Genomic DNA, 144,179 nt, shown 5'->3' on the forward strand with positions numbered 1-144,179 from the left:
TTGTTGTATCTACTCCCCCTCCATTAACTAACATTAGATTGTTAATCAAATTTGCAGATGTCATAATCTCAATATTTTTAGATGTTAAGATTGCCCTTAAATGAAAAAATGTGGTTTTCAAAAATATATTTTAGCCAAAAAATCAAAATTACAATATATATATATATATATGTATATATCGAGTAAAAAAAGGTAAAATTTACAAAAATAAAATATAATTTAAAAAATAAATATAATTTTGACAAATTATACAGGAAAACACACATATTTTATGAATTTTATGGTCATTGAAAAATTTAGAATTCAATTTACCATTCAAACGGTCAAAGCTGGGTATTTTGATAATTTTACCCATTTTATGAAGGGGTGTAGATACAACAATGTCAGAAAATTTAGGGAGAAGCATGATATGACATTAGCATAAAGCTGGATACTAAAGTGCAACTATCAGAAATTACAGGGGAGGTTTAAGCAATTAACGTTTTTTTTTTGTTTTATTTATGCAAAATGCACGTTTGATTTGATATGGAAGAAGTTGAAGCGGTGGAGGTGGAGGTGGAGGTGGAGGGAGAGGATGGAGAGATCGCTCCAGTAATGATAAAATCAAGTGTTAAAATTTTGTGGGTCAATCCACCGCCTTTCCGCCTTTCCGCCTTTCCCTCCAATGGCTTCCCGCCAAGTCCGACGATTTATGCCGACGTGTGTTCTGTGATCTGTTTCTTTAAGTCGGCTCGGAGGAGTAATGGAGTATCAATTGATCTAACCCATGAAGCAAAATCCTGAACGAACCCACGAACAAGAAACCCCAATTAGCTATTCAGTTTCGGTTCTCAGCTCGGCTAGGAGGAGAAGGCCAGGACAGACGAAAACGATGGTATATGGTTCAGCAGTAAGACACAACAACAACAACAGCAATGGAAACTCCTTCCATGCCTTTCTTGAAGGCTGGCTTGTCCGTCAACAACAATTCCTCGACGAGATTGTCTATGCAAAACGCTTCTGCCACGACGATTCACGCGAGCAGGACCTTAGAGATCTCATCGCGCGGGTCCTGTCACACTACCAACAGTACTTGGGGGAGAAATCCAGAGCGGCTCACAGGGACGTGTTCCTCGTGTTGTCGCCCCCCTGGTTCAGCTCCTTAGAGCGGGCCTTGTTCTGGATTGGCGGGTTCAGACCCGGACTGGTGTTCCGGCTCGTTGCCAATTCCGTTGGGGACCTGTCGCAGGACCAAGTGCAGTGGATGGAAACGCTGAGGGCTGAGACAAGTGCGGAGGAGCGGCAACTGGAGGAGGAACTGGCGAGGCTACAGGAGAGCGTTGTGGCGCCACCCCTGTCTGAACTTCTGAGGCGGAGAGGGAGGGCGGTGAACGGGGAGGAGGGGAATGCCAATCCCGTGCTTGAAAGCATGATAACTGAGTTCGAGATTTTGCTGGGGAGTGCAGACATGTTACGAGCAAACACAGCAACCAAAATGATTCAGATACTAAGCCCTGTTCAGACTGTGAGCTTTTTAGCAGCCGCAGCGCAGCTTCAGCTCAGGATTCGAAGGTTGGGTTTTCAAAGAGATGCCGAGCGAGAGGGTAAATAGAAACCGCTAATACCCTCTCTCTCTCTCTCTCTCTCTCTAACCGGCAGAGTATTCTTTCTCACAACACACAGTTGCACAGTTACACTTCATTCACTACATCTATAACCGGCGTAGTCTTCTGTCTTGTGTGTAACCCACTAACCTGTGTGGTGTTTGAGCCGGGACAAATTTTTTGTGTTGTAAGCGTTTGTAGACCTTGATGGCTCCATAGGGATAGTTAGATCCGGCTAGACATGGGGATGGGGCACCAAAATGACCAACCTCTCCCCTTGAGTATAAGATGCAACTCATAAAGAACTTTGATAGCCATTTAACCATTAATCGGGGCCATCTCACAAGGTAATAAGAATGTTGAGGGTAGGCATCCACCACCCCTCAAAGAGGCCATTTAACCATGACCAAGGCTTTTAAAACCGGATTGGAGATGGAACCATTTTGGACCGGTTCCTAGTTTGAACCATCCAATCGTCCAGTACAAATGGATGGCCCATTTTGACTTAAAAAATAAAAACTAATAAAAAACGATCAAAAACCATTGTCCGGTTCAACATTTCGATCACACGGGTCGATTATCTAGACAATCAAACCATTTGGCCTGAAAATCATCCAACTGGTTCCATTTCACCCTTAATTCAGTCCTTGGCCACTGTTGATTTGGTCAGCGATCCATTAACCTATGGTCCAACGGACAACCCATTCAATGGTTTTTGGCCATTTTTTTATTTTTTAAGATGAAATGAAACTTGACACCCAGGTGGCAAATCCGAAAATAGGTGGCAAAAACAGTTCCAGTTCCAGGTCGGTTTTTAAAACCTTGACACCCAGACCTACTCTTAGGCGGCTATGTGTAGTCAGTGGAGAGCTAATGCGCAAATGGCATGGCTCTCACTCTCTTAGCATAGCGTTAAACCAATTTATGTATTCAAATAATACCTCTCATTCTTGAAAAAAAATATTTTTCTTATAAAAACATTCAATACTGAGGTAAGAGGTTAAACTGATTATTATTATAAACAAGGAATTAGAATTTTACTCACTCACCTAGGGATTCTGATTGGTTAAACTCTTAGGTTCCGTACAAATTTTCTAATACCCTCTTCCATCATTAACACTACGTGACTAACCATCAATCCTTTTTATGCAGAACAATTTTAACACTGATAATATAAAGACTTGAGAAGAATTGAAACATGGCCTCTTCTGACAAAGCCATCAGGCAGCTTCAGAGGTTTTGAGGAGCTTGAAAGGATTTGAATTTCTAGGTACAAGTTCAAGCTTAAACTCCTAGTTTGTACATTTGGCTATCCAACAAAGGGTTTCATGCAGTTGAATTTGGGACATTTAATGACTTAGGTGTAAAGGATATTTTCTTTGTTGTTTTGACTACAAGACAAGAAGACCTTAAGATTACTAAAATACCTTCAATTTACATACTTACCCGAGAAAGACAGGGAAAACAGAAGCTGGTTCAAACTTTAAACATAATACAAGCTCATGATCCTGATTCACAGAAATTCTCATGCAGAAAATAAGGTCATAAGAAATTCGGTTCTGAAGCTAGACTACTCCCCAGTGATTACAAAAGCTTCCCGTAAACTACATGAATATGAAAGTAGCATGTTAGTCCCCACCCACCACACTGGAAAATTTCAGGTTTCTACTACTACCAATCATAAGAACGATGGATGATGTCAACTAGGGAACCAAGGATAGTTGAGAGTCCACTCTTCCATAGTGAGAAGAAGCACACAGGAAGGGAAGTTTTACAAATACCTCTTCAACAGTTCCACAGCTACTCAGATTTCAGATCTTGGTTTGAGATGTGGTATCCATTTCCATTTTGTTCACAGCTGCCTCCCCAGTCCTTCAACTGGTTACAATGAAAAGGAAACAATCAGAAAGGAACCAAACAACGTAATAAATGAATTCCAACATGTGAGACTGTCTCATACCAAATTGACAAATGTAATATCTAATAATAGCATGCCCAATAATAAAGAGGGTTTGGGATCCACCACTGGCTACATTTGACCTAGGAGAGGGCCCTTTTGGGAGGGTTGAAGCTTTGATTGAACTGCTGCTTTAGAGAAGCTACTAGGGCCAGTTTGGGAGGGCTTCTGCATTGACTGAGCCCCTTTCAGAGAAGGTAACTAAGATACTGATTTACTGGAAAGTCCTTTTTTTTTGGCTCATGTAAGCCTATTTTCGGCTTCCCGGATTTTTACCAAATATAGCTTCATGGCTTTCCGGGTTTCTCAGCCTTTTTTTGGCTGAACCAAAGCAAGCATGGTCTTTCCGGAATTTCCACCAAACATTGCTTCCAGGCTTTCCAGGTAGGGCCCACCTAGCAAAGCTAAGACCTGCCACCTGATAGCTTTCCCAAACAGGCACAAAATCTCCTTTGAAGATTTTCCACACTCTCTGCATCAAGAAACAAGTAGTGGATCCTTAACCCCTGCATGGAGAAGAAAAAAGGGTGTCGACACTGGACAGACGGCCTTCCACCCCAAAATATAAATTACACTCAACCAAAAATGAACTTCCAACATATAGAAACAAAGGGAGCCCCCGGCCCTCACCCCATAAAGAAACCAACCAGGGGTAGTTCACAAGGATTGAAGCAGGTTTACCTTTTTAAGGTGCTCCTTCTGGTAACGGTAACCCTGATCAAATGAATTGAAGCAATATGTTAGATTTTCCATCAGACTCGTACCAATGTGACTAAATTTTGAAGATTGCTTTTGACTAACCTTGTCAGTGCCATAAATGTAATCACAGTAGGTGAACACTGAAGCAAAGTTGCTTTGACTTTGACCCCCGACGAAATGATGGTAATCATGGTACTCTGCTCCTCCATAGAAAGGAATGTACTTTGTGGGACTCCAGGGGAAGTCATACCTGTACAACAGTGAAAAATTAAAAAGTTGCTGTGAGACCCTAATAGCTGCATTTGAATGACTGAAAGCTACCAAAGTGTAGCCTGTGAAAAAGAAAAATGAGGAGGTTCCCAATCTTATCTTACTAGTATTAAATTGCATCAGAAAAAAGTTCTATCATGTGAACACTTGCATCAGCTTAGTTTAGTCACTTGTGAGTGATTCATAAACAATAAGATTAATTGTAGCAGAAATTATTAACTATAATAAGAAAATATTAACCTAAATTTAAGAATTAAAAATGCTCTGACATATTCATACAGTATGAACTCTGATCTTTAATCAAACTATAGAGTGCAATTGCAAACAGCATAAGCTTAAATGGGAAACTTTTATAGTGACAGACCATAAATGGATAATGTAACCAACAATCAGGACTAAACATTTAATAGATCCCATCACATCCACTAAAAGTCAGCATATTCAAAACATACTCTCAATGATATCAAAGACTTTGTTCACTTATGAGGATGAAGAGGAATTGCATTCCTAGGGAAAAAGGAAAGAAAAAACAGAATCCAATTTAATGATATCAAAGACATTTTTCACAAGCCACACCACTAGAATAACAAACCAACTTCTCTTTCAAGAAAATAAAAACCTAAACATACTCTTAATGGAAAAGATTCAAACAAACTCATTTTGCATCATATGCGTACATCCTATTCATCCTTTTCGTGCATGAAGTTCATTTTTTTTTCCAATTTGCAAAACCTTCAACCAGTTGGAAGGCTAATTAATAACTTTACAAGAATACCTACCATGTTCAACTCTGCACTGATTCAGTCACTAGTGCAAAAGCTATATGAAATATGATATGGGCATCAGAATATGTATTTATGAGGTAGAGTCAACAAGCTAGTAGATAGATTGTTTTAAACTGATTCCACAAGCTAATCAGCCACTAATAATCCAGGAATACTTGAGATAACCTTGTTTCCCTTTTGCATTCCACAACTTTTAGACACAATAAGACCTTCATCTTTTCCTTAATATATAGAGTTTCAAGGTTGGAGCAGTGTTTTAAAAGCAGAAGGGGCATTTTACACCCAAGGCGCGAGGCACACACCTTTTCGAAGCAAGGTGCAAAAACGCTAAAAAAAACTAGAAAATTCCAAAAAAAAAAACTTAAAATATGCAAAAAAAAATGTTAAACATAATATTAATTAAAAATATTAACTTAAGTTATAAGATAAATGTTCTAAAACACCTATTATCTCAAATTAAAATACATAAACATAACATATAAAACATATATAAAATGAAAATTTAAAAACAAAATCAAGTGTAACATATAAAACATGTTCAAGCATGTAAAACTCTCAATCTCTTTATTTTTATTCCCAATTGCATTACTTCAAATAGCTGATGGTGATGTTAAACATTATGCATTCCTAATTCTATGAGCGGCCTTTGTACCAAGATTTTTTATCATGTTGCTCATTCATTCATCCCAATAAAAGATATTTCTAGAAGACAATAGGGATTAAGAATTTAAGACTCTGATATGGACTTGTTTGGTCAGAGGTCCAGGGGCAGAGCCCCCAGCTTAGCCACTTGACATAAAAAAAAAAAAAAAAACAGAAAATTGTGTACAAATTTTCAAAAGGTGCACCAGCTTAGCCTAGGCTGAAGCACAAGGTGCACCAGGCATATGCCTTTTGAAAGTGATGCACTTGGGGCCTAGACGAGGCGCATACCCTAAAATGCACCTTGCCTGTGCGTAGGCACGCCCAAGGAGTGGCTTTTTAAATCACTAGGTTGGAGTTTACCATGTAAAGTTGCCTAACTGTCAATACCACTTTCAATCAACCACTATTAGTAGATATTATATCCTAGGGTTGTGTTCCATGAGATATTTTTTCCATAGTGACCAGTTTGATAATATCTACTGGATTGGGCTGCACCTCTTAAAAATGTATTGCCATCCAAACCAAGCAATACAGGGTAGATTGCTTTTGCTACTGACACAGGTGGCAGGAAGTTTGGGGAGGTTGTTATAGGAGCCTTTGTGGTTGCAAATTACAGAATTAATCAAATAAGTATAGTCATTTCACAGATAAAGTGCCTTGTCAAAATTAAAGGAACCAAACAAATCCTGTGACCTGAACAACACAATCAAATATGCATAGTATTTCTTGCTACACCTACTTATCAAAAAAATAAAAGATGCTTTTTGTTAACACCTAGGTGATGGTAGAATAGCAGAGGAGCATCAGGAAGATTAAGTGGAAACCTATTAAGGGAATGACAAAGAAAGCATCAACAAGTTTTGAGTCTTTTGACTGACTATCGATGCATCAGCAATTTAAAATGCATGTATAAGTTCCATTCAAATTGCATTTACATCAAAATAGATTATCATAACATTAAACAAAGTAATCAGAAATTTCAGTGCTAGAAGGCCTGTTTATCACAATTGGTAAAACTAATTAAAGGTTCCATACTTCCATAGGACAAATACTACAGATTTCACAAGGAATAACAAGTCACAGTAATTATGCAAAGAACAGTTATTTTTCTTTAATCTGGATGATGATACATCCCTTTGCCATATTTACAGAGGACAGCTCAAAGTTCAGACCAAATGATACTGTTTTTTATAGGCTAATGGAAACAAATTTGAATTAATACAAAAAGACGGATAGGTTCCCTCATGAAGTACTTACAAAAAGAAGTATCTGTAACTATGACATGTACACGATATCCACAAAAAGTTAGCAGCCTCCATATATAATGATATCCCAATGATTTATAAACATACTGTCCATAATGCCCTCAAAAATCTTAAACACACCCACCCACCTCCAAAGGGTCCATTCTATTTACCCATAATCTGAATAGATGAAGAGGCTTTGGCTTAGAGAGAGAGAGAGAGAGAGAGACAACACCCAGCTAAAGGCAAAAGATTCCGCAAGATTTTACCATGAGCAGAAAACCCCCATCTCCAAGAAGATAACAGCACTGCTATGTTGGGTGGAGTAACCCATTGCTGCTTCTTGAATAAAGAAAAGAAATGATCACATAACAAATATGACTATTTATCATCAGCAATATAATGTCATAATAATCTATACTATTTTAATGTACGTTATTGTGATTAAGCATGGTATTTCCGATTACTCATGTCTCAATGGCTTGCAAGGTTCACCAAACTCCACAATTGGCCCATCTCAACCTCATACTGACATGCCACATTGTATATAACTTTGAAGTTGGGCAATTCAGAAGAAAAAGGAAGAAATAAAAGAAAAGAACAAAGGGATCTTGACACTCATGCAAATCTATTCTAGACCTTGCCACAAAATTCTACCAATTCTTTATTTAATGGTTTTTGTAAGGGTTCTTTACAAAAATTGAGTCTGCAAAGTTTACTATGTTATCAATATACATCAGTGTTCCCCAATCTAATCATCTAATTAGATGCCACCATAGCATAAAATTCTTATCCAAGATGAGTTGCACATGGATGATGATCTGAAGTTCTAGCGCTTGAATTTCTTATATCAATTTCAGTTTTCTCCTAACAAGAATGTGGAAATCAATGAAGTGTAATGTAGGCATCCAAATGAAAAGAATTAGAATTGGGGTTCAACTTCTTCCTAATTCTGTAGGCTCATCTAAATAATTTGTATTCCAATACTATGAACCAAATGGACCCTATGTCTCTATCTTTGTTGACAAATTGAAATTTAAAACCCATCAAAGCATTTTGAGTTGGACAATGAACAATGTAATCAATTACGATTAAGATAAATCCATTTTTGTCAAATAAACCAAAATTGTCACCACATTTTTACCTTAGCATAGAAGTTTCTACTAATAGAATCTTATTTGCATGAAATGCATATGTACATGTTAAAATCAATGCAATGTCCAAGGAAATTGAAATAAACCAACTGAAAGGAAAATTGGCCACCTTCAATTAACTAGGAAATCCATTGGTAACCATGCTAGACTGATCAAGTTTCGTAAAAACCATGACCAAATACCATCTCTAGCTAATGATAACGCTACTTAATTTTTCAAGTGCCGCTAAGAGGAACCAAGCTATACTATTAAGTTGCACATTAAAAAAACCATTGAACAGAAAAATTGGTGACAAGCACAAATGACTTGCAAGCACCACAAGCCAAAGGTAGTGAAAGCTACATAAAATTTATTTCTAACCATAGTTTTCAAGGCACAAAAGCGAGGCTAGGTGACAAGGGAGCACCTTGTCTCCTAGTCACCTAGGCTCTGAACTAGGTTATGGGTTTTTTCAAGTAAAAACAATTTTCCCTAATAATTATCCATAATTTTCATAAGAAAAGTATAAACTTCATGTTAAAATATGGAAAATCAACATATTCATAAGAAAAAGAAAGAAAAAAAAAATTCAAAAAATATGGGGGCTGAACCCCTATTTTGTATTAGGAAAGAAGAAGAAGAAAATGCAGCATTTAGCAATGTTTGTGTTGATTAAACCTTAACAAATAAGAAAATAATAAAATGGAATTAGTATATAAACAGACAAAATGAATACTTTAGTTAAATAATGTCTATTTTATAATTATAATGTCAAAAAATTAAGAATATAAAAGCATTTTATAACACAATGTACAAAAATGCTTGCGATTAGGTGAGGCAAGCCTCCAAGGGCACCTTGTCACCTAGGCGTCTAGGCGTTGCTTTGACAACCATGTTTCTAACTATAATAACAATGTAGAAAGGGTACTTGTAAGTTTTCCTAGTGGGAAGCTTCATGGTAATTTTTAAATCTTTGTCTCTCAAACATGTCATTCTGTTTCTGTATAGAGTAAAACCACTAATTCAGTATTCAACAATAATTATAAATCCAAAATCCAAAGATCCATAAATAAAAGAGTTTATAGCATAGAGATTGTGGCAAGCCATGTCAAATATGCATTGCTAGTGACGCGAACTACTCTAAGTGCATCAAGTGATGGATATTAACATGACTCAGCCCATTTTACTGTTAGCTTAGCATCTTAATACATTGGCATCCTTAGCGCTCACCTACCCAACCAATAAAAAACCAAAAATAAAGAAATCCATACTGACCCATCACTAGACGTCTACCGCTGAACTGAATTTAACTCAAAGGTAAAGGAAAATAGAGATACGAGGAGAGAAAAACAGTACCCGCTATGTGTCTCAATAGCCTCGACCTGACGAAGAATGATCCACAACCAGAAGGTGATCATATGCCCGGGGACCATCGCGGGTCCAAGAAAGGACGGAATACCAAGGATCAAAATCTCAGCCCAGTGAGCGTATGGAGCTGCGAACCCAATCGGCGCCGTATACTCATGATGGACACGGTGGATCTTCTCATATCCCCATTTGTTATGCAGGAATCTATGGATCCAGTAATTTCCGAAATCCTCAACAAGAAAATACACGAACAGCTGCAGAACAATCTCCCACGCGGATGGCAATGGCAGACCCGTCCGAATCCCAATCCACTGCAAAGAGCCAACAAATAAGAACAACAAAAATGCTTTTACAAAAAGAACGAGTAAATTCCATGTAGGAAGCCCCAACATGGTAACAGAAAGAAAAGAAACATTACCTTGATAGTGGGGTAGGAAACGAGTTGTAGAGGACCAACGACGACGAAAAACATCCACATTACATCTTTATAGCATCTGAACATCTCTTGGAAAGACAACCTGATCTTAGGCTGCAGCTTGTACTTGCTTATGTTCTTAGATAGTTTTAGCTCTATGAAAACCAAGGGAAGAGGAACGAAAGAGAAGACACAGAATAGGAAGAGAAGGTTGTGGCAGTAGAGATAGTAATCCGACTTCTGCGCAGAGTAATTGAACCAGAGTTTCTCGGCCAGAGTCAGCTCCCTTCCGAGAGCCAACTCTGCTTCTTGCAAGCTCTGGTACGGCAGCATCTGGCAAACTCTCTCGCTCTTGCTGTTGCAGAGCAGAAGATCAAGATTACACAATGAACAAATACAAGAACTAGTGATTTGGATTTGTTAGGGTTTGGTTAAATTAACAGAGAGAGAGAGAGAGAGAGAGAGTGGACCGATTGAGAAGAGAAAAAAAAGGTGGCCAACAGAGCATTCCCCATTTAGGCCAAGAAAATAGGTTGTGAATAAAACCAAAAAAATAAAAGAATTAGTTGTAAAAACAGGCTGTGTGCTGCTTGGGGGCTTGGGGGGACGGGGGGACGGGGGAGGAAGACGATTTGTTCCGTCTCTCTCTTTTTTTTTTTTTGAAATAAATTAAAAGAAAAAAAAAAAAAGGAGTGAACAATATATGCCGTACGTGGCAATGGACATGAGTAACATCGAGACTTGGGAGTTGGGGGAGTATTTTATCTTCTTATGTATCGTGTCCCACCAAGCCAAATCCGTGTTTTGCTGCTGGTTGTTCGGTCTTAGAAAAGTGCCGAGAAAGCTGGGCAAAAGCAAAGCAGTTAAATTAAAAGAATGATCCACCGTCCATCTCTCATCAGTCATCAGCAGTTTGAGATGGGCCTACTATGATACGCCGGTCCCACACGCATGGGGTCGTCTCACAATTTGAGACAGTATCTTTCTTTGATAATCAGGTAAGGATCAGATCATGGTTTCTTTCTCTTTTTTTTTCTAATATAATATGTAAACACTATATAAATTTTGTTTTAATTAAAGAATGAAAGGTGGTGGGACCTACAGGTGGAGAGAAGAGGAGAAGAAAATCAAGCATTGCATGTGCAGGATACGATAAATCTCAACAATGGGACCGGGACATACACAGGTATATTCCCCTCTTTTTGGTCGTAAAGACCTTTGTTAATAAGTAATGTGATATGGTGATCTCATGGCTGCATTTTCGACGTTGAAGCAAGGATTCTATGCATTGGGATCCTCCAAACAGAAACAAAAACCCAGAGATGGGACACGCATGCACAAAGGGGTCTCTTAAGGATGGTCCTGAACCGAGCTCAAATTTTGACTCAAATATATAAACTTTTAATAAAGCTGAAATTGACATCATTTTTAATGTTGTTAACAGTGGGATATATATATATATATAGATGAAGAAATGGAAATGAGGAAGAGTTATTGGTGGAGGATAATTTGGACGAATAGTAGATGAAGTCGGCGAATTGATATGTAAGAAACAAGAGATTAGAGTGTTTGGGGGGTTTGGATTTTGGGTGAGTAAGTTAGTTTATTTAGAAAGCAAGAAAATTAGGGAATTCAAAAAACAAAAGAGCTGGTTTTTGTACTTAATCGTGTATAATTTGTGATTTGTGAAGGCATGGAGGTGACTTTTTTATAAGCCTCGGGATTCAAGAGTCGTGTGTGAGATATTTGAGAGTGATGGGCCTTTGGGGCATGTTGTATCAGTATTGGCAATGATCCTCATCAACATCCCTACCATGTGGATGATGTGTCGCCATCTATTTCAGAATCAATAGGCGTGCTAACCAAATAAGGGTAACCCACCACATAGGTAGGTACCCCAAAGGTTAACAGGCTACTCAATTTGTTGGCTGCCTAGGTTGGGGAAATCAAGTCGGCATTCAACTTGTTCTCCCAAAGTGATAAGCTCCACTCTATCGTGGAGCGACCCGCCGATCTTCCTTCAGTTGAGATATAAGCTGGCCTAGCGGCTTAGACCGACTTGGCCTAGTGTGACCTGTCCATTCATGGCGCCAAGGTGTCATTAAACGGTTTGGATTTGCCACATGTCTCTTTGTGATTGGTTAACCAGATTACCCCTCCTTAGGAACCGACCCATCAATAAAAGATTCTAGAACCAAAACTAGCCCAATCGGTTTGGGTCCATCAAGTTGAAACTGACCCATTAACAGCCCTACTTAGATTTTAGGTGGCATTCAAAAGTGTTGAATGAACCTCCATACCTCGAAATTTTTGCCTTTGGTGTTAGGGATTCATTTGGTGGCATCTTTGAATGCCTCTTCTAAAAATTAAAATGACCTTTGTTTCATTCATTGGTTCTACTACCTCCAAATGTGCTCATAGGTAGCATGTGGCACTTTCCTATTTTTCTAACAAGAGTACCTTTCTTATTTTCCTAACAAGAGTACCCCTTTATACTTTTGAATAATCCCATTTTACCCCACATTTATAACCCTAAACCTTATTTCTATTTTTTTACCAAAAAAATGGTATTATTCAAAAAATAGAAATAAGGTTTAGGCGGTCCAAGAAAACACAATAAACATAGTAGATCTGTAAAAGGGTAAAATAGGTATGTTGAAGAAGCTTTGAAAGAGATCTGTAAATGATGTGGTTGAAGAAGCTTTGAACAAGAGAAAAACTAAAAAAACACTAGATCGGCATCTATCTGATAGGTTATAAATGGAAAAATGAATAAGAAACCTCACCAGCACTAGAACGAGTTGAAAAAAGAGATCCATTGTTCTCTCAAATCTCCATTGTCAAGATTTCAAGTATATGTTTGGCATCAATGTTGTAGTTGCAACACCGTTTTCTCAACGGTGTTGTTGATGTGTGGCTTGGAGCACCGTTTTCTACCTTTTTTTTGCTTGGAATCGTTGTTACCATGTAGGAAATTTCCTAGAGCAACAACAACTTTTTTTGTTTGGAACCAATGCTTCAGGAAATGTTTTTTGCACTTCTACCCATTATCCATTGCCACATTACTGCCCTGTTGGCAGCAACGAGCTACAGCTCTAGGAAATGCCAAATTTGGCATTGCTCCAAGCCATGCCTTCCCGATTTCCAAGGCATGGCTAGGAGCACCGTTTTCTATGGAAAAAGCGGTTCCAAACAAAAGGTTGTTTCCTGGAGCACCGTTTTTTCCTACATGGTGCCGATGTGGTGTTGTTTTCTAGAGCATCACAACTTTGGTACTTCATCTAACTACTAATTGGGCACAACCATGATAACCCTGCCTAAGAATAGTCAGGGGTATTTTCGGCCTAAGAATAGTCAAAGTGTACCATTTTCCTAGTTACAATCAATTATGTGACCTTTGAGGGTCTCTGTGTAAATTATGTGGAAAACTAGAAAGTTTTCTAGGTTGAAGTACAATTTTTGGGAAGCTAGTGTGAAGACCAACTGAGAAATGGGGTGTTTTTGTAAAGAACTGAGAACAGGAGGGCGCCTCCTATCTACTAAACCCAGTTGGCGCCCATCCTATTGTATTACCATGCTCCCCTCTCCTTAACAAACCCTAGGGAGCCTTTTTAACCTAATATTTTCACTCTTAGCAAACCCTAGCCACCCCTAGGTGTTTAATCTCCACCCTCCACCTCTTTTAATCTCAATCACTCATTTTAGGGCTCTCCTTTATAGCTTTTAAACCAAAGAGCGTCACCTATTCTACTAATCCTCACCATTCAACCATCACCTCCAAATCTCAGCCACTCCCTTCATCTTATATCCCAACCATTCAATCTAGGGCACCACCTATTCTTTTACTCTTAACCCTTTAACCCTAAATGTTCTAATCTACATCCTCAATTTCTGGGCGCCCAAATCTTAGCCCTACATAATATTGGGTGCCCTCTCCTTTTATTTTCAGCTATAGGATCTCCCCAAAACCATCTTAGTCATCCATTAGAAACCCTAGGGCGTCCCTAACTTTGCTAAATCCCAATTGCTGCCCCCTATCTTTCTCCCTATTTCTAGTTGTGTCCACCCTTCTCTATAAAAAGGGTCCCAAGGGCCCTGTAGAAGGGGTTGGTCAATTCACTTAGGGGAAAAGGAAGGTTGATCTTGAGAAGTTCAAGGGTAGAGGAAGAGGAGGACGCCCAGGCAAGAGGAGGGATTCCTACTTGCAATTCGCCAACACCACTACTGCCACCTCTGGATTTGAATCCCAACCATTTTTTCTTCATTTTTAGAATTACTTTCTATTCTTTAATTTTCAGTTTAATTTTTTCTTCTTGCAAATTTATTTTTATTAGATTTAATTTGTGTTTTATTTCTTTTCTACAGATCTGAAATTCAGCTAGGTAAGACGGAAGGCCTAGCTTGAGAAGTTCGAGGGTGGAAGGAGTGATCCGGAAACTGCTACCTCTGATCGGATTTTCAGACATTTTTATTTTGTTTCTTTTATTTAGTTGTTTATGTTATTTATTTATTTTTATGCACTTGTTATTCTCACTACTTTTCGAATTTGGTTTTAATTAATTAATTTTTTATTTTTGCAACTCCCACTTGCGTTCTCTTCTCCCGGATCTAAGAAAATATTAAAATTTCCCTCGCTTCCCTATGGAGACGACCCATTCTCACCTATTTACTACGTTAGTAGTTGTTTGAGAATCGGTAAAATTCTATAAATGTTTAAAGTGGTGTTCCGGAATGTTTAACGACGCGCTTCCGGACACACCAAACCACAAAGAAGTTTTGAGCAAGGTAGAGTCTATTAAGCAACAAGGAAAGCTAGATCACCATTTGCAATGATCGGGAATCTCTCGCCATGAGTTCTCAGGCGGTAGGATTAAGTGTGACACTCTCCTTGTGCATAGTTAGATGCTCAAACACTCAAATAGACGCTTGGATAGTTGGACTTTCAAATCTCAGATAGTCGTTACTTAGACAATCGTTTTGGTGGATGAGGGTGTAAACTCATAGCTTGTTTTCCTCGATGGAAGAAGAGCGTGACTTTTTACTTCAAAAAAATCAAAGTAGTTTTTCACCCCCAATTAGACATGTTCATGGGCCAGGTCGGGTTGGGCTTGTATATGTATTGATAGAATACACTCAGGCCTGAGCTTGAGTCCAGCCCGACCATGGGGCCTAGGTCTTGACCCAAGCCCAGTCCTCCTATAAAGCTCGAAGCCCAGGACCAAGCCCGAGCCCGACCATAAATTTGAAAATAGAATTTTTTTTCTTTTTTGTTCAATAAAAATTATTTTATTTATATTAAAAACCTTCAAAACTCAAAAATAATAAACATCTCACTATTACTTGGAAAAAAAGAGAAGAGGAACAAAGAAAAAATATTGTATATATATATTTTTATTAAATAAAATAGATTTTTGTTATTTAATATATAATATCAAGTTGGGCTCGGGCTTGAGCTGGTTTTTTTTAAGAAAGCCTGAGCCCAGTCCAAAAAAAGTCAGGCCCGAGGCTGAACCCACAGGCATAAAATTATGACCAAGCCTGACTTATAATGGACTGAACCGAACCAACCCATCAGGCTACCCGGCCCATAAAAGGTCTACCCCCAATATCGATGCAAACCCTGACATGTTTAAAATTTTATTGATCTTATGAATGTTTTTACAGCATTTCCAAACGCATGTAATTGTGGACTCGGGTATTAATGCACCAAACCGGGATTTTCTTTCTCCCCCAACCTTCAAACTGACCTAATCTGTGGCTATCATCTTTACAATGGTGTTGTGCTTAGAAATCCAACAAAAACACCACTAGCGGCGACCAATCTTCAATGGTATGCTAATGTTTTTCCTTCTTTTTGTTTTTTTATTTTAATTTTATCAACCTAATGCTATTGGGTGCCTCCATTACAGTCTCATCAAAGTGAGGGAAGGAACATCTCTGTTGCACCTTCTTTACAAGGTGCGTCTCCCTCCTTTATTATTTAATATTTTTAATTATCATTTTAATCATATTAATATTTAATTTATTATTTATTATTAATTAATTTTTATTATTTTATTTTCATTTTCGGTTATTTAAATAAGAATCTAAAGGGTAGATTTGTAAAATCATAAAAAGAATAAGATTCATTTACAATTTTTGCTTTCTTTTCTACATTTTTATTATATTTATAACACTTTTTATTATTTTATTGTTTTCTAACATTACCTTTAAATTTTTATTGATATTATTTATTGATTTTTATCATATTTTATATTTTGTATTGTTGTTATAGTATTTTTTATGAACGTCACAACATTTATATCACCAACAACCCTACTATATTTAGATGTTTGCAAAAGTAAATAAAAAAAAAAACAAATTTTCCATAAAATGTTTTAGAAGAATTTTTAAGAATTTTTTTATTTTCAAACTTCATATTTCAGATTTACCGAATGCCACCTAACCGACGAGCTTGACTCAAATCCAACCCTCCACTCACAGTCTCACACACAAAGTAATAAAGTAATAACTCGACCCGATCAAACCCGGGTTGATGTTCGGTTGATTTCGAATTAATCCCGAGAAAAAGGGCCCAATTATTCGGAGGTGCATGAGAATACGGTGGATTTGATCGATTGTTGCACATTTCAGCGATAAAGAGAGAAAGGAAGTAAAAAGATTGATGAATGAAAAGGATATCTGGATGCGTCTAATCATGTATTGGGTCCCAACTCTGACTCACAGAGTCACAGTCTCTGACCTGCTTTCCTTAAAGGCAAATGGTTTTTGGGTCTCTCTCTATGACCCAAATAGTTAGTTCCACTCAACCCGTCCATTATATATTTTTTATATTTATACAAACCGATCTGAATCAGTGAATCTCATTATCGAAAGTCCAAGTGATCATGAATGCACTCCCATGCAAAATGATTTAATGCGTAGACTGGGGAGTCCAGTCGGACTCTGGATCATCCCATCCGTAGTCCGATTCCCTTTTTTTTTTTATTATTATTATTTTTTTGGGTCTGTATAGAAATCATTTATATGTGAGTGGGGGAATCCAAAACAAAGACAGACAAATGAATGAAAAAAAAAGCTTTGGCCACATGCACATACGACATAGTTCATAGCTGATGCTATGAGGATGAGGGGAATGCAGAATGCTCTACGTGGTCTAGTTTGTAGGACATCCTAATTACTTGGTGTCAATCACTCAAGTGTCCCTCCTGCTTCCCTTTGGCTTTGGGAGATTCATTCTAATATTTTTACCCAACAATCCAACTGGGTGATGCTCTGGCTTTGCAGCTACCTCTGATTTGTTTTCTTCATTTACCCCTTTTGCCACGTTGCAAAAGATTATAATGTAGCTTTGTGTGTGTGTGGGAGCAATATTCTAATCCATAACTGCCAAATTGCTTAACGAAACATAAAGTATATCAAAATTATTCCATTGAAGAATGAAATACCGACGCACTTTGCTGGTAATTTGCCCATAGATTTCCATAAACAATATTGATTTGGTTTCAAAATCAGTTTTCACTTTTCAACATACCAGTGGCAGTGGCTGATTATATATCTTTTTCTCTTGAACATGCATGCGCAGAATCATTTCTTATTCAGAGCATGGAGTGAGACTCTTCTACTTGCTTGCACTACTACCTAATTTCTTTTGTTTCTTAATCACTTAATTATCTTCTAACCTCTGAGTGTAGTGAGTGAGAGAGAGATTGGGTGACCACATTATCGATGCTCAGTAATTAATCCTGTACGGCTCTACTAATTAGTACTGGTTCACACTTCACAGACAATGGGGGGCCAATCTTTAATGGGGTTTCATACATAGATGAAATAAGTGTGTGTGTGTGTGCAAAGGGGGCGGGGGGGTAAATGCTTTTTGCTCTTGTGATTTCCACTTTCTTATTACAGAGTTACAGAGTCTGATGGTGATAGGTTGCATTGGTGTTGGTGAGCATCAACATCATGAGATGGAGGTGGGATTGATGGATGCCCTGCTGCTGCTGAGTGGTGGGCATGATCGATCAATCCAGAACCAGAAAGCCTAGAACTTCATTTGGTTGCCTTTTTTTTTTATTGGGGGACCACCAAAAGTTACCTTCACTTAGCTTTCGCTTCTTCTTTATTAGAATGTGTTGGAAAATGGGGTCATTGTAATTTTGGAGGATTAGAACATTATTTGCCCTCACTTAGTTTTATTGAGTTTGTTGTTGGTTTACAGATAAATTCGTTTCCAGGATACAACAGAGCCTTGGACGAGAATCTGCAACCAGCAAAGTTGAAGAATTTCCGAAAAAACCTTCTGTGAAACTGTAGCAGACCGGACTGAGAGAGAGAAAGTGGATTTCGAAAATATATGTTTTTTAAGTCTGATTTATGCTCCTTAAATAGTTTATGAAGATGTATGAAGAAAAAGTAAGTGCTGGTTCAGAGAAGGCACCTTGAATAGTTACAATTTCAAACATTGTGATTGTTTAAAAGGTAGTTAACAGTTAATGACTGTTAACTTTGAATTGTGCCTCTTGATCATACCCGATTAAATCGTGACTGTTGATCTTATCAACGGTGATCAATGGTCAGCATCACACCAAAATCAAAACAGTCCTTCGTGAACCACATGGGTGCGAACAAAGTGTGTCTTTAAAGCACCTCATTGTGCCACACACACGCGCACACGTATTGCATAATATTAAAACTGGGTTTTGTAAAAGAAAAACTAATTTTTCAAACAAGTATATAAGTGCAATTTCTCATATAATTAACCAATTAAACCCATTAAATTTAATCTCTTATGAGATTAAAATCCAACATGTACTCTCTGTTGTTTTTTGTTTGTTCGGATGGTACTGAGTAGTGAGTACCCACCACGATTATCAGCTTTCTTTACTTTCTTCTAATTATACTTTCAATTTCTAGGCGAAGAACTATTCTTTCTCTCTCTCTCTAATGTCGTGTCCTTTTGTCTTGATGTGTGCGTATCTGCGTACATATATATAACTAGTTCCTGCATTTATAAATGCATGACAGTGATGCCTTTGAGGGTTGAGATTCAGATTACTATATAATCCATGAGAAGAGCATCCGAGAACACACATTCACAATTTCTTTTATATTAGTCAGTTAACTAAACAGTATGATGATTTAAAAAATTTACCCTAATATTGTAATGAGAATCATTCTCACTATGCCATGCCAAATTATATAGAGACAAATATACCCTTCATTAATTATTTAACAATCAAGTAGGAAAGCAAGAATACCATACAGGCTTCCATGCATTTGGGGTGACCATGGACCGGCCTTGGTCTTGGCATCTAGTATAAGAGGGGCTTAATTTACATATGGGGCTGATTCGGCCAAGCTGATAATACAAATAGTAGATCCGATCGAATCTTACAAATATGGATTTGAATTTGGATCTTTTAATAATGTTGGATATTCAGATATGATCTTATTTGGTTTAATTTCTGAAAAAAATTTAAAAATATAACAGTTTGTATAAAAAAACAAAAAATACAAGTATTTTCTTCAATTATATTTATCATATATACATGTATTTTATAAAAAAATAAATAATATAAAAATTACAAAAATGCAATATAAATATATATAAATAAATGAACAACATAAACATAATATAATACCATATCGAATTGGATATTTTTGAATTGGATGGGGGTGCTTCAAATTCAACTCGATTTTCAATCAGATCCTATTATCCGATCTAAAAATCCAACAAGAATATATCTGAATCAGACAAAATAAGATCAGATCAGATTGAATCATGATCTAATCCATTTGCACCCTTAGTCCTGCTTTTGAGATTAGCTTTCATGAGTTTATGAGCTTACTCTCAGCCCGATGCTTTCAAGTAAGTCATGATAAGAAGATGAATTGTTTTGTTTTATCAACAATTTGGCCCTTAAAATATGTCATGGCAGCTCATTAGTGGGATATGTGGACTCTTGAAGAGTATTCATTGATGATGTCCATATAGGGCTGTAAAATGTAAATGAATTCCAAAAGTCTATTTCTTATTCCGACTTTGAATTTGATTATTTCATATTTGGATGTTAGAACTTGCATTTAATTAATAATCGGATTATATATAGATTTAACCCCTATTCGATCTGATTAAAATTCATGTATGATAAAAATTTTTTATTTTATGTATATATAGTATAATTACGCATTCATATAGATATTATGTATAATTATATAAAATTTATAATTTATAAATTTTATATTTTATATTTATAAATGTTTATTATACAGATACACTTTAAAAATAATTAGTCTTTTAACTTTTTAAATTTTTTTGGTCATTTTAAACACAATAAGATGATTATAAATTTAATCTAAATCCAATCCAAAATCCAAGATAATAAAATCGGATGCATATGCGGATGCAGCTGGATCCAATCCATTTACAACCCTAATTACTTTTTTTTTATTAAAAGAGACTTTAGATTTTGAAAAATTAATCTTTTGACCCAATTGCTTCTCAAAAACTAAGAAGCAGTCTCTTGAGACTTTTGGTGTAAGGCACTCTCTTGACCATAGATCGGATTTTTAAAATGTTAAGGGCATAATTCTACTATTTAAGGGTTCAAAAGGAATGCTTGAAACATTAAGATATTGTGTCTAGTGTTGTTTTGTTACTAGCAGATCGGTAAGGGCTTGAGCTGCTTCACAATGGCAAGACGAGAGTTAAGGAATGGCAGTTAGGGGTGATCATGGCCTGGGCTAAGCACTTAAACAAGGGCTATAGCTCAAGGCCAGGTCTGCATAGACTAGGCTGGGCGGGCTGGGCTTTGTTCCTATACACACAAATTTAAATAAAACCTTTTCAAGACTCATAATCATATGGGTAGGATGACATTTCAAAATGAGGAAAATGGGTATGACAAATTATATGATCTCCTTCTGCCCACTTAAGCGAAAAAAGAGGAAGAAAGAAACATAAATAATGAATTTATACAATTATAAGGGGAAAATGGTCTGATGTAACCGTTTTTGGTCACGTACCATTTTTTGTGATGTATAAATTTTTTGGCTAAGTACCTCATTGTTTGACCCGGTGGTGACGTGCCTTGGTGATGAGCTACTTGGTGGCGAACTCCCTGGGGGAGAACTACTTGGTGACGAACTGCCTGGTGGTGCTCCCTGGTGGCGAACTGCCTGGGGGCGAACTGCCTGGTGGCGAACTTCCTGGTGGCGAACTGCCTGGTGGCGAACTGCCTAGTGGTGAACTCCCTGGTGGCGAACTGCCTGATGGCGAACTACCCGGTGGCGAACTGCCTGGTGGCGAACTGCCTGGTGGCGAACTGCTTGGGGGCGAACTGCCTGGTGGCGAACTGCCTGGTAGTGCTCCCTGGTGGCGAACTACTTGGTGGCGAACTGCTTGGTGGCGAGCTACCTAGTGGCGAACTGCCTGGGGGCGAACTGCCTGGTAGTGCTCCCTGGTGGCGAACTGCCCGGTGGCGAACTGCCTAGTGGTGCTCCCTGGTGGCGAACTGCCTGATGGTGAACTCGTCACTTGACTTGCTCCTAGGCGGTCTGCAACTCATAGGATGGTGGAGCTCCCTGGTGCAGCGCAACCCGACTACCCTCCACGTGAGGTGATTTTCTCTCCTTTGTAGACGGCGGGAGCTGAGGGACCTGCGAGAACTGAATCAGAGGACCCGGGGGTATTTTCTCGATGGTGACTCTCCGATGCCTAAGTTAGCACTCTGATTACAGAGGGCTTGGACAGAAATGAGAGAGCTAGAGAGCGGGGGTTACCATCCTTTTTTTCCCCTTTGGCTTTGGGGGTCGGAGTCCTTATATAGTGGTGCCCTCGCGGGTTAGGTGGGTGAAAAGCCTTCAAATGGTAAGACGTCATATCCCGTCAGAACCGGGTACGGTGATGAACTCCTCGAGGTTGTCAGGCTGGCGCTTGTGCCAAGCGGCCAGGTCGGCGCCTGGGCCAGGTTGTCAGGTCGGCGCCTATGTCAGTCGGCGGGTCGGTGTCCGGGCCAGGTTGCCAGGCCGGTGCCTGTGTCCGGGTCAGGTTGTCAGGTCGGCGCCTGTGTCCGGGTCAGGTTGTCAGGTCGGCGCCTGTGTCCGGGCCAGACTGCCAGGTCGGCACATGTGTCCGGGCCAGGTTGCCAGGTCGGCACATGTGTCCGGGCCAGGTTGCCAGGTCGGCGCCCGTGTCCGGGTCAGGTTGTCAAGTCGGCGCTTGTGTCCGGGCCAGATTGCCAGGTTGGCGCCTGTGTCTGGGCCAGGTTGCCAGGTCGGCGCCTATGGAAGGCTGATCTGGCCAGGTCGCGCAGGCCGCGCCAGGTCGCGCGCTGGCCGCGCGGGCCGCGTGCAGGTCGCGCCAGGCCAGCCAGACCGGTGCCCGGGGGGGACACCAACTTGGTAAGTTGTTGCCTGGATGCTTGCCTAGTTGTCACGAGGTGCCACGTGTCGCAATTTCACTGGAGGGCCAAATCTTCCCTCATCAATTGCCTCTCACTCCCGAGCTGAGAGTAACTCAGCGAAGGGAGTAGATTTCCTTTGGCCCGTAAGTTGACGAGCTAGTAAGTTTTGATCCAATTCCTTAGGCTTTGGGAGCTGCCTGTATGTGGCGAGCTGCTAGTAAGACGAGGGGGTCTCCGCCAGTTCAGTAGTGTAGCCCTTAGGCTTTGGGGCAACTTATAGTTCACTTTTGCTAATTTTGTTCCTACTGAGAAAGCGACTGGATATTTAGCAATAGTGTGGCCCGTAGGCTTTTTGGGAGTGACTCGTAGTCTACTCTTTTTTGACTTTTGCCCGTGTTGGAGAGGCGACCGGGTCTTAAGCAGTAATGTGGCCCGTAGGCTTTTTGGGAGTGACTCGTAGTCTACTCTTTTTTGACTTTTGCCCGTGTTGGAGAGGCGACCGGGTCTTAAGCAATAATGTGGCCCGTAGGCTTTTGGGAGTGACTCGTAGTCTACTCTTTTTTTACTTTTGCCCGTGCCGGAGAGGCGACCGGGTCTTAAGCAGTAATGTGGCCCGTAGGCTTTTGGGAGTGACTCGTAGTCTACTCTTTTTTGACTTTTGCCCGTGCCGGAGAGGCGACCGGGTCTTAAGCAGTAATGTGGCCCGTAGGCTTTTGGGAGTGACTCGTAGTCTACTCTTTTTTGACTTTGCCCGTGCCAGAGAGGCGACCGGGTCTTAAGCAGTAATGTGGCCCGTAGGCTTTGCCTGTGAGGTGTTGAGCTATGATTGTGCTGCATCAGCTTCGTAATGCCGGTCACCCACTCCTACAAGAAGCTACTAGGAGCTCGACCTTCGGGGGCAGCACTACTAACTTTAGGTTGCCAGCTCACACGGGAGCCTTGGAAGGCTCGACCGGTAAGGGTGCCTATATAGTCTATTGGCCGTCAACTCCCGTGGAAGCCACGAAGAGCTCATCTTTGTAGGGGGACCTTGCGGAGAGGACTGATGAGGCATTATCTGAATTGAAAGTAAGGTTGGTAGAGCTACTTAGTCTGTTAGCCCCCTGCATAGTTTTTGAGTTCATAAAAAATGTAAACTATAAAGTGATAGCTTCAAAAAAGTGAGGACTTAGCTTTGGTAAGATGAGAACTTAGCTTTTGTAGGATGAGAACTTAGCTTTTCGTAGCGTTTCCCACAGACGGCGCCAATTGATGTAAACCGTTTTTGGTCACGTACCATTTTTTGTGATGTATAAATTTTTTGGCTAAGTACCTCGTTGTTTGACCTGGTGGTGACGTGCCTTGGTGATGAGCTACTTGGTGGCGAACTCCCTGGGGGTGAACTACTTGGTGACGAACTACCTGGTGGTGCTCCCTGGTGGCGAATTGCCTGGGGGCGAACTGCCTGGTGGCGAACCCAGGCCGCGTGCAGGTCACGCCAGGCCAGCCAGACCAATGCCCGGGGGGGACACCAACTTGGTAAGTTGTTGCTTGGGTGCTTGCCTAGTTGTCACGAGGTGCCACGTGTCGCAATTTCACTGGAGGGCCAAATCTGCCCTCATCATGGTCCTACAAGTAAAAAATAATAATGACATTAGAGCAATTGCATTTAGTAAGAATGAAAGTAATACTTATGTCCTATATGAAAAATGTTTTAAAGGGGAGAAACACTAGGAAATAGCATTGCTTTCAACCTGCCGTTGATTCGGCCTGTTGAACCGTTCGAACTGTCATTTGACCAAGATTTCAGATCTGGTTTAGTCAAGACCCATTAGAGGTCAAAAACCATTGACTTGGTCAAGAACCACTTGACCCAGTCGGTTCAACTGTTGACCCATTCAACCTGATCACAGGGTCGTGGGTTGCACACTTAATGTATATATGCAAACTTTCGAAAGCTATAACTTTGTACTCCGATATCCGATTGGGGTATTTCTTTTTATTTTGGGTAAATTTTCGAAATCTATATGTACCAAGAAGCCGTAGGTGCCTTGCCCCGCTATTTTCGCAAAAAATCCCTTCTTTGGCCTCAAATTGCAAATTTTAATATTTTTTATAAAAAAAAATTAAAAATAGAATTAAAATATAAATTAAATATAAAAATACATATAACATATGTAAAACATTTTTATAACATTATTTATTAATAAAATATATTTATACATACACACACACATATATATATATATGATATAGAATGGTCTGAACTATTTAACCCAGCCGGTCGAACCGGTAACCTGTGACCCGTAGGCAAAAATGATTCAACCTCTGGATCGGTTTTTAAAACATTGGGAAATAGTCTATCTAATGGGAGAAGTGAGAACAATGATTGAAATTAGGGGTTTGGACTTCGGAAATTTCAAATAAGAAAGTAAAGACTGAAATTAGCAGGGAAACTGGGAAGGTACTGGTCCTGCTAGATTGCTACATGAAATCATGCACCTCGTCATCAAACAGTGTATAGCAAGTGTGTGTACTGTGCAAGAGAAAAGAAAAAGACTAGGCTTCACTTTCATCTAGTTTGCAAATGTGGATCCGCATGCTTGTGGAGTGTGTGTAGGGTTTTTTACTTGTAAGGAATCCCGTTGCCATGCATCAGGTTCAGTCTTATGGAACTATAGTCTCTTTGTGGCACGTCTAATTCATTTAACATAGGATTAAAAAATTAAACTACCTCTAAGTTTTTTGAAAACAATGACTTAAAACAATCTAAGTTTTTTGGGGAATAGGACAAATATCTCTCATTGTTATTGATAGAGGTTGAATCGCCCAACTTCCATATTGGAGGATAGTTTAGATGAACAAATGTTGAGGTCGGTGGACTGATCTACAAGAACCAATAGATCATAGTACCCGAGGGTTTAGATTTGGGCTAGACACTTTGATGCTTATGTTAGTTGAGCTTAACGAGCAAGAAAGCAAAGGGAGATTTAGAGAGTTAGAGAGCTTGTACACATTAAATCGTGCATACATCATGAAGGCGTGGAGGTGCCTTTTTATAGGCCTCGGGGTCCAAGAACTGTGTCTGAGATATCCGGGAGCAATAGGCCTTATCGGCCCATTATCTTTGGGGCATGTTCTACCGGTGTTGGTGATGATCCTCATCCAATCCCTTCGAAGTGTGTGGAAGTAGGATCATCCCTGCCAAGTGAATGATGTGTCACTGTCTGTTTCAGAACTGATAGGTGCATTAACCGGATAATGACATCCCGCCACGTAGAGGGGTCAGAAAGGTCAAGCTGGCATCCAAAGTCATTGGCTTTGCTCTCCCAAGGTGATGTGCTTCATTATGCTGTGGAGCAACCCATTGGTCTTACATCGGTCAAGATGCATGTCAGGCTGGTCAGTTTGGGCCAATCTAACCAAGTGCGACCTGCCTCTACATGGCACCAAGGTGTTATTAAATGGTTAGGACTTACTATGTGGTGCTATATGATTGGAAGGTCAGATCACCCCTCGTTAATTAGTTCTCCATCACATTCTATTCACATGTCATATCACGTGATTATTATAATATTTTGAAAATCCAATTTTGCCATATATTTCTTTTTTCACCATATCTAAATCTATTTTTGCTATCATTGGTATCCCCTATTCTCCACCATTGAATAATCAAAACATAAAAAGTACCATTACACTATTATTGTAAGGAGTTCACATAATGAGAGAAGTTGAAGATGAACCAGTATACGATAAGGGTAGGGAGGCGGAGAAGACTGCTCGGCATTCCCGTCTCATAACTCGGGAATCAAAGGCTCCAAATCCGATTGTAATGGCGGAGATCAGTTCAAACAGTGAGCCCTTCAAAGATGATTTTCTAAAAACAATTGTTTTTTTTTACTTGGTTGGTTTTACTCCTCTCATCAATAGTTTGGATGGGGCAAGCTAAACTTTACAGGGTTTAGGCAAAGAACCTCAACAAACAAGTTGAAGTTCCCAAAAACTTTCAATGGAGAGAGAGACGTGGGATTATTCTTAAGTAACTAGAAAGAGGAGGGCAAACTGGTCTCATAAAAGTAAAAATTAATGAGATGTTTACACCTGGAGCAAAGTTCGGGAAAAAGTAAAAGGTAATTTATACGGAGAACTACGGACAGGCCTATTGGCATCAATTTCGAACCGACAATTACCCCAATTTTACTTTGTGCTTTGACCCTGGGTATTCTCCCTAATTTATATGTGACAAATAAAAGTTTGAGAACCTAGGTATCACTACCTCCAAAAAGTATAAGAAAATTCTAGTCTCAAAGCATGGCATCAATCCTACATTGAGAATGTCTACGGCAATGTTTTCAAAACCGGACCAAAAAAATTGGGAACTGATCAACTGATTGGTTCTGCTTTCTTTCAAGACTGCTTTTTCATCCAAAACCGATAATTTTGGTCAACAAACTGCTGAATCAACGGGTTAATCATTCGAACGGTTTTAACCGTTTTTCAATTATTTATTTATTTATTTATTTTTTGTCAGAATGAGCTAGCCATTCAGGTCGAATGATCAAACCGTTCAAACCAGTAACCGGATCTCTCACCTGTTCGTTTTTAAAAACCATGATCTACGGTATATGTATGTAAATTTTATGAATCTGGATCTGCTTATCGTAAAATATGTGCAAACATTGCACTCACACATGGATGGAGAACATCTGTTGTTCTTTAACAAATACCCGCAAACCATTAAGTATTACGTCGACCCGCACCGCATTTACACCGAAAACAAACGCAGCCGAGTACAGAGTTAAAAGTTTTGTACGAAATATGGCATTCATCTATAATGCAAGGCACCCATTTATGAAGCACAATTACAGAAAATAGAGAGTATCATATGCTCCACACGAAAATCTGAAGATACATCCAAGGAGGCGGGAGGCCCAACGGATTCAACTACCAAACGACAGGGATAGGGATACTCTTCAGTCTTCACCAGCGACCCCTGATGCTAACTTCCAAACTGACGTCCTTGTTAAAGAAATGCGAAAACGCTAATCATGCAAAGCAAATCCACGCTCAAATCCTCACTAACGGTCTTTACCAACTCCACCCACTCCTGCTTCATCAAATTCTCCTCTCAGCCTGCGACTTCACTGAGTACGTCCAATTAATCCTATTTCATTTGCCTAACCCAGATGTCTTCTCGTGGGCCTTTACCATTCGCTACTTCTCCCAGCATGGCCGGTTCAAAGACGCCATTGCTCTCTATGTCCGAATGCACAGACTGGTGCCATGTCCGAGCACCTTTGCTGTTTCATCGGCTCTCAAGGCATGTGCTCGGATTGCGCATACTATGGGAGGGACTGCAATTCATGCGCAGGTTCACAAATATGGATACAGCAATGATGTTTACGTACAAACTGCCCTTGTTGATCTCTATTCCAAGTTGGGTGATACGAGGATGGCACAGTTACTGTTTGATAATATGGCGGAAAGAAACGTGGTATCGTGGAACTCTATTCTATCTGGATATTTGAAAGCTGGGGAATTAACTATGGCTCGGAGGATTTTCGATGAGATTCCAATGAAAGATGTTGTTTCTTGGAACTCAATGGTTTCAGGGTACGCAAAAGCAGGGGATATGGAGAACGCAACTTCTTTGTTTCAGCAGATGCCAGAGAGAAACTCTGCTTCTTGGAATGCAATGATTGGTGGCTATGTGGATTGCGGGAACATCGAAGCTGCACGGAGATTTTTCAATGACATGCCCCAAAGAAGCAATGTTTCATGGATTACCATGATTGCTGGCTACTCAAAATGTGGAGACGTTGATTCTGCTCGTTATCTCTTTGATCAGATGGGTGACAAGGATCTGCCCTCATGGAATGCCATGATCTCTTGCTATGCTCAAAACAGCCAACCAAAAGAGGCCCTTCATTTATTTAATAAGATGCGGAAATCCAATGTAGGTGTACAGCCTGATGAGATGACATTGGCTAGCATTATATCCGCTTGTTCTCAGTTGGGGGACTTGAGGTTTGGGTTGTGGATTGAATCATATATGAGAAGACTTGGGATTAAACCAGACGATCATCTTCTTACAGCTCTTATTGACTTGTATGCAAAGTGTGGTAGCATTGACAAGGCATATGAACTGTTTTGTAGCTTGAGGAAGAAGGATTTGGTTGCTTATAGTGCGATGATTTTAGGCTGTGGCATTAATGGGAGAGCCCCTGAAGCAATTAGGTTGTTTAAAGAGATGTTGGCTGATAATATCCATCCAAATGCAGTCACATTCACTGGACTTCTAACTGCTTACAACCATGCTGGCTTAGTAGAGGAAGGCTATCAGTGTTTCAACTCCATGACAAGTGAGCATGGAATTTTACCATCATCTGATCACTATGGAATTATGGTTGATCTTCTTGGACGGGCAGGACGATTGCAAGAGGCACTTGAGATAATAAGTAGTATGCCTATGCAACCACATGCAGGGGTGTGGGGAGCATTGCTTCTAGCTTGCGGGTTACATTGCAATATTGAACTTGGGGAGATTGCAGCTCAACATTGCTTCGAGCTGGAGCCTGATACAAGTGGATACTACTCTCTTCTAGCAAATATATATGCTTCTGTTGGGAGGTGGGATGATGCCAAGAGATTGAGAAAGGTGATGGAGGAGAAGAGATTGACCAAGATACCTGGATGCAGTTGGACAGAATCATCTTGACTATACAGGAAACAAGAATCTGTAGTACAGATTAAATTGAGAAAGTTCAGGTTTCAGTCATGTAAAACTGGGACCAAGGTGGCATGTCCTGGTCCTAAAATGCTCCTTTTGTTTCTGCTGATAGTATCTCCTTAGATTTGGTTGTATGAACACCAATCTTTATGGGAGAAGCTCTGCTAAATCTATGTCTCAGCGGTGAAACTGCAATAAGATTCAATGTAAGAGTTGGTATTTTGGCATATTAAACAAGGTATTCTTGTCAGCTTGGGGCACTATTGAAGTATAGAGGTTAATTCATCATTCTGTTTTGTTGGCCCCCTAGAAATAGGAGTTTCTCCACAGTAGCATCTGCATCTAGAAATCACATTGGAAGTGGGTGACATGGCGAATACCTCGAACCATCTGAAGCAGTTCATTGTGCAGTCACGTGTAACATAACCCTTGTCCAACCTCCTTCAAGAACGTGCTAACTGAAAGAAACTGACCACAAGGCTCAATTTATTTATTCGTGGCATTAGAAGCAGGGTTTGCTCGTCTGCTCGCTGCTCAAATACTGGTCCATGTACATTTCAATTGTAAGACTACTTAGTCTACTTAACTATTCCTGAATGTGCAACCATTGATTGCCTGATCTCTGTTGCTTCACTAAATAATATTGTGCTCAAATTTAGACGTTATCTGTGGTTAAAATTAACCCATAAACATCCAATGTTGAGGTAGCTCATTCACTGAACCATCAAAATCTATGCGTACAGTTTCATTTGATTCTTCAGGATCTGATTTACTTACCATCATTCTCTAACCTGTTAATTTTTGCTCTAGTCATATCTTTCGTCTATTGATCATCCATCATTTTCAGAACGATGTTATTGTACTGGTGACAAAAGCTCTGGGTGCGGCTTTACTAGATAAAACTAGTAGGAATGGGCTTAAGATCCAATCCAGCAGCAGTGAATTCTTTCTACTCTACTAACACTAACACTACACCCAGGTAGGCATCGGCATTTATCCCTTCCCAATACAAATCATTGATTATTTTTAAAAGGATTTTTAGAAATGGAAACCATTTTCTTCATAAATACCTTTGAACGGATTCTTGAAAGAAAAGGATAAATAATTTAAGCTTTGGTGAATTACCAACAGAATATTAGCTTGCACCAAAATGGATCCCTGTGATAAATAATAATGTCTAAGCAGAATACCAAAAGCGTAGGAAATTTTCATTTCGTTTGGCTTGAGTAAAATGCTAAAATTCCACACAATTAATTAGAAGTAAGGATTGATATTTTGTTACTTCAATATGTACAATTTGGAATAATGTTCTCTAAGCGAGTCATCACTTGGATTGGATCTGTTCTCCAAACGACCATCCTATTAGCTTAGCCTCTTAGCAGGGCTGAAAAGCTGCTCCATGAATCACAATTCAAAAGGAGACTCCTCTACCAATCACATACGTACATCTCCTTCTCATTTTCTTTAGGGTAAAAGACTTAAACCCCCCCTTCATTTTTATCCTATATACTAAAACATCCCCTTCTTTTTCAAGTTGGACTAAGACCTCTCAAGCCTTGTGACCTCACAAGGGAAAAGCATCCCCTATGTTAACATTCCATATCTGTTAGCATTTGGCATCATGTGGGAGTTATTTTTTCCTTAAAAACCCAATTCTTTCCATTATTGCCCATTGCTCCGTTGTCTGTGCGTCATTGTATCGCATACCCAAAAACATGATAGAGGTCTGCACTCCCTCTACCACCCAACCACTAGGGGTGGCACTTTTTCACCCAACCCGCTGAACCCACCCAATCCACACAGAATCTAATCCATCCAACCCGCTCAATTACTTGTCGGGTTGTGTGATCAATCCATCACCCAATCTGTCCATTCAAATGGATTGAGTTGGGTTAGGTTGTGGATAATTATTGGGTTAATCATTACAGACACAAGTATTAATTCTTTAGTTTTTTTTTCTTCATTTGAATTAAATAATTTATAATTAATCAATTAATTTTCTATTAATTATTGACTAAATTTAGTTTTGTCTTGAATCAATACACTTCACCCAACATAAATCCAAATGAATTTGACCTGAGTCCGAACCAGTTCAACACGGGCTGACCCGATCCAGCATATACCGATCCGGGTCGACCCGAATCCAAAATAGATCTCAGGCAGGATGGTTCGGTATTGCTTACTTTGCCTAGTTTGGGTCATCCGGTCCAACCAGTATGCACACAGCCTAACCCGACCCCGGTACAAGCCGATATGGGTTGACCTGAATCCGAAACGGTTCCAGATGGGATGGTTCGGTGTTTGTGTGCTTTTTCTCGGTCTAGACTGTTTGAGAGGAGCAATATCCACACACCCAACCTGAATCCGGACCAACCCGATTTACTTATGCGGACCCGCTTTGGGTCAGTCGGTCCAGTCCCAAACCCATGCACAAACTTGATATGGCTGATCAAAGTCAATCCACCACTGACTAAACTGGTCCAGTCCAGTCTGACCGGACTGATCCAAATCTAAACGGTTCAACCACCCTTGATGTGATTAACTTGAAGATAATCTAATTAGATAGTTCAAATTAGTCTGACCGGTTTGAACCAAGTGGTTCGGTCAAACCCAAAATCCGAACATAGTCAAATGGCTCCACCACTTGTGTAAAAATAACATGCATGTAATGTGATTTGAACCTTCACCACTTATGTAAATAGTAACTACTATTACCACCAAGCTATGACCAAGTTATTTGTTAAGAGAGAGTTAATTTTTTTTTTAAGTCCATAAATATAAGATTAATGGGTTTGGGCGGGTTGGATTGGATTAAAGCCGGTTTAGGTTGAATACAATCCATTTAATTTTATATAACTAGGTCATTAATGGATTGACGGGTTAGATGGATTGGATTGAAACTCAACCCAAACCAAACCCAATTCAACCCGCCTAATTACCACCGCTACCAACCACTAACATCTCCAATCCACAAATGGCTGCCTCTCCCAGCAGCAACACCACCACACTTTTTATTTTGGTATTGCGACATTGCTCATTTGGGTTGAGCCTTGGCCAGACATGGTTGCATCTGGCTTCTTGATAGAATGGCTGCATAACACTATTTTAGAGGTTGCTTGGACTGATTTCTTAACCTAAGTGCTTGTGGGCAATCCAGAGGGTTTCTATGTCAGTGGTTGAAGGATAAAAGATTCTTTTTACACTTTCTTAAATTTAGGGTACCAAAGTATAGGGTACCTACCTGTAATTTACCCTTTCTTAAATTTAAAGAATAATTTAGGATAAAAGATTCTTTTTATTGTTTTCATCAAATTAAAAATCTTATTATAACAGGGGAGGTTTAAGTCCTTTATTACATCGCTCCCTCTCTCTCTCTCTTGCCATTGCTAACTGACACTCCTCTCCTTCCGCCTAACTCCAAATTCCCGCTATAAGTCTAGCGATCTTCTACTTTATTCTACCAAATCTGGAGTAGAAAACATCAACTCTAAGACAACACAAAAGCAAGCGGAATCTATGGATTCGCCACTGCTAATGGGCATGAGGTTTAACGGAAAGATCTTCAATCGAAATGAGGAAGAGAAGGAGAACGATAGGAACCAGAAAACAGCTACCTCCATCGGTGGGTTTCTATAGATGCGGCTACAAGGTAACCGATGGAGGAGAAGATCTCCAGTGGCTAGGTAACAAATTAATTTAAGCCGTTGGAGAACATCGATGGAGGAGAAGGAGATCTCCAATAGTTAATGGGTTTCGTCTCCCTGTAACCGATGGAGGAGAAGGAGATCTCCAACAGCTAGGTAATAAATGAATTTAAGCTGTTGGAGAACAGCGATGGAGGAGAAGGAGATCTCCAATAGTTGTTGGGTTTCATCTCCCTCTCTAATAAATCTCCCCAGAAAATATAGGGTAACCTCTAACCAAACAGGATGAGTATAAATGGGCACTAGCCGGTCCGTATTTTACACTCTCACCAAACCATCATGTCTCAACTCCATTAGTGTAAATGTGCATTTATGCCAGAAACAAATGCAGCCTTATTAATTGGACTCGATAAAAAAGGAAGGGCATTTTCTTATCCTACCTGACAAGATATTAGGTTAAAATTAAAAGAATAATTTGTGGCAAGTGAAGTTACCTAAGAAGGTAATCTTCAGATTAGGGTGAATTTGACATCATCTGTAACCCAAAAGCTTAAGATGTTAAATTGTGGGATAATCTTGTGTTAATGGACAAGTGGCAACCAATGGGGCCTCAAACTTAGACCCAGGATTTCCCTTGGCCCTTGCCTATAGGGATGTCAATTGGACTGGATCTGGTTCAATCCAATCCGGTTCAATATGAGTCCATTATAAATGGACCAGGTCCTGTACAATCCAATGAATATTTTGAACCAATACATTCAATGTCTGGACCGTCTCAATCTGTTCAAATTGTTTTTAATTTAGATTTATTCCAATCCAAAACCTAGTCCATTGACACCTATGTTCTTATATTCTATCAATGGACCTGATATTGATTCAATTTCACCCAATCCAATATAAATCCATTATGAATAGATCAGGTTCACTCTAATCTATTAAATACTTTAGACCATTAAGTCTAGACTGGTTCAATTCAATATATCTTATTGGCCCATCCAATCCATTCAAATTAATTTTGATTTAGAAGGTCTAACTCAACTGGTCCATTGAGCAATGAAATATCAATACCTCTTGCTCTCAAGAGCAAGCATCCCTCTTGTCATAGTGCAGGCTTCCCTCCCTCTCTTCCCCTTCCACATCTCTCCTCCCACCACCATCTCCTCCCCCTCCCCCTTTCAAAGCCACTCTACATATGATACCATGGAAGAAGAAGACCTTTATACTACTTTCTCTAGAATGCTTATCCCTTGTGCTACAAGGGGAGTCGAAGCCTCTTCAGAGGATGCCCTCCCTGGTGAAGAATGGAGAAGAAGCCTTATATTCAAAGTCTTAACGAATAGAATCATCAAACCAGGGGGTCTAAAGGAGATGGTGAGCAAGGCTTGGAAGATACCTGTTTGAACTGTCTTGGATTTTGCGAAAGACACTTACATTATTAGTTCCCTAACAACTTTGATAGGGACTTGGTCTTCGATAAAGGTCCATGGCTTTTTGAAAACGATATCATTCTACTATGTAGAGGAGAACCAGATCTAAGCCCTGAAGACTATGAGCTACCAACGGCAGATTTTTGGATTCACCTAAGTGGATTCCCTGTAGGATATCTATCAGTCAATGCAGTGAAAAAAGTGGCAACTTCTATTGGTAAACCGTTTGAACCTTCACCAAAAGAGCTGGCGCTATGGAGCAAGTTTGCTCGAATTAAGGTTGCTCTGAATATCAATGAACCATTAGTTGATTCAGTCCCATACTTTCTACTCTCAAGGAAGACAATTGTGATTAAGGTTAAGTATGAAAGGCTACCACGGTTCTGCTTGTTCTGTGGGAGATTAGGTCACGAGAAGGGTGCATGCAAAACTCTCCACCGACTGAAATTGTTCATTGAAGATTGCAAGAACCCGCATCAAAAAGAAAAGTTGCAGTCCCTTAATGTAAATAGACTAATAGAAAACATTAAAGTCACTCCAGTTGCTAGGACTAATGTTCGTCAAAGGTCCGAAGCTACAAAAGGAGATCTTCAGAGGAATACAAACAACAATGATGCCCCCGGGGAGTTACGACCAGACTGTACGCCGACGAACTCACATTCTCTGACAAATGGCAACAATGGAAAGTACCCAACAGAAGACACTTACATTATTAGTAGCAAGGGGCATGGAGGATCATGCTATTGAATCTCCCACTATGGACAACGAGACCACCTCTATTTTACATGGTGCTCCTGCCAAATCAACAATATTGGAGAACCATGGATCGATTCTCAATACTAAGGAACAACATGACATTAAGGGGAATAATATGAATGAAAGCTCACCCATGCAAACAGATGAAATACATGTGATTGCTAAATCTGAAATTACAATGGGGAAAAAACGCGTTGGTCGGCCTCTCAACCCCCAACATCAAAGAAGCAGAACCTGGGAAAGGATCATGGACATTCCAATAGACAATCAATTAAACGATTGGCACGTGCACAAGGAGATGATCTCCATCCTACAATCAGTTCTCCAAATCTAGATGAAGAATTGAGGGACGGGGTGGCAGGCCCAAAACCACCCCACAGTCAGCCATGAAAATCCTTAGTTGGAATTGTCAAGGGAGAATGAGCCCCCCGACAATTCGTCAACTACATCATCTCCTGAAAAAACATGCTCCAGATATTATCTTCATTTCGGAGACTAAGTGCTCTCAGGAAAAGTCCTTAAAAATCTGTAGAAGCTTTTCTACATTTGACTTTCACATAGTTAGTTCCCTCTGAAGGATGATCTGGTGGACTTTGTCTTGGCTGGTTGAAGCCTCTTAAATTAAATGTTTATCAATATTCTCCTTACATTATTGCTTGTGATTTCTTGATGGGCCCACCCAACTTGCAATGGACCTTATTATGTTGCTATGTCTACCCTAATAATGAAAGCCAACGGAATTCCAGTCTCAAATTATAAATTTTAATGCTTCTTCAACAAGGTTGTGGGCAGTGTTAGGTGACCTTAATATGATCCTAAACGCAGATAAAAAGGAGGGAGTGTGGAAGTGTCTCAGTCCAAGTGTTCTTTTTGCAATCTATAATACATGATAGCGCTCTCATTGACCTAGGCTTTAAAGGTCCTAGTTTTACTTGGTCGAACCACCAGGAAGCCTAATACCATGTCCGTCAAAGACTAGATCGAGTTCTAGTGTCTATTGATTGGTTACAACTTTTTCCTACAACTTGGGTTTCACATATCTTTGTGACTAATAGTGATCACCTCTCTCTATTACTTGAACTACAAAAGAAGATTACTCATGAGAACCAACCTCGAGTTGAAGCCAATTGGTTTAATGAAGAAGGTTTCAATCAGTTTTTCCTGACTTCTTGGGCAGCTCATGAGAACCCTTTTCATGTTAAAATGCCAATGGTACTAAGGGATCTCCAAAATTGGGGAAACAAATGCTGCATCAACTTCCAACCCCATATCTAGAAGCTTAAATCCTATCTTAGTAAAATCCAACAGCTTCCCCTATCCCAATCCCAAGTTACAATTACTGAGGAGAATCAAATTAAAGCTCAAATTAACGAGTGGTTATACAAGGAAAATGATTATTGGCATCAACAGTCACGCATACAATGGTTGAATCATGGAGATAGAAATACCCACTATTTCCATGTAGTGGTGTCAAATAGGAACAAGAAGAACTCGGTGCTCTAACTGAAAAATAACAACGAAATTTGGACATCAGATATAAAGGAAATTGGTGCCACATTGTCCTCCATCCAGAATCTTTTCCAATCTTCTAATAGTGACATTGAAGATTTTGTTCTGCCTTCAAATACTGGTTGCACCCTCTCACATGAAGATAACAATAACTTATGCATGGTGCCTATGAAGGAAGAAATCTAAGCAGCAATGTTCAGTACAGGGGCCAATAAAGCCCCAGGTCCTGATGGGATAAGTGCAGCCTTGTACCAAAGATGTTGGGATGTCATGGAGCCAGATGTGACTACTCTCATTCAAAACATCTTTATAAACCCCCAGCTATTAAGGAGATTAACAAAGCAATTCTTTGCTTAATCCCCATGAACCAAGATTGTTACTAAGATTATCACAAACCGACTCCGTCCTCTTCTTAAGAAATTGATATCCCCCATGCAAGGTGCCTTCACCTCAAGAAGATCGATAACGGACAACACTATTTGTTAGATAGTATATGCCTTTAGCTCCAATCAGATTGATGTACTTATGACATTTATTGTAAATGAATAAAGTGCATATTTAATTCATGTTATTGTGGTGTGTTTGACTAGTTAAATAAGGGGGCGGATTGACCCTATCCACTCAGAGAGTCCAGATCTGAATTCAGATCTGGAAACCTCCTAATGAGATTAGGAGAAAGCTGATGTAATCTGCAGATAAAATAAGGGCTTATCCTTATCTCTTAAAGAGAACTCTTAATCCAAATACAGATTTGGATTAGGAAAACCCAAATGAGATTATGAGCTCTCTTTAAGCCTATAAAAGGAGGAGGGGGCGAACCATTCAGTTCATCCTCACATCCCAAGCATTCAGACATTAGATCTCAGATCACCCAGAGAGAAGACAACTACAGTGTGACTGCACCATTTTCTCCTTGCGATTTCCTCCAATTGCCGCCATACTGCCAATTCGATCTCCATTGAAGGAGCGACCAAGAGGTGTCTTGATATCAGTCTTTGCAAAAAGGCTGATCAGAAGTCGTGCTCACTGCCTCCATTGAATTCTTGCTGAAGAATTCGGTTCGTTGGACGGACCCTACTGATTCTGCTCCACCATTCATTGTGTCATCTTCAGTGGAAGCAGTCTTTGGAGTCTTTCTTTGGGCGTGAACACTTTCGTTGGGAGATATTACATCTTCGTATCAGGTATATCCCTCTCCTACTGTTTTGGTTCAGATCTAGTTCGGTTCTTGTTCAAGATTGATCATTGAAAAATACAGTTTTTCTAAAATAGGGAATGCGATTCCCACGTGGGAGAGAGAGAAATTTTTGAAATTTCGCCCAACCTTCCTGTAGGGTTCAGCTATCCATATAATGGATCTCTCATCCCTTCACTATTGTTGCACAAGAAGTGATTCATACGATGAGGGTGGTCAAGGGCAGGAATGAATTCTTCATGCTCAAAATGGACTTATCAAAAGCTTTTGATTGGATCGCTTGGAACTTTCTATTGAAAATGTTGAATATTTTGGGGTTCTCTAGAGAGTTCTGCAATCTCATTCACAACTGTCTTGCTACCAATGAATCGGCAGTGAAAGTTAATGGTGCAATCAGTTATGCCTTCAGCCCCACGAGAGGGCTAAGACAAAGTTGTCCTTTAAGCCCTTATCTATTCATCATATGCATGGAATCTCTTTCCCGCACTCTCATTCACAACCTAGATACAAAGCAACTTACAGGTTTCAGGTTTGGGAAGTCAGCAATAAGAATAAATCACTTGTTATTTGCAAATGACTTACTCCCATTTGGAAAAACTTCACTGCAAGAAGCCATAAAATTGAAGGATATTCTTGACGCTTTTTGTAGGTGGTCTATCCAACTCCCAAACAAACAAAAATCAGCCATTTTCTTCAGCACCAATGTGCATAGAAGAGCGAGACTCCGGATTTCTAGCATTATGGGAGTGACCCAAATGAAACTAAAGGATAATATCTAGGTAACCCTTTGTTTGTGGCTCGAAGATCCGTTGGAGATTGGAACCAAATTATCGAAAAGGTGAAAGATAGATTGGCCAATTGGAAGGGTAGGCTCCTATCACAAGCTGGTAGATCAGTGCTCATCAAGTCCACACTTGAAAGCAACCCAACTTATACAATGCAAATTCACCTTTTGCTAAAGACAATAACGGATAAGTTGGATACCCTAAGCCGAAACTTTTGGTGGGGAGACGTGGAGAACCATATGAAGATTCATCTTTGCAACTGGAAATTCATGCAAAAATCCAAATATAAAGGGGGTATGGGCTTTAAAAGTACCTACTATAAAAACTTGGCTCTAATCATGAAACTGGGATGGCGTTTTTTAACCATGGTAGGTTCATTATGGGTTATTATTCTATGACAGAAATACTTATAGAATAGTTCTTTTGGGAAGTGAAGGCATCCAACAATGTTTCATCAATCTGGAGTGGTATCTTAAAGTGCAGACATTTCTTAAGGCTGGGGTGCAAATGGTTAATTGGTAATGGGTAGGACACGGAAGTAACTACAGACCCTTGGTTACCTAATGGCTCAATACCAAGACTTAAGCAAGAAACAAGTGCATGCTCTCACAAAGTTGCTGAATTAATTGACCAGGACTCAATGACTTGGAGAGCTAAGAGAGTTGAGAGTCTTTTTTATGATACATCATGTGAAGCCATCTTGTCTATACCACTCCCTCCACCTGGAAACATGTTAAATGATAAAGTTGTGTGGCATGTGACAACTTCAGGCAAGTTTTCCACTTCATCAACTTACATGCTTATAAGCAATTTGGACCCATCATCATCACAAGATGGAGTCATTGTGGGAAACTTCAAATGGAAGCAGCTTTGATCTTTCACCACTATCCCTCAAAGAGTGTTACTCTTAAAGAGAGTCTAGATCCAAATATAAGATTTAGATTAGGAAACTCCTAATGGGATTAGGAGAACCTCTATTTAAGGCTATAAATAGAAGAACAGGGTGAACCTCCAAATCATCTAATAGTCTGTTGAATTACAGAAAAGAGACAACACAGTTTGACTGCACTGTCTTCTTCTCTCTTGCTCTTGCCGCCCTACCAGTTCGATCTCCACCAGTGGGAGTGATCAAGAATAGTTAGTTATATTGCCTTTTGCAATAATAGACAATCTGAACTCGTGCTCACCAGCCCTCCATCATATTCTTGCTGAAGAATTCGGTTCTTGCTGAAGAATCGTCCTGATGATTCTACTTCACCTTGCATCGTGTCATCTTCAGTGGAATCATTCTTTGGTCTTCTCCTTGGGCGTGAACACCTTCATTGGGGGTTTACTATTACTCTGTATCCGGTATATCCCTCTATTCCCTTTTGGTTTCAGATATGATCCGATTTGATTTCAAGATTGATCCTTGAAAATGCAATTTTCTAAAATAGGGAATGTGACTCCCACATGGGAGAGAGAGAAATTTTTGAAATTTTGCCCAACCTTCTTGTAGGGTTCGGCCATCCATATGATGGATCTCTCATCCCTTCATTGGTATCAGAGCTAGGTTAAAATTTTGAACTGAATTAAGCCAGACCTGGATCTGCACAAATGGGCAGAACGTGTTCTACCCAATTTGCGCAGTTAACGTTTTACTAGGAAATTGGCTCCCAGTTTTTGGGCGATTGATCTGAAATTAAATCTTTATAAATCTGATTTATATTTATAATTGTTCTACATATTTTTCTTGATTTTTGGGTTGTTCGTATGGTGGAGATCCAATTCTTTAATGGCGCAAGAAATCAGCGCACCTGCTGTTCTTTTCATTCTTGGTCTGTAATTAATTATTTTTAATTTTTAGACGAAATGTATAGGAATTCAATTATGATGTAATATTAATAGAAAATAGGTTTTCTATTTTATTCCATTCGAAGACGAAGCAGATTGTGCATAGGAGAAATTTTCGCAAATATGGGATTCGCTATCTACGATTTGCAGTTTTGGAAACTGCACTCTGCGATCTAATCTTTGTTTTGCAGTGTAGCAGTCCTACAAACAGCCCTCCTACTGATTCTTGATTGTCTTGTACCAATTATTTAATTTCTGATCATCATTTTTGAATTAAATCTTGAATTAAAAATCAAACCCTAGACCCATTCGAACCAGATTGGACCGAACCTATGGTTCGATGGTGGTTATTCTCAGCCCTAAAATTTCATATTTGGGTCCAGGAGTTGATGATTAATTGCAAGATGCAATTCAACCCACATCTATAAAGCGTAGTTTTAATATGTTAAAACTGCCTTAGCCCATTTTAGCATAAAAGCTATATGGGCCAAATTGCTCTTTGCAATTGATGAGAATAAAAATTATTATATTTTTATCCCTTAATATTCAGTCTTTTACACTTATTTAGTACATAATTGGACTCACTATTATTGTATTTCGATTTAGGGCACGAAAGAAGGCGTAGGGAGAAAAATAAGGCTAATCGGGTAATTTTGCACAATTTCAGCACCGTGCAGTAATCTGGGAATAACTCTCCCATTCAGACTCCGATTGAGATTATTAAAGATGCATTGGAAAGATAAGGAAAAACATTACAACTTTCATGTTTTGAGTTTTGATATATTCAGACTTGAATCGAGGTCAAAATCGAGCCCGAAGTCTAAGCCAATTCGTAGAGAAGCCCAATTCACAAAGAAGCCTTGCAGCAGCCCAATTCATTGAAGAAGCTCAATACGAATGCAAGAATAAGAAACATCAAAGAGTCCTATCAGATTCAATTTTCTATTGTATTTCTAGAAGGATAAAAGAGATTAAGATTACTAGTTAGGAGATAGGAGTAGATTAGATTTAATCTAGGCATTATCTATTAGAGAACTAAACTCCCAATGAAGAAAGAACTCCTTAGAGGAGCAGGAGACAGCTCCCTCCTAAGCCTATATAAAGGGGGCGGACTAGCACCCAAGGCACCACTCAACCTTGGGGGGAGAAGAACTCAGCAAGCAAGGGAGAAAGAAGGAGATTGGGAGCAGCCAAACCTCTCTCCTTCTTCTCTCCTCACCTCTTCTCTCTTCTCCCCTATTCTTCATTCTCTGATTTTCTTGGAGTTTTCACCCTGACCATGCGTGGCTAAAACTCTTGTACTTGGTCGAATGAAGCAGAAGCCTCAGAATCCACCAAACTGTGAGATCTAATTTGGTTTTTACTGTTTAATTCATGCTTTGGATATCAAATGTTCTTCTATGTTTATATCTATCATTGTTTTGTTTGATTGCTAGGAAGGCCTACTAGTTTATTATTCATTACAATCTATTGCTATATTAGATATCAAACCCGTAATTGTTTGATCTCTCTAATCTGCGAAGCAACTAGGGTTTAATGATTTGTTGCGTCAAAAATTGTTAGATTCTAGGAAGGACACTCGACTGAATTAAATGCAACCGCTTGTGCTTGTGTTGTTTAGTTTCATTGATCTCTAATGCTTAATGCTATTGTTGGATTAAATCTTTAACACTTGTTTAGGGGTTGTTCAGTAGTAAGGGTTAAGAGGATCGCTTGTTTTCCGATTAACTGATATTAGGAAGATGTAGGAAAATAATTCCTACGATGAATATTCAAAGTCTGAATTGATTTATTTTTGCATTAATGAGCAGTAGTGAAATTCTGATGGTGGATGTTATCCTCGACCAAGATTAGTTCTTTTGGTTAGATTCAACACTCTAAATTGCCTTGGTTCCCATTTAAATTTTGTTCTTTTTAATTCTGATTTTCTTTTTTCAAATCTAGTTTTCGACACACAACCCCCCCCCCCCTCCATCTTTGATTCACGTAGCACATAATTTAGGTTAGATACTCTTTGTGGGAACGATCCTTACTCGCACTACTACATTTTATTCTCACGAGTATAAGTTTTATTTTTGGGTGCCAATGACAGCACACCAGCAATTCAGCCCATATACCTAGATAATATTAATCAGTAATATAATGAATTTATATGGGCTTTACTTATGGGTTTTACAGTTATTTAATTGATTGGATTAATTATGGATTTCATGCATGTGATGTATCGATGTGTGATGTGCAACGTTCATGGGCCATAAGTACTTGGTCCATGCTGATTCGATAGTGGCTCTTGCGCACACCATGACTGAATGTACATCATTGCCATGGTGTTCTTAAGATCATTGGATGATCTCCCTTCATGATGGGTCCCACACCAGCTTCCTCCCCAAGAGGAATAGTGTGGAACTCTAGCCATTTAGGGCCCATCTAAATCTAGATTTATGAAAGCTATTGGGAGCCACTTTGGTTAGACCCAAATTAAAATATGACGTAATATTTCGTTCCCTCCATTGAAATATGAGTGCATGTGATAGGGAGATTCATATGATGAACTCTCTAAATGCCTTTCATCATTAACATGAAGATGAGTCCTTCAGTAATGAGGAAATGCATCATAAAATTGGGTTATCCATTTTTTGTTGGATTGTTGGATTGTTTTATAAGATGATAGGAGCGTCATAGACCGATGTGAGAGGGGCCTATCCTAAAATGGAACTCTTTCACGGTACCTTGTCATTCACGAATATGATGGATGAGCACTCACTGGACAGAAATGTTTAACCTAAAATGATAATGAACCTTGTCTGATAGAGGCCAAAGGGAAAGCTCATAAGATAAGTGGATATGATAGAAAGGTGTTAGGGTTATGCAATTGAAACAGTTAGTTCCATGCATCCTATGTGATGTCCCACATTTCCAGAGATATAATTCGCAGTCTCCGTCACTGAGATAGGAGGGAAATCTCGGAGATGAATAAATGAAAATGGAACATAGATTAAAAGTTATATCTATGTAGATAACATGAATCGAATAAGGTTGTGGACTAATATTTGCTTTGCTCTTTATCAAAAATGGCAAACGGTCAATTCGCTAAACTGTTGGACGACAACAAGCTTAAGTGTCCAAATTATGCTGACTGGTATCATAACCTTATGCTGGTCCTAACGTCCGAGAAATTGGACAAGGTAGCTAAGAACCCTACTCCAAAACGTATGGGTGATAGGGCTTCTGAGGCCCACAGGAGGGACTATCAAGATTGGGAGGAGAAAAATTCTCTTGCCCGATGCTATATCATAGCCTCCTTAGATAATCAGATACAGCGACAATTCGATTTCCAATGATATCTTGATAGTCTAAGGACAATGTATAGGAGCAGAATCGTTCTACTCGTCAGAAGGTCATGAAATAGTTCATGACCACACAAATGTCCAAGAACCAGCTAGTTCACGACCATTGTCTTAAGATGATGGGATACATCAATGAACTGGAGGCTCTTGGATCTGGGCTAGATCATGTCACCAAGGTTGATGCATTCCTGAACTCTTTGCCTCTTTCCTTCAATCAGATCATCATGAACTATAACACGAACAAGCTAAATGTTAGCACCAAGGAATTCAACAATATGTTGAAAAGGGCCGAGGAACTAATAAAGAAAGATGAGCCCATTGCCATGCTTGTTGAGGGTGGCAAATCGGGCAAGAAGAAGAGGAAGGCAAAGAAGAAGCCTCAGAAGAAAATTAGCAAGCCCAAAAGGCAAAGGAAGGACAAAACATCAGATGCTTGTCATTTCTGCAAGTAGGCCTACCACTGGAAGATGAACCGTCCTCAGTACCTGGAGACCAAGAAACAAGGTAATTTCAAATCCTTTGTCATAGAAACCAATATGTTGGTTACTTCTGCATCCTAGTGTATTGACTCCAGGGCTTCTACTCATGCATGTAATACATTTCAGGGGTTCAAGACAAGTAGAAGATTGAGTGACAGAAAGGTGATTCTTTACTTAGAGACTTCTGCAAGTGTTGCAGCTACAACCATAGGAACTATAGAATTGTATTTCAGAGAAGGAACAATTATATTGTCTTTATGTACCCAATTTGAGAAGAAATTTGATTTCTGTTTCAAAACTGTGTGTGGATGGATATTCTATTTTCTTTAGTAATATGATTACTATCAAAAGAAATAACAAAATCCTCGCATACGAAGAACTTGAGAATGGTCTCTATGTTCTCCATTCTTCTCTAGAAACAAATATAACCGAAACTACGTCGGATAATAACCCCAAGAAAAGAATCCGTGATACAGTCAATCTCACGTGCCTGTGGCATTAACGAATTGGTCACATTAACATAGATCGTATCACAAGGTTGGTAAAGGATGGTCATTTGGATTTTCTAACTGTAGAAAATCTTCCAACCTGTGAACCTTGCCTTTAGGGTAAGATGACGAAACGACCATTTAACAGTAAGCCTGAAAGATCGACAGGCACACTTGACCTTATACATACTGATGTATGTGGTCCCATGAATGTTAGGACACGTAACTAGCACGTTTATTTCTTAACCTTTACCGATGATTACTCACGGTATGGTTACATGTACCTAATGAGACATAAGTCTGAATCTTTTGAAAAGTTCAAAGAATTTAGACATGAAGTCGAGAAACAGTTAGGGAGAGAAATTAAGACTCTTCGATCAGATCGAGGTGGCGAGTATCTCTCTGACGAATTCAGGGACTACTTAAAGGACAATGGGATAGTATCACAATTAGCTCCTCCTGCTACGCCATAGTTAAACGGTGTGTCAGAAAGGAAGATCTAGACTTTATTGGATATGGTCCGATCACTTCTCCTGCACTTAGAGCTACCCACATCCTTTTGGGGTTATGCATTAGAGACTGCAATATACGTGCTGAACCGGGTTCCTACCAAATCCGTCTTGAAAAATACCTATGAGCTTTGGACCGGTAAGAAACCAAGTGTAACACTTGAAGATTTGGAGTTGTCTGACACATGTTAAAAGAACAAGTGCTGACAAATTGGAATCCAATATCAGTCGTTGCTTATTTATAGGTTACCCAAAAGGCTTTGTAGGGTATTTATTCTATGACCCAAGAGAACAGAATGTGTTACGTAGTCGAAATGCCCATTTCTTGGAAGATGATTACATCCTGAACAATCATCGTCAAAAAGTTGTTCTTTGATGAGGAGAGAACAGGGGTAGTGGGAGATGTCCCACAAGCTCCAGTTAATAACCAACCTAGGAGATCTACTCGGGATTCCAGGCCTCCAGTTCATTACGGCTATGATCAAGAAAGTTACTTGGTGGAAGCCACGACTAGTGAGGAGGACCCCATGATTTATACGGAAGCTATGTTGGACATAGATTTCTTGAAGTGGGTAGATGCCATGAGAGGAGAGATGGACTCAATGGAGACCAATGGAGTCCGTACTTTATTAGATCCGCCCCCTGGGGTAGAAACAATTGGTTGCAAATGGATCTATAAGAGGAAGAAGGGCCCCGATGGTAAGTTTGAGACCTACAATGCTTGTCTTGTAGAAAAAGAGTACACTTAGAAAGAATGAATCGATTATGAGGAAACCTTTTCGCCCGTGCCCATGCTTAAATCCATTAGGACCCTACAAGTTGTAGCAGCATACCATGATTACGAGATTTGACAAATGAATATCAAAACTGTGTTCCTAAATGGAGATCTTATTGAAGACATCTATATGCAGCAACCACAAGGTTTCATAGCTGCGGGTCAGGAACACATGGTATGTAGACTAAACCGATCCATATATGGACTTAAGCATGCTTCTAGGAGTTGGAACATTCGGTTTGGATCTATCATTAGATAGTTTGATTTTGAGCCAAATCTGGATGAGCCTTGTGTTTACGGGAAAACTAGTGGGGATAAGGTTACGTTCTTGGTTCTATATGTAGATGACAGTCTACTCATTGGGAATGATGTAGGATTGTTAACTACGGTAAAAGTATGGCTTTCCCAGCAATTCTCCATGAAAAAACATGAAGAAGCCTCCTACATATTGGGTGTTCGACTCTATAGAGATAGATCGAAGAGGATAATAGGACTATCCCAGTCTTCTTACATTGACAAAATTTCCAAGAGATATAGCATGGAGAACTCCAAGAAATGAAATGTTCCTTTCAGGCATGGAGTCACTCTCTCCGAGGGTATGTCTCCCAAGACTCCCGAAGAGATTGAGGGCATGAAAGAGGTTCCCTATGCCTCAGCCATAGGGAGCATCATGTATGTCATGCTGTGCACTCGTCCTAACATTTCTCAAGCAGTGAGTGTGGTAAGCAGATACCAATCTAACCCAGGGCGGGAGCACTGGACCGCTGTGAAAAACATAATAAAATACCTTCGAAGGACAAAAGAGTTTTGTTTGGTATTTGATGGTAGTTCACTACAGATCCAGGGGTATACTGATGTCGATTTCCAGTCAGATCCAAATGATAGAAAGTCTACATCTGGTTATATCTTCACGATAGAATTGTGTGTTGTTTGCTGGAAAAGCAGCAAATAGGGGTCCACCGCAGATTCCACAACCGAGGCCGAACACATTGCCATAAGTGAGGCTGCCTAAAGAATGAAGGTGTTCATTCTGGAATTTGGAATTCAACACATCACCCATTCCACTATTGTGTGACAACACTGGATGTACGGGAGATTGATGTTAAAAGGTAGCATCAGCGGAAAATGTGGCAAACCCATTGACTAAGCCACTGACACAGAAAGTGTTTGAGAAACACGTGGAAAGTCTAAGACTCTGGCTCATACTCGATTGGACCTAAGTGCAAGTGGGAGCTGTTAGACAGTGTATGCCTTTAGCTCTAATCAGAATAATGTACATTATGGCATTTAATGTAAATGAATAAATGTCATATTTGATTCATGTTATTATGGTGTGTTTCTGTGTAATACCCTTAAACTAGACATATATGAGACTCGTGTTAGTTTAGAATCTTCACAGCCGTTGGATAGATCTGGGGAGATTTATCCTACCAATGCTGACATTGATGTGCCGCCAAGTTGGTTGGGGTGGCTTGTCTCAGCTGTCAGGGTGAGACCTGAGGTATATGTAGTGTGGGTTTTCTTAAAACCCTGAACCATACCAAAATTCCAGTATTGCCCTGGACCTTGGAGATAGATGGGTAAAACTGGAATGTTACACCTGACCCCTAGACTCGATTATGATACTATACTAGGTGTCGGATTGGGCTGTCTTTGATGTGCCAATCAGTGAGATCCTTAGAGGGGGTCAAAACCTGGGTATGTTGGGACAGTCCGAGAATTCATCTGAGTGGGTGATCATAGTGACAGGGTCAGCCCCTTTGCCGACAAAGTGAATGATCGGGGATGCACTCTCTCTGATGGAAACCTAAACTGCCGGCAGTTGATTTCAACCGTTGAAATTTGTTTTGCAAAATATATTCATATATATATATATATATATATATATATATATATATATATATATATATATATATATATATATATTATGGTTTCAAAATATTTGCAAAAGGTTTTAATTTTTGGGATCCATATGAGTAGAGAGTGCAACACTGTACCTTGCAGCTGAGGGAGAGGTCCTCTCTTGTCGAGCAGTGTTTGATCATTATGGGCTGAGAGGTTTAGTGTAAGACCATTGAAGGTAATACCTGATGGGCTAATCTTGCATTTGTCCACAGTCCATGGGTTTTTATAAGATGGCTTGACCCAAGGACCATTTAGTGTAAATGTTGGGCTCGTTAAGAGCCCATGGTGATGGACTCAGGGGTTCATTGTTTCTATAGTGAATTTGTCAGGCCTTGTAACAAAGGCTGGGCTGAACCCATGTGGTTGATGTGTAGATTAATGTTTGGGTCCCATGCCATACAAGGATAGCCAACTGGGCAGTAGATTAAGAGGGCTAGTGAGCACATAGACTTAATGGGCCTAAAGCCCAATTCGAACTAGCTTAATAAGATTAATTAATTGGGGGCAGTTTTGGGATTTGGATCAGCAGATCGGATAAGGGATTATCCCTATCCACTCAAAAGAGTTCAGATCCAAATAAAGATTTGGATCAGGAAACTCCTAATTTGATTAGGAAGGCTAATCTTTATTTGCAGATAAGATAAGGGATTATCCTTATCTCTTAAAGAGAGTCTAGATCCAAATATAAGATTTGGATTAAGAAACTCCTAATGGGATTAGGAGAACCTCTCTTTAAGGCTATAAATAGAAGAACAGGAGAACCTCCAAATCATCTAATAGTCTGCTGAATTACAAAAGAGAGACAACACAGTTTGACTGCACTGTCTTCTTCTCTCCTGCTCTTGCCGCCCTACCAGTTCGATCTCCACCAGTGGGAATTATCTGGAACAGTTTTTGATATTTCCTTTTGCAAGAAGAGGCAACCTGAAGTCGTGCTCACCTTGCACCATGTCATTTTCGGTGGAAGCAGTCTTTGGATCTTTCTTTGGCCGTGAACACCTTCGTTGGAGGTTATTGTTACTTCGTATCAGATATTACCCTCCACTCCCTTTTGATTTCAGATCTGGTCTCGTTTAGTTTTAAGATTGACCATTGAAAATGCAGTTTTCTACAATAGGGAATGTGATTTCCACATGGGAGAGAGAGAAATTTTTAAAATTTCGCCCAACCTTCCTGTAGGATTCGGCCATCCATATGATGGATCTATCATCCCTTCATTAACAACAAAACCAATTTGTTATTATAAATATTATAAACCCAAAGCTTTCTCTTTATTCAGATGAAGCCACAAATTTCCTCTATTGGTCTCTCATTAGTCTGACTCCAATTTGTGATGCAAATCATATACAACCTAAAACCTTGAAACATGGTTTTAAAAAATGACCTGGATGACCTGTTTTCACAACAAAAATTTTTTGAAAAATAATTAAAAATAAAAAACAGCCAAAAAATCGTTGAACATGCTCACGCATTGATAATTTGAGCACCCGGATCAATGAATCATTAACCAATTCAATGGTTTTTGGCCAAAGACTGAATTAGAAAAAACGGAACCGATTGCCTGAAATCCTGAATGGTTCTCGGGCTGAACGATGCAACCATTCGGATCAAACTCGGTTCGAAAACCATGCCTTCAACCATTGGTAGTTAAAAAGAAATCTACCAGTCAATCCAATTTGACTTTTTTTGTTGAGCTAAAGTTGAAATAGAAACTGGCGAGTGGTATATATAACTTTTAATACCCCACTTATGACACATTAACCTCCCAACCACTTTAAAAATTTTATCAAAGAGGAAATAAAATTAAAGGATGTACTTGTAGCCCCCATTCTCAAAAGAAGGTCAAGGGTAATAGGAAATCCGTCCTACCAAACAACAACGCAAGTCACAGCATTAGCCAATACAAAGCATATAGTAATACATATATGATGATCTTCCTGTTTAAAGAAAGGAACTGATAATATATGCATTAATGCCCATGAGCCCTCTTTGAAAGATTAACTGTTAAAAAAAAAAGAAAATAAAAAAATTCAGGTGTTTCACCCAATTCAATTTAAATATCGGATTAATGTTCAAAGATGTTTGGCTGGTAAAAAATAGAAAAGTGATTTGTTAAGATAAGTTGAGGGAAGAGCCCCTAAAAGGTAGAAGTAGAAAACCATTCTCCTCAAAGAAAAAACGGTGGTAGTAAAGAAAAGAGGACCTTAGAAATTACCATGTAAATTATACGGGTATAAATGGATGGGATCATGATCTGGTATGGTCCTATTTTTGTTGGATTCAGATATCCCCATTGGATTTTTTAATTCAATAATAGGATCTGATTTTTAATTGAGTCGATCACCCCTATCTGATCATATATATGCTATTTATTTAAAATTTGTTTATATTGTATTTTTGTAATTTTTTATTTATTTATTTATTTTTATAAAAAGACATGTATATATATGATGAAAATAGTTCTTTATATAAATTGTTATATTTTTTCTTTTAATAATTTATAAAAAATTTCAGAAATTAAATCATATTGAATCATATTAGGATATCCAACATCCTTAACTAATTCAAATTCAAATTAATGTTTGTAAAATCCAATAGAATCTTTAGATTAAATCTAAGATTTATATTATCAAATCGGATTTAGATATAACCTAATTCAGACCTGATGTGATTTGTTTGCATCCCTAGGCCGAAATGAGAGAATCGAAAAAAATTAAATGATTTATTATAAGGTAAATTACATATTGCTACCATATACTTTGGGATAGTGAGAGATAGGTACCCTGAACTTTCAATTGCAACACTTGAGCACCTTGAACTTTCAAAAATAGACACTTGGGTCATCTGTTAGTATTCCATCAATTAAATGTTACATAATATAAAAAATACCCTTGTCACATATTTTTGGGATCACTCTATGGAATAAAATCATCACCAAAGAATGTCATTGTCGAAAATTTTGAATATATTATTTGTTGTTCATGCGAGAACATCATTATGGGAAAATGTTCGATTACCTAAGAATAATCTCAGAAATACCTGAAAAAAGGTATTTTTGACATTATATAATAATTAAACGACGGAATATTGAGGGATGGACCTAAAAAGGGTCTATTTTTGAGAGTTCAAGTGTTGCAATTGAAATTTCATATTCCTATCACTGGCCCAAAGTACAGTAATCTTATATCTTATCTTACATCTATACTGAAAGTAAAAGGGGGCTAAAGGGAGGGGACGTGGATGCATTAGAATGGAGTAAATAACATATACACGTGTGGAGTTTGGGGCATGTAAAATTTACCATTACAAATTTTACATTGGCTTGGACTAGTTCCAATAAAGTCGGGTTTGGTGTTTTGGGTCTGAGCCTGTGCTCAGAGGCCTAAATTCTTACCCAAGCTCGACCAATAGTGAGTCAAGTAGCTCGATCTTTGGAACTGGAGCATGTGGACAATGGTTGAGTCTATGAGGAGGTATAGTCTATCTTGTTTATGTCTGAACCGATGATTGGGTCACAAGTTGCACACTAAATGTGTATAAAAAAATTTAAAACTGAAATAAAAAAATATATATATTTAGGGTTGTCAATGGGTTGGGTTTGGTCCAATTGGTTAAATCGCTCGAACCATCACCTAGTCAAGATTTTGGGTCTAGTTTGAGTAAAACCCAAGCGGAGGTAAAAAATTGTTGACTTGGTCAAAAACCATTTGACCCAAATTGTTGGAGCATTACCCCATTCGACCCAATGACCAGGTCATGGTTTGCACACTAAATATGTATGCAAACTTTGGGAGACCATAACTTTGCACTCTAATGTTCGATTGAAGTGATTTTTCTTTTATTTTGGGTAACTATTTTTGCCAAAACCCCTTTTTGCCCTCAAATTGTATTTTTTTATATTTTTACAAATAGAAAAAACTTAAAACTAATTCAAAAAATATTTAGGGTTTCCAATGGGTTGGGTTTGGTTGAACTTGACTGGTTGCACTACTCGAACCATCACCTGATAAAGACTTCGGGTCTAGTTTGAGTGAAACCCAGAGGGAGGTAAAAAATTATTGACTTGGTCAAAAAAATGTCTAACCCAAACAATTGGACTGTTGACCCAATCGACCTGGTGACCAAGTTATGGGTTGCGCACTAAATGTGTATGAACTTTAGGAGGCCATAACTTTGCATTCCAATGTTCGATTGAGGTGATTTTTTTTTAGATAACTTTTCGAGATCTATGTGTCCCAAGGAGTCATAGGCACCCTTGCCCTTCTATTTTCTCAAAAAACAAAAAAAAAAAACCTTTTTGGCCTCAAATTATAAATTTTAATATTTTTTTTACAAATTAAAAATTTTAATATAAAATAATACATACATTATATGTAAAACATGATTATACATTATTTATTGAAAAAATGCATTCTTATAAAAATGGTTCGGCCTCTGGTTCGACCACAACCCAGAGGCAAAAACGGTTTGGCCTCTAGTTCGATTTTCAAAACATTGGCTTGGACAAGTTCCAATAAAGTCAAGCTTGGTGTGTTTAGGTCCAAGCCTAAACCTGGAGGCAAAAACGGTTTGGCCTCCGATTCGATTTTCAAAACATTGGCTTGGACAAGTTCCAATAAAGTCAAGGTTGGTGTGTTTGGGTCCAAGCCTAAACCTGGAGGCCTAAATTCTTATCTAAGCCCAACCAATAGTGTGTCGGGTAGCCCAATGGCCCATTGACAACTCAAGCTCAAAAAAAAGTCGGGCTTGGTGTTTTGGGCTTGAGCTCGAGCTCGGAGGCCTAAATTCTTATCCAAGATCAATGGCCAATTGAGAGCTCAGGCTCAGAAAAAAGAAAAAAAGTTGGGCCCTAGCCTGCCAGCCTAAATTCTTGTCCAAGCCAGACAAAGAGCAGCCGGATAGCCCAAAGACCCATTGTAGTTTGTTGGCAACCCTTAATTAATTAATTTAATAAAATAAGTAAACAAATAAACTTGTTGACGACCCTACATACTGGGCTTAGGAGAGAAAAAGAGATCCGAGAGAAATAATCTATTAGTAAATAAATTATTATTTAATTTAATAATTTAGTAAATTCAAAAAATAAAAATTGATGGATAATAATTTACTTAATTTATTAAAATAAATAAATAAATAAAAACTCATTTATTATTGGGATAGAAGAGGCACAAGCTATACCAACTAGACCTAGAATCGTGTATATATTTATATATATTTACTCTCTCACTAGATATCTATTTATCTCATCTATTTTACTAAATTTATTTATTAAATTAAATTAATTAATATTTAACTATTTACAATTATTCCACTATGTAAAACAAAAATACATTGACAAAAACTATCTCTCCCTCTTTCACTCTATTGCCTAATGGCCCTAATTATTTATTTATTATTTTGTTTTATTAAATTAAATATATTATTATCTATAAATTTGTATTTATTTTAAATAGATCTTTTTTCAATAAACTTTTAATTAAAAAACTACCTTTCCCAAACATTTTCTATATAATAATTTAGCTTTGTCAAGCCACTTACCATCGTGTTCCTCACTAGTTTACCCTTTATTATAATATACCTTCCTTACCGACCACGGAGAACATGTTAGACATTCAATAAAACTAAATCTTTTGAATACCAAAAAATAAGACTAGTCTTTTCTACTTTCAAAAAGAGTACTGGAGTCTCCATCTTACCTCCCAATGGCAATGGCATACAGGTCATTTTTTAGAAAATGATGGCTAATTTCGTATCTTCCAATCCCCAAACCCAAACAAGTATAATGAAAGAACCACCAAGAACGACTGACAGCATTCTCACGCAACGAAGGCAAACCAACGACCACAAGGAAGAGAAAGTCTCCAAGCAACCACCCCTTCCTTCCTCCTCTCTCCCCTCCAACTCCCCAACCAGAGCAACTTCCTTCCTCTTTCCTCTCTCTCTCTCTCTTTAAGAATTCAGTCTCGCTCTCTCTCTTTACATGTCAGAGAGAAGTTTCCGGCGACGAATTCTGGCAAAAGCCCCAAAAACTAGACCCCCATCGCAACCTATTCCGCCGCCTCGTCGGCGAACTCCGACGCCTTGTCGCTCAAAACCATCAAAGCCCATCGAAGTTCTGGAGAGATGCTCCTCCGAACCGATCCTTTACACCGTCGGATTGGCCTTGAGCGACGACGAAAATCGTAGTACTTCGAAATCCGATGTTCCACTATATCGCCTCCAGACATGTATGGACGTGTTCACAGCAGCATCGTCTCCACTTATATCTCCGTCTCCCTCTTCTCATAATGTCGAGGTACAGCGAGTCAAACCCATAAAATATAATTTCTTATAGATGTATTCGAATACTGAGATTCGATTTCGACAAAATTTGGGGGTGGTGTAAATGCAGAGATACAATGAGGAAGCGAAGGTGGTGGTGAGTGTGACGGTGGAAGGAAGTCCGGGACCGGTTCGAACCATGGTCCGATTGGGTTCGAGCGTGGAAGATACAATAAGACTTGTCGTTCAAAAGTACAGCGAGGAAGGGCGAAGCCCCCAGCTCGATCTCAGCGCTGCTTCGTCGTTCCAGTTGCATCATTCCTACTTCAGCCTTGAAAGTGAGCTTTCTGATTAATTTTAATTTTCATCTTTACTTGATCCAATAAACAAAGCCAAAAAAAAAAAAAAAAAGAAAAAAGAAAAGATTGCCGAGTCAATAATTGACTCGCCCAGCTTTCGTGCTTCAACACCGAGTCTTGGGTCAGGAAATGGACCGAGTCAATAATTGGTCCTTACTGAAAGATCCATCACAGATAACCCCCGGGCCCAAATTCGATGGTCCATATCGCTTATTTGAGGGATAGACATTCTTTTACCGAGAAACAAGAGTATCATATCATTTCCTTTTCCAAACGACGAGTCGTAGTGACTAGTGCTATGTGCCTAGTGGTAGTGGGGTCATAAATCAGTAATTCAGTTCAGTGCGGTCGACCTGGGCCCGTCTGCTGCACTTTGGGCCACACTATGAAGGTGAAGCCTATTCCACGGTGGACCGTGCATTGTCTGTACCTTGGCCCGTATCCATATGCAGGACATGACTAACAAGTCATAACTAAAAGTCTAAAACTAACGAAAGGAGGAAAAAAGAAGAAGAAGATGACGGAGTAGAGAGTAGAGAGTAGAGACTTGTGTTCCGACTTGTGTTCTGTGTTTTTTGTGTTTGATAGGTCTGGATAAGACGGAGAAGATCGGGGAAACCGGGACCAGAAGCTTCTACCTCCGCAAGGGTGGTAGTGGTCGAAGTAATAATAGTTATCATGGCCATAGCCAAGCCCAAGGGATGCTACAACAACCAATTTCTTCTTCTTCTTCTTCTTCTTCTTCTTCTTCTTCTTTTTCGACGTCGGAGGTTGTTTCCGTGAGAGAGAGCGCTCCCTTGCTACGGCCGCCGGTGATTCCACTACCACGTTTTGTCTTTTTCCCAGCCTTCATTGGCCGGAAGATGGGCATACTCGGTAGAAGAACGCGTAAGCTTTGGAAGATCCTAGGCTGTATATAAATCAATCAAAGATGGATGGCCTGGTTATGTTGATCACCATTATTTGTTTAGAACAGATCTTCTTCATTTTCTGGGTAAACCGTTAATTCGAATGTATCAATGGTCAAGTCTGGCTTCCGGGCATCTCCTGGCTTTGTCTTCGTTAAACCAGCTGTGGCTACTGACACAGGGCTAGGTTAATTGAAAACATACTAAGAGGAGGTGGCAGGACGGCACCGTCGGCCAGAAAAATTTCGAACCAGTTAAGGCGATGCAGATTCGATCCGTTTATAATTGGATTGAATATGGATCAAATCAAATTATGTACTTTGAATGTTGATAAAGTCATTTTGTTCATGATAATAACTTCATTTATATATTAATGATATATAATATTCTTATCGTTTTTAATTTTTTATTGTTGTATTCAATATTATCTAAATCAAATCAGATAGTTTGGATGTATAATATTTGATTCAAATCTAAATATTAGCAAATCAATTTTGGATCTAGTTATATCCAATCCCATCCCTCCATTTGCAGCCCTAGAAGACAGGCTTTTTTTCCCACTCCCTTGCTCAGTTTGGGAAGAATACAAGTACAAACATGTAAAACATGTTCGATGCATTGTACATTATGAGGGGTGATTTATCCCTCCAGCGCCCTAGTGACATGTGGCATTCGTCCTCGCTGCATGACACCTTAGAGTCATGTAGACAGTCACGAATCTAGCAAAGTTAAGGAGGCGGACCATGGAACTAGTCCTAACACCTCGTATATAGCTTGAGCACCTTGGAAGAGTGCCTAGTAACACCTTGTCCAAAGTCGACTTGTTGTACCTCCTCAATATTGGTCCAAAGGACATCGACGTGAGGAACAACCTCCCTTGAGGAGTTGTTGACATGATTAAGGACCAGGTGGCGACCTACGTGACATGTTTTCCGACCTCCTCTGCGTGCACCTTATCACTCCCTAGTCCTCTGAAAGTCAACTCTTGCACCGTCCGTTCAGGAGACAACCAGATAAGGCCTTATCACTTCACACGGAAGCCTAGTCCATGTGCAAAATTACCTCCGAGGATAGCGGGTCAGTGAGCCATGTCCTCCTGGAAATCTTGGACGCGTTGTGTGAAACTTATGATAACCAATGCCTATATAAAGGCCTCTCCTTCAACCTATGAGGTATGCGCGACTCAACATTAATAACTCTTACTCTTAAGCAATGGAGTGCCCACCCTAAGTAAAACAACCCAGATACTTTGGCATTGTTCTCTTATAACTCACCTAAGCGACCACACCAGCCTAGCGTTCGAGCTGTTCACCACCAGGGAGCACTAAATCGCACACCATAAGTACATATTTGTATTTGTACGCTTTCCAAACTAGTTTTTTCATTTGGTAATTAGAGTGCAAAGAGTGAATTCACTAATGTGAATGCAAATTTGTTCAAACAGAAGGATGTAAACATGATTTGGTTTTGCACTCATAAATTTACAGTATATTGTTTAGTTGTGATGGATGCAAATATGAATTTCAAGACTAAAACCAACCTATTTTACTTTTGTTTTCAGTACAAAAATATGTTCTTACTAAACACTTGCAAAACTGAACTGGAATACAAATTGGATTTGATTCCGCATTTGTACAAATACAAATATGCATAGTGCAAATACAAGGCTTAGAAGCACTTTTTTTTCTTAGTTTTTGGCCTAATGGCCTCGTGGGGCTACACAGAAGCGAGGTAGCGTATTTGGGATGATCATGGGCTGGGCTGGGCTGGGTTGGTTTTAGGGTGTTAACAGCTTTAAGGCTGGCCCATATGAATATACGGTATTTATATTTTAAAACAAATAAAGTTTTAATTTAACTTTATAGTCAAAATTACAGAAAATATATTTAGTATATATATATATATATGCACATGTTCATATCATATATGCTTATATGCCATTTGGTAAAATACCATGCATATGTGTAAGATACTATACAATTACCAAAATTGTAAGACATTATACAAATAAATAGGGTATTATACCAATTGTATAAGATATTATAAATATATAATTATACACAATTGGCCCGGGCCCAACCCACATTCTGTGCGGACTTGATGTGGGCTGCCTGCCAGTCTTTTCCATTCACTTCGAACTGAAACCCTGAAACCATTGCCCTTTCGTAACCCACCCACCGGAAATTAACCCGGTCGAGTTCCGCCGGCCGAGAAGCACCATGTGGATTGAGAACTCTCTATCTGCACCTGCCTCAAACATTTGGCATGCATGTGGAGTAGTCTGATGTCTGAACACCCTTGAAGTCTGAATAAAGGTTCAACTGGCATTTCCTTTGAAAGTATTTTTGGAATTGGTACTTCCCTAATGGGATCCGTCAAACTGTAAGCTCCTGATCCTCTCTGCTTCTATACAGAAGATCAAGATTCAGTTGCCGCAGACCCGCACCTGTTTAGCAAAGACACCTCTGAGTTAATGGCGTTTCTCTGCTGGACTACTCCACATGCATGCCAAATGTTTGAAAACCGGACTACAACGGTGACGTTTCAGATACTAGTCAATAATCTGCCGACGGCTAAGTTCACCGTGGAGTCGGTTGAGACCGTCAACAACCTCATATCTTGCACGGTGCTGAAGATCAAGGCCGCCCTTCACTGCGAAAACCGAGTGACAGTGAGGAGACTGAAGGTGCGGGTGCTGGCTGTAACTGTCCTTACTTGCTTGAAGACGACCAATCTAACGTTTGTGTATCCCAATAAATAATTAGCAGCAGCATCCCAAGTGGATTGACTGAAATATATAAAAGCATGAAATCACTAGTGTGTACATGCAGTTTCAGTCGTCTCATAAACATCAAACATGGATGTAGAGTTACGGAAGGTGGAGGGTTTCAGGTCTGAAATTGGAAATTGGAGAAAGAGAACGGATTACGGAAGGTCGAGGATAAGGGGAAGATGCCCTTTTGGGCGAAAAAGAGATAACGGGGCAGAATTAACGGCCGTCCTATGAGCTCCGCACGAGTCTCTTTATTTCGCGTGTGATCGGACACATGACACACCCACAACGCATGACTGCATGAGATGTATTTGAGGAGCAACTGTGGGGGGGGGGCCGGATGCGAACTCCACATCCCGACCTTGTATTGGGAACATCTCCCAATGATATACTATCATCTGGAGATGTTCCCAATATTAAGGTCGGGGTACTATCAGCGCCCCACGAGGGGGCACCCTACAACGTCCCTCAGTACGTCCTAGCCCTGTATTGTGGGGGGCTGACGTAAAATTGCACTCTTCCCATTCCCAAACTGAGCCTTGTAGCCAAAGAAAAAACAATGTTATCAATCACTATTTTACAATATTTGGGTACATGATCCAAGTTCCAACACCAATAGGTTTCTAAAACCAAAAAGACCAGGAAGGAAGGGCCATTGCTACGTACAATCTACTTGAAACTTAAAAGCTGAATTTGATTTAATTTGAAATTTTATTTCAAAAAATTGCACTAAAATTAGTTGCCCAAATCATAGATCCCTGTTACGTGCCAGCAGATGCAATTATGCAAAAACTGACACGAATCAACATCCATGTGATGGGAATGCTGGAACGTGTTGGCAGGAGATCCGGATTCAACCGGATAATCACATCGAAGAACGAAGATGGTAAAATAAGACAATCATTAAAGAGTTGCTTAAACAAAGAAACCAAGCTCTCCACCCATTCATTCCATCATTCTTCAATTTCCATCTACCAATTATTAAAGAGTTGCTTAATCATATGTTTTCTCAATTGTATGTTTACTCGGCTGACTGTATTAAGTTTTTAATTAGATTTTTGAGAATCAAAGAGATTGATTTTGAAGCATGATTCAACCTTCTAGATGATTCAAAAAGTGACATCATACCGCATCAGTTAGTTCTTATTTCATGAGATTAATATGAACAACCTGGATTGTTCAACACAATAAACAGTAATCAGCACTGAGATAAACTCCCTTCCCATGGGAAAAGCAAATTACTAACTAGGCCAAATAATGAAAGTAATGTTTTCACTAAGCCACTATGTTACTAATAATAAACCATATTATCATACATTACTTGATTACACTGGACGCCATGGATATGAAGAGAAAGCACTCAAGCATGCTCAATCTATACTAGCATCAGGTTGTCTTTCTGGCAAAGAAGCTTGGAATGCTGGGAGAACCTTATTTGCTTCATAGATCCTACATAGAGTTGGGAACTTGGACTGCACAAATACCAAACAAAATTAAAAAAAAAAAAAAAAAATTCTAATGAAGATTGAACACCAACCAATGGGAGCCAAAACATGCATATCAAGTAGCAACAAAACTACAGAAAATACATCAGAACAAGTTTGCTGACATTGCAGTAGATAATTTAATTCCAGCAATAAAGAAAAGTAGAACAGGATAACAGAAAGGAGAGAAGAGTTTCACCATATCAAACTTGAACCTCATAACAGCTACACTGATCTGTGGGGCCAAAAAGACATCAGCCTGCATATTAAAGAATCTCTGATTAGCACTAAGCTCAAGCCACCCATTAAGTATTCCGAGGAATGTTGCATGAAATTAATCATACCATATTGCTGTTCAGAATAAACTATTTGAGTACATAAAAAGAACTTTATTAATGACAAAACATTTAAGCTATGATTACAGATCTAATACCGAAGAATTTTTTTACTGCAAAGAGACTTCACTACTGAATCTTAAATTTTACATTATTTCTAACCAAAAATCATTTATAGAAGAAAATGAATGGACAGTCGAGGATGATCAAACATATGAAGCCAAGAATTTAAGTAGTATTTAGAAAGAAAATTTATGTCATTCCAAAAGAAGGCTGGGGAAGATTAAGAACATCAACAAAAATCATAATGGGGTGGAATTAGACAATGCATATAATTGATTGGGGTTTCTGTGATGATGGGAATCATTTAACATGGTGAGAAAGGTGGGGGAATCAGAGAAGAAGCATTAAGATTTCTACAGATATGAGGAGTTTGGAGATTTCATTTGTTTTTTATTGGGGAACATAAATAGAACCTTTCTTGGGAGGTTGATTTTTTTTATATGCATAACTTTGATTAGACTCCTCTGTTTCTTATTTACATCAGATGCTTTTTTGTAATTGTCATTCATGAAGGGGGGGAGGGGGGAGGGGGGAGGGGGAAGACAACATTAATAACTTATTTTTTTCAACTTAAAACTAAATACATGAAGGTGCTAGCTGGCTGAGCTGGTGATGTATCCTGTTCATTGTAATGGAGACCTGGATCAATCCCATCTTCCTCTGGGTTGATTGGTGTTTGGGGATGGGTTAAACCCCCACCCCGAGTTGTTTTAGCCCATTTGCCTAGCAAAATTGAACAGAAAAATTAAAACTAAATACATAGGAAGTAGATAACGGGGGGAAAAAAGAAGAAAAGGAAAAATTAAAATCTAGACCATTCTAATTACATTGAAGAGCTAGTGGCTAAAGCATAAAGTCAATTCAGCATGCCACAACTATTACTGACAGAGAAAGTAACATTCTAAATAGTGATTATTTACATAACAACCTTCACACCTTCAGAGTAAATCATTATTTGGAGCTCCCAAGTATAGAGAATAATCATAATGCAATGAACGAAAACATAAGCTATTACTCTACAAGTTTGAGTGGTTTCAATATGTATCATAAGAACATAAAGAAACAGAAAGAAACCATGCATATTTCATCCCCAGTAGCGTATCTGCCAGCAAAATCTTTCAACAACTTCTCAAGAGCTGTATACACATGCACAGACAATTTAGATTAGTACCAGTAGTAGAGTGATACATTATCATGAAGGCTAGATAAAACAACGTACCTGAAGAACAAACATCAATACAAACTTAAAATTAGAAGCAGAAAAAATGAAAATAAAAAATTGTAGTAGAAAACATACTGTTAACATCAAGTTACAATTAGAAAAACATATTGGTATCATTCACCAATTTATGATTCACTGTTGCATATATTCACTGTTGTTCTTTGATATTTAGTTTGTTCTGTTGTTTATTCACTGTTGCTTTTATTATTTATTATAGAAATAGATAAGAAAAGGGTGGCAGATAGATTTTTTTTTTTGCTTGATTGTATATAAACAAAAGAGACAACATAAGGAAGAATGTGCTTTAAACTAACATAGATATCAGATGAAACAGTTTGTTCAATAGAGAATTCATGCATGCGAAGTTCCAAATGTCAGTTGGTCATGAGCACAGTGGACAATATGGAGGATATAGGAACATACCAGCAAAACCTTTCCCTATATGATACTCAGCCCATGATTGGCGTTCTTCAGGACCAACTTTTTCCTCAATGTACTTCTATAGAAATGGAGATACAGATATTGAATTATAATAAATAACACTAGGCTGTCAGATAAATGCTTTTAAAAAGACCAAAATTTATATGCATTGAGGCAAGCAGAAATACCAGCACTGACAACATATGAAGAGGTTGCATGCTAGAGGTAACAATACTTGCAGCCTGCATTATAATATTCTTCTTTTAGCATATAGTGGCGACCACTGAGAACACTACAAGAAGGGCTGCTATATAGTCAGACCAGGCAACACCAAAATGAAGCTTGCAGGTTTTCCAAGAAGTGAATGTGCTATGTGTAACAATTCAATTAAGCTGTACTCTTTGCTCAAACTTTAATAAAAAGATTCCCAAATATTCTCATAAATTATAAGCTACCAAATTGAATGACCTTATTGGTGATTCCCCAATCTATGGGATTGAAATCTGAAGCCCATTTAGAGGATGTTTATTATAGATTTATCTATTGCCATTTGAGATTTGGACACTGCCATATTAGCAGTTCAGCACCACATTGGTATTTAGAACTCAATGGTAAGAAAAAAAAAGAAAAAGAAAACATGTTTGGTATGGCCTGTTTATGGTGGAAGCTGCAAAACAACACTACACCTCGGGTTATGTGAATAAGCCCTGTCTTTTTTTTTTTGGTATTTAGCAACACATTAATAAGTCTCAAAGGTAGGTGGTAATAGCAGGACTCGATTCTGCATATCTGCAGGGATTACCCAGCTAACGTACCAACTGAGCCACCCCTCAGTTGGAAAGCCCTGTCTGAGGATGCCAATTTTTTAGCTTCCTATAACATCCATGTGTTTCAGAAGCTATGTGACAGGCCGACATCATAGTAATGAGGTATACCAATCAATTTGTACTTTTGAAATGCCCCACCTTGATTTCAGGGGAAAACAATGCAAAAACTGCCTAGTCAGCAGTTTTTAAAACCAAACAGATTTATGGTTATAACAGAAACACAATGGTGAGGTGTTGTGCGGACATTTTGAAATTGATTGTTTGATTGGTATCATAGCTAAAGCATCCATATCATGTGTGGATCCAGAAAATTGCAGATTAATTGGTGTTTCTGTTTCCTTTTCTTTGGGAGGGAGGATCATTTGAAATTCCACATGGTGATCCATTAGTCCAACCAAACCTTACTTACAGCATCTACACTTTTGTGCATGTCAGGATAAATGTGGTATTTTGACACTGCATCTTGAAATGCACATGACAGATTATTCATTTGAAATTTGTCGGTGCAGGCCATATGTTAGGACTTCTGACAGTTGTGAAAATCTACTTATCAACATTGAAATACATGATTCACTATCAGAACTTGGCAGGGAAAACTCCTCTACTTAGAACAAACCTAGGCGTTCACCCCACTAAAAAGGAGTTCGGATCTGCTAACCACAACACATTGCTGGCCACGTTCACCCAGTTGCACATCAAGAACATTATATAGCCGATATTCTCAATGTGGGGCTGGGTGAACGTGACCAGCAATGTGTTGTGGTCAGCAGATCCGGACTCACTAAAGAGAACCACAATAGATCTTGCCTGGAGGTTGACTGCTCTGCATTTGGCATCAACTGGCAAAAGGGCGTTTTGAGGATACTTCTCTTCCAAATACTGTCCATGAACAAGAATAAGGCAGAAAATTTCAACATTAAACAAGCAGATTGGAAACATCATACTAGCATAGAAAAGGACAAAGTTAGCATCAATGTAGATTACCAACCAGTAAGATTGCAAAGGAGTCTGAAACCACAAGATCACCATCCACTAACACCGGAACAAAGTGAAGAGGGTTTAAACGCTCAAACTCTGTAATGTAAGCATGATATGTGTGAGGTCTTGGATCGACCAAGCGCATAATTCTGGTGCATTTGAGAACGTAAATATCCTTGTATAGATAACGGTTTGGATAAATCAATGAATAATACACGGAACACTTTAGACCGATTAGACTCTAAATAAAAAGCTTCGAATTCACCTGGACTAAACTGCTCTCCTTTTGAAAGGTTGACTGCTTTGTACTCATAGGGAAGTCCTACAAATCCGATGAAAGTGCGGAAGAAAAACAGAAAATTTTCCAGAAAGACTGATTAATTCATAACTAGGCAATGCTTTGCCACATCATCATTTTAACTCTAATCGCGTAAACAACGAAAATAAGAACATAAAAAATAATAAAATTAGTAGTTACGCAGGCCAGCTCTCTGAAATCAACAAATACAACTTGGCAAATTCTTAAGTGATGATCGAACTGACTTTTCAGGTTTAAGGCGAAGCGAACACGCCACGAGCACGAGCTCTGCCAGTAGGAATACAGCTGAAGTTTATCCGAGGACGAGGAAAAAAAACTGCCAGAGGTATCCTGAAAGAAGATGGAGAAAACTTATCTTAAGTAAATCTTATTTTATAAGATTTCTATTAAAAGGGGATTAAATTCATAACAAAATGGTTGCTCAATTTCGATGGAATTCAGAGTGGAAGTGCTAGAATCGTAAATTTTGCGACTAAACGAGCATGCAGTGGAAGATACGAAGAGGAAGTGTACCTGATGAGGTCTCGAGTCCATTGCACAGGAATTAGAGAAGATCGGGAGAAGCAAGACTGAAGCTCTCGGCAACGAAGTGGTGGCTTCGAGTCTCCCCACGACTTTCGATCTTCGAATATGATCGACTGAAATAAATTCGAGTCCGTAGCCAACTCAAAAAAATAATAATAAAAAAAAGGGGGTTTTATTGTTCGGCCCCCCCTCGTACTAGTAGAGTAGTAGATTAAGAGGGGCTGTAATTTCAGATTTTTCTGGAAACAAGTTTCAACCTCCTACCAATTCATGATTTAACACCGTATATCTGATATCTCACCGTCACCGTGAGACTGAGACCCACCATAAAAGTAACATCCACCATATATAAGATGTGCGATGTGAGATCATATTGATAGATGGTTAGAATATATTTTGTTGGTAGGTGATTTAAATTCAATTGAAATTGGGATTTGTCCCTTACAGTACCTTTTACACCGACCTCACAACCATATTCCACCTTGAATGTACGAAAGATGTTCCCAATGTATAGTCAAAACATGCTGTGAGGTCTGTATGAGACACTTTCTATGAGGAGCAGATTCGGATTCCCATGCGTACCAAATTAAATCATCCATGGTAGTGTAGTATGTCAAATTCGATCAATTGGGTTGGCATCCCATGCCCATATCAAATTAGATCAATGCTGGTGTTATACCATATCAAATCAAATTAGATCAAGAGTGTGGTATGGTGTGGGTGGCATCAAGCTAAATTTTGAAAGAGTACAAATACTAATATATACAAAATATTAGGTTTGATGTATTTATACTCCTTCCAAATTGAGGTAGTGGATGCATTTTCAATGTATAATGATTGTCTAAGCCAGGAAATAAAGATTAAATGAATCGAACCAATTAATATCTGACTCGAATCCATTAATAATTGGATTACATTTTTTTTAATTTAATCTAATTATATAACTCGATGACTTTCTAAGGAAGAGTTTCATGAAAAAATGGTTTATTATTGTTCTTAATGTATAGTTGTAGACTTGTAGTGTCTTCCCAGTGGGTAGGATTATTATGTGAATCTCTCTCTCTCTGTTTTTCAAGTCATGTGAATCTGTTCAAGGGGTCCAAAATCCAAACCACCACTGAAGGGCCATCATGCCAAGGCCCAGAAAAGTAAGCGTCAGTGCAATCCTTAGCACCTGCAGACTTGCAGAGAAAGACAGGTGCCATTTGAATAGTTAGGCAGTTAGAGACCCTGCATGGTGTTGGTACAGCGTTCGCATGGCGGGGTCACTGGTAGACCTGTTGATGGACCGAGCTTCAGGCCCAATTTTATATTTGTGTCGACCTATGAATAGGTCTATTCATTGGGATTTAAGGTTTAAAGTATCGATAGGATACGTATTTTGGCCGTATCATATCAGTATTTAGAAACAGCCGAAACACATTTTTTTTTGTTTTATTTTCAAATTTTGATTTTTTTAAAAGTTTAAAACATATTTTTTTATTATTAAAAAAAAGTTGGGGGTTTGAAACACCTAGAAACAGGCATTTTTTATCGTATCTTTTTCAAAAGATACAATATAATATGTTCAATACGGGACGTATCGTATCGATACTTTAAACTATGTTGGGATCTTTGTTCCGATTAGATATAATAATGATACTGGAAGAGTTTCCATTCATGTATGAGGGCCCAAGCCCAATTCAAGATAATGATAGTAATCTGAAACAAAGAAATATATGGAATCGACAGGTTTATTGTTGCCTTATAAGTTCATATTATTATTATCTAAAATCAAATACAAATGAAGATGTGGAATTTTTGTTTTTGATTAAAATATTCTTATTTTTTAATTTAGTGTCTCTAATTGTGAAAGTTCAAAGTGTAATTTAAAATTTTGAATTACTATTTTTTATCATATTTAATTTTCTCATTAAGTCTTGTATTTAAGATATTAACTCTTATTCTCTCTCATTAAATCTTATATTTTAGGTATTAGCTCTCATTCTCTCTCTCTCATTTAATTGTGAAGGTAAATAATGTAATTTGAACTACTACCTTTCATTTCATTTATTTTCCCTTTTTAAGTCTTATATTTAAGGTATTAACTCTCATTTAATCCTATATTTAAGGTCCACTACTTAGAAAATCAAACTAGATCGATTAGTAGGCCCATCAAGTTCAGTCATATCCTTGAAACTTGAATGTGTTAAAACCAATCAAAATCATCAACTCAAATGGTTCAACTAGAAAACTGGTGAACTAGTCTTGGTTTTTGAAAACTGGTCAATTTTTTGATTATTTTTTAAAATATAAATGCAAATGTCCAGATGGAATAACTTTTTTATTTCCAATAACTTTTCAAGATCTATCTTTGCATTTGGAGGCCATAACCTTGCCCTACTATTTTTGCCAAAAAAATCGCCTTTTTGGCCTCAAATCTTAATTGTTAATATAAAAAAGTTGTAACTAAAATAAAAAATATTTGTCATAGTAGAATATAATCATATAATTGAATATATGTATACACATAATAGTACATTAAATTACATTTTCTGTCCTCATTGTCAGAGATAGACCAAATTCAAAAAATAATGGTGTTTTAGTCAAGAAAAAAAAATCCATAAAACGCATTTATTTAGTGTACCTTAGAAATAAGATTTAATGAGAGGGAATGAAAGTTAATACTATGAATATAGGACTTAATAAGGATAACGGAATGAATTTAATAAGAGTAGTAATTAAAATTATGTTTTTATTCTCATAATAAAGAGGCACCAATTTCAAAATAGGGATGTTTTAGTCAAGAACTTCAAAAACTAAACCTCACTTTTTTGGGAGGAGCCTACTGCCCCGGAGAGTCGAGAATGGCCTACTTTTGTTTGCTTGAAAATTGAAATCAAGGTAGCCAGAAATTGAATGGATCTGCCCAACCAATTTCTCAGGTAATGGCAGGACTAAGCAAGTAAGCATTACATGACAACGATGATGTCATGATGGTAATTGTCATAATTCATGTATAGTTTATACATAGAATGCCCCATTCCCCATACCCATTCTTGTAAATATGGATACAATTCCCAAACCCAGAAATACGATAAGACCAATATAATTGAATGAGAGAGGGAGAGGGGGAAGCAATTGTGCAACCGATAGCCATGGTAGAGAAAATAGATGGAAGATAGTTTTGGGTGGATGCAGAGAGAAGACAATGGACAGCCATGGTAGAGAAAGTTTGGTTCATGGCCAGATTTGGAATCGCAATCCCTCAAAAACAGAATGGTCTATTCTTATAGTTTGTTTGATTCAAATAGGAATTGGATTCAACTGGAATGGGATTTCATTCACAAAAGAGGGGGGATGACCATTCCCCCAAGCGAGGAATAACATTCTATTAAGAATGAAAATAAGATTCCATTCTACTCAACCAAACAGTTGAAACTGAAATAGCCCATTCTGATTTTGATTCTAAACCTTTATTCCTACAAGCCAAACGGACCATAAGAGTTTTTATTTTGGTTAATGGTTAAGAAAAAGTTATCAAAGGCATCCATCTATGTCACCACTCACCGGTGGCGAGTCACCATCATTAGCAAAGAGACTTTGGAGAACAAGTCTCATAATGTCCGCGATAATAATAGGGAATGATACAATGCTTCCAAGGCTTTACCACCACAATAGTACACTCAATAAAACCACTACGGATCTCTTAAATAAGGTTTTGTATTAAATTGTACACTAACAACGATAATTCATCAAAATTCACTCACGGGAGGAGTGGGTTTGATTAACCAGGTTGATAGAATTCTCATTGATTAGTATGGTGCTTTAATAACAGAGCCTCAAGCTTAGGAGATCCGGACTCCTGTAAATCATAACAGAACAATACCATAAAAATGGAGAAAATTAGAACTTGTACGGTTGTACCATTGCTGGGTGACGAGGACTCCATCAAAGTAGTTCAATTTAAGTTTTCTTTTTGCATTTGTGTTTTTAATTCTAAAATATATTTTATTTAATAATTCTTTTGTTCGTTTAAGTGTTGGGCTCCATGAGTTTGGCAAGTTTCAATCATAATAAGAGAGAGAAAAAAAGAACAGGTAAAAATCCTTAAACCTCGCCTAAGGTAAATGTAAAAGACCCCCTCACCTTTCTAAGACACTAGACACTCCTGTTCACTGAGATGGCAAGAAAAACCCCACAAGTCAAGCATTTTTAGGGATTCAATTCAAACAATCAAAACCCTACAAGGTTTTCCTACCTTTCCCTACTTTTTCTTTCAAACCAAACACAATCTAAATGAAAAATGGGCATTCTTGGTTTTCCAGGTCAAGGAAAGCAACCCATTTTTGTTACAATAGTGTCATAGCCCTGAGTTGAAACCATGGTTTTTAAAATAGGACCGGAAAAACTGGAAATCGATCAGGTGACTGGTTTCATTTTTCCTCAAAACCAGATTTTTGCAAAAAATTATTGATTTGGTCAATAAACCACTAACCCGAGCGTTCGAACCATTCAATGGTTTTGACTGTTTTTTATTTTTTTAATTTTTTTTTGTCAGAACGAGCTGATTGTTTGATTCAAACGGTCGGACCGTTCAACCTAAGAACCAAACCCCTAACCGATTCAATCTCCAGGTAGGTTTTAAAAACCTTGACTGAAACAACTAAATCAAAGCCTTTGATTTATTTCCATGTCCCCACCTTGAATTAGATATAGTGACTTTTTGATGGGGCCCCTGGAATACATCTAAGGTCATGAAAAGTGAACTCTAAGGGGGAAGAGAGAACAGCCAAAAATTCAGTCCAATAAAGTATAAAAGTGATGCAATAAATGATAATGGGGCAAATATCAGCTTAACCTCCCTTGCCACATGGTCAATAAAACAAAATCCTTTGTTTAAACGCATGATAATTCAAAATTTTGAGAGTGGTATAACTTGGGGTTTGGGATCCTGTCTTCCCATCCTTCTCACTTGGGGAGTAACACATCTGTTCCATTACACAAGTTCTGTATTTCCAATGTGCAAGCAATCTCATTCCTCAAGGCTGTGTTTGGTTTGAAGGAAAAGTAAGGAAAGGAAGGGAAATGTAAGAAAACTTTTACAAATCTTGTATAGGTTTCCTATGTTTCCCTTCCTTTCCGTACCTTTTCCTTCAAACCAAACATAACCTGAGGGAAAACCCTTTCTCTACCGTCTGTATCTCCAATGATTTCGCCCTCCATTGGTTCAAAAACCCATTTTAAACACAGCATGCACTTACAAAGTACAATATAAAAATAGGAACACAAGATGCAGTTCCCCCTCCCTCTCTCGTTTTACCGCTGACTCTACGGTCTCCATCAACCTTTCACCAAAACCTGGAACCCTTCTCAGAATAGTGTTTCTCCTTCCTGGTTATGACATTAGTTTTGCCTTACAAGGTTTTTCTAATGGCCTAAAACTGGAAACCTGATCCATGGATAGAAAAGATGGATAGCAATAAATCCTACATTCCTACTTTCTTGGGTTAAATCTCAAAAATCTAATACAGGGAGATTGAATTGGTAGGAAGCAAAAAAAACAAATTTTTGTGAAGAATATATCTGGAACTACAAGGAGATTCAAAAATCTATGTAAATGTCACCCACTTTCTTTACTTTCAAATCTTCCGTTTTTCATAAGCATTAAAGTCGTTTAGGAAACAAAATGAAAAGGACAGATCAGACAGAGAGAGAGAGAGAGAGAGAGAGAGAATTGAGCTCATGAAGAGAAAAAACTGGTAGGAGGAATGGTTATGGTTGAGATAATGGGAGAGAGGAATTCAACCCGTATTGGCCAAGACATATCGTTCCGAGAGTTCTGCAATATGCCCCTACACACCAGTTCAGGGGGTGGAGGAGCCTTGAACCCTCCCCCCCCCCCCCAACTGGTTTTGAAAAAAAAAATTAAAAAAAAAAAGTAATAAAAAAATTATCGATATCGCCCAATACACCCCTACCTGCATATCAGACGTATCAATATTTTAAACCTTATGATTGTGAGAAAAAAAAATGGTGGGTTATATTATTTTGAATTTATTTTACTAAAGTTTTATAGTAAGAAAAATAAAACAGGACAGAACTCCGTTAATATCTTCGCATGAAGGGAACTATGCTCACATAATTGGGCAGGTGTCTCTGGTTGAATGGGAGGACAATGAGATGGATAGAGAAGGGTGGAATATAGAGCAGATTTGACTAGGCAAATATGGCCTATCCAGGCATTTTCCTATCGTCTAAAAGATACATTCTCCTGGCAAAAACAGGTCAGGTTGTCCGCCGAACTTCCCTAATTTACCAATTACTAAAACTTCTTTCCAACAACGAAAAAAGTAACTATTTTTTGGCAGAGATTGGACGCAAAATGAGGATACATCTATATATATATATATATATATATATATATATATATATCACAAAAGGAGCCTTAAATTGATATCAGTGCACTCTATATCAATAGAGAAGCAATTCCACGGTACACCTGGTTCTTTACAGAAATGTTGGCTCACTTTTAACCAGAAAACTCCTGGCCTCCTCTTCCGTTGCATCACTGTACAAGTGCAAATACAGAAAATAATGAAAGAAGTCAACTTCTCTGTAATAACTAACAAATGAATGAGAATAATTAAGGGCTGGTACCTGGTATACCAACCCAAGCAGATAAAAGAAAAGATGAAACAGAGCAGAGCAAACCTGTCTACAGCTTCTGTTTTTGTTATCAACGTAATTTGTTTGGATGTAAGGAATTCACAAAAACTGCTCAGGTCTTTCTTCCGGCAGAATTTACAAAGATGACGTAGAAAGTCGTTGAACTGCTTTGGTTCCTGCATACAATGACTATTAAAACAGAGACCAGTGATATGATTTCATTTGTTCAGCTACACGGATATGACATTGGAAAACATGAAGATGGGATTGACCCACTTACGAAAATGTAAACTCAAAGTTGAAATGGAGATGGACCAACAAAAAGGTTAGATGATCCCCTAATTTCAGTGTGAAGATCCTTTCTAGCCAATATGAGGAGCACCTTTCTATTTACACAATAGCTAACAAATAGCTAGATGCATATCTGGAACCCTGATAACATTATTATTTCTATGTACAAATACATGGATTGCAAGACATCATGATTGAATCAAGAAAAATCACAATGGAAACATTCTATTAAGTGGTATCATTCTTTTAAGACAGTAATTTTTTTTTTGGTATGTTTTGAGATAGTAATTCAGGACAAAAGAAAGGCATCTTCCTATAATTTTATAGACATGAATCGAAAAGCATGATTGCTGAACAAAACCTATTTTAACATTTCTAGAAATATGGTGATTATGATATAGCATTTCCATAACCACACATTTGCATAGTATTAATGTGGCAACATAACAGCAGTTAGGCCTCCATGAACAACTACAACTGCTTGTAATCACTGGACTTTTTTCTCAATGAACAAAACTACAAATGCTTGTAAGCATAAGTTTTACCAATCCAAATGTAACACCAAAAAGAGATAGCATACCACCATCTTCAACAGTAAAAATTCATGGGTGATGGAGAGAGTGTAATTTGTGCCACATCATGTAGTCTTCGCCTACTCATGTACTCAGTGGGTCAAAGGCTCATGGATCTTTTTTTCCCTTTTCGGATCAGTAACTGTTAAAAGATCTATTAAGATATGTACAAAGGAATGATATACAGCATTGGTGTTCCTAGACCCCTAAAAGGCTAAAAGGAAGTTAGCCATGGCTAACCACCACAATCCAGTCTTCCAAGTCCCTCATCCTCTTGGGGATTAAAACCCCAATACATTTGAGTTCTATTCACTCATGGGTTATGTTTAACTGGGTTTCTTTGGGTCTCTATAGGTCTGTTTGAGTGAGTTTCTACTTTGAATTATTTCTAGGTTAGCTTTCTATGCAAGTTCTTTTTGGATTCTGTTATTTGTATAGGTAATAGGGTGAGAGACGTAAAATTGTGGATGACACCATGGCGGACAGTGGAATGAAAAAATGCAGAGCCAAAGATATTATAAAAACTAAAGATAAATTCCTAATCCTTCCAATGCAATAACCAATATATCAGAAAAAAAAATGGATGAACCAGAGCCACAACTTTTTCTTTATGCTTCATAACTTTCTTCTGATTGAAATAAGAGCTAAATAACCACTTTCTTCAAACTCAAAATCTCAACACCTCATGCGTGTTTAGAAAACAAGGAAAGAGAAATCAAGTGATACGACTGGATGTCACATTCACCATCACAAAATCTACACAAGTAATAAACTGCATCTTGTATTAATATGATACCTTAAGAGATATGAAACAGCAACTTCTACCAGATATGGACCCAATATCTATTCTGAAGATTTGCTTATTTTGAACCCACCAAACAATTCATGTGGACATTTTGATTGTCTTTACTCCATATAAATATTGTTGTTTTAACCCCTTCCCCTGAAGAAAAAGAAAAAAAAGGGAGAAGAGAGAGAGAAAAATACTGTGAGTCTGCAAGACAAGTAGGTCTCAACTGTCAAATGTAATATTTCTTTTTCCTCTTTTAAGAAAATAACCAGAATCCCTTTGATTAACGATAATATAATTGGAAATCTCTATCTTCTTGCAGCTACTATCAGAAACTGGTAAGCTGAAAACAAAACAAGGAAAAGAGAAGGCATTGCCATTTTGAAAAATTGCATTTCCAGTGTCATTATATTAGAGAACAAACATATTAAACATAGAGCAGTCTCAGAAAGGAAAAATAACATGAACTACCACTGAAATCTAATGTTATTTTTCTAATTGAACTAAAAGGACAAAATCTAAACTTGGCAAAGCACCAGGAATAGGCACATGAGATCATAAAAACATATTATTAATTAGAATTATAAACAGATAAAAAGGTCAGATGAATGGGAGGAAATAGAGACAATGGAGTACCTGTTCAAGGATGCAACCCTTGCGAAAAGCAATTAAACATTCCACTGCCTTCTGATAGGTATCCCCTTCATAGGAATTTTCTACTAGGTCAAAAATTATATTTTTCATATCTTTAATTGCTTTGTTAACCCACTCAGTACTATCTCTACGTGACATCATGGCTTCAAAATCTTGGACAGGAGTCAAATCCCCAATTTTGTCAACCTTCACAGCAGACTCATTTTTAGTACTCTCAACTGCCTGGGCATCAGAAACATCTCCAGCACCCTCTCCCTCATTTGATCCTGATGGTTTTTCTCTCCACAATCTTCTAGATGACTTCTTTATCTGCAAGAAACACCCACAAAATAAATTAGCATAAATATTCACCAAATATAAACAATTTGTTTTCTCAAGTCACTTTTGGAATAAAATGACCTTTATGTTCTCCATAAGCTCGAACTGCTTAGAGAATTCATCTATGAAAGATTTGTTCTGAGAAAGAAGTTCTGGATCAGGTTCAGTTATCAGCTTAAGAGTGTTGTCAAGTAGAGGTACAGTTGCATCTGGCTGCTTTGATTTCAATTCAAGGAAGCAATAGAAACGCTGAAAGAATATACAAACAGCAAGATAAGTTTGAAAACAGAAAGAAGAGAGATAAGCAACTATCATAAATCTCTGCTCAGAACCAGCAGATAGATATGCATATCCGATACCATTTTTTCTCTTGCAGCTGACGTTTAGTCGCTGAAGTATAGCTATATACCACAAGACCATAAGAAAAGGAATGGGAAAAGCATAAACACCAAGGACAACGGTAAATTGCATAGAAAGGTGAGTCTGAACATTTCCAAACATTGATGATATCTATATATATATATTAAAACAAAGCAGTCAAGAAATTTCCTCCTTTTTTTGAATATTTTGTTTTTTTTATTCCATGTCATTTTTTAAATAACCAATGAGATGCACTTTCCCAATAAATAATCTCCTCTTAAAATTTATCCTAAACTACCTCCCCCACTTTCTCCAGAATTATCACTAAATCCTATTTATCTTCTAAATTATCTCTAATTTAGTACAGAGTTTTTCTCCTAAATTATCTCTAATTCCTATTTATCCTCTCCCCTACTTTTTATCTATATCTATCTAAAGAAAGTTTTGATTAAAAATTTTAAGAATTATTTAAATATTCTAACAAAATTAAATAATAACTTTAAAATATTTATTAAAAACACAAAAAAATAATTTTATAATTTTACAAAAGATATCACGAAAAATAATTATAGCATAATATTGAAATTAATAATAATTTAATATAATACAAAACTAACAATGAAATCACGTAATAATAGTATAAATTGGGATTTTATCGATAATTAAATTCGATAGATAATTAATATTTTACATATTATTTAAGCATTTAAATAACTAAATATTTTAAATAAAAAATATTTAACATAACTAGATTTTGAATAGCTAAAATAAAGAAATTATGTAATAAATTAAAAAAAAATCTGAAAAGTAGAAAAACAATTAACACATAATATTGAAAATAATAATAATTTAATATTTTTACATTTGTAAGTGACTAATTTCACTTATATCAAATAATAATTCGAAAAAATAACTTTCAAAAAGATTAATATTTATGAATAATAATTTTAAACTCAATATGTATATATTATATAATTATATATACTAAAATTAATATTTATTGTATTTCAGTAATTATTTATTGTTTTTTTGTGATAAATGTATTTTCAATGAATATGTATAAGTTTATTTTGTTTTGTTATTTAACAGAAAACTTTCAATAATTATTGGAGATTAAACTACTATTTTTGAAATTTTTAAATTTAATTTATTGCATTTTTGTTATAACTTATTGATTAATATTTATTAGATATTAAACTATTATTTGAGATTATACTCTTTGTTAACTAAGTTAATATATTTTTAGTACTTATTGTATTTTTGTAATTATTGTATTTTTTCATTATCAATATATTTTCAATAATTGTGTATTTTCATTATAAATTTTCAATAATTATTGGAGATTAAACTACTGCCATTTATCAGATATGAGACTATTAATTTAACTAAAATTATGAGTGTTCATAAGTTGGTTTAGTTCGGTTATAGGATATTTGGCGAACCAAATTGACCTGGTCAGGTTGGGGAGTTGGTCAGCTGAAACCAACTGACCTTTTGTGAAAACTGACCCACTCAAATGGTACCGGTTTGGGTCTATTTTTTTGTTTTGTTAGTCGGTTCAAAAGATTTAAACTTAAAAAATTAATTTAATTTTAAAAAATATAGTGCAATTATTAATTTTAAAACATTTTAGACTAAAAAATATGGGAAATTTCCCACTTTCCATGTTAAAAAATATATTTAAAATATAAAATATTAATATATCCATGGTAAGATTGTTCAATTTTGATCAATTTACAAATGGCCAAAGTGAAACTAATGCAACTTGGTCGAATTGGCAAATTTTTTAACCAAAGCCGACCTAAAATACTAGAGAACCGACCAACTCGGGTCGAGTTGATCGAGTTGGTTGGTTTCATCAGTTTGATGAATAAACCTAACTGAAATTAATTATTGTTATTTTTATATTATAAAAAAAATATTAAAAGTAGTATATAAAATATGAATAATTATTAATTATTTAAAAAGTTGAAAATATAAAACAATTGTATATTTTTATGTGTTTTTATTAGGGTCATTTACTAGAACACACCATATAGTTTTACATATTTACTTAAACCTACCTTTTCATTTTACTAAAACATCTCATATATTTTAACACTTATTTATTTAATCAACCTTTCATTAAGGAGTGTTTGTTTTTCCATTAGACCCATGATTTTTTATTCCAAAAATACACTTAACACTTTTTTTGTATAGAAAAAAACTATCATCTAATGGAAGATTGATTAAATGAACATTAGGGTCGACACTATCATCTAATGGAAGATTGATTAAATCCATTGCAAATTATAAATGGTGTTTTAGTAAAATGCTAACTATAGGATAGATTTTAGTAAATCCATGAAACTATAAGGGGTATTTTAGTAAATAACCATTTCTATTATTTAGCTTTCGTTTAATAAATCCCGTGCATCGCACGGGTCCCCACTAGTGGACTGTTATGCTTATGTTTATTTGTTGGATTAGTGGGCCTGGCTCGTTAATAGTCATGTAATGAGTTGGGACCACATTTAATATGCCCATTAAGACTTGGAGAGCTTGGTGTTGGCATTGAGCACAATAGGGCGAAGCACATAGAAGTGGATAGACATTTTATTAGAAAGAGAGTGGCATCTGATGAAGTATGGCTTCCATATGTCCCCTCCAACTAGAAGCAATGATTCATTTGGCCTCCCTTTAAATTTCCCTCGTTCTTTTTTACTTCCTCTGTTTTCTCTCTTCTCTACAGCTTTCTTCTTCCTTTCTTTTACTATTTTCTCATTACTTTAGCAGTCTCATAATTTACAAGTCCAAGCATGCATTGTGAGGCATTACAGAGATCTATTCTTTGGTGGACCAACTTTTGTACTTAAACTGTTTCCAAATCCATTCAACACACACATCAAAGTAAATAAACAAATAAATAAATAAAATTTATGGATCCCTGTGGGTGTGAGGTGGGGACCCATAATGGCTTTTATCTCAAAATACCAGAATTTTGTGCATCACATGATATATTCAGTATACTAAATGAGGTATATAAATGCTCTTATTATTAATAGGAAAAGAAAGATAAGCACATATTGAAAATGCATAGAAATAGAGAATATGTATCAAACACATCAGACGTCCTAATCATGTTACCATTAGACAATGCAGTTCTGGTAAATTCACCTTTATAACTTTATTTAAAGGCATATTGTGATTTTAAATATCAGTTGCACTTTCAAAAATGTATAAGCAACAAATCAACTAGTAAAATAAGTACTTAAACTAATAAATGAATCAGTCAAATATATGCAACACAAATGAAAAATGTATAATCTTGTGGTATTTTCAAGAAAGAATTGCAAATTAAGAACCTCCAAGATGGGATTAGGTGTCAAGTCAGGTTGCAACACTTCTTTTCCTGGTGATCCAAGGTCAAGCATCTTGACCAAACTGTCTGCTGCCTTTTGCTGCTGAGCATTTGGCTGGCATGATGAAGGCAGATATTTGAAGGAGGGAAACTGAAACTCTCTGATATCTTCAGCAAAAGGAAGTACATTGAAGTAAAATGAATCCGGCTGCTCAACAAAGTAAACAACCTTGCTGAATCAAAAAAGTAACTAAGGCCAGAAAAGGAAAGAGATTCTTGTAGTGTATACACATACATATAAATATATATGTATTAAAAAGTTGAAGTAAAGCATGCACAAGAACCGGATAATAGAACTTACAATATTATCCCGGTGGGATACATTAGGTGTCAGGACCCCCACAACAACATTCCCCTGTCCATGCCTCCAAACACAGCGCAAAATTGCCACCTTATTCATATCCTGCATTGCTCTTGCAAGGGCAGAAACTGCAAGAATGGCCCTTGTATTGCCCGGTTCAGCAATGAAGATGTTCACATCTCTCATATAATAGTGTCTTTGAGGTTATATATAAAAATCAAACAGAATTAGAGGATAGAGAAGCTAATAGTTCATAAGTAAAAAAGATTAAAAATGGCAATGGCTTGCACTAACCATTGTAATATGTATGAGAAACAAAATTATATGAAACCAAATTTAAAAAAAACTAGACTTACCGCAATATGTTTGAAGAATCTGTAAATCCTAACAACTTAACACTCCTTTCTGGTTTGAATTTGACTGCATCCCATTCTGCAGATGAAATAGGAATAACTTGAGGTCCATAGCGATAACCCTTAATCCTTTGCTCTGGGGGTACAACTTTACTAGGATCATCAACCCTTCTATATTCATAATCTACCTTCACTTCATGAGTTGCAAATCTATCAGTTGGAGGTGCTTTATCAGAATACTTCTTTAGCCTGGGGAACCTCTCCTCACTTGTCTTCTTATACACCCAGACCTGAATCATAAGCAAAGTTACATTAAATGAACCAAGACACCTTGCTCTCAAAATCCAACTTGTAAGATAGACTGATAAGATGTTTAATTCACACATAATTGTGGTAATGGAAATCAAAAGATTTCATTTTTTTATCATAGCAGATCAATAAGAATTTTATAAATGTAGTAAAAATCAGAAAATAGAAAGAATTAGCTTAAATTAAGCTGGATCAAAACAGACTTATAAGAGGCCAGGAATTAATGAAAAAAAGGAAAAAGAAATGAATCCAAAAGATATTAAAATTATCTGTACCCACCTCCCCCCCCCCAGGCCCCATGAGGACACCCAATACAAAATCTTCTCTATTGGCCTGTTCTCATGCTAAGGAACCAGTGGTAGAGTTAACTGATCTTAGCACCCATCTGAATGAGGTGTTCATATTAGATGCCAAGGATCCAGCCTCTCTTAATGCATGAAAACATAACCATGAATCTGATAGACAACATCCATCCAATGACAACCTGTTAATCCCCTATGAAGAACAAGTGAAATACCCCCAAGGGATTAGAAGCCAAAACTCTACTATCAAATTTAGAAAAGTCTATAAAAATACCCTCAAGTGAAATAAGCGGGTCCAATGTCAAGGGGGTTTCAAAATCCCCTGTAGCCCTTTCTTGAAGTCAAATCAATGCAATCACAAGGTTTGAGGATAAGAATGGTTTAAGAAAAATATTTTTCAAATATCCCTGCACCAGACATCTTCCCAAAACTTAGTACATTCCCAGAACAAATATCAAACCTGATAATGTCACCAAAAGAAAGGGAACAAACCAGAAATGGATGCTACCCACCATCCATTAGAATGCATTATCCAAATCAGACAGAAATCTCCACAACCACCTACAAAGTAAAGAAGAATACTCCACCCTAACGTTGCCCAACCCAAGCCCACCTTGCTCTTTTTCTTTTGCACACTATTTCCAACTTAACTATGTGATCCCTCTTGGATTCAACAAGCCCCCACAAGAAATCTCTCATGACTTTTCCTAGCCTCCTAGCCGCCAATGCTGGGATTCTAAATCATATTACTCATCCTCAATTTTTTGGGTGTATAAAAATACATAAATATGTATATGTAAATAGAAAGATAGGAGGTGCACAATCAAAAACACATATATATATGGGGAAAGCTTTGCTAGCCAAGTTGTTTAGAACTCTAAATGACCCAAGAATCTTCAGCAGAGCAATGTAGGTATGCATGTATGCATGCATCATACGTCTATCCATCCATACATATATGCATATATGCATACATATAGTGTGCGTGTGTGTGTGCGCGCGTGCGTGCGCACATGCTGACATGCAAGAGAGAGAGAGAGAGAGAGAGAGAGATCATGACAAACAGTAGAGCTTCCATGAAACATCAGATGAAAACGATGGACAGACTATTACTCCTCTACTAGAGCAATGCCCAACTTAGCCTCTGTGAAGTAATTAGATAGAATAATAGAGTTGAACATTTTATCAAAAAATGCAGAGAGAAACAGTTATATTTACAAGGTAAAAATTATCTTGTAGGTATAATGTTGCATGCAGAAATTAATTGGCAGGAAAGGTTATCTCACCTTGATTTTCATTCGTGGGCTTAGCTCAAGATCACCTCTGAATATTGTAACAGGAGATATATTTCGAGTTCTTATAGCACCTAACAGTGAAGTTGGACTCTCAACATATATTGTTTTTGCACATGATTTCTTTGAAAATCGATTCAACAAGAGATCATTTTCATCCATTATCCTCCTATTTGCATCACCAGTTAGCTTTCCTCTAACTATTATACATTCCAGTTTCATTCCATTAGCATTCATTTGTGCAGAAATCATGTCAATCTGATCTTCTTTTGTTCCTTCATATGGCTCTTTAATGCGGTACTGGGCACTCGTCAAAAGGCAAAGGCGTTTCTTTCCCTTGTTTGTTGGTCCAAACTTCTTTATCAGCATATCCATTCCTACCACAATAGCATCAAGAACTAGAGACAAGTCAAGGATCCTGCAACTCAATGCCAACAAGGTACAAAAGGAAAACAATGAACAGAATACTGGCTTTGAATCACTGACTTGATAACTTCATAGGCAATGTTGTCAAACTTAGACTGGACAGAGAACCATTTTGGTGACTGGTAACAGGCCAAATGGTTAAACAATCCAGTTCAACAGCTTGAATTGTTCAAATATAAAAAGTTAAAAAATTTTGGAAATGGTTCCGGATAGTCTTTTAAAGCTATTTCACATCAAAATAAGCTTAATACAATAAATATGAGAGGGTGTAATACATATTAGCACATGCAAATAGGGTTATTTGACCAAGTCAGCTGGGCAACCAAAAATCCATTTTGGCTGCCAGTTCTCAATTCTAGCACTTTAACCATCCAGTTCAGTCCAAGAGTCTAACAACGCTGGCATTAGGCATATGATGGTATTTACTCATAAAGGATACTTTTTGTCATTGTACTTGTACAGTCATATTATATAGAAGCTGTTGATCTGGGTGGCAAGCCCTAGGTTTTGTTTTCTCTTCTAATTTCTCTCTTCTTCCTCCTCTCTCTTCTACCTTTACTCAAACATATAATACTCAATTCATAATACAAAAAAATATAACCCCTTACACCTTGTGAAACAAAATATAAAAATTGTCTTTCTTTAAATTGAACTTCAAAAAAGTAATAGATGTAAGTTGCAATTGAGCCCAATACAATTTATCCCTGTTTACCCCTTGCTTAAAAGCATCTGCCATCACATAGGCCGATCTCCTAACTCAATTAATCCTCAAATCCATATTTCTAGTAAGCCATTTAAAATTCTTCATCTTATCCCTAAAGCACCAAATTATAGACTTTGGTTCCTTCAACTAGCCTACCACCAAGGCACTAATTTAGAGTCCCCTTTCAATCTCCGCATTTATCAAATTCAATTTGTTTGCAAGCTGCACCCCTTGCAATGCAAGAAGTAATTGGGCCCCGATGGAAACCACCTCTCTTACTGAACCCAAGAATGAAGCAACGATATTTCCTTCTTTGTCTCTCTCAGCCCTCCTGTTCCAAAGGGGCCTAGGTTACCTTGACAACTCTTGTCAAAGTTTAGCTTCACAAAATCATCAACAGGAGGCTTCCAAACTAATTTAGCTCTTCCTTTTTGGATGAACTTATAGCCAACACCTCCCAATTTCTCCAAATATCATCCAAGGAAAATTACGAAAATGAGTCCAAAGTTCTAACCCAATGTATCACCCTAACCATTACATAATCTCTTACATCTTCTTTACTCCGCACCTTCTCTGAGAAGATTCTAGCACTCCCTTCTTCCCAAAAGAGTCCAAATCACAGTTGTTCTTACACATCTCAACATAATCCTTCCCATTCTCTAAGGTCAAACAAAGGTAGAAGGGTCAAAAAGCATGTCACCTCCATTGGTAGATTCTACCTGCACCCAAACAACGAAAAAACCCTTCCCAAATATCCATGGCAAAAAAATGCACCAATTTAGGGATAAGCACAAAAAATGGTCTTCCTTTTTGTAACAAACCTAGAGTGTTAGCCTTCCCATGAGACACTTCCCAACAAAAGTCTCCTATTTTAGGTGGAATAGGCCAAAACTAAATAGGAATTGCAAGGAAGCAACTGCACAAAAAAAGGAACATAGGGATTATCCATTTGATGCATGAAATAAATTATCTTTTTTCTTTTTTGATGGGTATATGCATGAAATTAACTTATAACACTTTTTCATAACCAAATCAATAAAATTCATAAGATTTTATTCATCCAGAAAAACATTATTAGTAAGATCAAAAGTCATGGAGGATGAACAACAAAAAGACTATTCGGGTTAGTAACCCAATCAAAACCAAAGACCAAAAACATGTCCCTCTAAGAATTAAAAGAGCACAAAGAAAGCTTCACATTCATGATCTTGTAGACCATCTAAAACTAAATTACTAAAATTTAAAGAATTACCAAACATTCCAAAAAGAAACATGGTTATGGAAAATGGAGCAAAATCTAGGCAAAAGAACATTGTCCACGCCATATGCCTTCCCAATTGTAGAGACTAATTTATGTCTCTTACATCTTCTTTCCTTTTTTGGCTCTTGGGACCACTCTTTTATGTTGTAACTTATGTACACTATCTTTTGTTTTATTCTTTCTTGTAAGATAAGGGTGCAACTGTCCTTTCCATAACCTTGTATTCTTTCTTAAATAAGTTAATCATATCTGGGTGTGTGATTCGAGAGAGAATACGCCCTTTCATTCCTAGCTTTTCTTCTCTGATTTGAACTAAGTTGACATGGTATCAGAGCGGGTTTTTCAACCTGTTCTTGAATGAAATCTGTTTAGGCCTGTGAGATCGACCCACCTACTTCAACTTTGGATCTCGTAGGGTGCTGTACTGATCAGCAATCTCTGTTGTTCTTTCTCTGGAAGATCACCATCAGCAATAGGGTTTCTTCTTTTTCTCTCAATCGGCTACTCCAAACACTGAAACTTCAGATCTGAAGTCGCCCAGGTCAGATCTAGATAGATCTATATTTTAGTTCTAGTTCAGATTCCTTTTGAAGGGTGTTTTGCCCTTCTTGTTCGAAAGTCCAAAAAACTTACCTTTTTTGGACTGATATGAGTTGAAAACTTTGTGTGGCTGTTTTTTTATTGGATTTTGCTTCCTCCTTGTGTGTGATTAGACACATATATTCCATCAAGTTTTGGATTCATTTGGACCTTCGACTACTCTACTTTCTTAGTTTTTTTGTTTATTCATTGCTGAAATGGCCATGGAGAAAAGGGATATTCTACCAATAAAATTCAATGGGACAAACTATGCCTTCTGGAAATTCCATTTCCAGTTCTTTGTTGAGGGAAATGGCCTATGGGGATTTGTGGATGGTTCCACAAAACAACCTGATGAATTTGATTCCAAGGGGCTGAAACAGTGGAAGATCAACAATGCCAAAGTAGTGTCCTGGTTTCTTGGCTCCGTTGAAACTGAGATTGCAATTCCAATGGAAGTTATCAAACTGCTAGTGAGATGTTCACCTATATGGAAAAGGTGTACCAACAGTCCAACATCTCTCGTCAATATCAGATTGAGACAGAGATTTTTTCTTACAGTTAGGGTGAGAAGAAAATACAGGAGTACTATGCTGGCTTTATGAATTTGTGGACAGAATATGAATTAGTTCACATGGGTGAAAGCACCTATACTTGCTGCATCAAAAATCTGAAAGAACACTTTGATAGGAGGAAGATCATGCACTTTCTGATGCATCTGAGACCTGAATATGAAATTGTAAGGTCCAACATTCTCAGTAGGGGCACTCCTCCCACACTTGACACAGTTTTGGGGGAGTTTCTCAAGAAGGAAACTAGACTCATAACTCAATCAACCTTGAGGTCGAAATCTGATTCTAGAACACAGAGACAACATTTCTGATGAACAAACCCAAGACCAAGGACTTGTCCCGTGTATAGTGCTATGAATGCAAGGAATATGGACATCTTATCTCACACTGTCGGAAGAAAAATTTTTGTACCTACTGCAAACAACATGGACATATTATTCCTGAATGTTCTACCCGGCCAGCAAAGGAGAACAATTCAAGTTCTAAGAAGAGTCAATATAAGGCTTTCCAAACAACAACTGAAGGTGCAAATACAGGAAGTACAGCTTCAGCAGGAATGGATGAAAACTCTGGAACTCTTACAAAAGAAAGAATGCAGCAACTAGTATCCTCAGCTATTTCCTCTGCATTTTCAGCCAGGCGTTCTTTCGGGTAAGTCATCCTATTATTGTTCCTCTCCTAGTCACTTATGGATCATTGATTCCGGGGCCTCTAACCATATGACAGGGGCACACACTGGTCAGTCTGTTAAACCCAAATCTTTGAATAAACATATTATTACTGTTAATGGAGAGAAATTGGATAATGTTGGTTGCAATGATTTGTCTTTGACTACATCTGTCAATTCTTACTTTCATCTACCTAAAACTTTCTTTGTTCCTAAACTTACAACGAATTTGATCTCAGTTGGTCAACTAGTTGAGCATAGACTAGTTCGGCTATTTGCCTTGGAATTTGAAAAGACACTAGGCCTTCATCCACATCCCGTTTGCTTACTACTACCCCTAATACTAAAAAGTACTAAAGTACCTTAATAATGCAATTAAGGTACTTCCTAAGGATAGAAGTAGCGAGGTCCAAGAATGGTATTAATCTGTTCCAGAGGAAAATGTCCTTGATCTATTAGAGGAGACAGGGTTGTTAGGTGCCAGACCAGTTGAAACACCCATAGAACCGAATGTCAAGTTAAGTAGTAAATGCATGTGAGGAGTTTGAAGATCCTAGAAGGTATAGAAGGTTGGTAAGTAAGCTGAATTACCTAACCATCACTCGGCCCGATATCTCATTTGCAATTAGTGTAGTGAGTAAGTTTATGCAAAATCCTCGAATTCTACATTGGGAGGTGGTTCTAAGGATTGCACGGTACTTGAAAGGAGCTCCAGGTCGTGGTTTGTTATATAAGAGTGGAGGAAGTCGAGAGATAAAGAGATACAAGGATGTTGATCAGGCCGCTTCCATATCTGACAGAAGGTCCACTACAAGGTATTGCACTTTTCTTGGTGGCAACTTAGTGACATAGAAGAGTAAGAAGCAAACAATGGTAGCAAGAAGTAGTGCAGAGGCTAAATATAGAGCCATGGCACACACAACATGTGAACTAGTGTGGTTGAAGCATCTCCTAGAGAAAATGGGGTACTCGATTGACACTCCTATGAAGCTATATTGTAATAATCAAGCTACAGCTCACATCTCCTCTAATCTAGTGTTTCATAAAAGAACAAAGCATATAGAAGTTGATTGCCACTTTGTACATGAGAAGATGCTTAATATAGTGATAAGTACAACATATGTGAAACAGGAAATCAATGGGCAGATCTGTTTACCAAAGGGTTGAGTCGGGGAAGAGTGGACTACATATGTAACAAGCTGGGACTATATGACATATACTCACCAACTTGAGGGAGAGTGTTAGATTCGGATATAGAGGGGTAGTATAGGCATTTTACATTTAAGTTATATGCTAAATGTAATTATGAGTAGATCTTAAGTTAACTAATGTGTCTCTCACTTAAGTGAGGGCGTAAGAGTAATTCTGATTTGTTTAGAAAGGTATAAATAAAGCTTGGCCAACTAGAGAGGGTGATTTTTCTCTCTAGTTCAACCAAAACAATTTTCTCTTCTTCTCTTCTCTTTTCTTCTCTTCTTCCTACTATTTCTACATATTCTTCTTATTATTAACTGAAATTATAAGGACACTATACCTGAATTCTATCAACATGCAAATTAAAGAAGTCCTTATATGTATTGAAACAATCACCCAAAGCTTGGTTTGACTAGTTTAGAAGTGCATTGATTGGTATTGGATACACTCAAACCCAGTCTAATGGCACTAATCATACCTTTCATTACCTTGTCTGTGAAGAGAAGGGGATCATTGTAGTCACAGGGAATGACCTGAGTGAGATTGGATGCCTTAAAGAGGAACCTACACCAAGAGTTTGAGATTAAGAACCTTGGGGAGCTAAAGTATTTTCTGGGCATTGAAGTGGCAAGGTTCAAATTTGGGAACTTCATTTCCCAGAGGAAGTATGTGTTGGACAAACTACAGGACACGGGAAAACTTAATGTTAAACCAATAAATACACCCATTGACCAAAATCATAGAACTAATGCTTCAGATGGTGAGCTAGTAATAAAGGATGTTGGGAGGTATCAAAGATTTGTGGGCCAACTGTTATACTTGTGCATGGCACAACCAGATTGTTAGACAGTGTATGCCCTTAGCTCCAATCATATTGATGTACATAAACATTTATGAATGAATAACACAAGTACATTATGGTTTTATGTTCGAATTGGTGTTTCCATGAATTACTCCTTAAATTAGACACTTATGAGATTCATATTAGTTCAGAATGTTCTTAGCCATTGGATAGCCTTGGAAAGCTTATCTTGACAAGGCTAACACTGATGCATTGCCAAATTGGTAGAGCAACTTGTCTCAACTACTAGGGTTAGACCCCAAGCATAGCAGGTGAGTGTTTGGAAGAAACACTAAACTTGGACCAATTTTCAATTATGCCCTGGACCATGGAGACAAATGGCAAAATTCGAAAGTTGCACTTAACCCCTAGACTTGATTATAATATTGCACTAGGTCTTAGACTGAACTAGTTTTGATATACCAACTAGTGAGATCCATTAAGGGTCAAATAACTAGGCATGTGGAGCAATTTGGAAAATTACCTAAGTGGGTGATCATAATGATAGGATTTGCCCCTTTATCAAACAAAGTGAATATCAAGGTTTGCAGACTCTCTAATGGAAACATAAACTGTCAGCAATGGATTTCAACTATACTTGAAATCTGGTTTGCAAAATGTATTTAAATAATTATATGTTATATTATTATTTTATGAAAATTGCTTGCAAAAGATTTTAATCCCAAGATCCATCTAAGCAGAGAGTGTGACATTACAATTTGTAGTTAGGGAAGAGGTCTATCCCTATAAAGAGTGTATTGATGATTATGGGCTGAGAGGTTAAGGACAAGAGACCATTATAGGGATGATTACCTAATGGGCTTGATCTTTCATAAGTCCCTTATCCTTGGGTCTTCAAAGGGTGACTGAATCAATTGATCATTTATGTTCAAATGTTGGGCCCAAACTGAGCCCGAGCTGATTGGGTCAAGGGTTGATTGCCCTTAGGCAATGAATTTGGGCTGCCCCTTTCTAGGGGTGGGGTTGAACCTTTGTGGACTTATGTGAGACCTTTGTGGATCCCATGCCACACGATATCCAGGCCTAAAGTGGCCATGCAATGCCTTGGGCCTTAGGCCCATTATTAATAAGATTAATTAAGTGATTAAAGTTGTCATGTGACGTGGGCCGAATATGGTATGGAGCACCCATTTTTTTTAAAGAAGATAAGGCTTATCTAAACATGGATGAGTCTTGATCCAAATTAGATTTGGATCAGGTCCTAATAGGATTAGGAGAGTGCTCTATATAAGGGATGAGAGAGAGAGGGAGAACCATCCAATTCTCCCCACTCTCTTGCACTCTTTCTCTCTTCCCTTGCACCCTAAAACCCTAGTTCAAACCAGCCAGTGTAGGGGCTGATGCTCTTCAATTCTTAGCTGAGTTTTTGGAGAAAAACATCAGTCACATCAAGGTTCGCACAGCTTGATCAATCCAAGGAGGTTGGAGTTTGGTTTTGCTGAAACTGTGTTTTTTTATCAATAACACAAATTGATTCATTAATTTTAAAATGAAGATATACAACAAGTTGTTGTGGGCAAAGACAACAAGCCCAATGAGAACTATCCCAATAGTTACAAAACAGCCCAACATGGATTGTCTCTGAATTCCTTATTTAGCTAAGCCATCAGCCATACTGTTTGCAGATCTCCTAATCCACTTTATTTGGATCATCATGTCTTTAAATATCTATTTGAAACACCTGAACTCATTCCTTAGCTTCCATTTTACTCCTTCCCTCTTTTTTCAATCAACCCACAACTATTTTTGAATCACCTTCAATAATCAACCTATCAACCCCCATTTCTTTAGCTTTCTCTACTCGATACACTGTTGCCATCAGTTCTAATCTCACAACATCTCCATGCTGAACAAGACCTGAATACATGGCTAGAATGTTTCCATTTTCTTCCCTAATTACCACACAAATACCTGATGGTCCAGGATTGCCCATGCAACTACCATCAAAGTTCAATTTCCTCCATCCAGCACATGGAGATGACCAGGCCTCATGTATTTTTTGTCCTCTAGAGGAAGATTTTATTAATCCCCACAAGCTGAAGAAATCTTCAACCTTAAAGTCAACAAAGAGCTTTAAAGTTTTCACCCAATGTGCCACCCTTAAGGTTATAACCTCTATCACAGCTTACTTCTTTTTTTGTCTTCAAATATTCTTAAGATCCTTTCTTCCCAAATTCTCCAAACTACTGTTGCTTTGGTGCATCTCCCCATTATCCTACCTCTTCTTTTAAAGCAACTAAAAACATGAGAGTTAAACAACTCTCCTAGACTATTGGGAGGAAGGATTGCTTTTGTTGTCTGTTATTGCTGAATCAACTTTACACACTGATGTGCCATCTTTAGCAAGAGGCAATCTAGGTCTAATACTAGGCATGAACTACCACTCTAGGAGCTGCTTTTGTGGACCCCATTTTATGTAAGATCAGCATTTAATTTGGATTTCAAATCTGGTCCATTTCAGTGCAAGATCGATCCGAAAATTCAGATTTCAAATTACCGGGAAATTGGTTCCTGGGTTGGGTTAGAAATTTTTTTATAATTTAGCCAACCACCAGATTTGGTTCATTCATGTTAAGTCTGATTTCTAATCTAACGATCACAGATATCTCCAATGCAGTTAGTGTAGTGAGTCAGTACAGGCATGCCCCATGAGTTCACATTGGGAAGCCATTGACATGATACTTGCCTATTTGAAAGACACCCAAGCAGAGGGATATTGTTTGCTGACCATGGACATTTGAAGTTGGAAGCTTACACAGGTGCTGATTGAGTAGGGTGCTTGGATGACAAGAGATCTACATCAGGAATTTGCACTCTTGTTGGGGTAATCTAATTTCATGGAAGAGTAAAATGCAACCAATTGTAGCTAGATCAAGTGCAAAAGCTAAATATAGAGCTATGGCACATGTTGTTTCAAAGTTTTCCTAGGTTCAGTCCTTACTATGAGAGCTTGGAGTTGATGAAATGGAACCTATTATTGTATTATGATAATCAAGCAGAAATTAACATTGCCCACGATCCAACTCAACATGATAGAACAAAGCATATAGAAGTGGACAGACATTTCATAAGAGAAAGGGTGACATCTAGAGAAGTGTGCCTACCATATATTTCATCTAACTTACAACTTGTTGATGTACTCACCAACGGAGTTGCAAGAAATAAGGTTGAACATGATCTACGCAAGTTGGGAATGTGTGACATCTACTCCTAACTTGAGGGGGAGTGTTGAGATATTCAACAATTTTTTGTTTCTCTTTATTTAGCATCATTAGTTGGTTTTATTGGGCCCGAGACCCATTAGTTTATATTGTTTTTATGTTTTTAGCAACAAGCCAACAACCACTCTATTAAGGACATATTAGTCATTGTAATCTTATTTTGCGAGTATATAAGATAATGAGTGGGGTGGCCAGATCATTATTGGCTTTTCCGTTCTCTTCTTCTCTTCTCTCCAAGAAACTATTTTCTCTCTATTATCAAATCAAGTTATAGTTCTAAGTTTTCTACTATATCTTACTTTTTTTCCTTTATTTTAAATAAATCTTTTTTTCCCAAAACAAACTTTTAATTAAAAATTTCAGGGATCCAAGTCCCCAATGGGGAACTCATCTCCATTAGGGACTAGAGGGGTGGAGGCTAAATTTTTTCCCGACAGAGATCAGGCTATAGGATGGGGATTAATTTAAAAGTCAGGTTGGGGACATGGAATATGGTCACACCTTGACTCCACTCCATTGCCATTCCTAGTTGTTATTGGTTTATCAAGGATAGTGGAGTTTTCAAAAATGAAGGAGGTAACATTATGGCTCTAAACTCAATACCAATTGGTTAAGGAAGCTCAATTAGAGCTGAACTAAAGGCTGAATTGCACAGGTTAAGACTTGCTAGTTCCATCTAATGGCACAACTTGGAGTTGGAAGTAGAAGGGACTCAAACAAAAGTGGGATGGCTGAAAAAATCTGATACAGCTTTATGGGTCTATAGAGGTATCTTGAGGGAGATGAAGTAACTGAAGGAGGAGCTCATAATCTGTTGAAAATGGACACCAAGGACTGCCAACTTTCTTATGGATGGGCTAGCAAAACAGGTAGCTAACAGAGAACAACTACTCTATGGTTTGGGCCCATATGGTATTTATAAATATCATGAAGGGTGGCTAGTGATACTAGGCCAAATCACGAGATAGTATTGGCATATCATGTTATTAACATTCTTCTTATCAAACTAATAAAAATTCACAGTTCTAATCCAAAATGAACATGTTATAAGCCCCCTATGAAAAACTTATTTCCAGTGCTACTGGAACATGCCCAATTTGAAAGTTATATTTTCCTTATTAGTCATGTTCTCCCTCTCTCTCTCTCTCTAGTCGCTTCCAAACCAATGAAAGAACATTTCAGGTTCTCTACAAATATAAATGGTCATTAAGGTGAGACTCCCAATGTATTACTGGGACTCAATATCCCCTTCCGCTAGATTGGTTCACTTTGGATATCATTCATCAAAGTACTCCTGTGATTCCTAGAAGTAGTAGAAACAACCAATTGCCATGCTCAGGTGCAAGTGGGGGTAGCGGGTAGCAATGTTTTGTAGCATGTGTAAGTGTATATTGTCTCTTGTATAAAGAAACAATGAATAGTAATTCAACCCTACAATTCTGTGGATACAATCACCAGGAGAAGTTCCTCTGGGAAGCTTTTGTAAAGTTTCAATTGTATCTTCATCAACAACTTTGATCTGTTGTAAAACCACAATATGTTCATATCCACCCACTTCCTTTGTCAGATCATTGTTTGTCTCTGAGGATTCCAAGAAGAAAAAGAATCAGATAACTAGTAATTTAATGAATCAATTGATATAGTAGAACATCAATGTTGCTGAAGAAAGAGCAATGATATAAAGTAAGAAAAAAAATCAATGATCCTATCTTGTTGTGAAGTCTAATGTACAGGATCTCATTATACATAGGGGCTTTATATACACCTTATTATTATATTTTTTATAGGATACACCTAATTATTATATTTTTATAGGCTACACCTTATTATTATATTAATACAATCATACTTTACCTTTTTCCAAAAAACTTATATACAAAGAAAAGAAAACAGAAGAAAACAATAATTTCCACTGCAATATGGACGAAATAAATTTTAAAAAAAAAAAGTTACAGTGAACTAAGGCTGACAAATTAGTTTTCTTAATGAAAATATTACTGTTTGCCAGTATAAATAAAATAGGAAGAACAAAATCCTATAATAAATGTTTTCTAGTTTGATCGTCCCTTCACTCCTCTTTTAGGATTTAAAGTTGTAATAAACTATCATAAGCAGCTTAGAACTTGCCATGCTCATTTAGATCTCTACAGCACATTGTAATAATGCAGTACAAACCCATGCTTGGCACCTAAGTGATACCTAGGCCAAAGTCATCCTAATGGTTTTCTGAGCAGAGAAACCTCATCAAACGGTATTTTAGAATCTTTTATTGCATGGAGACATTAATCAAATTCCAGTTTAGCAATGTATGAGAACAAAGATTTTAAAAGAAAACAAAGAAACTTATAATCATTTAAAAAAGTTTACATGGTGAATTAATAAAGCTACTGTCTGACTCCATTGCAACTTTACAAATGCAAAAAGACAAGGACACCAAAGCTGTCTTATTTATCAAACCAAAGTAAACACAAGCTTTCTGAAGAGATCAAAAGGTACCATCAGTTCCAAATAGAATAACTCCAACTTCATCGCTTTTGCTGTAAATTAGCTGCACAGTACAGTGAAATGATAATTCATAAATTCTAAATAACAACAATGTACCTTCAATTATTTAATTAATAAAGATTCAATCATTAATACTAGCTCTTAGAAAAATAAAAATGAGGGAAAATCTTATTCTCACTCCGTCAAAAAAAATCTTATCCTCACTCAATGAGAAACCGCAGGAAATAGTGAAGAGAATATATTAAACTCAAATTCAGTTATAAAGATAAGTGTAAACACTCAGAGTATTAAAATAACGAAAGCTAGAAAACTAACAAAAATTAAGGGAGGGAAAGAGGAAATTAAACTTGGAAGAGGTACCTTCTTTTCTATGAGCATGGAACAGACTCTTTCGACTTCTGTAAGAAGATTGTGCATTGATGGACTAACATCAATAAGCAAAAGCAATGCTTCCTGTTGAAAGAGAGGAAATGAGTTCGTGAAACATCAACCCTAACACCGAGATGCCTCCACAAGGAAGATATTACCTTTCCCTGACATATTTGCATTAGCTTTCACCATTTTGATCATCAGAGTGTACACAAGGTTCATATGAACTAACAATCCATGTAGAAGTCCAAAGAAAAGTTCGAGAAATGGACCAATTCGGCAAAGTAAAAAAAAGAAAAAAACAAGAAAATTAAAAATTAAACAGAACTTTTTGCTCTTTTCCACTTAATAGAACTAGATTCCTACAGAGAGAAACAACAAATAACACAAAAAAAAAAAAAGAAAAACTACTGAATGACCAGGACATAAGAGCGACTGCGTAAACTGGGGCAAAATCAAATGCATGGACGTAGGAATCGATCATTCAAAAAGAATTACTGAAAAGAAATTCTTGCCTTATTTCTGGCCATTGAGGAGTGATACAGAGACACTTCGAGAGGAGGCAAGAAACTGTTTGGCTTCTTAGTTCTTACTTCTCAGGAAAGCTCTGGAGGTAGAGTGCGTTTAAATATGCAATATTTCCTGGAAATGTTTGCTCGTTGTTCCCGCCGCTTAGTTGACATTACAGAAATACCCCTACCTTTCAAATGGAATGACATCTTTCGCACACAAATGACAAATCGTCCTCCGCGGGTCAGTGACTCGTGGTCCGAGTCCGACTTGCCCAGGAGGCCATTTGCCCATTTTTTACCTTAAAAGTTTTGAAGTTGGAACGGTCAATCATGATTACGTTTGATAGTTTTAGGCCATGGTTTTGAAGTTGGACGGTGGGACCGGTTGACCCGGGAAATGGCTCCTTCCAACGCTTATAAAATCGAATCAATTTAAATTTTATCACTTCCAAATGCAGCCTTAGGGGATAAATTGGTCAACCAGATAACTGACCATTCTTATGCTGTTATACTGGTTTCAAGGTAAGCAGATTTTTTTCCAGAGAATATCAGTTATCCAGCTAACTAATACCTTCCGATAATAGGGCTGCAATCGGATTGGCCCAAATTTGCATTTTATAATGCTTTGAATTTGGACCTTCGGGTTATTTAAGAGTTAGGCCCAGGCCCAGCTCAAAAGATTAAAAAAAAAAAACAATTTCTTGGACCCGAGCCCAATCCAAGGACAAAAAAATCTAAACCCAGTCCGTTTAAAATTTTGGACTGTCAATTCAGGCTCGGGTTTGGCCCACCCTAATTACACCCCTACAGAAGAATGTTGAAATCGAACATACCCCAACTTTTGCTTGGAAAACACTTGTTTATGTAAATACTTACCTAAGTTATTGGGCCAAGCCTTACAGGTGTCGGAACGGGATCTGCTCCTCACACTTGGGCGCCTCACATGTACATTAAATGTGGATTGGGAACAACTCCCGTGAAAAATAACTTATAAGCACGGGAGAGATTCTCAATACATGGTAAGATGTACGTGTGAGGCACCCTACGTGAGGAAACAGGATTCAATCAGAGCAAATTCCATTCGAATATCCATCTTAGCCTTATATTGAAAATATCTCCCCATAGAAATACGGATTTTGCTCTGACTGAAGCCAATCTCCTACGTGAGGAGCACATCCGGTCTCACCGGTATCCTAATTAATTGTAGTTTTGATTTGCCACGTCACCATGAATTAGCCACGTCAAACGACGGATGGCTCACCTGCGAGTGACGCAATGGCGCATCGAGAGATTGGAAAAGATGGCGTATTATGCAATTTATGTGGTGGTAGTGTTAGTAATGGTATGGACATTGTTCAATGGGGACAATGGACCTCAGTTTAGACAACTATTTTAAAAGTTTAAGCGCAGGAAGAAGAGGGGAAAGCGAGGTTCATATCGTTTTCACGACCTTCTGTTCAGAGCTTCGAACATGGTCTCCATGGCTTCTTCTGTAACGAGACCGAGCAAATACTTGCATACTCATAAGAAAAGGTATAATGGGTATCCCCCTGCTCCCCGCATTATTATAGCTTCACAGCAACAGCAGAGCAAATCGACCGACCAAATGGGACGAAGGTACCGTAAATCTCTTCGTTTGGAAAGCTCTTTCTTTTGTTTTGTATGCATTGTGTGTTCTGGAGAAGTTAGGGTTCTGATAAGTTTATGAAATTCTGAGAAAAATTAAGGGAGATCGTATTGAGAAGCACCGAATTCGCTGTCATTGCGGCCATCTTCCACTTCAGGTCCTTCATTCGAACTCCTTGTCCATCCCGCTATTCTTATTTCTCTCCCTCTATCTCTAAAATTTCTAGTTTGGGATGTATCTAAATGTGACAGCGGAACAAAACCCAATTACCTTGGAGTGCAGAAGAATCCTCCAGCTCTAGCTCTGTGTCCGGCAACTAACAATTGCATTTCAACTTCGGAAGGGGTCAGTGATCTCACCCACTACGCCCCACCTTGGTAAGCTTGCTCCGATCCAGTTTCAACTCTGTATTAATTACAGTCAGAAAAACCTATGACATTTAAATCATCTGTTGGTCATCTCTTATCTGATTATTCTAATACGAGACTTTCAGGAACTATAACTCTGAAGGACGGAAAAAGCCGATCAGTAGAGAAGAGGCAATGGCCGAGCTTATCCAAGTGGTATAACTATAAACTTAAAAAGTTTCTACTTTCTAGGGAGTGGTCTGAAATATTGGATTGGACTGAGCTAAATTTAAGCATTACTTTTGCAGATAAAATCAACAAAACCAGACAAATTTACGCCACGTATAATGGAAAGGAAAGACGACTACATTCGCGTAGAATACGAGAGTCCCATCATGGGGGTATGTGATCGGCAAGCGGATATTGTCATTCTTCCTTTTATTTATATGAGTTGAGGTTTAAATCATAAAATCAAAAGGTTTTCATTTTTTTCTCTGTTAATACAGTTTGTCGACGACGTCGAGTTTTGGTTTCCACCTGGGAAGAAATCAATCGTTGAATATCGGTCTGCATCTCGCTTGGGAAACTTCGATTTTGATATTAACAGAAAGAGAATTAAGGTATCAAGCCCCATTTTGAGTTTTGATAGCACATAGAGGAAAAAGCAATTCTTAGTTTCTTTCTTGTTTATCAATCCCACAAAAATGATCTTAGTTTCTTTTTTTGTTTACCAATCCCAGAAAAATGGAAGTATTGATATGTATCGAGTCGGGGGCTTCCTGATACCCTTACCAGATCCGGTTCAGAGAATGGATGGGCCTTAAACCAGCCCTTTTGAATTAGATTAAAAAAAATTAAAAAAATTAAAGAAATAAAAAAAAACTATCGATACTGCCCAATACACCACTACCTGCATATCAGGCATATCAATATTTTGAACCTTGCTACAATGTGAATTATTTTCTTGTTACCGGTTCCAAAAATAAATCAAAATCATTTGACTTGAAAATAAATTGTTTCTCAATACAAAAACACAAAAAACATGTTCTTATGATTTCTATATTAAAATTTTTATTTTTATTTTAAAAGTTAATATTTTGTTGGTTTAAAAATCATGTACTGTTTTTTGAAATAAAACCAACTCATTTTTCCTTTTGGAAACAAAAACAGAGTTCAATGTTCTTCTGTAATGTGGCAATTCCAAAAAAATAAAAATTGAAAACAAAACCAATCATGTTATAGAATGCCCCCTTACAAGATTACACAATTCTTAATGTTAGCTTATGTTGCCTTCTGAGCAACCAGCTCATATGCCCACGTTTGACTCCGTGGGGGTTGGGCATTTGTGGTTAGCTATCCATGTTGCATGCTTTATTAATGAGTTCTTAAATATGTAACAGGCCTTGAGATTGGAGTTAGAGAAGAAGGGATGGGCTTCAGAGGGGAGCTTCTGAGCTCACTTACTAAACCGTTATGGATCTTGGCTCTTGACTCTCAAGAATGGATGGTTGATTAAAGTTATCTGTCTCCATTTGTAAGATCAAAATAACTAGAAATTTTCAAGGTTTCTATCTCAATAAAGTTGAAAGGGTTGCGAAAAGTCTCCTAAGACAGCCTGCTCACTTGTTTGAAATAAACCAACATCTGAATGTATACGAGGATAATAATGAAAAATAGAAAACATCAGGCATTCCCCGGTTTCAATTACATGCATCTGCATCCAAGACATTTCCCTGTTGCAAGTAATTGTATGTGCTTTCCAAGCAAAAGATAAACATCCGAGGCCGAAATACCATAACAACCATTGACGCAGAAGCAGTGGTAGAAGACATCAGTCTTTCCTCATTTCCAGGTATTCTCGTCGAATACCGTCTGCTTTTACAACGACTATTTCCAATTTGTCTCCCTGCAAAACATTGACAACGGATTAACAAAGACGATGGCCCAAATCGAGTATCATTGATGGCTTGTTCTTTATCTTCTTAATTTCCCCTAATCTGGCCTCTAAAATAATTAAAGTCAGAATCTCAAAGGTGAGAGCTAAAAAAGAGGAGAGAATAACTATATGCTAAGAAGGTTTTGTAGATTGGAGTTTCCGATGATAATCACTAACTGATGATATTCATCAGAAATCGGGCCAGCAATAGCTCGAGTTCATTGAAGTATAAATCAACTTAAAGGACAACCTACCCAAACCATGAACAAGGTACGACAGGCTGAGCGATGTGACAAACATAAGATAAAATGCCTTGATAAAGAAAAAAAACAACAATGCCGCAAATTTTTATATGGACCAGTTCCTCAAGGACATTTTAACACAACTAATAGTTAAGTTTCAACACCAACAGAAACCCAATTGCAATCACACCGGACCTAGCAAGGGTGGAATGGGTCACCAACTCACCCATTTAACCAGTATATCTTGAAACTTCCGTCTGATAGTTATTTTTCCATTACCACAGTAAGAGTCTTAAGAGTGAAATTTCTTAGATACTTTAGGAATGCAAGTAACAACCATAAAAAGAGGCACTAAGCTACCTATGCAAGTAACAATCTCCTTTTCAGAAGATGCTCCAAAAATCAACCAAAAATAATAAATTTTGAGATGCAATATCATTTAAAAGAAACGGTAACTATATGCCATGTAATATCATTTAAAAGAAATGATTCTTCGATCATCACCTGTTCTGTTTTATTTCAGACTGGTCCAAACTTGAAATATGAAAGAAATTGCAAATGGAACTCTGAGCAGGCTTGACAGAGATAATAGTAAATGTCAAAGTTGGGTTGCTTGGTAAGCTTCCTGCTCAAGTTTGGAAGGAATACAAATACAAATATGTACAATGCAAATACATACAAAATACACAGTTTTGTATTCTACAAATTTGTATTTGTACTCCTTCCAAACTGTGCCTTCATAAACAACCTAGAAATCTTCCAACTGGCAACTTTGTTTGAAGATGAAAAGAAATCTTGTATTCCTCTCCCCATCCTTTTAATAATACAAGGTTGTGTATGGTGTCAATATCCATAAGAACTAGATTTCATAACATTTTTGCTTAATACACTGTAATTTTTGTCCCACGCCAATTAGTATCTAGATTTTCAGACAAGAGAAAGAAGTATAAAATGGAAAGAAAAAACTTACAGAGTATATGTCCCTTTCAACTGCAGATGCAAAAACATCCTTCACCAAGTCAACTGCTTCTGATTCCGAGAGTGGGGTCACAGCATCCTGCAAAAGCTTGCATTAAGTTGATGGTCGAGATGACTTGACAACCACCAAGATATTCAGGTCAAAATCTCACCTTGGCAGGTAATAAGAGAGGGCTAGGAGACTTCAGCTTGTTGTCCAAGACAGGCATGATCAGCGTAGAACCAGAACCTTGAGTACTGTATCCAACCCTCTCATAGGATCCAACAGCATCATACGTGAACACACAACCCTTTCCTAAAGGAGTAATTTATGTGATAACCTTGCATTGTAAATAAAGGCATATAATAGGTTCTATGAAATATAGAAATACCTTCATTGTCAAGGCCACCTAAGACATTGAAAGCATAATAAGGGAAGAAACGTTTGTAGTATAAAGTGTTGGAAAGGAGCTGAGCCATTGCAGGGCAGCTCATCTGCTTGTTGTGTTGATGCTGATAGATCTGAACCACAAGAAAAAAGGAACCATATATCAGTTTCCATACAGTTTCTCAAATTCCTTGCCTCTTAGAGCAATAATCCCCATATAACTGGATGCCACATTTTTGAAATCCAAGATGTTAAATTTTGGGCTTTAAAATGCAGTTTCAAATTTCTTCAAGAATAGAAGACAATAGGCATACTCTTTTGTATCTTCAAATTGAACTCTAAATTCTTTGACATTAAACCCTAATTTCAGTTCTAATTCCTTTGCTAAAATAGATATATAAAATCATATATTCTTGTATTTATTCTCTTCTTCCACATAAAAGGACCATTACACGATGTTGGTCTCGATTATCCAGGGTCTTGGGAGGGTGGACCAGATACGGACCTAACCTTTATTTGCTTGCATTAAGTGGCTGCACTCAGATTTTAACCCACATTCTCAAACTTGTCAGCCCCAGATTTTATCATTGCACCAAGCATACATTCTTGTATTTATTTTCTCTGATTCCACATAAAAGGGCATTACCCAATCTTGGTCCTGGCCATCCAGGATCTTGGGAGGGGTGAAACGAATACGGACCTAACATTCAGTATTTTCTTGTATGAAGTGGCTGCTCTCTGACTTGATCCTACATTCTCACACTTGTCAGCCTGATATTTTACCATTTTACCAAGCCATGGCTCATAATAGATTCCTTTTACTTGTCCAGCAAAAGAAAAGTTAAAAATAAAAATAAAGTGCATATTAATCAAGCATTATGCAACAAGATAAGAATAGAAGAAGTGTTTATGAATCTGCTCTAACTCTGCTGCTGGGGAAGGAGGAATTCTGTAGTCCATACTGGCGAACCTTCCAGAAATTCAGAATTATCAATCCCCATGCACATCTATGTGAGTCAAGTACCACAAATAAAGAGGTAGAAACAAGTTTTCCCCTCCCTGATCAGAAATCATCCCAAATCAAGTTCAATGACAGCCTGACAGGTTCAAGAGTCCAATGGAACACAAATCCTACCACACATTCCTATTATCCTATAACCATCATTTGAGGTACATACATGGTCCATCCAGTAAGATGATTTTAGTGCTTTGTTTCTGCAAGAATTACATTTTGTAGATACTTAAGTTTAATAACTTATCTAGATAAACAATACACAATTCCAGCAAAGTCGTCCAAGTTTCAACCCCCCCCCCTACCAAAACAAAAATCATTAGAAATCATCCTAAATCAAGTTCAATGCTATGTTCTAAGAGTCTAACGCAAGATAAATTCCACCCATCCATTCCCAGGGTCCTATAACTCATTAGGTGTACACACACAGTCCATGCAGTAAGAGGATTTTAGTGCTTTATTTCTGCAAGAACTAGAGTTACAAAATTCTAGTAAAATAATCCAAGATTCAACCCCCTCCCCATCACTTACCGCATTGCTTGTTAATTTCTAAATGTTTCTTTTCCCTATTTTTCCTCTTGTTTTACTTGAATTTCTGATTAAGGCATCCCAAGAACAATTAAAGGAGTTAGTTAGGACCAATGTTTTGTAACATGTCTTGACTTATCCTTGATGACCTTATCTATCAGTTTTCTCATTTGTTAAGGACACGTCAAGTTATTTATCAAAAAAAAGGACACATCAAGTTAACCACTCATCCAATTTGTAGCACACCCATGAGAAAAGGCTAACAAAATCATATATTATTACCTTTGCCCACTGGAATGTGTCAAATGTGGTAACAAGCCAACAGAAAATTCAAAAGATGCCAGAATTCTGGCCAGGCTTTTACTTAGCCATATTTTTATATGCTTGGATATTCCTTTAGGTGGCTAAAGGAAGAAGACAGTGGTTTGTGGAGTTATAACAATGAGAAGAAAAAAATTCAAATGGCTGAGTAGGGATATTGTGTTGCATTACAGCTGGGTGAAGAGGACTGCTAACTCATTTGCTGATGGGTTAGCCAAGGAAGGGGTGAATAGGGAATCTATATTTTGGGCTAACTTTTGACTTTCTTCCAATGTATTCTGTTGGTGGGGAGTTAAGACATTTTACCTCCCCCCTTTGTACTTAAAGTTTCACATAGTTTCATATCATTAATAAAGTTTCTTGTTACTGATCAAAAAATATATATATAAAATACATTGTGTCTTCAGTATCTTGAGTTAAGATGGAATAATAGAACGTCAAGGAGACGAGAAAATGAGACACCAAACTTTTGACAAGAAAATACCTTCAACGCGAAGGGAAAACCATTGGACCTAGTCCAGAGAAAAGTTTAACTATCTTAATAACAATGGAGTTGCAAGAAGGTCCCTTCTAGTCAGATAAGGTTAACATTAAGAATGGAACACGAACAACTATCTTGGGTATTACAAATAAATCACCATATAAAGGGTATTTAAACAAGAAAAATGGAAAAAAAATAACTCGTGTACAGAGGTTGCATGATTTTCTTCCAAAAGCACTATTTGAGAAATTGATCAGTGCACTGAATAAGTGGTCACATAACTAGGGACATATCACAAGAACCACGAGTCCAGAACCTTGGATAAAGAAACATATCAAACACCATAAAAAGTTGTTTTTGTTTTCCTTTCTTTCCCAATGCGTCAGGAGGTTTTCCCAATTCTTCTCAAGAAGTTTCTTATCTTCACCAAGAGGAAATATACCAAAACAATATTGTGATTTCAAGGGCCTCCAGCACATAAGGAGTTTACTTTTTCTTGGTCAAAAGGCCTTGTGGGTCCAATAAGGACAGACCCCAACAATCCCCCACCTAAAAAATTAGTCTCATGACTTCTATAAGTACAACGCTCCTATAAAATTCCTGATCATCGTAAGGTGGTGCATTCATCATCATATTTTAATCATAATTATTGATATGGTTCTATCCATGCTGCAACACTATATCCCAAATCCACTCATACATCATAATTCACACAACACATAACATGCATAACCTTTGTACAGAGACCTGAGCTGCTAGTTAAGCAAATTGCTAATTTAATTGTCACAACGAACAACATACTTCTCCTTGTTTAAAATAAAATATTCAAAAGAATCTCTCACCCACAATGTCTCCTTGCATACAGCACACCCCAGTTGTAGCATTTTTTTAACCTCAGTAGTGGATAAACCACATACATACTTTTGTAATCTCTATTTTCAAGGGATTGCTTCCTCTAATCCCAACATGGATTAAACAAAATCAACACCTTCAACCATATCTACACCTAAAAGACTTCTAGCATAGGCCTTCTAGCTGCAAAGCATAAACACATCTCAGGCTACTCCTTGAGATGCCTGAGAATCCACTTAACCACTGCCAAATGCTCCTTCCTAGGACTAGTAAGAAAGATACCAATATCACCAACTAATGCTGAAAATTAGCTGGTACCTCATGCAATGTAGATTGTAGACTTCCTAAAATCAACATTTTCAACCATGTCTACAGCTATAAAATCTTCTAATATAGGCACTTCAGATTACCCCTTAAGATACCCATGAATTAGCAAGAAACCCACTAATAACACCAATTAATGCCCCTAATTATAGAGTTTCCTCTTCACGGGTGGGAAAGAGAATAAGAACAATGCTACTTTTTCCATTTATTTAGAATTTTAGATTGTATGTGGTGAAACCCACATTCCACTTACTCTTTGTTGATTTAAGAAAGAAGCTGACCAATACATATTTGGTATCTGGGTCAACCTCTTCATAGTGCTTTTAATACTCATTTAAATGTAATTGCATTTTTGTGCTTCATTAATGCAATTATCATGTATCTCATGTAACTATAGATTTCTTCATAAAAATGCTTGGAAGAAGAGGCAGTCACCTCTTGTCTGGGTGAGATTTTCACTCGTTTCTTATTCAAATACACATTAAATAGCAATTTCTTGTTAATACCAAAGGGAATCTTTTCCTCTTTACACTCATTTACCTTAGGTTGCAAAAAGAACATCTTCTAACTACATTATTTTAAAATAGAAAGTTCGTGGTTTTCCCCTCATATTGGGCTTTCTATGTGGTTTTCCACACGGGAGAAAAACTTGATGTGCCTATTACTCTGGCCTCACTGCTTACTTGCCAATTCTATTCCAATAAATTAATTGTTTTGGTTATGCATGAAATATGTTTACAAGAATGATATGAAGAAAGATCACGGTCATATTTAATTCAGCCTTAAATATTCAATCCCAACTATTTTACACACTTCATCCCATCATTGAGTTCTATCAAGAGCCATGTTTTTGGTCAAATGCCCGCCTAGGCGACGACAAGGCACCCTTGGAGGCTCGACTCGCCCAGTCGCCAAGCAGTTTTGTGCACTAGGTTATAAAATACTTTTATATTTTTAATTTTTTGACATTATAATTATAAAATAGACATTATTAAACTAGAATATTCATTTTATGTGTTTATATACTAATTTCTTTTTATTATTTTCTTATTTTGTTAGGGTTTAATCAACGCAAACATTGCTAACTGCTGTAAACCCATGGTTCAAAGTATCGATACACCACTGTGTATTGGCAGAGGTGTATCGGTACTTATAACAATATTCCCCCTATTTTTTTTATTTCTTTGGTTTTCAATTTCATTTTTAAATATATATATATATTATTTAAAAAAATGGGTCCCCAAAAACACCTGTAAACAGGTATCGGGACCCCAAAGATACAATAGAATACACCTGATACGGGGTGTATCATATCGAAATTTTGATCCTTGATTGAACCCTCAAAAATTTCAAAACCTGAACCAGTAAGGGAAGAACTTAAAATTTTGTCTAATCAACACATTTTCTTCTTCCACATCTTCTTCTTCTTCTTCCACCTTTTCTTTTCTTCTTTCCTATAACAAAAGTAGGGGTTCAGCCCCTATATTTTTTGAATTTTCTTTCCTTTGTTCTTTTTCTTCTCATAAAATGTTGATTTTCTAGACTTAAACATGAAATTTATACTTCTCTTATGAAAATTATGAATAAGTAAGGAAAGATGGTTATGGAACCTAGGGAACTACCCTAGGATATATGGTTTTACTTTAAAAAAAAAAATCCATCACCTAGGTGTCGCCTAGGTGCCTCCTAGGCGACTAGGCACCCCCTTGTCGCCTAGCCTCACCTTGGCACCTTGAAAACTATGATTGTAAGTCCAAGTCCTTAGAAAGAATAGGACTGTGCATACTGGAATTTTCTCCTATACATGCTATGCAAGATGGGGTTTCAGCTTATATGAAGAAATTAGAAAAAAGTCAACACATTGATGGCATCATTTCAATACTTGTAAGTTGTGACAGGTGCATGACTACATTTCCAAAAGCTCTGGTCAAGAGGGGGAAACTCCCTCTTCTTTTATGTTTATTCTACCATTTTCCAAACTTCCTAGATTGTTTGTTCACACATTGCATATAAATGATAAGCAGAAAAAACACATTCACCTCACAAATTATAAACAGACAAACAGAACTACGTGGCACCACATTAGCTAATGGATAAAGAAATTATGATGTGGACATGCTTTTTATATAGTATATACTACCCTTTATATTTAGGACTTTAATGGGAGAAATGATGAGTAAAGACAGTAAGCTTTTGATTCTTCCAACCACTTACCAAGTGCCTAGCAGATAAAACTTTTTGTAAAGCTTTCACGTCAGCCTGAAATCCAGAGGAAGCCATCAGACACTTGTCTGCTCTGCAATATTATCAACATAAAGAACATAGTCAGGTTATACAAGTAAAACCTTTTTTTATCAGCATATACAAGTAAAACATTATTACAAACGTAATTCAAGGTGTTAACAACATTCACCACCATTAAAGTTTTATATTCCCACTACAGATTTTACAACATGAAGCACCCCTCATGATAAGAGCAATGAGATAGAAAGCTCAGTCATTCACTATAAAAGGGAAACCAGAAGGATAGTGGACTTATAAACCATTGATAAATGATAACAAAAGAATTACCATTTATATTTACTCCACAAAAACAGAACTTATCTTCAAGTGGGTTTAAATAAAATCTTGAAAATTTTCCCCCGTCTTCAAAAGAAGGTCATCATTGATTTTTTTTTTGAAAATCCTTAAAGTAAACTTCTTTCTGATACCCAACTCAGATTATTATATCAAATCTTATATTTTTGTAACAGGTCAGTTGTGCACAAAACAATCTGTTATGAAAGTTGAAACAGAAATCCCTATTAAGTGGAATTTTACCTTTTTTGATTGATAACAAGATCAACAGGATTTATTAATAAATAGTAGGTAGAATAAGAAGTGCAGCCGCTTCATCCATGACATGGTGAAGGGAAACAGCCCAAAGAACCAGTAAGCCACTTGACAAACATCAGCCAGATGTACATTTGTAGTTGTACACATTACACAACTAACTTGAATAATAGCTGTGCACCTAATATTTTCTAAACTCCTAGCAACGGTATCCACTTGGGAAATTATTGACCTCTAGATCCATTTTAGAGTTCTTCATCATTCTATCTTTCCTGATGGCATGCCTCAAAATGCCAAAATCCATCGGAAGATATGAAAAATCTAACCTATAATCACCATAGGATTTTTGAGTTTTTGCCCCTATATGGTATTAATTTAGGAGGAGGTCATTGGTGAGATGAAAGCAATCCTCAAAATCTTTCCTTTTAGTCGGAATAGGAAGATGGCTTTGATCAAATAGATTTTTTAATTGTTGAATTTGGGCCATCAAATTTCATCCTCTTTTCTTATTTTATTTTTTTCCTCACTTCCACATTTAGGTTTCAGAAGTGAAACCATGGAGCCAAAAGTCCCATGAGATCAAAGATGCAAATCGGGCCAGTAGAAATTCTTTCAACTATTCCAATTATTACCCCTATATTTCCTACAAATTTATTAATAAAAAAGAACTAAAAAAAAAACTAAAGCACCAAATCACCAATCACACCCCCCCCCATCGAAGGATGCCTTGTATGTTTTATACAAGAGTGTGGTAGCAATTCACTCCGATAATTTCACAAGCACAGAAAGAACAGAAGAAGTAGCCGTGTGGAGTAAGTACAATCAACGGAGACATATATCGCAACGGGATCAATAGCAATGCGTACAACATTTAAAACGAATCAACAAGGAGTAGAATGAAAAGGCAATACAGTTTGCAGATTTTGGAGTAATCTCGAGTTAATATGTTATAACCCGTCGACATTCGAGTATCTGCAGCTATGACACAGTAATCTACACCTGCAATCGCAACACATGTTCTGCAGATGAAGATTGTAGACGTTAGGGTAGGGAGTAAAAAATGGGAAAAAGTCACAAACGAAATCAAAAGGAAAGCAGCTTACCCTCCATTGTTGTCGTACGGAGACCAGTTGGCTTGCTGCTTAATACCCATGGCTTGGATCAGGAGAGTCGGGAGAGAAGACGAATGAGGGTTTCTTTGTCTACCCTGGTTTTAGCCTTTCGATATTCTCTGTTTCTTTCTCCCGAAGAAAAATAAATACAGATGAAAAAACTAAAAACGGGTTGTTTTCTAGATTCATAAACGGGTCGTAATTGCTTATAAACGGGTTGGATTTATTCCTCGTTGAAGCGGGGGTGGACGCCTGGATGGCTACACGATGAGCCCATGAGTACGCCCATGTTGCGATAACTAAAAGGCCCAATCGGCCCAGCCTCGCGACATGTGGTAGCTAGACCTGTTCATGGGCCGGGTGGCCCGACGGGCCGGCCCGGCCCGACCCTCAGACGGGCTTGAACAGGCTTTTTGGCCCGCGGGCTTAACCTCGGGCCAAAAAGCCCGGCCCGCATAAAATTCGAGTCGGGCTCGGGCTTTGCCAAAATAGCCTGGCCCGAGCCCGGCCCGGCCTGACCTATAATTAAACCTAAGTAAACCCAGCCCAACCTATAGTTAAATCTAAGTAAAAACCTTATGTGATGTCCATTTGAATAATTTTTTTTTGATTTGAGAAGGTTGTTGATTCACTTGTAGGCCCATTGTTCATTTAAATAGGGGAAAAAAATCTGAATTAAAATAGATAATGTCTATTTGAATAGGGAAAATTTTGATTTTCTTTTATTAGGTCGGGCTTCGGGCTTTTTATCAGGGCCGGGCTCAGGCCCAAGTTCTAGGCCCGTTGGTCGGGCCGGGCTCGGGCTCGGGCCTATTATTTTTCTATTAATGAACACTAAAAGCCCAACCCGAGCCCAGCCCGGCCCGGCCCATGAACAGGTGGTAGCTCAAGCGCTGTCAATGGACTCGGAAAGTCTAATTGTCGATTTAGGTCTCGTTTGGTGTGTCTTTCCGCACGAATTGTTGGCTATTTACAAATTTGACAATTTATATTTTCGTCGGTTGAGACATAAAAAGATTCTGCCCCAAAAATATCAATGGATTAGCCAAGTTTATAAATTTTAGAACTTGCATCCAATTAATAAAATCTACAGAGATTCTATCCCATCATATACAATTAAAATCCATATCTTATTATTATTATTATTATTATTATTATTATTATTATTATTATTATTATTATTATTATTATTATTATTATTATTATTATTATTATTATTATTATTATTGTTATTGTTACCATTTTATATTTACATTTATAAGTGAGAATAATTAACTTTTTAAATAGTTTTTATTTTCTTTTTTTGTTCTTTTGTCATTACAAACACGACAAGTGCATATTAAATCCAAATCTAATCCGAATCTAATGTATTAAACTGCAGATTAGATACAGATAATTGAGAATCAGATTAGATGCAGATGCAGATGCAACTGAGAATTCCTTTTTGTTTTTTTTCAAGTCTAGTTGAATTCCATCTAAACCCTAGCTTGTTACAGCCCTAGCTAGTATGGTACTTCCAAGCAGGGTTAGGATGGACAGTTGAAATACAAATAGGTGATTTTATGACATCGCTGCTTTTTTTGTGTTGTCATCTTGTTTTAAGATGTGTTATCCGGGGTGATCATTTATAGCCTGACCTGGCCCAACTCTCAAACGTTTGGGCTTCAGCCTATATTTTATGCTCAGCCTATGCCTAAAGTATATGCTGATGTGTCATGTAACAGTTTTATACTACACGAACCCATAAAAGCATGCCATACAATCTATATATACACTTAACACAATGCAATTATAAGGCCCAAGACCGGCTAACCCATGCTATAGCCCATATAGGTATTAAGCCCTAGGAGTGGGGTCAGAGACTCAGAAGTGGTAGAGGGGGAGCCAACCCCAACCCCCACAATCCCGTATCCCACTTATATTTTGGCCCCATCTATGTTTATTAAAATTTGAACCATCTAAAAAATCTTGGTTCCACTCATGCTAAGTTCAGCCCAATTCATGATCACCCTCTTTTTTCCTTAGGTTGTGTTGGGCTTAAAGGAAAAAGTAGGGAAATGACAGAAATGTAGGGAAAGCCTTAGTTGGTGTTTGGCATCGGTGCTGGGAATACAGCCTCGTTTTCTCATAAAAATGGTATTAGTCATGGGTGAAAAAACGGTGCGTATTTTTTGTTTGGAAGCGGTACTGCCACATAGACTGTTTTCTCGGAGAACAACACTGGCTTTTGTTTGGTACCAGTGCTATAGAACTGTTTTCAGCACTAGTCATATTATCCAACGTCCAAGATGAGGCCACGTTGATGCCACATCATAGTACCATTGGCAGCAACATGTTGTTTTATGAGAAAACATCAAATTTGGTGTTGCTTCAGACCACACTTTCCTGATTTCCAATACATGGTCTAAGGCAATGCTTTTTATGGAAAAATGGTACCAAATAAGATGTCATTTTCTAAAGCACCGCTTTTGCTGATGTAGCGCATACATGGCACCATTTTCCCAGAAAATGATATCGATGCCAAGCATCCACTTAGTGTTCATTTCCTATTTGAGGTGTGGTCGTTGTTTTGCCAATGAAAAGCTTTTGCACAAAATGTATGGACTCATTTTACCATCATGATATTCTTTTTTTTTTTTTTTTGGGGGGGGGGGGGGGCGTACAAGCAAAAGTACTAGCAATGCCTAGGATAATGCAGTCCCAAAGATCCTCAATTCTGATTATTTCTATCAAATCCAATTGCATGATAATATGATATTTCCTCAAACATTGTCCACATGAACATCATGCTCAACACTCGCAATGAAATATACAAGTTGATTCACTTCCCTAAAGACATGTTGGGCCTAGAAACTCTTCCCACTCTAGATCTACTCACAAACCTTTATCACATCCCTACCCACAAGACACAACCACCATTTATTGGGAACATATCCCCATGAATGGCAAGGGAAATGTTCCCAATGCATGGTTGTAATGTTATGTGGGTAGAAAATGTGGGAAGAGTTTGTGGGTAGCTGAGCTCTACTTTTCCTACCTTGCTTGATCAGCACCTAGATGTTTCATGGGGGGCTTTCACTTGTTGTTGAGGCAATCAATTGTGAGTTGGGATTCCCCTTCAACAATGATGTAATTGTAGCCCAAGTTAAATCACAATTTTGATGGCTTCTTGTCTCCCCATGCTTTTGTCATCGAGATTGTGTTGAGAGTTTTTTTAATAAGTTTTAAGTAATGATATTTCCTCTAAAATCTCTTACAACCCATGCAATCGTGGCTTCTCTATCTTGTTTAACAAAAACATCAAAATTTATTTAAACAGCTTTGACCTAATGAATTTGGTTATTTTTTAGATTATTACTTGATGAAGATCAAAATTGGCCACAGGGGCAAGGATGGAAAGTTGTTGGAATAGGGTGTCACCTTGGCTGCTCAGAGAGACCTGCAACCACAAGAAATGTCAAAGACCCCGGGTGATATCCCAAGGGCATGAACTCTAACAATTAAGTCAGCAACGCCAAGGGAAAATAAAGTGAGCTGGAGAGCTTAGTGAGATGAGGTGAGAGATCGTGTGGAGAGCTAAAGAGCTTGTGAGGAGAGCTAGTGAGCTCGTAAGGAGACCTAGAGAGCTCCATGAGATGAGTTGAAGAGCTCATAGGGGGAGCTGGAGGGCCCCATGTGCCAAGGTGTCAGGCGTGCCTTGTTTACAGTAGTGTACTACCATGTTCAATTGTGTCCAAATGAATGGGGGACTCACCTATTTATAAGAGAGGGGCTTCATCCAAGAATTAGCACGTCTCTCACACATGATTAGAGCTTAGTCCACTTGTCGTGCCCTCAATTAGCACGTTGTGTGCATGTGGTAGGTAGTGGGCCTGCAAAGAGTGTGCTAGCATTGATGTTCTGGTCACCTCGGCCACATGTTGCTTGTGCATGTTATGAGTTGGTGTCAAATCAGCTCATTATGGCAAGGTCAACTTGTAGCTCATCAGGACCGAGTTAACTAACCAAAACAGGTTAGCTCATAGCTCGTTAGGACCAGGTCAACTCATTAATTAACAACTTTGCCCTCCAACATGCTACCACTTGGCAGTTTCTAACTAGTGGTCAATTTTAGCCTTATCATTACTCTTCACAGGTTTTCTGATTAGCTCCCATGATACTCGACAAATTCCAAGTTCGCTCTATCAATAGTTCCTAGTCGAGTTTGCTTAAGATTGATTGAAGACACAACATTTCAATGTTTCTACATATTCCACGAAATATAGCAATTTTTCTCCATTCTCTTTCCCCTTGTCAGACTCCAAGGTTTAAAATAATGGTTATCTTTCAAGCCATAAATTCAAGGTTTAAAATATTGACAAGATATGCCTAGGAGTATCATATCTATATCCAAAGGTGTGGGTATGCGAAACACAACAAAATGATACAATCTATGGAGGTGGTCATGACTGCAACAAAGGTTATAAAAGTGGTTGTAACTAGGGGATGATTCGAGCCAAGCTAAACTGAATACTTGGCTATTCGAGCTTAACTCGTAGATATAGTGTTAGGCTCGAACTCGATTCGAACTAGAGACTTGAGCTTGAGCTCGGCTCGGTTCAAAGCTTGCAAGTTCGAGCTCGAGCTCGATTACAAGCCAAGTTTTTTCTTAAAAAAATAAAAACTATACATATAAAAATATTTTTTTTATTTTACATACAAGTATAAATATTATTTATTATTACACATAAAAAAATAATTATTAAAATTATTTAATATTATACATTAAAAATAAAAATATTATATATAAATATTTGTATGTATGTGGGTGTATATAATAAAAATAATTTATTTATTATACTAGGCTCAATTAGGCTTGCAAGCCTCACGAGCCGAGCTTCACTAGGTTTGAGCTCGACTCAATTAGAAAACAATCCAATATATCAGGCTCAAGCTTGGTTTAAACCGGGTTGAGATAGCTCTATGACTACCAAGTCAATTCTATTTTTTGCTTTAAAAGCATAAAAGTGGTACATGGATAATCATATAATTTCTCATTGATTTTGAACACAATCAAGGGTTGAACATCACATAAAAGCATAAGCGGCTAAGGTAGCGTTTGATAAATTTAAACTTTGAAGTTTGAAAAGCAGAAAACCTCTGAAAAAGCTCTTAAAGTATTCAGAGGAAGTTTTGTTTTTCTACTTTTGTAGATATCTGAATGTAATGGAGCTGTTCGCTAATCTAAATGTTACAAGGTCTGAAAATTTTGCATTTTACAAATTTATCCCTCAAGTTGTCATTTAAATAATAATATTTAAAATATTAAAATATTATGATATTGTAGAAAATAATATAAAATAATAAATAGTATAAGAATATTAAGAAATAAAAAATAATAAAATAAGTAATATTAAAAGAATATTATGATAAAAGTAATAAAAATAAAAAGATAAAATAAATTTAAGCAATAAAATAATACAAAATGTTAAAAGCAATAAAATCATTAGTAAAAATTAAACAATAATTTAATGTAAAACAAATAGCAACCAACTACTCATGCATAAAATACTAAAATTATCAAAGTTTATATTATTAAACTAATATGATTAGTATGTTACAATTATTATAATAAATAACTAAAACATTATACAATAATTAAAAGTGACCAAAATTAGATGGGCTTAACAATTACTACGGGGTTGTGACAGCATTGCAATGGGAACATATTACCTAGTGTGAACACAAAACGTTGCACACAACAACAGAGGTGAAAGATTGTAATGGGTTTGGTTTTAGACCAATCTACAAAAGAGCAGAGGTTTCAAGACAGCTAAATTGGTTGATATAATAATCACAACTAAAACAAGTGTGAGTTGGGGTTTCTTCCACTACAACATGAGTTACAAGGGTGATGGATTCTTGGTTCAATTCAACGATGTTTGTTATGAGGTTCAAAGTTCCTCTACAACAGAGTTTAGGTGGTCTTTGTTTTTTTGGTTAGATGTTCATCGTTGTGATAAAAGTTCTTCCTTGGAGTTTTAGTGGTTGAAGATGATTAATAAGTGTAGGTACATAGTGATCGCTCAAATCATCAAATTACAAAGGATACTAAATTGATACCACATGGATGCTTGAGATGATTTCACAACTCAACGGTTGCCTGCAATGAGCTTATAACTCATCGAACGTCTACAATGAATATACGATGCACCCTCACGACAAACTCGTACGCGAGACAAGTCATGATAAACTTGGGCTAATGTGAACATGTGATGAACTTTAGATGTGCACAGTTCTGTGATAAACCTCAGATGCGCATAGTTCTGCGATGAACTTCAGATGAGCGTAGTTTTGCGATGAACTTCAGATGCATGAGGAGTTGCGATGAACTCGAGACCATTACATGACCTTAGGATCACAGTAGACCAGGAATAAATATTGGTTACACATGCGTCTTTAGGTTACGCGCGTGATAAGGCACCACGTTAATTTAATAAAAGTGTGCCTGTTAAATGAATGACGTTACTAGTGCCACATTGGTTAAATGGGTCATGGAAGGAAGTAGCACACACGGATTATGAGAATCCTCAGACGAAAGGAAAGTTCATCCTTGAGAGATCTCATAAGACATGTGCTCCTTAATAACCGACAACGAATCCAATATTCCCTTTCCTAATAGGAATCAAACATTTTGTTCTTTCCTTTTGGGACATTGGGATATCTCCTTATAAATGACAGACCATCTCATAATGAAATCATCATTCGGTCATTCCATTACTCATTCGGCCTTATCATCTTATCACTCACATTTGCCCTAACCTTCAACTTACCTATTGCCATCAGTCTTCCTTTGTCTTTTAAGGAGACCACTCTCACGTAGCCTGACCACCGCACTTATAATAAGGCTGAAATGGGTTTTCAAAAATTATAAATAGGCATTTAGGGAACAAAGTGCCATCCGCTACCTCTGAGCGCACTTGGAGGTAGCAGACCCACTAAACAATTTTGAGGTATTTTCAGTGTTTCGAAGGTGACTTTGGAGGTGCCACTAAACAACCCCGCAACACTGAAAAGCGAAAAAATTGGTGTTTGGAGGTTGATTCAGTGCTACCAAACACCGTTTAAGTGTTAGGATGAAAAGTACAAGGGACTGAATGCCACATCCCTATAATTTACCTCTTATTATTTAATGACGAAACCACGCTAAATGATTTGCATTCTTTGGTGGCAATATATGCATCCCATGACCACACTTTTCACCTTTCCAATCTTTAAACGTCTCAAAAATAGAAAGTCTTTGGGAAGAATATAAATACAAATATGTATAGTGCAAGAACATACGAAATAATGCAAAATACAAGGTTTTGCATAAGTAAGCCAAAGGAATTGATTTTGGAAGAAAATGTTGGAAAATATATAGACCCAACTAATAAAATTAGGAAGTTTGATGGCATTGAAAAACAACTTTCAATTAAGGCATTAGGGAAAAAATCAAAGAAAAAACTAGTTAGATCTCCCAAGCTTTATTAAGGTATAAGAATTTCAAAAGCATTGCGTAGCTTAATAAGAAAAAACTAGTTAAACACCTTTTACTATGTTTCCTTTATATTTGCAAGTTTTTAGGTTACTTTTGTACCTTTTGTTTTACTATAGAATGGACTTTCTTCTTCCACCTTACTCATCTTCTCAACCTAGAAGAGCAAACTAGTATTTTAAAAATTTAAAATGAGTTGTTTCATTGATGATGGTATGTTTAAGTCCTAATGGGGTCGTAAGGTATATCTAAGTCTATTTAAAAAACTCAATGAACACTTAGGTCAATTTATAAAATCTCAAGGTATACTTAAGGGGGTGTTCTGTAACGTGGATGAGAAATTGGTGGGTAGGGGTGAGCATTATTCGGTTAAAACGGAAATACCAAAATGAAAATTTCGGTTTTGTTTTTTTCGGTTCAATTTTTTTTTGTTTTTTGGGTAATTTGGTTTTTAGGAATTTTGGTTTCGGTTTTCATAGTTAGAAATTGGGTTAACCGAAAAAATTGGATTAACTTAAATTCATTATATAATATGTAATATATTATATACACTATATAACATTTAATATATAATATACTATATATTTATATATTAATATATTATATATAATGTATTATAATGAAATTCAATTTCATAATATATATTATAGGTTATAACATATAATATTATATATATTAATTAAATTCAGTTTTTAACCGAAAGACGAACTGAAAATTTCAGTTTTCTTGTAATTCGGTTTTCATATTTTTATTTTGGTTTTTAAAATTTCAATTTATTTGATTCGGTTTTTAACCGAATAAACCAAATGTTCACCCCTATTGGTGGGTGTGGACCGGTCCACACAACACTCGATGGTAGGGACTGATCCACAACACACTATTGTTTACACCTGTTCTAAACTATGGACAAAACTATATGGACATAAATTGTCTATACCCACAAGGGCGTTCTGCAAGTAAGGTTGTTCATGGGTCGGGTTGGGTCAGTTTATTAGTGTTTTTTCAACCGGCCCGACCTAGTCGAGTTACCTATAGACTAAACCAAAACCGACCCTCTATTAAGTAAAATCGACCTGGTCAGTTTGGGTTTGAACCAACTCCAAGCTTGCACAATGCACAAGAACTCAAAGTGCTAATATCATATATAATATTTGAGAATATATATTTTGGAAATATATTTAAAACTGAAATATATATTTAAAACCAAAACATATATACAAATATATCGAAATATATATTTTTTAATTTATGGAAATATATATCAGATATATTTTAGAATATATATTTTTCAGATATATATTTATTATTTAAAACTAAAATATCTATTGAAGGTGCACGATCTGGATGCTCCTAGCTGTAGGGCAGCTCGGATGCCTGTCGCTAAGTAGGTCGATCGAACTGCAAAGAAAAGGAGGGATCAGAGAACCCAGGGTGGCTAACCCGGCGAGATCGCTCCGATGCTTAAGTCAGTACTTAATAATATGTGAGCTAAGAGTTTGCGAACAAGGAGAGCTAGAATGCACTTAATCGCGTGTACCTGGGTCCTAAGGGGTTGATGCCCTTATATAGTTGAGTTGTCATGGGTCTCACGAAACGACTTTAGGATCCTCGGTCCATGTAGATGAGATCTGTTCCGCTTTAGAAGGAGAGTAACGTACCAATCAATGAAATCTATCGTTACTGTCTGATATGGGTGGAGAGAGGATAAGGCATGCCATTACCCGGCGTGATCCCGGGAGATTCGGAGTCCGCTGAGAAGCATTTAGAGTTGATTACGTGTTACTTCGGTACTTGGGTGCCGAAGCGGCTTTGGTGCCGAGGTGCCCGAACACCTAGGCTCCCGAATTGCGGACAAGGCTCCCCTTGCTGAGTTATCATCCTTCTAGCAGGTCGTGTCCACGTGTCCTTACTAGGTCGGGCCAAATCACCCCTCATCAATTGCTGACAAGGCTCCCCTTGCGCAGGGAGTTTATGACGAGCCCAAGTGGATTTGGCACGATGTCAAGGTGGTACGGAGGGCGGACCTTCGGTTGGACCTGCATGACCGCTTGGCTCGACCAGGAAATGACCCAGATTGCGTATCAGGTACACGCGGACATCAAACCGATTATAAACTCCACGGACATCAACCTCGGGTGGCATGCAACCAGTTTTCATAGGAGTCGTTGGATCATGCAGATCTTGGCCGTTGATCCTCAGAAATGGTGGCTATAAATAGGGGTCAAAGGGCCCATTTTCCTTGCCACAAACCGCGTGACTGAGCTCTTTGAGATCGTGTTCAAGTCTCCTAGCTAGGTGTCAGCTATCCCCATGTCCGATGTCGTATTGATTTCTTCGGTCTTCTTTGGTGAGTTTGTCTTTCCTTGTTTTCGATTCTGTTGTCCATTCCTTTAGCATGTCTAGCCTTAGTTTAGATAGTCTCTTAGATGGGGAGCGGTGAGTCCGCTAGGACCGAGGTGGGCACCTCGGCACGGGCCGCGGAGTCTCGTTCTGTCGAGGTGGGCACCTCGGCACAGGATGCCGACTCCAGCCCGTCCGAGGCAGACTCACCTTGGCAAGAGCGCGAAGCTTCCAACAGGTCGGCCTCCACTTCACGTCGGGGTCTATTGCTGAACAGCTTCGACCCATCTTTAATGACAGTGGACAGGCTCTTGTCCCTAGTAGCTCGGTATAGGATACCTAACAACTTAGTGTACAACATTCCCTTAGGCAACTTTCCTTGGGATCATGGTCATGACGATATCATGGTCGTTGAGGAGCTCGTAGCCGGGCTGCGCTTCCCACTCCATCCCTTCATAGTTGAGATTGTCAAATTCTTTGGCATCGCCATAGACCAGCTCCACCCGAACTCTATCCGTAACATTGTAGGTACCATCTCACTTTTTCACAGTTATAATCGACCCCTAGACCTCGACACCTTTTCATCGATCATTTCTATCAAGAAAAATTCAGCATGTGTTCTCCCCGAGCATAGGTGAAGCTATTACATGTCTCCTCGCCCCGGGTACAAATTGTTGCACGAACTCACAAACAAAGTCCCTGCCTGGAAGAGGCGTTATTTCTTGGTTCGTAACACTAAGGGGTGGCCACTTCCAACTCACAAGAGGCCTGCCACCCAAGACCCTGGCGTCAAATTGGACCAAAAGACACAGGAGGAAGTCCGATCTTGGGCAAAGCTCGGGTTGAAGTTCGAGAACTTCGTGACCGAAGAGAAGCTCTTGCAAGCCGGGCTAAGTCCTCTTGGTAGGTCATCATCATAACTGCTATACTTTTTTTCCTTGTCTTGCTTTATATTCATCTTATTCTTACTCTGCTCATCGCCTTTTGTAGCTACCATGGCTAACATCCCCACCGATGAGCTCTTCGGGGGCATGCAGAAGGGGAAGAAGAAGAAGAGGGCCTCCAAGAAGGCTCACCTCCATGAAGAGACCACCACCTCCGACATCGGTGCCACCGTCCCCAAGCAACCATCGGTTGCTGAGAAGCCACTAGTGATCGACTTGGTCGAGGAGGACCAAGGTAAAGCTTCCCCACCCCACTTGCCTGAGGAGACCATATCTTCCAAGCCCCGACACACTCAGGCGACCACCCCATCGAGTAGCGATGCCTCAGCTCGGAGCATCTTGACTCCGAAGTTCGGTCTCCTCAAGAGCAAGGACGCGGTCTTTGCTGAGGAGGTTGCTTGTTGGGCTGATTTACCAGTCACTCAACTCGGGGCCAGAGCGACAACTCACTGCATGGTGGTACGTACTCAACCTTTGGGCTATATTATACTTAGATTTTGTTTCTTCTCTTGGTAGGTGGATTCTTCGATCCCTGCCCTGGCCTACCAGTCTGAGGTGAACCTAAAATGAGCTTTTGAGGCCGAGGAGTCCTCCCGAAGTGGCCACTCCGAACTGCACCTAGCTCGCAACGAGATCAACCAGCTGAAAAAAGATGCACGAGATAAGAAGGATCTGCTGACTCTACTGATGGCAGAGAAGAAGGAGCTGGAGGAGCGTGAGGTGACTCCTAAGAGAGAGAATGAGAACCTCGAGGCGCTGGTAAAGGAGCAGACTGATATTCTGCTCGAGGCAATGGAGGAGGCCAAGGTCAAGGCCGTCGAGGAGTACAAGTCTTCGGTGGAACATCGCGAGTTGTTGGTCGAGGCCGGGACGGTGGGCTACTGCAAAGGTTTTAAGCTTAGCAGAAGGTTGACCCGACGTGAATTCACCCATCTCAACCTCAGTGCCATCACAACATTGAAGATCACCAAGGAGATGGCTGCTGAAGCTACTAAAGACCCAGACTCCGAAGAGGAGAGCGAGGACGACCTCCTCGGTGATGAGACAATAGAAGAGGGAGAGGGAGAAGGTGTCGTTGAGGACCATATGGAGACCGATCAGCCTGCTAATGCTTCTATTGGGGATGAGGAGCCCCCAGATCTCCAAAGACTGCTCCCACTGAAGATGACACAGCGTAGGGTGGAGCAGAATCAACAGGGTGGTTCTTCAACAAGAACCTGACTGTTCACCAAGAATCTGATGGAAGGCAAGTGAGCACGACTTCAGATCAGTTTTTCTCCAAAAACTGATATCAAGAACCTTTCTCGATCGCTCCTAGAGGTGAAGATCGAACTGGCAATGGCGACAGCAATAGGAGAAGGCAAGAGCAAAAGATGGTGTCAGTCCAACTGTAGTTGTCTTCTCTCTTGTATCAGTAATTTGATTGGGGTGAACTGGGGTTCGCCCTTCTCCTCTATTTATAGACTCTCTTTAAAAGATAAGGATAATCCCTTATCTTATCTGCAGATAAAGATCAACCCTCCTAATCTTATTATGAGTTTCCTAATCCAAATATTTATTTGGATCTGGACTCTTTGAGTGGATAGGGATAACTCCTTTTCCTATCTGCTGATCTAAATCCCAGAACTGCCAATTCTTTAATTAATCATATTAAACCAGTTCGAATTGGGCTTTAGGCCCATTAAGTCAATGTGCTCTCTTATCCTCCAAACTGCTGACCAGTTGGATATCCTTGTATGGCGTGGGACCCAAACATTGATCTACACATCAGCCACATAGGTTCAACCCAGCCTCTATTACAAGGCCTGGCTGAATTCACTGTAGGAAACACTGAACCCCTGAGTCCATCACCATGGGCTCTTAATGGGCCCAAAATTTACACTAAATGGTCCCTGGGTCAAACCACCTTATAAAAACTCAAGGACTGTGGGCAGATGCAAGATTAGCCCATCAGGTATTACCCTCAATAGTCTTACACTTAACCTCTCAGCCCTTAATAATCAAACACTGCCCGACAAGAGATGACCTCTCCCTCGGCTGCAAGGAACAGTGTTGCACTCTCTACTCACATGGATCCCAGGAATTAAAACCTTTTGCAAACATTTTGAAACCATAATATATATATATGTGTGTGTGTGTGTGTGTGTGTATCTCTATATAAATATATTTTGCAAAACAAATTTCAACGGTTGAAATCGGTTATCGGCAGCTTTGGTTTCCATCAGAGAGAGTGCATCCTGATCATTCACTTTGTCCGACAAAGGGGCTCCTGTCACTATGATCACCCACTCAGATGAATTCTCGGATTGTCCCAACATACCCAGGTTTTGACCCCCTCTAAGGATCTCACTGATTGGCATATCAAAGACAGCCCAATCTGACACCTAGTGCAGTATCATAATCGAGTCTAGGGGTCATGTGTAACATTCCAGTTTTGCCCATCAATCTCCAAGGTCTAGGAAAATACTGGAATTATGGTCCGGTTCAGGGTTTCAAAAAAACCCACACTACATGTACCTCAGGTCTCACCCTAGTAGCTGAGACAAGCCACCCCAACCAACTTGGCGGCACATCAGTGTCAGCCTTAGCAAGATAAATCTCCCCATATCTATCCAACGACTGTGAAGATTCTAAACTAACAAGAGTCTCATATGTGTCCAGTTTAAGGGTATTACACAGAAACACATCATAATAACAAGAGTCTCATAGGGAGTTTTCGGAATTGATTTGGTTGGAACCCGGTTCAGCACGTATATCGTAGTCTCTAATGCGAAACCCCAAAAGGATGTGGGTAACTCTAAGTGTACGAGAAGTGATCGGACCATATCCAATAAAGTTTGGTTCCTCCCCTTTGACACACCGTTTAGATGTGATGTAGCAGGAGGAGCTAACTGAAATACTATTCCATTGACCTTCAAGTAGTCCCTGAATTCGTCAGAGAGATACTCGCCACCTCGATCCGATCGAAGGGTCTTAATTTCTCTCCCTAACTGTTTCTCGACCTCTTGTCTAAATTTTCTAAACTTTTCAAATGATTCAGACTTGTGTCTCATTAGGTACACGTAATCATACCGAGAGTAGTCATCGGTGAATGTTATAAAATAAATGTGTTGGTTACGTGTCCTAACACTCATGAGACCACATACATCAATATGTATAAGGTCAAGTGTGCCTGTACATCTTTCAGGCTTACTGTTAAATGGTCATTTCGTCATCTTACCCTGAAGGCAAGGTTCATAGGTTGGAAGATCATTTACAGTTAGAAAATCCAAATAACCATCTTTTACCAACATTGTGATACGATCTATATTAATATGGCCAAGTTGGTAATGCCACAAGCACGTGGGATTAACTGTATCACGGGTTCTTTTCTTGGGGATGTCATCCGATGTAGTTTCAGCTATGTTAGTTTTCAGAGAAGGATGAAGAACATAGAGACCATTTCAAGATCTCCATATGCGAGGAATTTGTTATTTCTTTCGATAGTAATCGTATTACTAAAAAGAATAGAATATTCATCAACACACAGTTTTGAAACAGAAAACAAACTTCTTCTCAAATTCTGTACGTAAAGACAATATTTTAGTACAATAGTTCATTCTCTGAAAATTAACTCCACAGTTCCTATAGTTGTAGCTGCAACACTTGCAGAAGTCCCCAAGTAAAGAGTCACCTCTCTGTCACTCAATTTTCTGCTTATCCTGAACCCCTGCAATGAGTTACACGCATGAGTCGAAGCTCCGGAGTCAATACACCAGGAAGCAGAAGTTACCAACAAATTGGTTTCTATGACACAAGATTCGAAATTACCTTGTCTCTTGGATTCCTGGTACTGATGACAGTTTCTCTTCTAGTGGATGGCCTGTTTGCAGAAGTGACAAGCATCTGATGCTCTATCTTTCTTCTGCTTCTTTCCCGACTTGTCGGCTTCAACAAGCATAGCAATGGGCTCATCCTTCTTAATCAGTTCCTCGGCCCTCTACAACATATTGCTGAGTTCCTGGATACTAACATTTAGCTTGTTCATCTTATAATTCATGATGAACTGATTGAAGGAAGGAGGCAAAGAATTTAGGATGGCGTCTACCTTCGTGAGTTGGCGAGCTAGACTCAAATAGGAGCAAAGATTTTTCTAAGTATAGAAGACTCTCGAGCTGGCAAGCTAGACTCAAATAGAAGCAAAGATTTTACTAAGTATAGATTACTCCCGAGTTGGCGAGCTAGACTCAAATAGAAATAATCCAACGTTATTATACGTCGGGGTGAACAAACACTGTAGGGTATATGCCCAACCTATCTGTGTCCAGGCTACTTTTGCCTTACCCATGCCAAAGCGACTAGGGTTTTCGGTTGCCCATGCCGAAGCGACTAGGTCTTAGTGAGTCCATGCCAAAGAGGCGACTGGTATTATACTGTGTCGAGGTCTCTCATCAGCTCGACACCATAGCCCTTAGGCTTCTGAGAGTGACTTGGGGTCCTCACTCCAGTTCGTCGTTCTTAGGATCAGCTCGGTGATCTTGTGGACTTAGTTATTTTTCAATTACATTGGGGTTTCACAGGTAGTATCTCCTTTGGTTGTTAATTTTCCAAGCTCGAGGTACCTGTTTTCCTTCCATAGTCTCGAGCTCGTAGGTTCCCTCTCCGAACACCCATCTCACCCGATATGGACCTTCTCAGTTCGGAGCGAGCTCACCCAAGTCGGGCTCAGGTACCATTACCTTACGGAGAACCAGGTCGCCGACTCGGAATAGTCGCTTCCAGACCCAGGCATTATAATACCGACCTACTCGCTATTGGTAAGCCGCAGTCGAATGTTGGCTAGGTCGTGTACCTCTTCAATCAGGTCCAAATTAGTCCAGAGCTCGTCATTGTTCGCCTCTTCGTCGTATGCTTCGAGCCGCAACGTCGGTACTACAATCTTTGACGGAATCACTGAGCCGCAACGTCGGTACTACTTCTGTCCCATATGTGACGTTGAAGGGTGTTTCTCCGGTCACAGTCTTAAAGGTAGTCCGGTATGCCCAAAGAACACTGGGCAGCTCGTCCACCCACAACCCTTTAGCTCGCGCAAGGCAAGCTTTTAGTCTGGAGAGGATAGCCCTGTTCGTCACTTCGGCCTATCCGTTTGCTTGCGGCTATGCTACCGAAGTGAAATTTTGTTGAGTCCCCATATCGGCACATCAGCTCTGGAATTTAATGTCCCCGAATTGTACTTCAGATCGGCAACAGGCTGATGGAGGATGTTGGCATGCCTTTGACATTTGTCACATTTCTTGATGAGTTTGACGGGTTATCGAAGCCCTCAAAATTAATTATAGTCCCACCTTACAACAAAATTGCTGTAACAGTGGTACCAGGTCGAATCACACAGGGAGCCAGTAATTAATTTCTCAGCCAAATGCGCAATTTAAAGAGTGGAAATTTCAAATAATTAAATTTCTAAACAATTAACACAAAATAGCAAATAACGATTAACAAGGAAAATTTCAGTCTTACCAAACTCTGATCCAAAGGTTCAATTTGAGTCAATTGATCACCGATCCTATGCTAAAAATAGCAATCTTGCAATTCAAGCATTTAACTTTTAGATTTAGTAGGATAGCCATAATAAATCTTATACCTTCCTAGTTTAGTTGACCAAACCCAACATTCAATCAACACTTATCATTAACCGACTGGGCACGATAGCGTTCCTTATCAATTAATGATGGCAATAAATTTTATGAAAGCAGTTAAACCAAAATAAAAATAATTGAGATAGCTGCAATTATTAAATTTTGTTATGTTTATTCCCTTTAGGTCAAAACATGCCAACACATTGGTCAAAGGCTGTTATGAACAATTGACCCACAAAGATATTGACCTAATTGCTACTTGTACCACTATTCGTGACAATTACGGATCACCGAACCATGGATAGCAGTAGGAAGATCAACATTAATTAATTTGTTAGACTAATTAACATTAACATCCATAAGAACATGCACAAGAATTAACGAATACTTGAATTAAAAGCAAGAATTTAAATTAAACACAGAACCTCACGATGACACAATTGAATCGAAAATCCCCCTTGAATCAGAAAAGAAAAGCTTAGCCGCTCATGGTGGATGACTCCTTCTTGCTCTGCTTCCCAGATGGATGGACTGATCTTCTGAATTGATTGAGTGCTGAAGCTAGTCCCCCCCCCCCCCCCCCTCTTTATATAGATTTAGGAGAAGGGCTGTTTTCCAACTCCCTTTAGGAGATTATCCTCAAAATTAGAAAGTCCTAATTGGTTCTGAACTAATTCTATCCTATCTCTTATCTAGTGATCTAATCTCAATCTTCTTATCCTTCTAGAATTACATTTGAAATTTAAATCTGATGGGGCTCTTTATTCTTGAATTCGAGTTGGGCTCTTTAATAACTTGGGCCGCTACAAGGCTTTCCTGCGAATTGGGCTTCAACAGTGAACTGGGCTTTACTACAAATTTTCTCCGACTTGGGGACGATTTTGACCTTGACGCAGACCGAATCTATCAAAACCCAAAACAAGAGAGTTGTGGAGTTATTCCTTATCTTTCTAGTGCATCTTGAATCATCCCAATCGGGTTCCAGAGTTGAGACTTATGCCCCGATTACTGAATGGTGCCGAAACTGTGTAAAATCATCCGATTAGCCTTGTTTTCCTCTAGTTGCCTTCTTGGTTGCCCTGAATCGAAATACAAGAGTAATGAGTCCAATTAAATGCTATTTCACTGTAAAAGAATGAGTAATTGGGGATAAAAATATAATAATTTTTATTCACATCAGAGTTCGAGTCCGTCTGCCTTCATAGTGGGCCAATAGTAGCCATGCCTTAATGCCTTTTGGTCGATCGCTCTGCCCCCCCAAATGTCCTCCGCATAACCCTTCATGGATGTCGTGAAGTACGAACTCAGATTTTGAGGGTCACAGGCAACGTACGTAGGGGAGCGTGAAGGACCTCCTATACAACCATCTGTCTATAAGGGCGTACTAAACTGATTGACACCCTACCCTCCAAGCTACATTGCGTTCTGCAGGTAGGGTCATGGAGCAGATAATCAACGAGCGGATCAATCCAGCTCGATTCTGCTTGCAACACAGGAGCGACCTCTTCTACCCCCCGCCCCCGAGAATGCTGGGCCGAGGCAGGTCCTCTATGTACACAGTTTGCATGGTGTTGTCACTAGTACTTGTTAGCTGTCACAAGGCATCAGCCTTAGCATTCTCGAACTTCGGTATCTGCTTGATGAAACAAGAGCTGAAGCCTGGTAGGATCTTCCTGACTTTGGTTAACTACCAGTTGTGAATTTGCTGCACACGATGAGATGTTTTCTACCCATTTCCTTCACTAATTTTATCCCGACAATTAGTGCTTCATACTCCGCCTCGTTGTTCAACGCCTTGAATCCGAACCGGAGAGCATATTCCAGCTTCACCTCGCTCAGGCCGTACAGTATCAGTCCTGACCGGGACCGGTGCCACGCTGGTTGACGCCTCTGACATGTTAGCAGGCTCAGTCGGTTTAGTGGCCGGCGTGCTAAACGTTCATTCTGCTACGAAGTCCGTCAAGACTTGGGCTTTAATCACTGGCCGTGGCTCGAATCGGATGTCGTACTCACTCAACTCGATGGACCACTTCGTCAACCTCCCTGATACCTCGGGCTTAAGTAAGATGTGTCTCTGAGGTCTATAAGTAAGGACGACGATGGTATGGGCGCAATTTCCGAGCTGCCACTACTAGTGCATATGCTAGTTTCTCGATGTCAAGATATCTACTTTCCACATCCTACAAGACATTACTTACGTAGTAGACTAGTCGTTGGACCCGGTCTACTTCTCTGATCAGTACCGAGCTGACCACCTCATCACTCGTGGAGAGGTACAACTTCATATCATCTCCTTCCTCAAGTCGGGTTAAAACTGAGGTGGTACTTAGGTACCTCTTCATCTCATCAAATGCGAGTTGGCACTCTTCGGTCCATTCGAAATTTTCGTTCTTTTTTATTGCCTTAAAAAGGGTAGGCACCGACTTGCCAACTTAGACATAAACCGGTTTAGGGAAGTTACCCGGTTAGTTAGCCATTGGACTTCCTTGATATTTTGGGGCGGTCACATATCTAAAATAGCCTTGATTTTATCCGGATTAGCTTCGATGCCACGTCGGTTCACTATGTAACCAAGGAACTTGCTCGACGTGACCCCAAAGACACACTTGTTTGGGTTTAACTTCATATTGTACTTCCTTAAAATTTAAAAAACAACATTTAAATAATCGATTAAAGATCTAGAAAATTGGGTCTTCACGACCATGTCATCAATATAACACTCCACTTTATTGCCAATCAAAGGCTCAAAAATTTTGTTTCCAAGTCGTTGGAAAGTTGCTCCAGCATTTTTCAAACCAAAGGGCATGACATTATAATAGTACAACCCAAGTTCGGTTACAAAAGCAGTTTTATCCTGGTCGGCTTTGTCAATCCTAATCGGGTTGTAGCCAGAGTAGGCATCCATGAAACTCGGCGACTCACGCCTTGAGATTGCATCAACCATGCGGTCTATTCTGGGCAGGGGGAAGCAATCCTTTGGTCTGGCTCTGTTCAGGCCAGTGTAGTCGACACACATACGCTACTTGCCGTTGGCCTTATTCACCAACACAGGGTTTGCGACCTAGCTCGGGTAATGGACCTCCCTGATGAAGTCTGCGGTAAAGAGCTTCCCGACCTCCTCATTGACTGCCCTCCACCGCTCTGAGGCGAGGTTGCGTTTTCTTTGTCTAACTGGCCTGACTAAAGGGTCCACATTAAGTTTATGAGTTATCACACTAAGGTCGATTTTGGGCATCTCTGCCATGGACTAGGCAAAAACATCTAAATTATTTAGTAATAAACTTGCTAGTTGTGTTCGGAGCGATTTGCTTATCAAGGCACTGATCTGGAGAGTCTTGGTCAGCTCGGTCTCGGAACCGGTATGTGGCCTGTCTCTTCCATCGGGGCATCTTGCTTCTCGGTGTAGTCCATTGGTTGCTCCAGCTCGATGTCTTCCATAGCTTTGGTTTTCCCTTGAGGGCAGCCACGTAGCACTTACGGGATTCGAGTTGATCGTCTCATATGACCCCTACCCCGTAATCTGTGGGAAAGTTCATCGCGAGATAGTAAGTTGATAATATCACACGTAAAGCATGCGTGATGAGCCGACCTATTGTAGGGGGACGTAACCGTGACCACTGACGGGTTATCGAAACCTTCAAAATTAGTACTAGTCCCACAACAAGATATTTGCAGTAAAAGTGGTAGTAGGTCAAATCCCACAGGGAGCAATTCAGTAATCTCTTAGCCGAATGGATAAAGTAATTGAGTGGGAAAATTTAATAACTAAAATTAAAAGAATAAGAAAGCAATAACAAACTAAACAAGAGAAAATCAGTCTTACCGAATTCTGGTTCAAGGGTTTGGGTTGAATCAATTGGCCATCGATCCTAGGTAAATTTCAGCATTTTTGCCATTCAAGCATTTAACCATAGATTTATTAGGATAGCCATAATAAATCTTGTGTTTTCCTAATTCAATTGACCAAACCCAACATTCGATCAACCCTTATCACCACTCAACTGGGTACGATAGCGTTCCATGTTAAATAGTGATAGCATTAAGATTTGTGAAAACAGTTAAACCAACATAACAATAATTGAGATAGCTGTAATTACTGAATCTTGTTCCATCGATTCCTTTAGGTTGAACCATGTTAAAACATTGGTCAAAGGCTGTCACGAACAATTGACCCAAAAAGACATCAACCTAATTGCTACTTGTACCATTATTCGTGACAATTACGGATCACCGAAATCATGGATAGCAGTAGGAAAATCAACATTAATTTAGTTTGTCAAACTAATTAACATTAACATCCAATAAAAATATGCACAAGAATCAATGAATACTTGAATTTAAAAAGCAAGAAATAAATTAACTACAGAACCTCACAATGACACAATCGAACCTCCCCCCTTGAACCAGGAAAAGAAGCTTAGCTGCTCATGATCTGCGCAATTTCCATGCTTTGCTTCTCCATAGCCGAACTGCTTTCTTGAGCTTCTTGGTCTTCTTGATGATCTCTTGGATCTGGGAGTGAGTGATGTTAGAGCTGGTCTGCCCCTCTCTTTATATAGCCAAAGGAGAGGGTTGTTTTCCAACTCCTTCTAGGAGATTATCTTATCTTAAGGGAGTTCTGATCTTCTTTGAACTAATCCTATCCTATCTTTTATCTAATCCCCATCATTCTTATCTTTATAGGATTACATTCAGAATTTAGATCTAATAAGAATCTCTCCCTCCTTGGAGGTTACATTCGAATTAGGACTCTAGGCTCTTGCATTCGAGTTGGGCTTCTCTGATAATTTATGATGCTTCCATGTTCTTCTACGAGTTGGGCTTCAGTTGTGAAATGGGCCTGGCCGCGAACTTGCTCCGACTTCAGGCCCGATTTCGGACTCGATGCCGACTGAATCTGCAAAAACACAAAACATAAAAGTTGTGGGCCTTTCTTTCATCTTTCTAATTCTTCTTGAATTGTTCGATTCGGAGTTCAGAATTGAGAGTTATGCCTAGATTATTGACTGTTTCCGAAACTGTGCATAAACACCCGATTTGCCCTGTTTTTTTCCAATTGCCTTCTTTATTGCCCTGAATCGAAATACAAGAGTAATGAGTCCATTTAAGTGCTACATAAATGTAAAAGAGTGAATATTAGGGGATAAAAATTGGGTTCTTTTTTGTCTCATCAAATCCCCCCACACTTAAACTTTGCCCGTCCTCGGGCAAGACAAAATTCAAACAAAAATAAAACAAGAACAAACTAACTATCCTACCAATTTTTAAACTCAACTCTCCTTCATCTTTCTCCACAAATATTCTAGGTTAACTATTGCGAACCGTTAAATCAACACAACCAAGTCATACATGACTCATTCATCAGTCAATCCAATTTCTGCTACTGCAAACCAGGTAGTAAATTAGGGAAAACCTTTTTATCTTCTCTCTCTTTTTATTTTCTTTTTCTTTCCTCTGAAGAGGTGAGTGCATTTTATGCTCCATCTCACCTTTGGATTACTTGGTCTGTAGGTGCATTTTATGCTCCATCCTACTGTTTGATTTACTAGCTAGTAGGTGCATTTTATGCTCCGTCCTACTATCAGATGACTTGGCTGGTAGGTGCATTTTATGCTCCATCCTACCATCGGATTAATTGACCGGTAGGTGCATTTTATGATCCATCCTACCAATTCTGGTAGGTGAAGTATTTACCCTATTTACTTAAACATGAATTTAGGACTAGCTTAACTAGAAAATGGCTTCAGATAAATCATGTATTCCTTGATCATATTTCTTTACTAGGTTCACAAGAATTTCCCTACAACATTGCTTCAATTGATTGCAAAAGAGTTGTGGTTTTGATTTTTTTTTTTGAAAAGCAAATGCAGAAAAACACGACCTAAATCAAATTTTAGAATGCAACCTAAATATCCCTCCCCCACACTTAAAATTTACATTGTCCCCAATGTATGGTTAAATGCAAAGAAAGGGCAGAAAAAACTAAAATAGGAATGTAAAAACAAAAAGAAAAAGGAAAAACAAACTTCCCTATTTTTAATAATCATGGATTGCATCCTCTAATTCTTGTGGATGCAGCTTTCGGTGTGCTCCCCTTCCATCCATCATGGGCGGGTTCAATTATGAAATAGGGGCCTTCGTATCCAATTGTGCACTCGATTCTAACTCCCCATTCATATCTTTTTCAAAAATTTCTTGCATAGTTGGATCAATAGTGTCAACCGAATAGATCAAATGATCTTCATTTGTGTACTTCATAACTTCAAAAATATTAAATTTAACAGTCTCCTCGTCAAACTCGATGGAGAGGGTACCCTCATCCACATCTATTTTGGTCTTGGTCGTTTTCACGAATGGCCTACCTAATAGAAGTGGGGCTGAACTTGTGATCGTGTCCTCCTCCATCTTCAGAATGTAAAAATCAGCTGGAAAAATTAAATCATTAACCTGCACCAATACATTCTCAACAATCCCTTCTGGGTAGGCGTTAGAACGATCAGCTAATTGGATAACAACTCTAGTTTCCTTTAAAGGACCTAATCTCAAAGCATAGTAAATCGAGTATGGCATGACATTGATAGATGCACCTAAGTCTAGCATGGCATGCTCGATTCGCTTATTGCCAATCACACAAGGTAGGGTGAAATACCTGGATCAACATGTTTTTTTGGTAAGGTCCTCTTGATCACGGCTGAAACGTTCTCTCCAACTCTTACCTTAATAGGGCTCTCGTTTGAGTCCTGTACCTCATCTTCTTCTTGTCCTTTATCCGCCTTCCTTGGTGAGGTAGGTTCTAGCTACAGTTCCTTCCTGCTTCTCGGCACCACTGCACTTACATTCTCCTTAGGGTTGACTACCGTTTGTCATGGTAAGTGGCAAGTTGGCTGATTTGGTTCCCCAAATTCTGAATGCTGTCTCTTGTTTCCTGCTGAAATTGTTGAGTGTTAGTAGCAAGAGCCTTAACGATTTCCTCTAATTGAAAGAATGGTAGGATCCATCTAATGGACGCCATAAAGGTTGCGGAATGGGTGGGGTGAATTTCAAAAATTTCCTACCTTCTCCCAACTGGGAATCATATTCCCTGAATTTAGAATACAATATTCAAGGATCTACTTGAACCCTAATCAAACCAGATCTGTACCAAAAGATAAATGGGAGGATTATACCTGATCCGGAGAAGCAGTATCTCCCAAAGTTGGTGTTCACGCCCAAAGAATGCTCCAAGATCTGTCCCTGCTGAAGATGACACAGCTGTGGATGGAACAGAACCAGCAGGGTGCGTCCTACACACTGGATCCTTCACAAGAATCCCCTGGATGTACTAAACACTGAATTCTTTCAGTCTTTCTTGCAAGACTGATGTCAAGAACTGGTTTCTTGACTTTCTTTTCTGCAAAGATCAAATCTTGCAACAATGCAGATGGCGGCGGCAGGAGGAGATTTCCAGAAACGAAAAGGCTGAACTGTTTTCTTTTCTGGAGAGAATGAGATCTAATCTCAATTCGCAGGAACCTTTCTTGCTTACCAGAACCTCTTGGATCGAAATCTGATTTCCCTCTCTTGGTTCATTCGAAATCTCCTCCTTTCTTCTTGATTAAGAAATCTCCTAATTAGGAGTTATCCCAATCCAAATCAGTATTTGGATAGGGGATACTCTTAATCCTTTTCCCAGATAGAGTTAGCTTACTCCTGATCTTATCAGGAGGTTACCAGATTCAAATCTGATTTGAATTTGGTCTCTAAGAGTGGATAAGGCTAAGAGCCCAATCCTTTTTGCTAACTGCAATCTCAAATTCGCCCCATTGATGGGTGATCATATCAGCCCACTTCGAAATGGGCTTTTGGCCCATTAAGTATTCAGTGTTTAATTAGTTTCCAATCTGCTGCCCAGTTGGGCTTCTTTGTATGGCGTGGGACCCAAGCATTGATCTACACACCAGCCACATGGGTTCGGCCCAGCCTTTAATAGAAGGCCCAGCCAAATTCACTGAAAATCTCAATGAACCCCTTGAGTCCATCGTATGAACCCTATGGGCCCAACACTTACATTAAGTGGTCCCTGGGCCAAGCCATCTTATAAAAACCCAGGGACTGTGGGCAGGTGCAAGATTAGCCCATCAGGTATTGTCCTAAATGGTCTTACACTTAACCTCTCAGCCCTTAATGATCAAGCACTGCCCGACAAGAGAGGACCTCTCCCTCGGCTGCAAGGAACAGTGCCGCACTCTCCTCTCACATGGATCCCGGGAATTAAAACCATTTGCAAACATTTTGAAACCGTACATATATATATGTAAATATATTAATTTTGCAAAAAGAAAATTCCAACGATTGAAATCAACTGCCGACAGTTTGGTTTCCATCAGAGAGAGTGCATTCCCGATCATTACCCTTTGTCCGACAAAGTGGCTGATTCTGTCACTATGACCACCCACTCAGATGAATTCTCAAACTGCCCCAACATACCCAGGTTTTGATCCCCACTAAGGATCTCACTGATTGGCATATCAAAGGCAGCCTGATCCAACACCTAGTGAAGTGTCATAATCGAGTCTAGGGGTCAGGTGTAACTTTCCAGTTTTGCCCATCTATCTCCAAGGTCCAGGGCAAGACTGGAAATCTGGTCCGGTTCAAGGATTCAAGTAATCCCATGCTGTATGTGCCTCGGGTCTTACCCTGATGGCTGAGACAGGCCATCCCAACACTTGGTGGCACACCAGTATCAGCCTTGGCAGGATAAATCTCCCCAGACTTATCCAACGGCTGTGAACATTTAAAACTAACATGAGTCTCTACAAATGTCCAGTTTTAGGGTTTTACACAGAATTAAACCAAACAACATGAATCAAACATGCACTTTATTTATTTCCACTAAACAACAAAAGTACATCAAAATGATTGAAGCTAAGGGCATACAAAACTGTCTAACACTAATGACATACCTGAACTTGAGGGTTGACTTTGCGCTGTGATGGGTGCTGAATATTGGGGATGTCGATTGAAATATTGGGGCTGATATCTCTGCTGTCCTCCTTGGTTCCTATTGCCTAGATTTGGATGATCCCTCCACCCCGGATTGTAGTAATTGGAGTAGAGGTCATAATTTCGTTGGAGCTGCCCCGGGAATCCTCCTAGACACTTACTTGCTGTATCGATCCATCCTGTAGTGATGGACACATGTCCGTAAGATGACCAGGGATCGAACAGATACCACACATGGTATTCCTTTAGATGCTTATAAGGATCCTCACCTGGAAAACCATGAAATATAGGCAATAGTTGAATCAAACCAGATTTGAGTTCAAAGGCTACCTCAAGAATGGGATACGTTATGCATAAGGGTTGTCGGTTCATAATCGGTGCAGCCAACTCCCTTAATGTCCTCTCTCTGTCAGCCATTCCTTCTTCTTCTTCGAAGATGGGTAGATCACAAGCAGGTAAATCGCAATCTGAGTTCACCCTTTTAGGTGAACGATCCTTCCTTTGTTCCGCCTCATTCCTTAAATGACAGGTGGTCCTCTCAATTTTGGGGTTGTACTCGAGTTCACCTCGTTGAGAAGCACGAGTCATAAAACAAGAAGGTTAACAAAAGGAAGGTAATAGCTAAGAAATTAAAGTTGCTCCCCGACAACGGCGCCAAAATTTTGACGGGTTGTCGAAACCCTCAAAATTAGTACTAGTCTCTCAAAATTACCTCTTCTCTTTCTCTACTTCGCTCTACCGGGTGGCTGGAATTCACCGGTGGGTTGTTCCTAGCTGAGGAACGGCGAGTCTTGCGATGTCATCATTGTTGCTTCTTTGCTGGTGTTGCATTTGTGCTGCCAGCCTCAGTGTTGTCAAGTATCTCAATTTTTCTCCGAATGATGGGACGAGGTGGATCGGGGGTCCTTCTCGCCGCTTCTTCTTCGCCACGGGACCGGTAATGTTGTCTTGGGGTGCCAAGGGGTCTCCTATTGAGCCCGCACCTCGGGCCCCAAGCTGACGATCTACGTTCTCCTACTGCGGAAGCTGCCAACTATGCCTCTTGGGCTTTATGAGTTTGGGCCTATCCTTCAAGTTCCCCCTTTGTGAGATTGGGGGAGTACGTCGTTCATCTACTTTACCCCGTGGCGGGGTTCATCCCGAGGGCAGGGTTTGTCTCGATGGAGGGACCGATACCTATGAAGTTCTCTCACCATGGGGAGGAGACTGGCAGACACTTTGATGGGCCTGATGCTGGTTCTGGTTCTGAGTTTGTCCTTGATGTTGACTTGTTGGCTGGTTCAGCTACAGCGGTGGAAACGACTGTTGGTACTACTGGTAGAAGTAATAGTGCTGAAATTGGTGAATCTGCTGCCTCTAGATCTGCATCGTCTGGACGCTCTGAACGAGGTCGTTAAACTAGGAATGCTCAACCTTGGGGGGAATCACGGAGGGCTCTGAGAATGTGGTGTTCACTTGGGGGAGTGGGACATTCCCTTGCTGGGTGGTGTGCGGCACGGACAGTGATGAAACCCCCAAGACTGTCAGGGGAATTGTGAACTAGCCAATGGTCACCGAGGGACCTTGGGAAATGGTCGTTTGTTGCTCTTGCCCCATGGCGACGTTCATGTCTAGACTCTTTCCGGTATTGCTGGAGGATGCCATTGAGAGTGAGATTGAAGTTGAGATTGAGACTGGGATTGAGATGACCTTTTGATCATTTCCCGCAGACGATGCCAATTGATGGTGCACGATCTAGATGCTCCTAGATGTAGGGCAGCTCGGACGCCTGTTGCCAAGTAGGTTGTTCAAACTGCAAAGAAAAGGAAGGATCAGAGAACCTGTAGTGGCTAACCCGGCGAGGTTGCTCCGATGCTTAAGTTAGTCATTAATAATATGCAAGCTGAGAGTTTGAGAACAAGGAGAGATAGAATGCACTTAATCGCGCGTACCTAGGTCCTGGGGGGTTGATGCTCTTATATAGTTGAGCTGCCGTGGGTCTCACGAAACGACTCCGGGATCCTCGGTCCGTGTAGATGAGATTTGTTCCTCTTTAGAAGGAGAGTAACATACCAGTCAATGAAGTCTAACGTTACCGTCTGATCCGGGTGAGGAGAGGATAATATCTGCCGTTACATGGCGTGATCCGGGGAGATCCAGAGTCCGCTGAGAAGCTTCTTTAGTTGATTATGTATCACTTCGGTACTTGGGTGCCAAAGTGGTTTTGGTGCCGAGGTGGCTCTGTGCCGAGGTGCCCGAACACCCAGGCTCCTGAACTGCTGACAAGGCTCCCCTTGCTGAGTTATCATCCTTCTGGAAGGTTGTGTCCATGTGTCTTTTACTTACTTGGTCGGGCCAAATCACCCCTCATCATCTATATTTAATAGATATTTTTTTTAGATAACTCGGTTCGGTTCGGTTTCAGTTTTCATGAAACTGAACCGAACTATCGATTTATTCATATTTGCAACCTGAAACTAACCGGTTGTGAAGAAAAACCAGTCGACTCGAGTTGGGTCGGGCTGGGTTGGTCGGTTTGGATTTATTTATGAATTTGTCTACACGGACCACACCACACCTATTCATTTCATACATCTCATGTACAACTTGTGAGATAATTTACAAAATCAATCATGTAGTGATGCAAATGGATTGGGTCGAATTTGAATCAAGGTATATCCAAATCCAATCCGATAACAGAATACAAGATCCAATCCAATCCAAAGATCCGATTATATCTCACAAATGGTAATTCAAATTCGAATACGTTAAAGATGTCAAGTATTTGAATGTAATCCAATCCGATTCAATCTATTAAAAAATTAATAAATTATTAAAAATATAAGCATTTTTTCCAACTATTTTTATCATATATATTAATATATACATGTATTTTTATAAAAAGTTTACAAAAATGCAATATAAACATATTTATAAATTAATTAATTAATATATACATGTGATTTTATATTTAAATATGTTTATAAATATATATATATATAGGTCGGATCGGATCGGATAGGGAAGATCCAAATTCCAATTGGATCTAATCCAAAAATCCGTAAAGGGTTATCCAAATCTGACAACAAATAGGGTCGGATTCGAATTGGATGATCAAATCGCATTTGCACCCATACAATCATGAATGAAAAAGCCCCACAATTTTAAGCCAAAAGTAAATTGAAATAATAATGGATAAAATAAAATACCAATATGTAATTACTAATAAATATAAAAATAAATATATTTATCATTATAATATTATATTCAACAATAAACAATTTAAAAACTAATTTCAATATAAATTAAAATATATTAAAAGATTAAATAAAATGAGAGTGTTAGACCAGTATTAATGCACTTGCGTTACGCTACATCCTTCCCACAAATTGTCCATACCATAGTGTGGCACATCTACAAGAAAATACTATGGATGATAAATTGAGGTGTAATCAATCCCTGCAGTTGAGACTAAAAAGAACCTTTTTTAATCCCCTAATATTCACTCTTTTACATTAATTTAGCACTTAATTGGACTCATTACTCTTGTATTTCGATTCAGGGCAAGAAAGAAGGCAATTGGAAGAAAATAGGGCAATTCGGATGATTTTGCACAGTTTCGGCAATAGTCAGTAATCTAGGAATAACTCTAAATTCCGGACTCCGAATTGGACAATTCAATAGGCATCAGAAAGATGAAAGAAAGGCCCACAACTTTTATGTTTTGGGTTTTGACAGATTCGGTCCGCATCGAATACGAAACTGGGCCCGAAGTTGGAGCAAGTTCGTAGCCAGGCCCATTTCACAGTTGAAGCCCAACTCGCAGAAGAGCCTTGTAGCAGCCCAAGTTTTTAAAGCAATCCAACTCGAATTCAAGAGCCAAGAGTCCCAATTTTGAATATAATCTCTTGAGAGAGAGTCTTATCAGATCTTAAGTTTTGAATGTAATCCTAGAGAGATAAGAAGATTGAGACTAGATCATTAGATAAGAGATAGGATAGGATTAGTTCAAAACAGATCAGGACTATCTAGCTAAGATTAATCTCCTAGAAGGAGTTGGAAAACAACCCTCTCCCTCAGCTATATAAAGAGGTGGGCGGACCAGCTCTAGGCATCAAAGAATTCATCAAGCAAGCTTCAGCAACTCAAGCTACCAAGAAGATCAATTCAGCCTACTGAGAAGTAGAGCATGGAGATTTCAAAAGTCATAAGCAACTAAGCTTTCCTTTCTGGTTCAAGGGGGGAGGTTCGATTGTGTCATCGTGAGGTTCTGTATTTAATTCAAGTATTCATTGGTTCTTGTCCATATTCTCATTGGATGTTAATGTTAATTAGTTTGACAAATTAATTAATGTTGATTTTCGTACTGTTATCCATGGTTCAGTGATCCGTAATTGTCATGAATAGTGGTACAAGTAGCAATTAGGTTAATATCTTTCTGGGTCAATTGTTCGTGACAGCCTTTGACCAATGTATTGACATGTTTTAACCTAAAGGGAATCAATGGAACAAGATTCGATAATTGCACCTATCTCAATTGACCAATGTATTGATCGAATGCTGGGTTTGGTCAACTGATTTAGGAAAACACAAGGTTTATTATGGCTATCCTAATAAATGTAAGGTTAAATGCTTGAATTGCAAGACTGCTGAAGTCTACCTATGATCGATGACCAATTAACTAACCCGAACCCTTGAATCAGAATTCGGTAAGACTGATTTTTCTTGTTTGATATTGCTATTGCTTTCTTGTTCTTTTAGAAATTTTAATTATTAATTTTCCCACTCCGTTATATTATTCATTCGGCTGAGAAATTATTCCCTAGATCCCTGTGGGATTCGACCTAGTACCACTATTACTACAAAAATTTTATTGTGGGACTAGCATTAATTTTGAGGGTTTCGACAACCCGTCACCTGCCCATGCTATTTTGTGGACGAGGATCGTCCACACAAAACAGAATAGCACATTCTATCGTGGACAGGACCAAAATGGTCTCGTCCACGATATTTTCACACTACCGAACACCCTCTAAGTTATCCTTTAATTAATTGTAATATGAGGGCGATGGGGATTAAACATTATTTCGCTTGGTCAAACAAGTTTTAAACCAAGTGAAGAAAATGCTTAACCTAAAAGCTTAAGTTGTTAGGTGAGGTCCTTGAATAGGTTTTTATTCTCTAATAAAAATTAACTTTTAGTAAGGAATACTTAAAACAAAGAGACATGAATGTCTAACCTACATGCCCCATTTGAAGTTCAGAGGAAGAAATTGCCATTGGTCTTTTGTTTAAATGTTTTTTTTTTCTTTTTTTTTTCTAAAAGCATGTTTAGAACTTGATTAACATGGATTAATGTACAATCTAAAGATTCTAAACATGATTCATCCTAATTATTAATGCCTCCATTTTTTAATGGACTTAAAAGGGATCTCTCTCTCTCTCTTTTGTGTGTGTATATATATAAGTATGTAAGTATGTATGTAAATAGTGTCTCATCATTAAAGATATAGTCTCTTAGCAATAATAAGCCAACAATATAAAGTTTACCTCTGGCAATTGGGAAAGGATCTTCATAGAGAAAAAGTGTTGATTGGAGGGGATCTCTAAGTTTACAATGCATCTTGGCTAGCAAATGAAGCTTAAAAAAAGGCTTTTAGACTTCAAACCATCCTTTTAATGGTAAATGAACCAAAGAGGCCAAGACACGTAAGTTGTGCTAGGGCCACTAAGCACTAATTCCAACCACTAATTGACGAATTGGGATTTGCTTCTCATAGAGTGCACCTCACACCAATCTCACTCTCCCATCCCATAATGTATGGAGAGCATCTCCCTGTGAATAACAACACAAAGTGCGGGAGATGTTTCTGCTGTGCAATAGTGACTGGGAAACATTGTGAGGTTGGTTTGAGGATCAATCAATAAGGAGCATATCTAGACTCCTAATTGATAGATCTGATTATACTAGATGGGTAGAGCCTCCATGAGTCCGGATCTACTCCTTACAGTGCGTGCCTCACACCGACCTTACAACATATTTTGACTGCACACCAAGAACATCTCCTGTCCTTGAATTTATTATTCATGGGGAGATGTTCCCAATATAGGGTGGGATATGGCTGTGAGGTCGGTGTGTTGCACGCTATGTGAGGAGTAGATTCCAATCCAAGCCTCCATACAAGTTGCACGTACGAAAAGTGGACAGATATCTGATAAATGAGGTTATTTTGGTCATTTGAAATTATTTTTACTACTAGTAGGCATCCTTATAGTTTCATGTATTTACTAAGACTATCCTTTGATTTTTGTATTACTAAAACACCCCTATAATTTGCATACGTTTTACTTAATTCACCCAAAATCTTTTTTTATATAAAAAGTTGACCCATCAATAACTATTGTATTTTCATATGGGAATGGCTACATGACCCCCTATAAGGCCTGGCTGAGCCTATGCTATTGAGAATATTCTTGGAAATACCACATTACCATGAGAGTGGGGTGAAATACTAATTACCCCCTATGTTCTTTTGATAAAAAAAAATAAGCATTTATATTATATATAAAAGTGGGAATGCATAGTGGGAGTTTTTTTGGACTATAATTACCCCCTATTTCATTGTTTGAGAAAGGGTATAAAAGTAATTTTATGGTAGTTTTAATGCCAACTTTAATTGCTACTAAAATGCCCACATTTGTCTATCTAGTGCATCTCTAATTGTAAAGGTTGAAAATATAACTTCAATTATTACTTTCCACCTCATTTAATCCCCTCTCATTAAGTCTTATAACTTAAATTATTACTCCCATTTTCTCTTATTAAATCATATATTAAGTTATTTTCACTAATAAATGATACTAAGTAGATTTATGCCAATATTTTTAACAATATAAACTCGTATATTTTAAAACTGACTCAATAACCAACCCATTATTTAAAAGTGGTGGCTAAGAAATTCAACCATCCAAATCAAGTTGATCAACCTATATAGTCATATTAATGAAATTAAAAAATAAGTGTAATCAACAAGGATATTTTTATTGATAATGAAAATCAAATACATAATTTAGAATTGAGAAAAAATTAATTTTTTTACTGTTTGGCAAATATCAATAGTTCAACTTTTGTGTCAAATTTGTTAGCGTTTAATGTCATAAATAAATAAATAAACAAATCAATCAATCAATAAAAATTAACAAAATATAAAAATAAAAATGAAAAAAATGAATAAATTTTGCAAAGGAACATTTAGGTGCATGTATAATATCATATTAAACAAGAAGTAAGGGTGACATATCATAATTATTTTTACACATAGAAACAAGAAGATTATAGAACATTCTTTTAACTAAAATACTCAATTTTGAATTTAGTCCCTATTTAATTGTGATGTTTAAATTGTAAATTGAACTACTACTTGGGGGTGTCAGTTGGACTAGATTTGGTCCAATCTGATCTAGTAAATATTTTGGACCATTTTGGACCAGTTTAATTTAATGTCTAGACTATCCAATCTATTCAAATTCATTTTAATTTAGATTGGTTTCAAACCAAACCCGATCCATTGACACTTGTATTCTTATATATCAATGGACCATATATTGACTTAATCCAACCCAATCCAATATAAATTTATTATGGACAGACCGGTTCCAATCTAATCTAATAAATATTTTGAACCGGATTGGTTCAACCCAATATGTCTTGTTGGTTCGTCCAATCCATCAAAATTGATTTTGCGTTGGATGAGGTCCAATCCAAAACCAGTCCATTGACACCCTTATTACTACTTTTTCACTGTTTGGGTGACACCTTAGTTGGCTGAAGCTACCACGTGATCTGCCTCTGTGGCCAATGACTTTAGACCATGGCAACACACGTCACCACAACCATGTCATGAAGAGGCCTCATGAGGAAACAGAGTCTCGCATAGACACGGAGACATGGCCCACCGGGGAAAGCAAGACCTCTTGAGAACCTCGGTGGGTGACCTCATCCCAACAACCCCACTGACCTCATCCGAATATAACACAGGTGTTCGGTCTATATAAAGGCATCTACCCCTCAAGGTAAGCTCACTGTGATTTAATACACATTACTCTCCTTGGCTTGGACCAGCTGTCTAACTACTTAGCCCAACTGATCTCTCTCTTTTCATTATTGACTTGAGCATCAAAGTCCCTACCTGTGGATAAATTCCTCGGGCCTCTGATTCTCTTTGTGCTTGTAGATTATGGTGCATGGCCTCGTCCTTCCACCTCGACCTTATCCAATTGACAAGATTATTTGCTACATATTCAGCTCGACAACCTCAGATCGAACAACATCATTTACCTCATTCAATTGTCTCTATTTAAATCTTACATTTCTTTGATAAATGAACAAAAAGAAAAGATACACCAAAAAGATAAAACATTACAAAAAAAGAATCTTGCCAAGTAGGTAGACCTATCAATGATACTTGAAACTTCACAACTCAATACGATAATATTTGGATGAGGCTTTTTATGTAATTAGATTTGGATTTTGCAATCTGCATCCTATTAATAATTAAAATAAAAAAATATAAAAACAAAAAGTAGAATACATATTAATATAAAATTTTTTATACATCATTACTATCATCATCATCATCATCATCATCTAGAATTGCCACGTGCAAAGCACATTCGTGCTTACTTGTAACATAAATGAATTAGCGTGTGATGTGTCCATCCTAAAAACGCTCTCAACAACATAGGCTGTCAAAAAAAAGGGGCATTAATTAAAGGTTTTTACTTCAAAATAGTCATAATTATCTTATCAACCTTTAAAAAAAAAAAATAAACCCTTTCCCCATTCTTTGAAAAAAAATAGGGCAAATTTTTTTAACTACCCCTAAGGTTTAAGAAATTGACTAACTATACCCTTACTGTTTCAGTATTGCCTTAAAGTACCCCTACTATTGCTGACAATTGACTAAGGGCTCGTTTGGCAAGCCTTTTTGGGAAGATCTTCTGGTAGCTCTGACAGTCAAAAGACGCATTGAGCTTTTGCATGAAGATCTAAGCAGCCCGAAGCTAGTTTGGCAGATACACGTCTTTTCGTGTCTTTCTACACAAGAATAAAATGCAAAAGACGTGGAAAGCTTCATTTGGAGCTTCCCGAAATCAGCCCAAAATGGGCTTCTCGCGTCTTTTCGGCGCTCCGGCTTTTGGCAACTAGATTTTCTGCGAACCAAACGGGAATAGACAAAATCGGTCTGCCCGACTTGTAAACAACCAAAAGACCGCATGGAAAGATGCGTCAAACGGGCCCTAAATCTTCCTTACTGTCATTGTCCATTAACTGAAGAATTAAAAAGACTATTTTTTCCTACTGAAAATGGAAGAGCTTCTCCATTCATCTTTTCCAATCGACAAAAAAGGCTTGATTTCTTCTTCTTCTTCTTCCCTCTCTCTCTCTCTCTCTCTCTCTCTCTCTCTCTCTTCCCACTCTTCTTTCCCCCATCGACCTCACCTCCCCTATTTGAGTGTAATACCACATCATCGCTGTTGTGACTTCTACTCACCGGTCGATTCAATCTTCTTCTCTAAAGGTGTAGTCAGTCGGGAACCGCCTCTATAAATGTCTAAAGCGCCACCATGAGTGCATGCCCGAATAACCACCGCTCTCTTTAACAAGAAGGGGAGTGAGATGTTGTCGTTGAAGCTGTTCCACATGTCTTGGAAACACACCTGCACACATGTCTTGGAAAATAGTTTTTTTCTCTTACTAAAACTAGTTTTTAACTTGTTCCACATTGGAAAATTACAAAACTTGTTTTGAGTTTTTAAATAGGAGCTTATTTACACTCCTTAGAAATAAAGAGGAGAGTATGGAGGGCGCAATGAGCTGCTTTAGAGGCACACTTTGCTCGCACTTCGCGCGCACCCACTTGACTCGTGAAGGGCAGCTTTGACTTTTGGCGTGAGGCTAACTATTGATGTTTCAACGGTCACGATTCGATTAGGTGTAATCAAGAGGCACTACTCAAAGTTAATAATCATTAATTGTTAACTACCTTTTTAACAGTCACAATGTTTGAAATTGTGACTGTTCAATGAGCCTTTTCTGAACCAGCACCTTCCTCTGGTCCATTACTCATCAGAAATTATTTAAGGAGTGTAAATCAAGCAAATGCACACACAAGTTTTTTGAAAATTGCTTTTGTCTCTCTCAATTCGATCTACTACAGTCTCACAGAAGGTTTCTTTGGAGACTCTTCAACTTTTTTAGTTGCAGATTCTCGCTCAAGGTTCTGTTGTATCCTGCGAACGAATTTGCCTATAACCCAACAACAAACTCAATAAAACCGAGTGGGGGCAAATAACATTCTAAAGGTAGTGTCTTCAGACACACCTCAGAGCTTCTCCTCCAAGTTTCAGTGACCCCAATTTCCCAAGACAAAGTGACAGAGATGATGAAACTGAGTATGATACAACTGTTATTCAAAAGAAACTCTTCAACTTAACCAAATCGGTCGCTCCTTCCTCCCTGTTAACTTTACTGATACCTCACCCCAATTTCCCAACACAAAGTGCCTCCTAGTTAATTGCGCAGAGTGAGCGGGACTTGTACGTGGTGATGATGGTGTTCATCTTGTTGATAGGAAGAATTAGAAATGGAGAATGGAGTGAGACTTACTAAGGTGCATGGTTTTACAAAGGATGGGAGCATAGAAGAATATTGATAATGGCGATAAAGCATTATTTGTTCTTTTGTCGTTGATGCCAAGTACTTGGAAGCTTAATGGCTTGTGTGATGTTGCTGACAAAAGCTTTCAAAGAGGGGCTCCTATAAAAATTGCAAAGTCGAAGTCGGAATCATAGTCAGAGACGAAGACAAAGACAGAGTTAGAACTGGAGACATAGATGAAGATGGAATCGAAATCAGAATCAGAGACAAAGTCGGAGTTGGAGTCAAAGCCAGAGCCAGAGAAGTAGACAAAGATGGAATCAAAATTGGAATTAGAGACAAAATTGAAGTTGGAGCCGGAGACGTAGATGTACACGAAGACGGAATCGAAATAAAAAACAGAGTCGGAGTCGGAGTGAAAGCCAAAGACATAGACGAAGACGGAATCAGAATCATAATCAAAGACAAAGTCAAAGATGGAGACAGAGACTGAAGGAGATGGAGTGGAACCATAAAAAAGGTATTTTAAGAATTTTAAAATATATCTATAACGTTGATGTCACATGTACCTGGAATTTGACGGAAAGTTAACGATAAGGGAAATTTTAGACAATTTTCAAAAAAACTTGAGGGTAATTTAAAACAATATGTAACATGGGGTATAGCTAGTCAAATTTGTAAATCTTAGGGGTAATTTAAGAAATTTGCCTATATATAAAAGGGATTAAAATTTCTGCTGGTGGATTGAACAATAAAAACCCTTATATAAAACTATAGGGTAAAATACAAAAAACTTCTCGTAAAGTTTCTGACAATCAAAAAAAACTACCCTGTAGTTTTACTTTAGCAAAAACCTCCCCCTAAACAGTTAAAGTTATTGACAAAAACCTCCTTTCCATCATGATTTAGACAAAATAAAAAAATAAAATTATGAAATTGCCCCTTCTTCCACTTCCTCTCGCAATAGAAGGGAATAACATGAAATCCTTCCCCCAATCTCCCTTCACTAGTTTTTCTCATTGACTTCTTCTTCTTCTTCTTCCCCATGTCCCCATTCTCTTCCATCGAGTTGATTTGAGTTGGAGCAACCCGAAAGGCACTTTTCAATCATCTTCTTCACGGTGGCAGCAACTATCAGCGGCGTCCTCCTTGAAGCTCACTCATTCTCTCACGAGAACTTCAGGTTTTAGCTAAGCCTATTAAAAATTAGTTTCAAGCTGCCGCCCAGCATAAAGCAACTGAGTAGTGAACGAAAAAAAAATACCTACAATTGGCAGCAATGGCAACGAGTCCAACACCACTTTGCCCAAGGCCCTCCCAACTTCTTAACAATATACGAGTCCTCATTCCCAAGACTCTATTGCACTATATCTCTGTAACCCCTAGCCAACTCCTAAAGCATTTTGGCTACAAACTTCAGAAATCCTTTAACCTAGTCCTTTAGGCTCTCTACTTCAGCACCATCACCTTCGATCCCCTCGACACCTATAAAATCCGCCCTTCTTGTTTCCAAAGCAGCTGGAGTGGTTCCAATTCCGTCGTCGGTGTATCTTATCCTTGTGTCCTCCACAAGGCTTGCAAGCTCCTCTCGTCACAACTTCAATGCTGTAACTTCTGACATTTATACAACATACATCCACAAACACCTAATTACAGGATCACAACATCAAGTTCTTAGAATCTGCTTTCATGAATTTAACATAGAGATGACGCAGAGGTACCAAGTCGATCGCTAGTGCATGGTTCCATTGGCGTGATCCGAAAATACATATAGCAGAAACCCTAGCTGTCCAACAATTAATTAACAGACTAATCCCTCCAAGTAAGTCAATACAAAATGGCTAAAAGGCAAAAGTATCAACACTCTTTTTCTTCCCTTTAGACAGACGGACAAAGACGTGGATGCTGAAATCGTTGTTGGCTTGCTGCAGGTCTATTTGTATTGAATATCGATACGAATGGGCACTTTAACCGTTATCGCCATTAATGGTCGTTTAAGCTCAACACTCTGATGATCAATTGCTGAAACTCTATTCACTACCACCGTGAAAAAGATGAACGGTGCCTTTCAGGTTGGTCCAACTCAATCGATTCGATGGAAGAGATTGGAGATATGGGGATGAAGAAGAAGATGATGATGATGATGAAATCAATGACAAAAACCAGTGAGGGGAGATTGGGGGAAGGATTTCACGCCATTCTCTTCTATTGAGAGAGGAAAGGCAAGCATGGGCAATTCTGACATTTTAAAATATTTTATTGACTCTCTAACAATTAATCAAGGGTAATTTTATAATTTTATTGATTTTTCGTATGAATCACTAACGGAAGGGAGGTTTTGTCAAAATCTTTAAAAATTCAAGGGATGTTTTCACTAAAATAAAA

At 38.3% G+C, this 144,179-nt stretch overlaps 8 protein-coding genes across 17 annotated transcripts; 4 read left to right on the forward strand and 4 right to left on the reverse strand.

Moving 5' to 3' along the window:
- The first annotated feature begins 307 nt into the window (after positions 1 to 307).
- On the forward strand, positions 308 to 2,872 carry LOC104611829 (protein ZW2-like). Of its 2 annotated transcripts, none has more exons than XM_010279058.3 (2): positions 308 to 1,583; positions 2,736 to 2,872. In XM_010279058.3, exons 1-2 carry the CDS (start codon positions 767 to 769, stop codon positions 2,744 to 2,746), a joined length of 828 nt encoding a protein of 275 aa, XP_010277360.1. In that variant the 5' UTR covers positions 308 to 766; the 3' UTR covers positions 2,747 to 2,872. The 2 variants fall into 2 exon arrangements, with proteins under 2 accessions (XP_010277360.1, XP_010277361.1); XM_010279059.3 differs by having other exon boundaries at positions 309 to 1,551; positions 2,736 to 2,871.
- A 126-nt stretch (positions 2,873 to 2,998) lies between these two features.
- Positions 2,999 to 10,783, reverse strand: LOC104611828 (methylsterol monooxygenase 1-1-like). Of its 2 annotated transcripts, XM_010279057.3 has the most exons (6): positions 10,103 to 10,783; positions 9,673 to 9,995; positions 4,342 to 4,489; positions 4,222 to 4,254; positions 3,365 to 3,461; positions 2,999 to 3,187 (listed from the first exon to the last, which is right to left on the reverse strand). In XM_010279057.3, the coding sequence occupies exons 1-5, from the start codon at positions 10,430 to 10,432 to the stop codon at positions 3,384 to 3,386; spliced, it is 912 nt and encodes a 303-aa protein (XP_010277359.1). In that variant the 5' UTR covers positions 10,433 to 10,783; the 3' UTR covers positions 2,999 to 3,187; positions 3,365 to 3,383. The 2 variants fall into 2 exon arrangements, with proteins under 2 accessions (XP_010277359.1, XP_010277358.1); XM_010279056.3 differs by having other exon boundaries at positions 2,999 to 3,461.
- Positions 10,784 to 27,142: 16,359 nt separating this feature from the next.
- LOC104611830 (Tetratricopeptide repeat (TPR)-like superfamily protein) lies at positions 27,143 to 29,945 on the forward strand. Of its 2 annotated transcripts, XR_016068704.1 has the most exons (2): positions 27,143 to 29,418; positions 29,523 to 29,945. XR_016068704.1 is itself a non-coding variant. In XM_088886621.1 (1 exon), the coding sequence occupies exon 1, from the start codon at positions 27,479 to 27,481 to the stop codon at positions 29,198 to 29,200; it is 1,722 nt and encodes a 573-aa protein (XP_088742747.1). In that variant the 5' UTR covers positions 27,143 to 27,478; the 3' UTR covers positions 29,201 to 29,446. The 2 variants fall into 2 exon arrangements, 1 of the variants encoding a protein (XP_088742747.1); XM_088886621.1 differs by lacking the exon at positions 29,523 to 29,945 and having other exon boundaries at positions 27,143 to 29,446.
- A 23,720-nt stretch (positions 29,946 to 53,665) lies between these two features.
- Positions 53,666 to 55,794, forward strand: LOC104611831 (uncharacterized protein At4g22758). Its single transcript, XM_010279063.3, has 3 exons — positions 53,666 to 54,159; positions 54,256 to 54,463; positions 55,073 to 55,794. Exons 1-3 carry the CDS (start codon positions 53,845 to 53,847, stop codon positions 55,402 to 55,404), a joined length of 855 nt encoding a protein of 284 aa, XP_010277365.1. The 5' UTR covers positions 53,666 to 53,844; the 3' UTR covers positions 55,405 to 55,794.
- Positions 55,795 to 59,282: 3,488 nt separating this feature from the next.
- LOC104611833 (glutathione S-transferase 2-like) lies at positions 59,283 to 64,509 on the reverse strand. 4 transcript variants are annotated; one of them, XR_016080838.1, is made up of 11 exons: positions 64,327 to 64,504; positions 64,038 to 64,143; positions 63,760 to 63,816; positions 63,505 to 63,590; positions 63,324 to 63,395; positions 61,878 to 61,931; positions 61,693 to 61,768; positions 61,122 to 61,183; positions 59,849 to 59,908; positions 59,482 to 59,637; positions 59,283 to 59,335 (listed from the first exon to the last, which is right to left on the reverse strand). XR_016080838.1 is itself a non-coding variant. In XM_088895702.1 (11 exons), the coding sequence occupies exons 1-10, from the start codon at positions 64,345 to 64,347 to the stop codon at positions 59,536 to 59,538; spliced, it is 696 nt and encodes a 231-aa protein (XP_088751828.1). In that variant the 5' UTR covers positions 64,348 to 64,504; the 3' UTR covers positions 59,283 to 59,335; positions 59,487 to 59,535. The 4 variants fall into 4 exon arrangements, 2 of the variants coding, with proteins under 2 accessions (XP_088751828.1, XP_010277367.1); XM_088895702.1 differs by having other exon boundaries at positions 59,487 to 59,637; XR_016080839.1 differs by lacking the exon at positions 59,283 to 59,335 and adding an exon at positions 60,632 to 60,770 and having other exon boundaries at positions 59,556 to 59,637; positions 64,327 to 64,509.
- Positions 64,510 to 70,652: 6,143 nt separating this feature from the next.
- On the reverse strand, positions 70,653 to 92,959 carry KU80 (Ku80 family protein). 4 transcript variants are annotated; one of them, XM_010279066.3, is made up of 12 exons: positions 92,803 to 92,959; positions 92,279 to 92,371; positions 91,910 to 91,961; positions 90,863 to 90,994; positions 79,923 to 80,326; positions 78,029 to 78,315; positions 77,673 to 77,868; positions 77,316 to 77,519; positions 73,693 to 73,860; positions 73,276 to 73,602; positions 71,032 to 71,162; positions 70,653 to 70,888 (listed from the first exon to the last, which is right to left on the reverse strand). In XM_010279066.3, exons 1-12 carry the CDS (start codon positions 92,815 to 92,817, stop codon positions 70,828 to 70,830), a joined length of 2,070 nt encoding a protein of 689 aa, XP_010277368.1. In that variant the 5' UTR covers positions 92,818 to 92,959; the 3' UTR covers positions 70,653 to 70,827. The 4 variants fall into 4 exon arrangements, 3 of the variants coding, with proteins under 3 accessions (XP_010277368.1, XP_088751829.1, XP_088751830.1); XR_737722.3 differs by lacking the exon at positions 70,653 to 70,888 and adding an exon at positions 72,646 to 72,792; XM_088895703.1 differs by lacking the exon at positions 90,863 to 90,994 and having other exon boundaries at positions 79,923 to 80,305.
- A 1,190-nt stretch (positions 92,960 to 94,149) lies between these two features.
- LOC104611836 (DUF1499 family protein) lies at positions 94,150 to 96,481 on the forward strand. The gene is made up of 7 exons (XM_010279069.3): positions 94,150 to 94,416; positions 94,527 to 94,583; positions 94,678 to 94,803; positions 94,920 to 94,989; positions 95,082 to 95,174; positions 95,280 to 95,393; positions 96,174 to 96,481. Exons 1-7 carry the CDS (start codon positions 94,271 to 94,273, stop codon positions 96,225 to 96,227), a joined length of 660 nt encoding a protein of 219 aa, XP_010277371.1. The 5' UTR covers positions 94,150 to 94,270; the 3' UTR covers positions 96,228 to 96,481.
- Positions 96,320 to 105,909, reverse strand: PBF1 (N-terminal nucleophile aminohydrolases (Ntn hydrolases) superfamily protein). Its single transcript, XM_010279068.3, has 7 exons — positions 105,750 to 105,909; positions 105,558 to 105,665; positions 104,029 to 104,110; positions 98,301 to 98,430; positions 98,082 to 98,224; positions 97,922 to 98,008; positions 96,320 to 96,679 (listed from the first exon to the last, which is right to left on the reverse strand). The coding sequence occupies exons 1-7, from the start codon at positions 105,797 to 105,799 to the stop codon at positions 96,605 to 96,607; spliced, it is 675 nt and encodes a 224-aa protein (XP_010277370.1). The 5' UTR covers positions 105,800 to 105,909; the 3' UTR covers positions 96,320 to 96,604.
- Between the last annotated feature and the right edge of the window lie 38,270 nt (positions 105,910 to 144,179).

Source organism: Nelumbo nucifera, chromosome 1 (genome assembly GCF_055504915.1).
Source record: "Nelumbo nucifera cultivar China Antique chromosome 1, China Antique-T2T, whole genome shotgun sequence".
Lineage (NCBI taxonomy): Eukaryota > Viridiplantae > Streptophyta > Magnoliopsida > Proteales > Nelumbonaceae > Nelumbo > Nelumbo nucifera.

What these genes read in the sequence shown, in the direction of transcription:
- LOC104611829 (XM_010279058.3), top strand. Translation starts at nt 767, where the DNA reads ATGAAGCAAAATCCTGAACGAACCCACGAACAAGAAACCCCAATTAGC.
- LOC104611828 (XM_010279057.3), bottom strand. Translation starts at nt 10,432, where the DNA reads ATGCTGCCGTACCAGAGCTTGCAAGAAGCAGAGTTGGCTCTCGGAAGG. An exon ending in ACATTTATGGCACTGACAAG is followed by an intron (nt 4,255 to 4,341) that starts GTTAGTCAAAAG and finishes TCATTTGATCAG; the next exon opens with GGTTACCGTTACCAGAAGGA. An exon ending in AGAAGGAGCACCTTAAAAAG is followed by an intron (nt 3,462 to 4,221) that starts GTAAACCTGCTT and finishes CATTGTAACCAG; the next exon opens with TTGAAGGACTGGGGAGGCAG.
- LOC104611830 (XM_088886621.1), top strand. Translation starts at nt 27,479, where the DNA reads ATGCTAACTTCCAAACTGACGTCCTTGTTAAAGAAATGCGAAAACGCT.
- LOC104611831 (XM_010279063.3), top strand. Translation starts at nt 53,845, where the DNA reads ATGTCAGAGAGAAGTTTCCGGCGACGAATTCTGGCAAAAGCCCCAAAA. An exon ending in CCTCTTCTCATAATGTCGAG is followed by an intron (nt 54,160 to 54,255) that starts GTACAGCGAGTC and finishes GTGTAAATGCAG; the next exon opens with AGATACAATGAGGAAGCGAA. An exon ending in TTCCTACTTCAGCCTTGAAA is followed by an intron (nt 54,464 to 55,072) that starts GTGAGCTTTCTG and finishes TGTGTTTGATAG; the next exon opens with GTCTGGATAAGACGGAGAAG.
- LOC104611833 (XM_088895702.1), bottom strand. Translation starts at nt 64,347, where the DNA reads ATGGACTCGAGACCTCATCAG. An exon ending in TATAGGGAAAGGTTTTGCTG is followed by an intron (nt 61,184 to 61,692) that starts GTATGTTCCTAT and finishes ATGTGTATACAG; the next exon opens with CTCTTGAGAAGTTGTTGAAA. An exon ending in TGAGGTTCAAGTTTGATATG is followed by an intron (nt 59,638 to 59,848) that starts GTGAAACTCTTC and finishes GTATTTGTGCAG; the next exon opens with TCCAAGTTCCCAACTCTATG.
- KU80 (XM_010279066.3), bottom strand. An exon ending in AGGAACTTCTCCTGGTGATT is followed by an intron (nt 80,327 to 90,862) that starts GTATCCACAGAA and finishes ACTTGTCTCTAG; the next exon opens with TTCTTGATGCTATTGTGGTA. An exon ending in AGGGTTGCATCCTTGAACAG is followed by an intron (nt 71,163 to 73,275) that starts GTACTCCATTGT and finishes CATTGTATGCAG; the next exon opens with GAACCAAAGCAGTTCAACGA.
- LOC104611836 (XM_010279069.3), top strand. Translation starts at nt 94,271, where the DNA reads ATGGTCTCCATGGCTTCTTCTGTAACGAGACCGAGCAAATACTTGCAT. An exon ending in TGGCCGAGCTTATCCAAGTG is followed by an intron (nt 94,990 to 95,081) that starts GTATAACTATAA and finishes TTACTTTTGCAG; the next exon opens with ATAAAATCAACAAAACCAGA. An exon ending in TTAACAGAAAGAGAATTAAG is followed by an intron (nt 95,394 to 96,173) that starts GTATCAAGCCCC and finishes AATATGTAACAG; the next exon opens with GCCTTGAGATTGGAGTTAGA.
- PBF1 (XM_010279068.3), bottom strand. Translation starts at nt 105,799, where the DNA reads ATGGGTATTAAGCAGCAAGCCAACTGGTCTCCGTACGACAACAATGGA. An exon ending in CCGTACGACAACAATGGAGG is followed by an intron (nt 105,666 to 105,749) that starts GTAAGCTGCTTT and finishes CTTCATCTGCAG; the next exon opens with AACATGTGTTGCGATTGCAG. An exon ending in TTTTATCTGCTAGGCACTTG is followed by an intron (nt 98,431 to 104,028) that starts GTAAGTGGTTGG and finishes CTTGTGGTTCAG; the next exon opens with ATCTATCAGCATCAACACAA.